The 144179-nt window shown below is 36.6% G+C and overlaps 2 pseudogenes; one reads left to right on the forward strand and one right to left on the reverse strand.

Annotated features, from left to right (window-relative positions):
- Nucleotides 1–31106: 31106 nt before the first annotated feature.
- Nucleotides 31107–32502, reverse strand: LOC122468368 (annotated as a pseudogene).
- A 19361-nt stretch (nucleotides 32503–51863) lies between these two features.
- On the forward strand, nucleotides 51864–83456 carry LOC122469415 (annotated as a pseudogene).
- Nucleotides 83457–144179: the final 60723 nt, after the last annotated feature.

Below are 144179 nucleotides of genomic sequence, written 5' to 3' on the forward strand. Positions count from 1 at the left end.
AAGAGCTTTAAAACTTGTAAATTACTGTACAACTTATAGGAAGTTAAGTCCAGGTGTGTTTTAGAAATGTAAAAATTAAGAAAGGAAAGAGTAATTAAAAATAGAGAGGAGATACTAGGAATGCAATTTTTTTCAAAGAGTAAGAGGGAAGACCATCAACAAAATATATGTTTAAGTCCATAAAATAAAAATACAGAGTTCAAACATATTTATTCCGTTTAAACAAAAATTTTATACAGTAACCATTCATTGCCTTTACTTTTTTTGAGCAAGCACCTCATTAAGTGGAATACAGTAGGAAAAAAAAACATGCTAATGTGTATGCAGAAATGACAGTGGTTGTTTAGAGTGTATAGAGACACCTGTTAAAGTAATAAGATATCTGCATTCCTGTGTTTATCCCAATTGCTTGACAAGAAAAATATCATCAAGAAACATCAAGAAAATTAAACTATGGCGAGTCTTCTGGAAAACTAATTTTAGATGAAAATTTCTAAAAGGGTTTAACTTCTAAGAGATGCGAAGCTGCAATCTGAAACTGAGGAACTGATGGAAAACCACTAGGGGCATAGGCCCTATTTGAGCGTGACCTCACAGACAGAACTTTCCTCTATCCAAAGAAATGAAGGAAGGGTGATGGCTTTTTGACTGTAAGCACTGATGCATAATCTTCTTAGCTTGACTTGATATAGATATCACTTTCAGTCCACTGATTCCCAAAGCACAAATTGTCCCTATATGCTAACTACCTTTGATGACCAGAATATTTTCTCTCTTATTTTCTGTAGAAATGAAAAGAGCAAAAGCAACTGCTTCAACCCAAAAATATTTCTAAATCTCAATAAGCATAATATTAAAAAATTATATGTTTTTTATGTTCCAGGTATTATTCAAAGCACTTTATACTTAATCCTCATAATGACCCTCTAAAATATGTACTATTTTATATTAGACACACATAATGTAAAATCATATATACAAAAACATATGTATTTGTAAAATATACATATATTATTCATATATACATATCATTTTTATTTGGTTTGTATCTTAAAACTAATTTTCTTTTCATCACTTAAATACTAGAAATAGGGGCGCCTGGGTGGCGCAGTCGGTTAAGCGTCCGACTTCAGCCAGGTCACGATCTCACGGTCCGTGAGTTCGAGCCCCGCGTCAGGCTCTGGGCTGATGGCTCGGAGCCTGGAGCCTGTTTCCGAGTCTGTGTCTCCCTCTCTCTCTGCCCCTCCCCCGTTCATGCTCTGTCTCTCTCTGTCCCAAAAATAAATAAAAACGTTGAAAAAAAAAAAATACTAGAAATAATCTTTTTGCAAATAATAACATATACTTAAAGAACATAACAAAATCCAATGCCACATTTTTACTTAAAAATGGCCTGGGTTCATTTTAATTTTTTAGCTTTCTTAATAAGCATATACCATATAGATTCATTGTTTACATTATCTTTTTGTTGACATATGAAAATAATACACTCAGCTCAGGTAATAACTAGGAAAGAGGCTGGAAAAAAATTAGAAATTAGCAATTGGTCAAGTATCTCAAGCTTTTCAAAACCTGAAAATATTTCTTTGTTATCTTTTGGTCTCTAAACACTTTTTCCCTCTTTCAAAGAATATTTTTCTCCACCTGAATGAAAAGTGATGACAAAAATCTCTGATTCTTTATGTGTTTATTGTTAGTGTCTATAATGCATCAGTATCTTGCTAGGCACTGGTGACTTAATGCACATTGTGAACCCAAAGCTTGCAAAGTAGAGAGGAGACAAGTATGTAGAGTGTTCTGACAGAGAAGATAATGGAAGTACCAAGTGCCATAGGATGATACAGCAAGGACCCTGAATCCAGCCTAGTGGTCTCTCAGCCTCTGTCTTGCTCTTGGTGTGTGTGTGTGTGTGTGTGTGTGTGTGTGTGTGTGTGTCTATAAAACCAATGTCTTATTCTAAAGATAAATAGGTGAGGGAGAAAAAGCAAGAGGGAATGTAACCAAAGAGCACAGATTGGGCAAAATATTATCTGGTTCTAGGTATAGAACCCTCTTGCCCACACACAGGTGCAGCACTTACCCTGCAAAAGCTGAAGAAGTAAATAAAGAAAGTAATGTGGGGTGGTTCAGAAATGATAGAATCTGGGAAATCCAGGAGTCGCTGTGATAGAAACCATAAAAATCCATATAATCTTGATGACCAGGATCCTAAAATCTCAGCTTTCAATAATTAAATTTTTATTTTAAAATTGTTGGGGAACCTGGCTGGCTCAGTAAGAAGAGCATGGGACTCTTGATCTCGCAGTCATGAGTTCAAGCCCCATGTTGGGTGTAGAGATTATTTAAATAAATAAAAATTCAAAAAAATATGAATAAAGTAGTCCTTCTTACATAAGGGAATTCTAAAACATTATGACAATGAATAAAATATATAGGGAACACTCTACCATAGATGCTGGGATATGGATAAAAAAATGTAGAAAAGGTGTGTGGTGTGTATCAGGATTTGCCTAGTCTCAATTATGTATGCTAAAAAGATTTTTTTTCAAGACAGAGAGAGTGATCAGGGGAAAGAGGCAGAGGGTGAGAGAATCTTAAGCAGGCTCCACACCTGACACAGGGCTCGAGCCCACAACCCTTAGATCATGATGACCCTGGGATCATGACGTGAGCGGAAATAAAGAATCTGACATTCAACTGACTGAGCCACCCAGGCACCCCTGTATGCTAATAAGATAAAACACAGACTCAAAATTTCTGCCATTTCATATCCTGAGCTTAAAATTTTATATTCTTGGACCTCAAACAACTATCACTTCTTAAATTCATATTAAAATTGAATGTATGAGGCAGCAAAAAAGATTTAAGTTGGGAAGATTCATACAAATAGAAAAATAAAAATCTACGCAACCTACTGATAACCAAATCCCATTTGAAGGGAGTGGCCAGTTCAAAATAACTACTGTGCACTGTCTAAATACTCTAACTTTCTGAATCTGATCAAATATATAAATCAGAAGTAGTATACCTCTCAAATGATACATGTTAATAAATGCAGATTATGGTATAAAATGAGAAGGCTGCTGGCATTTTCAAATATTTCTAATTCAGTTTTCAGAGCAAACCCAGTCATTTTTAACCTAGCCCCTGTATCTAGTCTTATTCACTCAAAATTCAGATAAAGTCTGAATTATAAATTAACATATAAATGACTTTGTGTTGATTTAGAAAAACTAAGTTGACCTTCAGGTCCTTTAACCATCAGTGAAGACTAATGAAATAAAGAGCATTATAAGTTATGGGGAAAGTGTCACAAAGTTTTCATTGATTCATTCTATAAGTATTCATAGGGCATAGTCCTGGAGAATATAAATTCCCTACACTCAATGTCCCTATCATGTACTTAAAAGTATAAAAGTCACAACTATAAAATGCTAAGTAGCAATTGTATTAGTCAGGGTTCTCCAGAGAAACAGAACAATTAGGATAGGTATAAATGTATATTAAGAGATTTTTTTGTAAGGAACTGAGTCACAATTGTAGGAGGTCCTCAAGTCTGAAATTTGTAGGGGAGGGTAGCAGGCTAGAAACCCAGGTAGCATTTCTGTATTGCGGTCTTGGACGCAGAATTTATTCTTCTCGAGGAAAACTCAGTTTTTGCTCTTAAGACCTTCAACTAATTGGATGGGCCCCACCACATTACCAAGAGTATTTTCTATTACTTTAAAGTTTACTAATTATATGTTAATCACATACAAATAGCTTCACAGCCAGATCTAGACTAGTGTTTAGTTAGTTACACCAAATGACTGGGCACCATAGCCTGGCTAAGTTGACCATAAAATTTAACCATCACAGAAGCTCAAGATAATAGATAAAATTATTATTTCAGATATAGCATTTGATATTGCAGCTCTCCAATGAATTTTAATCATACATAAATCCAAATGAGCCATTATGAAAACTAGAATATTAGACCAATTACCGTAATCCTTCCCTCCAGCGCCAGTTATTTGGGGTGGGGGGGGAAGAGGTGGTGTGGAAGTGCTGAACCATTTATTATAATACAAATATTGTAGGAGTTGGGAAGAATGTTTTGAGTGATCTATAATAAATCTCTATCACTTTTTTTTTGCTTTAGTTTGTTATAGTTGGTGAGTTGTTTTTAAAACATGTCCACACATTCCTTAATTCTCTTACTATCAAGAGATGAAATCTAATTACCTTGAATATGGGCTAGTCTTAACCTGCTTCTAAGGCAAAATTAAATAGAAAACAAGATACAGCTCCCTTCCAGATCATACTCTTGGAAAGCTTGCCCTGGGAACCTGGCTACCATGCTGAGAGAACCTCAGACTGCAACCAGAGACCACATGTAGATGTTCTCGACAACTGCTTCCACTGAGATTCCAGCTAGCAGCCAGAATTAGGAGAGAAGAAGCCTCTCAAGCCAACATCCAGGAGCAACCTATGAGAAATCCTGAGCAGAAACCAACTAGCTAAGGCCCAATCAATCCCTAGAGCAGTGAGAAATAAAAATAAATTATTACTATTGTTTTACACCTCTATGTTTGGTAAGACTTGTAATGAGTCAAAAGATAATGGACATATTTTACTGGTAATTGAATAGATATTTTAGAAGGTAATTAATAGGTTGAATTTACTTAATAATATGTTGAATAATAAGTTTATTTATTGAATACTTATTGTGTGCTGGAAACTGTTTTAAATACTTGATAAATGTATAAAAACTCATTTAATTATCACCATGACCCAACAGAGAGAGTTGCTGTTATTACCCAGTTTTACAGATGAGGAAGCAGAGGCACAGAGAGATTATGTAACTTGCCCAAAGTCACACAAGGATTTGGGGACCCAGGATTTGAACTCAGTCTGGCTCCAGAGTTCATGCTTTTTCTCTAGACCATCATACATTTTCCAAGGAAACAGGGACGATGACAAAGGGATTTCATTTTATTTCATACATAGGACAAGTCCACAGAAGAAATGGTTACCATTAAAAGCAAAATAGAAAACATTTACAACCATTTAAATGGTATATAATCCTACATTGTTACCCTGGGGTATCAACATGTTTTGTGAGGCACAGGAAGACTATGAGAAAAAAGCGTCCTCTGTTACGGAGGCCTGGAAACTCTTAGCAATTGCCAGAACTTTAATTTTTTTTAATGTTTATTTATTTTGAGGGAGAGAGAGACAGAGCGCAATCAGGGGAGGGGCAGAGAGAGAGGGAGACAGAGAATCTGAAGCAGGCTCCAGGCTCTGAGCTGTCAGCACAGAGTCCGATGCAGGGCTCAAACTCATGAACTGTGAGATCATTACCTGAGCCGAAGTGAGTCGCTTAACCAACTGAGTCACCCAGGTGCCCCAACAATTGCCAGAACTTTAAACAATCCTAGGATAACTTAATATAAAATAAATCAGGCTAGTTTGACTTGCAAACACTTAGATGTTTTTAATAACGCCACGATTTTCACAGCCTCCAGTGAGCTGGGATCTACTCCAGAGTAGACATTCAGAGCAAGGCAAACAAACAAACCAACATTCCCTCAGTCTGCCAAGTGAACTGTATCCTTTGCTCACCAATGTTTACCCTGTGAGGTCTTCTCTCAGCTTGTCTATGTGAGGTCTCGGACACTTGTGACATTCATCTTCTCACCTTGGTTTCTGTGTTCCTTAAACACATCCAGCATCACCAAATCAAATTCTTAAGTTATATAGACTCTACATAACAACTAGAAGTAAGGTGAAGTCAAAGTATTCTAAACTGAAAGGCACTGTGGATTATCACCAGCTGATTCTATTTAATAAAGCCCTGCAGGGTGACAAAAGGAGGCTGTGACGAGTGACACATCTTGTATCAGTATGAGAGAGAATTATTTATCAGAGAACCATTGACAAGAGGACTCTGCCACTGAAGCACAGAGGCCGAAAGAGCTCCATTATTTCTATTGAAATCTTCCTCATGGCATGGGCAAGATGATAAGTGATGAAGGAGCACAATAGTTTTAAAAGAGACATCCTTATCTTTTAGAGATCGAAGGAAGATACAGAAAATAAATGTAAGCAAAATAAAAGCTGTCTTTAACATCAGGTGTTAGCTTGGTACTATTAGCTGGACCCAGGTGTTACGAGGAAGTTACTTGATACATCCAGATCCCAATGTTCTCCTATGAACATAAATAATTTTACAGAACATCAACATCAGACAAAGCCACTCAGTGGTTATGATGAATCAAGGCAAAAAACAAGACTAATCCCTATATAGGTCTGAACATAAACATTGTCCAAACCATAAAAATAATCCAACATTCCTCCATCCTGGCTCAGATGAATAACTGCTGCTGCTTTATAAATTGCATCATTAGCCTTGGTCTGGTATTCCCTCCTTCTAGATAAGATATATTTAATATACAGAATCATGTAATTACCCACATTTCCTGATAGCATCCAATTCAGAGAAAATCTTTAAACTCTTTTCAAAACCACCGACCATGAGCCCAAATCCTACAATAAGTACTCCCTAGTATATCATTACCAAGATGTTACTCAGTACCCCTTTGCATGCAGTCTCTCTCCTTATGAGAGAAACAAGCCCTAGTTGTTCAAATACACATTCATTCCTGGTGATCTTGAGCAGAAGTGTAGACAAATGCAAGCAAGAAAGAGCTAAGCCTTACGTGAATCAAGAATATGGTAAGTCTCAGGGCACCTGGGAGGCTCAGTCGCTTTAAACACCCAATTCTGGATTTTTGGCTTAGGTCATCTCACGGTTCATGAGATCAAGCCCCATGTAGGGCTCTTAACTGTCAGTGCAGAGCCTGCTTGGAATTCTCTCACTGCCCCTCCTTTGTGTGTTCTCTTTCAAAAATAAATAAACTTAAAAATATATGGTAAGTCTCTGGTAGATCAAAGAGAATAATCATGGTAACTTTTTTACTAAATTAGATGTCAACAACTGAATAGATGGTTCACAATAATACACAATATATAGAACCTTTACAAAAATATTTTCAGTAATACTTAAGTATACAACTGGCTAATTCTTTAACTATAAAATGGCAAAGAGTTTATTTTGGTATTAACTCATAAAAAATTGAATGTACACAAATACAAGAGGGCAAACCAAGTTATCACTTTGGCATAAAGGTTGACAGACTAAGTCTTTTGTAATTTCAGAAGTGATATTCTGAGTATAATTCATTCTCAATATAATCATTTGGAAATCATATTTTACTTAAGTGAAGACATCCAGTTTGGGAATTTTGACACTGCAGGCATCCATGTAAATATTTCTTCCTGGCTATCCTTTATCACTGAGAGTGTCCATATTTTGAGTGTATAGTTTACTTCCAGAATAACTACAGTGGTCAGAATGCATATTTGGTACTCAATCCATTACACTAATACCAAGAGGAAAAACCAAGCTCTATCAATTTTCATAACACTTGGAACTATCTCTGTGTACTACGTAGGCTGTCATCTATGAATACAGGTTAAAAACAAACTGGTGTGGGGGTGCCTGGGTGGTTCAGTCAGTTAAGCTTCTAACTTGAGCTCAGGTCATGATCTCATGGTTCATGGGTTCCAGCCCTGCATTGAACTCTGCACTGAGTGGGGAGCCTGCTTGTGATTCTCTCTCTCCCTTGTCTCTCTGCCACTGCCCCACTCGCTTACGCATGCATGCATACTCTATCTCAAAATAAGTAACTAAACTAACTAAACAAAACAGTGTGTGTGTGTGTGTGTGTGTGTGTGTGTGTGTGTGTGTGTGTCTGATTATATGCCATCACAAGACCCTGAGTTCTGTGAAGTGTTTTCTGGTTTGTATTCACCCCACTGCTCTGAATCCTCAGGCTCTAGCCAGAGAAATGTGGAAGCACTCAGTGAGGAGTTATAGCCTGACAGGAATATGCAGATTTGGCAAATGTACTCAGAGTAATTTTAAAAAATCAAACCTCAATTATGGCAATTTTAATGATGTTTTATCATATGGTTTGAAAATATAAAGGTGACAAGGGAAGAGGCCTGGTTGAGTTACTGTGGATTGGCTCAGGGTCATAAGGACCAGATGGAGAAGCTCCAGGAAACCAAAAGAGACATTCGGAGGGAGTGGTATTTACCCAAAGGGAAGCACTTACTCATGAGAGAATCTGGGTGAAGGATGAACTTATGGAAAACAGTGGTGAAAATTTCAGTCAGGTTTCTCCCCAGATGATTTCATAAATGTGCCTCATATGTCAAAACTGCCTATAATAATTTAGGTTGAAACATTCACTTGAGAAGCAGTGATAGTGAGAAACCTATAAAAATAACGAATATAGAAAAATTCCCAGAATTTTCTTACTCAAAAGAACTCAATCATAAGATGAATATTATTAATTTATGAACATGATTTAATCTTTTAGCTAAAGTCCAACTCTAAACATAGTATGGAAATTTGTAATAAAAGAAACATTTGAGTATGAAGGAAGTAGGCAACTTCTAAACCACAGAATATGCTCAATGAACATCAGAAAGTTCCTTCTGAAGAGACTCAATACACATGCAGGGCAACTTCCCAGAGCCCAAACCAGCCCCAATCATAAGAACTCCTACTGAACAGAAATTCTGTGCATGTGATTAATGTGGAAAATCCTTGGTTGCACTTTGTCTCTTTCTCATTTTCATTCTCACCATTTTTTCAGTTTCTGCAAGCTCATGCTTTTTCTCTGGTTTTTTTCACCTTTCCCTCAGCTTTCCAGTCTCTCCCTTACCATTGTACACTGACATACATTTATATATTCAATATCACTTCTCTTTTCCACATAAGTGCTGTATTTTTACTGCTGAGTATTACTTTAATTTGTTTTGTTTTTCCTATCCTATCCCTTTTTTATTAGTAGAAGGGGAGGGACATATATTTGTACTTCTTCCATTTTTTTAAGTTTATCAACTTTTTATTTTATCAAGGAAGGACACTATGACAACTACTAAAAGAAAACAAAAGAAAAAAGAAAAGAAAAGAAAAGAAAACTATAATATCCAAAGTAGGGAGGGCATAATCTCAGAATAAAGAATAGTTTCTTCCCAAGTTAGGACAGTTAGAAAATTTATGCCAACAACACCCACCACCTCATACTTATATTTACTCACTTTACCAAAGAATAATAAAACCTTCACCTGGATAAAGTTATCTCTCAAGGGTATTTTGGATTCTATGATTCCATTCATGTTCTATTATATTCTATTTGATATGTTTTATATATACTTTTTTGTATACAGTACAAAATTTACATCTTAATTTACAATTGTCTATCTTCTACACATGGGATACTGATACTAATTTTCATATCCTAAGCAGGCTCTGCCTCACCCTAGTTATTAATTGAAACTCTTAGTAGATAATTGTAGATTCAAATGCAGTTCTAATGCAGTTCACATTTAGTTATAAAAAATAATGCAGAAGTACCATAGTTATTTTCTTTATCCATTATAATATTTTGCAAAATACAGCAAGGATATTGAATAGACACAATCCACACATCTTGTTCCAATTTACCTAGTTTTACCTACATTAATTTGTGCAGTGTATGGAAGGGTGTATTTAGTTCTATACATTATCATCACAATTCTAGGGTTGTGGATCCACCCCAGTCAAGATGCCAAACAGTCCCATCATTATGAGAATTCTCTGTGTTGCCCTCTGATAACCACATTCACCTCCCCCTGCTCAGCCCCCAGCCCTCCTCCTAGAATTATTTTTTCATTTCAAAAATGTTATATACATGGGATAATGTGATATTTAACCTTTGGGATTGGTTTATTTCACTTAGAATATTCCCTGGATAGTCATCCAAGTGCTGTGTGTATCAATGTTTTGTTCCATTTTGTTGTTGAGTAGTATTCCATGATATGTATATACCATGAATTGTTCGCCATTCATCTTTTGAAGAACATTTTCTTTGGTTCCGTATTCTAGCTATTAAAAACAAAACTGCTTTGGATATTTGTATAAAAAACCAGAAGCACAAACAAATCCTTTAATGGAGCTTTTTCATCATATGAAAGATAGATAGACCATTACTCACATGTCCTGGGTTTATCCAGCTCAATGTACTATTTTCATTCTAGGCACTATTCAAAATGGTTGTAAATCATTCAACCTTCATAGCAATTGTAGGAAGTAAATAGTGTTATATCCCCAGCTATGTATGAGAAAATTGAGGCAGAGAGTGGTTAAATAATTTGCTCAAGGTCACATAATTGCAAGTATTTGAACAAAAATTTAAACCCAGGCAGCCACTCCATAGAACATTATTGTAATCCTATGTTAATACAAAAATCAGTAAAAGCACAAGAATCAACTGAAAAGTAAACTTCTCCCTCTCTCTTTTAGCTATTTATGACTATTTCCAAGCTTTAATGAAGATGATCATTGGCAAGTCATTTGACCTTACCAGACCTAGACACATTTATGTGTAAAATGTGCTGAATCTATTTCATTATGCATATGTGCCTTTCCAAAGCTCATGCGCTAATTTTCGCTATGGTGAAAGGACTACCTGCCTTTCTTTAGTCTAAGTGGGAGACTTTTAACTTCAAGAACTGGAGAAGCTCAATAATTTCGGGGCACTCAGATTTATATTTGAATACAAAGGAGCAGAGCACCAAATATTCCATAGTTTATATTTACTTTAAAACAGATTATTTTAGAATGCATTTATCTGTGACAAATACATTTCCTCTTAGAAACATTTAGTTCTTACTTTAAGGCAAGAATTTTACAAACATTTATTCCAACATGTCCTGCAATACAATTTCCAAAATTTTATGAGCTTTTAAATTTATTGCAAAAAGGGAATCAGAATAAAACCTCTTTTCCATTTTACCCAAACTGAGTCTTAAGACCAATAATGACAACTAAGCATATTTTTCATATCTTCTCTTGTATGCATATTATCCCTTCACTGACAGTAAAAAGACTAATTTTAAGTATCATTTTTTTCCTCACAACTTATGGTTTAAGGCTTTTGAAAAATTCAAAGTTATTTCAATTGTATTATAGACTAAGGTAGAATACTGCACAAATGTTGCATAAATTGAAATTTCTCTACAACACCATGGTAGGCATTTTTATCTATGTCAAATTAGAAGCATATTATAACCCTGGGGTAAAATGTTACATTTTAAAATTTAATGGATAAGCAAGAAAATGTTCTAAAAGAGCACCAGTAAACTCTATCACAATCTGTACTTCATTGATTTATATTTTCATCACTTTTCTGATAGATATAAAAAAGGAATTTCCCTCTGTCAAAGAAAATAAAGCTTGAAATACAGGTCTCCATAGGGAAGTTCACATGAGGTACTTGCAAGAGGAAGAGTTTTCAAACAAAATTCACATTTATTCTATTCCTGAAGAATCTGATAAATCATTGGTCAGAAGATGGCATCTCATATAAACGTGTTGAAAAAAAAACCATCATTTTTCTAATAGTCAACAATTTGGCAAACACCATGTAGAAGTTATGTTGGTCTCTAGAGTCTTCTATAAAGTTGTTACTAAAACACACACACATACGAACACAAATCATAGCAATTTTATGCTGTGTGGTTGCAGACACATAAAAAATTGTTTTCCCAAAGGAGACTTTTTATTAAATGTTATGCCCAATTAAGTTCAGTTAATCGTTTTGGTGTAAAATGAGTTGCTGTGGAGTTGTTTTCCCTGAGGGAGTATGCAGCTATCTGGTTTTGTAGAGAACAAACAGCTGAAAGTAACCAAACCATCATTCAAGCTCCACCAGTTTTTTCTTTATATAGGATCATCTTGTCTCAATACCACTAGCTTTAAATAGGGCAAAAGTGTTTACCTGGATGTGATGTGGTGTATTTTTTTCTAAGTGTATAAATGCTCTGCAGTACAGGTGTCTACAAGGCAGGGGGTCTCACCAGCTTACGGATCTCCTGTTTCTAAGGAGCGGGGTGGGGGTGGGGGCAGTCTTTAACAAACTTCTCTTGAGTGCAAGGAGTGCAACGAATTTAAATATATGTTAATGATAAATGTACTTAATTCTCCTGGGTCCCTTTCTGAACACTAGGTTTTGCATCAATTATAACAAATAGTAATGATGCTACATTGTTTTCAGTTTGTCTAAGAAATTAAGACTCCAAAAACTTTTCAATTATAGGTAGCATTTGAAATGTTCATAGTCACCTTTTTAAATTTTTTTAATGTTTATTTATTTTTGAGGTGGGGGAGAGGGGAGTGGAGGAGCTGAGAGAGAGACACAGAATCCGAAGCAGGCTCCAGGGTCTGAGCTGTAAAGCACAGAGCCCGACGCAGGGCTCGAACTCACAAACCACAAGATCATGACCTGAGCTGAAATCGAAAGCTTAACCAGCTGAGCCACCCAGGCACTCCTGAAATGTCCTTAGTCATCTTAACTATAGCAATTAACAGCATAAATTGTTGAACAAGGCATTCAAAGGACTCAAGATCGAAGACAAACTGCACTTTTATTCTTTCAGTGGTGAAAACCTAAATGAGAAAATTCCTCCTGACCATCAAATCTCTAATAAAACAATGCACAATAGACCTCTTGCCACAAGATAGCACATTACTATACAATGCAGAATGGCAGTGCTTTTCCTCATAATCCCTACTGTGCTACATATAAATTAGAATTTATATGATAAAAGCAAGGTATTAATTCTATACATGGTATTTTAAGAAATTATAAATTAGTCATCATTCTTCAAAACATTCTGCTGATTTCTCAATTTACGTTCTAAGCCCAGCAGTTGCTGGGACCCTACAAGAATAAATTGATTTTCTTATTATATAAAGGGACTCTCAACTAATGTTATTTTCATAAAATTATTAATTTGAGACTATTTGGACTAGAATAATGTAGTGTTGTCAACATACAGCAAAATGGTATATAGATACAATAATGGATGTTTAAATTTAACATTGAATTTTATTTTTTTACTGTTTATTTTTCAGAGAGAGAGAAACAGCGCTCAAGAAGGGGAGGGGCAGTGACAGAGAACCCCAAGCAGGCTCCGCACTGTCAGTGCAGAGCCTGACTCAGGGTTCAATCTCATGAACTGTCAGATAAGGACCTGAGCTGATATTAAGAGCCAGAAGCTTAAGAGACTGAGCCACCCAGGTGCCCCTTAACATTGAATTTTAAGGTATATTGTCATGTAAAAATATTTAGAAAAAAATGATCAAGCTGTCCCTACCAGAAACCTCAATATATTTTAATTTGTTTCTTTCTGCAGTAACCAGATGGGAGTGTGAGGAATCACAGAAGTCAGAATCTAAAAGTAACATGGAGAAATCAGAAGAAGGAGGGGCATTTGTGCTAACACAAGGCTTGCACACCTTAGTCAGGTGTGCAGGTAGGTGACACAGTCTCAGAGTCAAACTCTTAAGGAGTAATCAGAAGTCAAGGCATTTTTTTTTTTTTTGCAAGATGGCGGCTTAGGAGGACGCTGGGCTCACTGCACGTCCTGCTGATCACTTAGATTCCATCTACACCTGCCTAAATAACCCAGAAAACCGCCACAGGATTAGCAGAATGGAGTCGCTGGAGCCAAACGCAGAAGAGAGGCCCACGGAAGAGGGTAGGAAGGGCGGCGAGGCGGTGCGCGCTCCACGGACTGGCGGGAGGGAGCCGGGGCGGAGGGGTGGCTCGCCGGCCAAGCAGAGCCCCCGAGTCTGGCTGGCAAAAGTGGAGGGGCCTGACGGACTGTGTTCCCACAAGCGCGACTTAGAGTCTGGGAGGTCATAAGTTAACAGCTCTGCTCGGAAAGCGGGAAGGCTGGAGGACAAAGGGAGGGAGAGCTGCTGAGCCCCCTGACGACAGAGCTCAGTTTGGTGGGGAACAAAGGCGCTCGCCAGTGCCATCTCCCCCGCCCATCCCCAGCCAAAATCCCAAAGAGAATCGGTTCCTGCCAGGGAACTTGCTCGCTTCGCACAAACACCCAACTCTGCGCTTCTGCGGAGCCAAACCTCCAGCAGCGGATCTGACTCCCTCCCGCTGCCACAGGGCCCCTCCTGAAGTGGATCACCTAAGGAGAAGCGATCTAAGCCTGCCCCTCCTGCCCCCGTGCACCTTGCCTACCCACCCCAGCTAATATGCCAGATCCCCAGCATCACAAGCCTGGCAGGGTGCAAGTAGCCCAGACAAGCCACACCACCCCACAGTGAATCCCGCCCCTAGGAGAGGGGAAGAGAAGGCACACACCAGTCTGACTGTGGCCCCAGCGGTGGGCTGGGGGCAGACATCAGGTCTGACTGCGGCCCCGCCCACCAACTCCAGTTATACACCACAGCACAGGGGAAGTGCCCTGCAGGTCCTCACCACGCTAGGGACTATCCAAAATGACCAAGCGGAAGAATTCCCCTCAGAAGAATCTCCAGGAAATAACAACAGCTAATGAGCTGATCAAAAAGGATTTAAATAATATAACAGAAAGTGAATTTAGAATAATAGTCATAAAATTAATCACTGGGCTTGAAAACAGTATACAGGACAGCAGAGAATCTCTTGCTACAGAGATCAAGGGACTAAGGAACAGTCACGAGGAGCTGAAAAACGCTTTAAACGAAATGCATAACAAAATGGAAACCACCACAGCTCGGCTTGAAGAGGCAGAGGAGAGAATAGGTGAACTAGAAGATAAAGTTATGGAAAAAGAGGAAGCTGAGAAAAAGAGAGATAAAAAAATCCAGGAGTATGAGGGGAAAATTAGAGAACTAAGTGATACACTAAAAAGAAATAATATACGCATAATTGGTATCCCAGAGGAGGAAGAGAGAGGGAAAGGTGCTGAAGGGGTACTTGAAGAAATCATAGCTGAGAACTTCCCTGAACTGGGGAAGGAAAAAGGCATTGAAATCCAAGAGGCACAGAGAACTCCCTTCAGACGTAACTTGAATCGATCTTCTGCACGACATATCACAGTGAAACTCGCAAAATACAAGGATAAAGAGAAAATTCTGAAAGCAGCAAGGGGTAAACGTGCCCTCACATATAAAGGGAGACCTATAAGACTCGTGACTGATCTCTCTTTTGAAACTTGGCAGGCCAGAAAGGATTGGCACGAGATTTTCAGGGTGCTAGACAGAAAAAATATGCAGCCGAGAATCCTTTATCCAGCAAGTCTATCATTTAGAATAGAAGGAGAGATAAAGGTCTTCCCAAACAAACAAAAACTGAAGGAATTTGTCACCACTAAACCAGCCCTACAAAAGATCCTAAGGGGGACTCTGTGAGACAAAGTCCCAGAGACATCACTACAAGCATAAAACATACAGACATCACAATGACTCTAAACCCGTATCTTTCTATAATAACACTGAATGTAAATGGATTAAATGCGCCAATCAAAAGACATAGGGTATCAGAATGGATAAAAAAACAAGACCCATCTATTTGCTGTCTACAAGAGACTCATTTTAGACCTGAGGACACCTTTAGATTGAGAGTGAGGGGATGGAGAACTATTTATCATGCGACTGGAAGCCAAAAGAAAGCTGGAGTAGCCATACTTATATCAGACAAACTAGACTTTAAATTAAAGGCTGTAACAAGAGATGAAGAAGGACATTATATAATAGTTACAGGGTCTATCCATCAGGAAGAGCTAACAATTATAAATGTCTATGCGCCGAATACCGGAGCCCCCAAATATATAAAACAATTACTCATAAACATAAGCAACCTTATTGATAAGAATGTGGTAATTGCAGGGGACTTTAACACTCCACTTACAGAAATGGATAGATCATCTAGACACACGGTCAATAAAGAAACAAGGGCCCTGAATGAGACATTGGATCAGATGGACTTGACAGATATATTTAGAACTCTGCATCCCAAAGCAACAGAATATACTTTCTTCTCGAGTGCACATGGAACATTCTCCAAGATAGATCATATACTGGGTCACAAAACAGCCCTTCATAAGTTTACAAGAATTGAAATTATACCATGCTTATTTTCAGACCACAATGCTATGAAGCTTGAAATCAACCACAGAAAAAAGTCTGGAAAACCTCCAAAAGCTTGGAGGTTAAAGAACACCCTACTAACGAATGAGTGGGTCAACCAGGCAATTAGAGAAGAAATAAAAAAATATATGGAAACAAACGAAAATGAAAATACAACAATCCAAATGCTTTGGGACGCAGCAAAGGCAGTCCTGAGAGGAAAATACATTGCAATCCAGGCCTATCTCAAGAAACAAGAAAAATCCCAAATACAAAATCTAACAGCACACCTAAAGGAACTAGAAGCAGAACAGCAAAGGCAGGCTAAACCCAGCAGAAGAAGAGAAATAATAAAGATCAGAGCAGAAATAAACAATATAGAATCTAAAAAAACTGTAGAGCAGATCAACGAAACCAAGAGTTGGTTTTTTGAAAAAATAAACAAAATTGACAAACCTCTAGCCAGGCTTCTCAAAAAGAAAAGGGAGATGACCCAAATAGATAAAATCATGAATGAAAATGGAATTATTACAACCAATCCCTCAGAGATACAAACAATTATCAGGGAATACTATGAAAAATTATATGCCAACAAATTGGACAACCTGGAAGAAATGGACAAATTCCTGAACACCCACACTCTTCCAAAACTCAATCAGGAGGAAATAGAAAGCTTGAACAGACCCATAACCAGCGAAGAAATTGAATCGGTTATCAAAAATCTGCCAACAAATAAGAGTCCAGGACCAGATGGCTTCCCAGGGGAGTTCTACCAGACGTTTAAAGCAGAGATAATACCTATCCTTCTCAAGCTATTCCAAGAAATAGAAAGGGAAGGAAAACTTCCAGACTCATTCTATGAAGCCAGTATTACTTTGATTCCTAAACCAGACAGAGACCCACTAAAAAAAGAGAACTCCAGGCCAATATCCCTGATGAATATGGATGCAAAAATTCTCAATAAGATACTAGCAAATCGAATTCAACGGCATATAAAAAGAATTATTCACCATGATCAAGTGGGATTCATTCCTGGGATGCAGGGCTGGTTCAACATTCGCAAATCAATCAACGTGATACATCACATTAACAAAAAAAAAAGAGAAGAACCATATGATCCTGTCAATCGATGCAGAAAAGGCCTTAGACAAAATCCAGCACCCTTTCTTAATAAAAACCCTTGAGAAAGTCGGGATAGAAGGAACATACTTAAAGATCATAAAAGCCATTTATGAAAAGCCCACAGCTAACATCATCCTCAACGGGGAAAAACTGAGAGCTTTTTCCCTGAGATCAGGAACACGGCAAAGATGCCCACTCTCACCGCTGCTGTTTAACATAGTGCTGGAAGTTCTAGCATCAGCAATCAGACAACAAAAGGAAATCAAAGGCATCAAAATTGGCAAAGATGAAGTCAAGCTTTCGCTTTTTGCAGATGACATGATATTATACATGGAAAATCCGATAGACTCCACCAAAAGTCTGCTAGAACTGATACATGAATTCAGCAAAGTAGCAGGATACAAATCAATGTACAGAAATCAGTTGCATTCTTATACACTAACAATGAAGCAACAGAAAGACAAATAAAGAAACTGATCCCATTCACAACTGCACCAAGAAGCATAAAATACCTAGGAATAAATCTAACCAAAGATGTAAAGGATCTGTATGCTGAAAACTATAGAAAGCTTATGAAGGAAATTGAAGAAGATTTAAAGAAATGGAAAGACATTCCCTGCTCATGGATTGGAAAAATAAATATTGTCAAAATGTCAATACTACCCAAAGCTATCTACACATTCCATGCAATCCCAATCAAAATTGCACCAGCATTCTTCTCGAAACTAGAACAAGCAATCCTAAAATTCATATGGAACCACAAAAGGCCCCGAATAGCCAAAGGAATTTTGAAGAAGAAGACCAAAGCAGGAGGCATCACAATCCCAGACTTTAGCCTCTACTACAAAGCTGTCATCATCAAGACAGCATGGTATTGGCACCAAAACAGACACATAGACCAATGGAATAGAATAGAAACCCCAGAACTAGACCCACAAACGTATGGCCAACTCATCTTTGACAAAGCAGGAAAGAACATCCAATGGAAAAAAGACAGCCTCTTTCACAAATGGTGCTGGGAGAACTGGACAGCAACATGCAGAAGGTTGAAACTAGACCACTTTCTCACACCATTCACAAAAATAAACTCAAAATGGATAAAGGACCTCAATGTGAGACAGGAAACCATCAAAACCTTAGAGGAGAAAGCAGGAAAAGACCTCTCTGACCTCAGCCGTAGCAATCTCTTACTCGACACATCCCCAAAGGCAAGGGAATTAAAAGCAAAAGTGAATTACTGGGACCTTATGAAGATAAAAGGCTTCTGCACAGCCAAGGAAACAACCAACAAAACTAAAAGGCAACCAACGGAATGGGAAAAGATATTCGCAAATGACATATCGGACAAAGGGCTAGTATCCAAAATCTATAAAGAGCTCACCAAACTCCACACCTGAAAAACAAATAACCCAGTGAAGAAATGGGCAGAAAACATGAATAGACACTTCTCTAAAGAAGACATCCGGATGGCCAACAGGCACATGAAAAGATGTTCAGCGTCGCTCCTTATCAGGGAAATACAAATCAAAACCACACTCAGGTATCACCTCACGCCAGTCAGAGTGGCCAAAATGAACAAATCAGGAGACTATAGATGCTGGAGAGGATGTGGAGAAACGGGAACCCTCTTGCACTGTTGGTGGGAATGCAAATTGGTGCAGCCGCTCTGGAAAGCAGTGTGGAGGTTCCTCAGAAAATTAAAAATAGACCTACCCTATGACCCAGCAATAGCACTGCTAGGAATTTATCCAAGGGATACAGGAGCACTGATGCATAGGGCCACTTGTACACCAATGTTCATAGCAGCACTCTCAACAATAGCCAAATTATGGAAAGAGCCTAAATGTCCATCAACTGATGAATGGATAAAGAAATTGTGGTTTATATACACAATGGAATATTACATGGCAATGAGAAAAAATGAAATATGGCCTTTTGTAGCAACGTGGATGGAACTGGAGAGTGTGATGCTAAGTGAAATAAGCCATACAGAGAAAGACAGATACCATATGGTCTCATTCTTATGTGGATCCTGAGAAACTTAACAGGAACCCATGGGGGAGGGGAAGGAAAAAAAAAAAAAAGAGGTTAGAATGGGAGAGAGCCAAAGCATAAGAGACTGTTAAAAACTGAGAACAAACTGAGGGTTGATGGGGGGTGGGAGGGAGGAGAGGGTGGGTGATGGGTATTGAGGAGGGCACCTTTTGGGATGAGCACTGGGTGTTGTATGGAAACCAATTTGTCAATAAATGTCATTAAAAAATAATAAATAAATAAATAAATAAATAAATAAATAAATAAATAAATAAAAGAATTCAAGGCATGGAGCCTGGAAGTTACACTCTTTGGCATGATTTAGGTGAGGATACACATCAAAAGTTCTGATGGGTCCACGTTTTCATAGGAACTGTTTGGCAGCTAACTTAAATAGAGAGGGAGACTTATTTTAAACACAGAAATGCTTCTCAGGAAAGTGAAGGGCAGAATTTCAGCTGAGGACAAAGAAGGATCTGGAACCAATAACTGAAAAGCTACAGAAAAAAGAAAAAAAAATCACAAAATCCTCTCTTTCCTCTCTGCTGACCTGCTTCACTCTTCCCCAACCCTGAGAAATGACTTTTATCTGCTTTATAGCATTCATGATAGAGAGCTATCATCACTAATATCCCCCTGCACTTTTTTCCCTTACAAGTGATGCCAGACTGATTGGAATCACCTGGATTTGGTGTCAAAGTCCTCCTGGAAAAGGCTTACTGGCTTAAATCAGCTGTTCAATTATCTGTGGCTATAGGCACAGTAACAGGGTTATCTGAACAATGAAAACTATCTGGAAATCAAACTTGTAATTTCTGTATTTCTGTATAAAGTAGAACTTTACCAAAAGCATGCATCCTAGGACGGACCTCCAGAATGTGGAGGAAAACTGGTAAAAATTAAGCGGGTCACTTAGTAGGTTTGTAAGTCTGTTCTGCCTGACATCTAAAATATTTGAAGAAGACACACCCACCAAGGACAATCCTTCTGAGTTCTTAAGCATCATCTGCAAATCCAGAAGAAAAAAAAATCACATATTTTCATATTTCCTAGAAATATTTCTCTGAGACTATTATGTTCCCTTAAAGACAGATTGTTATTTTTGATATAATATGTTTAAATTATATGTAGTTAAGTCTACCACTTTTCCATCATGATTTTCTGTACTGATTTTAAGCTACAACATCCTCATATCATCCCGAGATATATCATCCAGAGATATATCATCCAGAGATATAAAAATACTTCACAACTTTTTTTTTTTAATTTCTTCGTTGTTGGTTTTCTTTAAACTTCACTGCTAGGAGCCTCAGAATGAAATGTATCGCCCACTTTAAGCAACTGAATAGTCCAGGAAGCCTAGAAATATGTCTTTTTAGTTTAATCTCACTTTGATGACTATCCAAATTTATATTTTACTTTGTATTTCTATTATATGTATTTCTTGTAAGCCACTTCAAATCTTTTGTCAAAGAGGGGCACCTGGGTGGCTCACTTGGTTAAGCATCCGAACCTTGGTTTAGGCTCAGGTCATGACCTCACAGCTTCATGGGTTTGAGCCCCCCAATTGGGCTCCGCACTGGCAGTGTAGAGCCTGCTTGGGATTCTCGCTCTCTCCCTCTCTCTCTGCCACTCCCCCACTTGCTCTCTCTCTCTCTCTCTCTCTCTCTCTCTCTCTAAATGGATAAAGAAACTTTAAAAAAGGAACTGAAAAAAATCTTTTGCCAAAGAAAGGCAGTTTTGGGGGTGCCTGGGAGGCTCAGCAGGTTAAACACTGGACTCTTGATATAGGCTCAGGACATGATTTCCCAGTCATGAGACTGAGACCCATGTCAGGCTCTGTGCTGAAGGTCCAGAGCTTGCTTGCTTCCTCTCTCTCTGCCCCTCCACCATACGTGTGTGAGCACACGGGTGCACTCTCTCAAAGTAAATAAATAAAAACTTAAACTGAAATTAAAAAAAGGCAGGTTTTGAGTAAATAGTTTCTTTTTTACCTCTCTTGGGTTAAATCTCACATTGTTTTTATAGGTACCAGCAGAGGAAAACATTATACACTTAATGTAGTTTTTCCCATAAAAACTTTTGAAAAAAACATCAATTTTAGTAAAAAAAATTGTTCTTATGTTCTCTATTATATTTTATAATATGTCTTTTAAGCTTATTTTCTTTTTAATGTGTTAGGCAGGGGTGATAGTCAATTTTTCAAATGCCTGTTTGCCATGGGTCTCACAATCAAAATGGATACCAACCCCATTTCCATTTCCATTTCCAAACTGTAGTGCTTGGATAGAGTCTTAGCAGTATCCCGCTATGCCAGCTAGTTACCCATTAGTTGTTATTTTGGGGGTGTTCAGGATGGTCCTGAAGGAAGGACTATAACTGCTAAGACAGTGGGTGAGTACTTGGGAGCCTGGGGAACTAGACGTTTACTAGATTGTACAAAAGTATTGCAACACTGAATAGCCAGTGTACCCACATCATTGCATATTTTATAAATATTAATATGATGCTACAGATAGGGGCTGATGAATAAATACATGATTAAAGAGATCTCCTTTTTACTCTGAGGAAATAAGTATATGATTTGAAGCCCCCTATTGTGGTTTATGAAATAGATGATCTATCATATCTCTTCACCTTTAGAAGCAAACTTTAAAACATCAATTTTTTTTGCTGGTAAAGCTGGATGGAATATGTGGTGACTAGGAAGCCAAAAAGAGTTCTCTAAGCGTTCCAAATGAAGCCTTACTAGTCACTCATCAGAAGATCCTGGCCTTCTTCTCAACACACTAAATGCAAAGAGCCCAAGAATCCAAAAGGCAGAAGAAAGAGGACGAGTGAGTCTGGCAGACCTAATAGATCCTGAATAATACTCTGTCCCAGATTTCCCCCAGGAATATTAAGAGGCAAATCAGAGCAATTGTGAAAGATGGAGAAGAAAAGGGAGAGAACCAGGAAAGGGTGGGGCGATCCAGGCACAGACTAGCTTTTCCAAATACGATTAGTCAGATAGTTTACTTTTGAGGAGAGCAACATTACACAGATATTGATTCCTTTGAGGAAGTAAAGTGGGAGGTCCCTCCCCTTAAAGGGATTTAATAAACATCAAAGTAGATAATAATTTATAGCTTCATGTAACAAAATCTGCAGCTAGCATAAATGTAGCTTCCTCAACTTTACAAATACATTAAATTCATTAAATTTCTATTGTTAATTTACAAATTTACCTAAGAATTTATAGCAACTACTAAATTAATGTGGAATAGCAGGATGCATTTATTTCTGAACCTTGCAATATGTTGGTCTCATTACTTGCTCTGATTCTCTCAGCTACATAGTAAAGCAGATGTCAAAAGCTCTGTGAACCTCAGCTTTTACACTTATGTGATAATGATAATAACACCTCCCTTTTGAAACAAAAGCAAAAATTAACTATTGGGACCTCACCAAAATAAAAAGCTTCTGCACAGCGAAGGAAACAATCAGCAAAACTAAAAGGCAAGCAACGGAATGGGAGAAGACATTTGCAAATGAAATATCAGATAAAGGGTTAGTATCCAAAATCTATAAAAAGTCTATCAAACTCAACACCCAAAAAACAAATAATCCAGTGAAGAAATGGGCAAAAGACATGAATAGACACTTCTCCAAAGAAGACATCCATGGAGCTCCTGGGTGGCTCAGTCGGTTGAGCGTCCAACTTCAGCTCAGGTCATGATCTCACATTCTGTGAGTTTGAGCCCCGTGTCGGGCTCTGTGCTGTCAGCTCAGAGCCTGGAAGCTGCTTCGGATTCAGTGTCTCCTTCTCTCTCTGCCCCTCCCCCACTTGTGCTCTGTCTCTCTCTGTCTCTCAAAAATAAATAAATATAAAAAAAAATTAAAAAAAAAGAAGACATCCAGATGGCCAACTGACACATGAGAAACTGCTCAGCATCACTCATCATAAGGGAAACACAAATCAAAACCACAATGAGATACCACCTCACACCTGTCAGAATGGCTAACATTAACTCAGGCAACAACAGATGTTGGCGAGCATGAAGAGAAAGAGGATCTTTTTTGCATTGCTGGTGGGAATGCAAACTGGTGCAGCCACTCTGGAAAACAGTATGCAGGTGCCTCAAAAAATTAAAAATAGAACTACCCTACAACCCAGCAATTGCACTACTAAGTATTTATCCAAGGGATACAGATATGCTGTTTCGAAGGGGCACACGCACCCCCATGTTTATAGCAGCACTATCAACAATAGCCAAAGTATGGAAAGAGCCCAAATGTCCATTGATGAATGCATGGATATATATATATAGTATATATATGTGTGTGTATATATATATATGTGTATATATATATATGTGGTGTATATATATATATATATATATACATATATATATATACACACACACACAATGGAGTATAACTCGGCAATCAAAAAGAATGAAATCTTGCCATTTGCAACTATGTGGACGGAACTAGAGGGTATTATGCTAAGCAAAATTAGAGAAAGACAAATATCATATGACTTCACTCATATGAGGACTTTAGATATAAACCAGATGAACATAAGGGAAGAAAAGCAAAAATAATATAAAAACACAGAGGGGGACAAAAACACAAGAGACTCTTAGATATGGAGAACAAACAGAGAGTTACTGGAGTGGTTGTGGGAGGGATGAATGGGCTAAATGGCTAAGGGGCATTAAGGAATCTACTCCTAAAATCATTGTTGCACTATATGCTAACTAACTTGCATGTAAATTAAAAAAAAAATAAATTAAATAAAAATTTAAAAAAATAATGCCTTCCTTTCAGGAGAGATAAACTTACATCAAAAACACTTTGTATAACCAACTCATTACTGAATATTTCACAGAATTCAAACTCAACATACTTCAACTAAGTTAAACAAAAGATGGTGCCAAAATGTGTCAGTAGCATGAACATACTTTGCGATCCATTGATCTGTCCAGCTTTGAAAATATAGAATTCCTAAAATTTGTTGGGGACTTTTTTGGTTGTGGAATTTGTTTGCTTACATTATATAAAATTTAAACATGGAGTGTTAATTAAAATTCTTAAATTATCCTAAATTAAATTTGCATAATTTATATATTTAATGCCACTGAGTTACAAAAATCCAAATACACATAAACCATAACCATCCAATTCAGATAACTATTAAAAACAAAATTTAAAAATGAAGAAATTTCGGGGCACCTGGGTGGCGCAGTCGGTTAAGCGTCCGACTTCAGCCAGGTCACGATCTCGCGGTCCGGGAGTTCGAGCCCCGAATTGGGCTCTGGGCTGATGGCTCAGAGCCTGGAGCCTGTTTCCGATTCTGTGTCTCCCTCTCTCTCTGCCCCTCCCCCGTTCATGCTCTGTCCCAAAAATAAATAAACGTTGAAAAAAAATTAAAAAAAAAATGAAGAAATTTTTCTTCTGGCCAAAACTGAGTAACAGGCCCCTCTAAACTTTAGACTACTAAAACAACAGGCTGGGGCAGGGAATTCATGAACAATAGGTCTCAAGATATTATACTTCAGGTGACTAAAGACAATAATTTCTGAAACATTTTTGCATGACTTGGTGAGGAAAAGGGAAACCAGGCTCAGCTTAGCAGTCTCCCTGAGTGAGGCAGGTATTGCTGGAAGACAAGAAGGGCCATCGTGGCTAGACAGCTACCTAAGGAGCTGTAGATTCATGGAAACTCCCTCCAGAAACTTCAGCTAGGTTACTATCAGCTCCTGCATGTGAAGAAATTACCAAGGTCTAGGAAAAGGCATTAGAGGAAATACCCTCCAGTAGTCCAAGGACAGTTCCTGTTCCCAGCAGTCAAGGGAAGAACCTCAGAAGCAAGCAACATCAAGTAGACTACTCAGAAAAGTTCTCTTACCAGTGTGGCCAAATTAGCCCTAGAGTAATGTTACATACCCTACCTAACTAAGCTTTAAAGTAAGACTCACCAGGAATCAAATCGTTTCCAAGTAAATTAACTGTATCCTAGAACAAAGTTCAAGAATATTTATAGAATACAAAAATATCCAGCACTCAGTAGTGTAAAACATTCATTCACTTTTGCTGAGTTTTACCTCCAGGAGTTCAAACAGGTTCCCACAATGAAGAACTGAAAAAATACCCTCACATTTCTGTCAGAGAGAGAGGAAAAGGAACCATTTTGAAATGAACCAAAAGAATATTCTTAACAAGGCTTACCCTCAGTAAGAACTAGTTAACAAAGTCTAAACAGATGGGTTTTTTCAGCACCTACTTGACTTGAGGGATGGGACTTAAGCCCACTCCAGCCCACCTGAGCCTTCTTGTTCCTCCTAAGTGAGGAGACGGGGAAATGAGAAACACTTGTGAAGTTCACACACCAGAGGGCATAACCTCACTAATAATTCAAAGAGCTGTGAGACAATTTCAAGCAACCAAATATGCATGTAATTTGAGTCCCTAAAAGGGGGGAGGGGGAGCGGGTGGGGTATGACAAAAATTTTTGAAGAAACTATTGCCAAAATTTTTCCAAACTTGAATTAAACTACAGACCCATAGTTCCAAGATGCCCCACAAACCCCAAGTACAGGAGTTGTGAAAAAAATAAAAACTATACCAAGGCACATCATAATCAAATTGTTTGAAGCCAGTGATAAAGATAAACTCTTAAAAGAAGACAGAGAAAAAAAGATAACAAAATAAGATTAATGATAGATTTCTTATTGGAATACAAGTAAGCCGGAAAACAAAGGAGCAACACCTTTAATGAAAAAAAAAAACCCGTCAACTTGTAACTCTATATTTTAAAATAAAGGTGAAATAAAGGCTTTTTCAGACATAAGAGCTAGAGAAGTTCATTGCCAGCAAGTCTATATTATAAGAAATATTAAAGAACTTCTGAGGACAATGGCATAAGATAAAAATCTGGATCAACACAGGGGAATGAAAAAAGAGCTGGCAGCTGACAATGGATGGGAAAATATAAAGAGTGAAAACACTGATTTATTTTTATTTTTATTTTTATTTTTTTTATTTTTTTTAAGTTAAGGATTTTAATTTTTTAATTTTTTTTTATTTTTTTATGAAATTTATTGACAAATTGGTTTCCATACAACACCCAGTGCTCATCCCAAAAGGTGCCCTCCTCAATACCCATCACCCACCCTCTCCTCCCTCCCACCCCCCATCAACCCTCAGTTTGTTCTCAGTTATTTTTAAAATTAAGTTTACAATTATAAACTAACACCCTCCCCCGACCGCCGTCCATCCCACACACACACAGACACACACACACACACACCCACACACAATGCTCAATGTTCACATGGCTTCTCAATTAACCAAACATTTAACGAAAAAGTCATTCCAATTCTGCAAAATCTCTTTCAGAAAACATAAGAAGAAACACTATATAACCCATCCTATGAAGCCAGCATTACTGTAATACTAAAACCAGATAAAGACATTGCAACAAAAGAAAACTACAGTCCAATAATTCTTATAAAAATTAATGCAAAAATTATTAGCACATTTTATCAAATTAAGCCCCCAAAATATAAAAATTATAATATATCATGATCAAATAGGGTTCATTGTAGGATTGTAAGACTGGTTTAATATTTGAAAATCAATCAATGTAATTCATCATATTAACAGAATGAAAAAGAAAAACCATATAATCTCAATAGATGCAAGAAAAGCATTTAACAAAATGCAACATCTATTCCTTCTTGAAAAAAAAAAATTTAGTAGACTATAAATAAAAAGGGTTATTCTCACCCTTATAAAGGGAATCTATGAAAAACCTAAGAACAGATTTGTAAAACTGACACTACCGACTTTATGGCCTACTATAATGTGCCAGTAATCAACATCGTGTAGCATTAGCAAAAGAATAGACAAATAGATCAATGAAACAAAATATAGAGCACAGAAATAGACCCACATAAACATAGTCAACTGGTCTTTGACAAAGGAGCAAAGACAATATAATCAAGCAAAGATATGTCTTTTTAACAAATGGTTCTGAAACAATTAGACTTTCACATGAAAAAAAAAAATCTAGATACAGACCTTAAACCCTTCACAAAACTTAACTCAAAATGGATCATAGACCTGAATGTAAAATACAAAAACTATAAGACTCCTAGAAGAGGGGCGCCTGGATGGTTTAGTTGGTTAAGGGTTAAACGTCTGACTCTTGGATTTCAGCTCAGGTCATGATCTCATTGTTTGTGAGTTTGAGCCCTGCATGGGGCTCTGTGCTGACAGTGGAGAGACTGCTTGGGATTCTCTCTCTCTCTCTCTCTCTCTCTCTCTCTCTCTCTCTCTTCTCTCTCTCTCTCTCTCTCTCTCTCTCTCTCTCTCCCTCTGTCTGCCCCTCCCCTGCTGTGTGCTGTCTCTCTAAATGAATGAATGAATGAATGAATGAATGAATAAATAAACTTTAAAAATACCTCCTAGAAGATAACATAGGAGAAAACCTAGATGACCTTGGCATGGCAATGACTTTTTAGATACAACACCAAAAGCACAATTCATGAAAGAAATAATAAGCTGGACTTCTCTAAAATTAAACACTTTTGCTCTACAAAAAACAATGTCAAGAAAATGAGAATCAAGCCACATGCTGGACATACTGGGAGAAATATTTGCAAAAGACATACTTAATAAAGGACTATTCTCCAAAATATACAAAAATTCTTCAAATTCAACAGTAAGAAAACAATCCAATTTAAACATGGGCCCAAAACTTTCACAGATACTTCAACAAACAAGATACACAGATGGCAAATAAACATATGAAAAGATGCTCCAGATCATATGTCATCTAAGAAATGCAAATTTGAACAATAATGAGTTGCCAGTGCACACCTATTAGAATGGCTCAAATCTGGAGCACTGACAACACCAAATGCTGACAAGGACGTGAAACAATAGGAACACTCATTCATTGCCGACAGGAATGCAAAATGCTATAGCCACCTTAGAAGACAGCATGGAGATTTCTTACAAAACTAAACAAATTCATACCATACAATCCAGCAATAGCACTCTTTGGTATTTACCCAAGGAAGTTCAAAACTTACATCCACTCAAAAACCAGCACGGGGATGTTTATAGAAACTTTATTTAAAATTGCCAAATTTGGAACTAACAAAGATGTCCTTTGGTAGCTAAATGGATAAATAAATATAGAACAGTATATTAGCACTAAAAAGAAGAGTTATTATGCCATGAAAAGACGTGGATGGAACTTAAAAGCATATTGCTAAGTGAAAGAAGCCAATATGAAAAGGCTACGTACTATATGAGTCTAACCAAATATCATTTTGAAAAAGGCAAAACTTTGGAGAGAGTAAAATCATTAGTGGTTGCCAGGGGTTGGGTCCAGGGAAGGATGAATAGGCTGAACATGTATTTTTAAGGTAGTGAAAATACTCTATATGATACCATAATGATGGAGGCATGTCATTATATATGTATTTAAACACATAGAAGGTACAACATCAAGAGTGAATCCTAATGTAAACTATACAGACACTGAGTGGTTATGACATATCAATGTAGGTTCATCAGGTTTTTTTTTAAAATTTTTTAATGTTTATTTATTTTTGAGAGACAGAGTGTGAGCAGGGGAGGGACAGAGAAAGAGGGAGACACAGAATCTGAAGCAGGCCCCAGGCTCTTAGCTGTCAGCACAGAGGCTGACGTGGGGCTGAACTCACAGACCTCTGAGTTCATGACCTGAGCTGAAGTCTGATCAGGTGCCCCGTAGGTTCATCAGTTTTAACAAAAGGAACACTCTGCTAGGGAATGTTGATATTCCACTCTGCTGTGGATGTGTGGGGGCTGGGGTATATGGGAACTCTCTGTACCTTCCTCTCAGTTTTGCTGTGAATTGAAAACTGCTCTAAAAAAATAAAGTCTTAATAAAAAATTAATTCCTAAAAAACTGAAGGACTAACTGATGTCTCTGGCATCAATTATAATAAAGCTACAATAGCCAAATCAGCATAGTATTGGTTTCAATATAGACAAGAGTTCAATAGAAAAGAATAGAGTACAGAAAAGAGGCAAAGACAATTCTGTGGGGAAAGGCAAATGGCATGTATTTATTTGTTAAAAAAGAAGAATTATTTCAATCTATAGCTCACAACATTTACAAAAGATAACACTCAATAGATGACACATATCTGCATTTTAAAAATAATTATTATTTCAATCTACAGCTAATACCATATACAAAAATTAAATTTAATAGAACATAGGTCTAACAGTAAAAACTAAAACCATAACACTTCCATAAGAAAACATAAAAGAAAATATTTCTGATACTGGATTAGACACTTTCCATATAGAAAAAAAATAATAATAAATTGGTCATCATCAGGATGAATAACTTCTTGTCTTTGAAAGATACTAACAGAATAAAGACCAAAGACTAGAAGAAATTATTCAAAAATGACATAGTTGATAAAAGATTTATATCCAGAAAATGTAAAGAATCTTCAAACCTCAGTAATAAGTAAACATACAACAAAAATTTTTAAACTGGGAAAAATATTTGAATTAGACAAAAAGATATATGGATGGGGGCGCCTGGGTGGCGCAGTCGGTTAAGCGTCCGACTTCAGCCAGGTCACGATCTCGCGGTCCGGGAGTTCGAGCCCCGCGTCAGGCTCTGGGCTGATGGCTCAGAGCCTGGAGCCTGTTTCCGATTCTGTGTCTCCCTCTCTCTCTCTGCCCCTCCCCCATTCATGCTCTGTCTCTCTCTGTCCCAAAAATAAATAAACGTTGAAAAAAACATTAAAAAAAAAAAGATATATGGATGGACATGTAGAAATAGGCACACAAAAAACTGCCCACAACATTAGTCATAAAGTATATGCAAATTAAAACCTCAATGAGATATCATTCAAACCATTCAGATGTCTAATATTTTAAAATAATAGCCATACTAAGTTTTGTTAGTAATATGGAGCAACCAGAACATTTATATGCTTCTAGTAGAAATGGGAAATGATCAACAAATCTAGAAAAGTTTGGCAATTTGTTTCTTTCCTTTCTTTTGGCACCAAAATTTTTATTTACTTACCTTCCTGCCCTATTTTATTTTATTTTATTTTATTTTATTTTATTTTATTTTATTTTATTTTATTTTTAGAGAGAGATGGAGAGAGCACAAGCAGGGGAGAGGGACAGAGGGAGAGAGAGAAAGAATCTCAAGCAGACTCCACACTCAGCACAGAGCCTGACATGGGGCTTGATCCTACAACCCTGGGATCATGACCTGAGCCATAATCAAGAGTCGGACACTCAACCAACTGAGCCACCCATTCAGCCTCTTCCAGCTCTCTTTTAACATTATAAACATTATAAACCAAATGAATCTTTTCAATTCAGGGTAGTGATAGGAACCATCATGTTACAAATGGTCGCAGATCTATGCCTGCTTTTATGATTCTCTGGACCCTCTCAACCTCTGGCTGTCACTTCCCTTGTCCTTTTTTGGTTGTCCTTTAACAGTATATTCTAACCCTTGTAACATAGGGAAAGTACTAACCTCATTGTTCTGAGAAATATCTTAAACAAGAAAATGTTCAGCACTAAGCCAAGCTCTCAGGAGCATTCAAACTCCCAATAATTCCTCCCTGCCCTTGATTGTAGTTCATGCTCATCTGCCATGTGCTGAAGAAACAGTGAATCAGTAAACTAAGAACATAGGTATAAAGTCCATAGACCAAGGGAGGGTGTAGATGGTAAACTGCATGGGCTTTATGACCACCACTGCTGACCTCCAATCTAAGTAAGGACTGACTGAGTGAGCAATTTCAAAACCCTTGAGCTCATGTTTCCCTGTGGGTGTCTCCTGTGTATCTATACCATGACCAGGGCTTGAGGAGTGGCTTCTCAATTCCTCCTGCTACACATGGAGCAGTATGAGGGATGCAGCAGAGGCTAAAGACTGAGTGACTAGCCTGGGAGTGGGGTAGGGGGGACAACAGGGGACATTAGCAAACCTGCCTCAAAGTCAGTGCCAATTGCTCTTGGAGAAGAGAGGTGGGACCTTAGCAAGGCCAGCAGCTAAAACACAAACAACAGGCCTGGTTTTCAGTGGCGGTAATGATCAGGCTTAGAGGGGCCCTAATAGGACATGGCCAGGTACTGGACCTGCTTCTCACTCAGTTTGGTCAGCTTCCCATTCAGCTTACCCACTGGGCTTCAGCCATTGCTTCATGTAGCTTCTTGGGCAGGAAGTGGACCTTGACAGAGTACTTGTCTGGGTGGGGCCACAGCTCTATCTGCACCAATACCTGGTTAGTGAATGAGTTGCTCATCACAAAACTGGGATGGCCCATTGCATAGCACAGGTTGACCAGCTGGCCCTTGGCCAAAAGGCTGATACAGAGCCCATTGTTTAGCCAGTAGCGGTCCACTTGGGGTTTGATGTTCACTTTCCCCACAGTTTTCATTCAGCCACCTGACGGCAATCTCTACATCAAAGTGTCTAATGTCAGACATGATGGAATCATCTTTCATCTGCTCAAAGTGTCAGCTGAGGATGATGTCAATACATCCCTTGGTGATGACAAATGTTTCCCTCCTGACAGGCCTCATCCATAGTGGTCACCTCAAAACTCTCCATGGCAGCCTGAAGTGCATTAATGGATCAATCTCCATGATGATGACACAGGCCCAGAAATATCTCATGGCCTGGGCACAGCCTTTGCCCACATCGCCATAGCCAACTACCACTGCCACCTTGCCTGCAGTCATCATGTCTATAGCCTGCTTGAAGCTGTTATGAGAGACTCCTCGCAGCCATATAGGTTGTCAAATTTATTCTTGGTGACAGAGTCATTGACATTGATTGCAGGCACCTTCCAGATCCCATTGGCTGTCATCTTGTATTGATTGTGGACCCCCTTGTGGTCTCTTCAGAAATGCCTTGGATGCCTGACAGGAGCTGTGGATGTGAATAAGGTTGGTGAGGTCACTTCTGTCATCCAGAATCATGTTGAGAGAAAGTACATCCTTGAAGTATAGCATCTGCTCAATGCACCAGAGATACTCCTCGTCTGTGTCACCCTTCCTGGAGTACACTGGGATGCCAGGTTAGAACAGCAGTCACTGCATGGTAACTGGGTAGAGAAGATGTTGCAGCTAAGCGACTGCACCTCAGCACCTAGAGCTACAAGGGTCTCAATGAGGACCGCTATCTCCATGGTCATGTGTAAGCAGGCAGTGATGCGGGAACCCTTCAGTGGTTTGAAGACTGAGTACATCTCCTGCATGCACATCAGGCCCAACATCTCATTCCCCATGATGTCCAGGGCCTTGCGTCCCCTAGGAAGCCAGATTGATGTAGCAACTTTGTAGATAAATTTCTCCAACACGCTGGTGGCACATGGAATGATGAACATGGGCAAAGGGGAAAGGCACAGAGTAGACAATACTGGGCGAGGCAAGTTTGACAATTTCTTAAAAATGCGTATCTAAACCTATCATATGAACCAGCCATTCCTTATTAACCCAAGAAAATGAGGTCATATATCCACACAAAGAATTGTGCACATGAACACTTTGTTCATAATCATGATCAAAAGCTGGAAGCAACAAAAATGGCCATCCACAGATGAATGGATGAACAAACTGCAATCCACACACTGCAATACTACACAGCAATGAAACCAAATGAACTATTAATACATGTGATAAAATAGATAAGTCTCAAAATAATTATGTTGAATGAAAGAAACCATACAAGAAAGAATGCATACTAGAATTGTATAAAGTTCTTGGAAGTATAAACTAGAATACAGTGAGAGAAATATCAGTAGGTGCCTGGGGCTGGGGAGCAGGCTGGAAATAAATAAGAGGAGGGATGATAAAAGAGAAGACTTTGGGGGATAGACAATATGTTCATTATCTTGACTGTGTGATGGTGTCACAGTATATACACATTTTGAAACTTAACATATTTGTAAACTTTATAGTTTATTATATTTCAATTATTCTTCAATAGGGCTGTAAAAGAAAGGGAGAAAGATGTATAGCATACAGCAGGAAAATTCATTAAGATAAAAAATGGAGATTTTAAAAATATGGGATAATTACTTACCTGAAATTTTCAGTATTTTTATTCCAAATGAGACTAAAAAATCCATTAAGTGAGTGTTGTTACATCATAGTTATTTCATATATAAGTAGTATTGAGCACCATGTGTGGCACACGGTAGTTACTTAATAAATATGGGTAAACTGAGTATGTTTACCATTTAATTTACAGAATAAAGAACACTGTGGAAGGAAGCATATTTAAAACTGACTAGCTGGTGATTGTTTAAACACCATCATTAAGCTGTCTCATTTCTAGGTCCTTAGAATAAATAAACAACATCTCTCTCTGTGCGTTGTTGGTTTAAAGAACTTCAAATTTAAGGAATATGATGTGCACTGGCGTGCCTGGGTGGCTCAGTCGGTTAAGCATCTGACTTCAGCTTGGGTCATGGTCTCACAGTTTGTGAGTTCAAGCCCCTCATTGGGCTCTGTGCTAACAGCTCGGAGGCTGGAGCCTGCTTTGGATTCTCTCTCTCTCTCTCTCTCTCTCTCTCTCTCTCTCTCTCTCTCTGCCCTTCCCCCACTTGCACTCTCTCTCTCAAAAATAAATAAATCTTAAAAAATAAAAAAAAGGGAATATGATGTGCACTAACATGCAAATTATTTTTCCATTTTGTAGAAAGAAGAAAGTGATTAAAAATTAAGAATTAACTTATTGGAGTCAATCCCTTTAAACATCTTAAATCACATTCATTCTTTTATTCTACTCCACTTCCCCACCCTGCCACGGAAGAGATAAAAAAGTCAAACCTTTTCTTCCCACCTATAATACAGTGGCTATACCAAAAGACCTAAGCAGCAAGGGCTCCAAGCAATACTTTAACTCCTCCTATCAAAAACATCTATTTGTTCTGCCCATATTCACTGGATAAATCTCAAATTATACCAATTCAATTGAGATGCAGCTATTTTTAGATGTAAGTATACGTATTTTATATTGCCTCAATTTCCCACATAAGTTAGGGAAAAGGTAAAATAAAGCAGACCTGCATTTTTCAAATTCATTGTAAATTTCCCATACTCCAATTTACAGTAGGGCAGACTGAAGACATAATTCTTCACAAAATGTTTTCATTGTAAAAAGCATATACATCTTTCATGCTTATGGATCCAAAACATGCCTTTATTAACTTTTCAGAAGCTATGTTTGATGTACAAACAGAATATTGCATTTGAAGCAGTCACACCTTCTCTTTAGATACAATGGATATTTCAACTTTAAGGAAAAAAAAAGTCCCTTCCTTCAATTAGGCAAATATATTTAATTGAAGAGACAGAAAATTATGACAACATTTTTGCAAGTTAGTTTCATTTTTAAGTAAGATTTTCTTTTCTTCCATAATTAACCTTATTGAGCTGTTTCCCTGTCTTGCCTTTCAACTGAAACTGTATGTCTTCAAGGAATATATTGGTCATGGGTTAAAAAAGAACTGTCAAGTTGGCTTTTTACACATGATGAAATGGAATATTGCAAATCCCTTAAATCATTTCCCAAATCAGAAGAACAGATGGTGCCTCAGAGCAGAGCCCCAGCCTGCCATTTCCCTGGGATTTCAACCAGTGCTTAACTGTGTGAGACAGTAAGTGCCTCATTCTGCTGGTCTGGAGTAGTTTGTTGGGGCTCAGAGAGAACACCACCAACAGTGTCTGGAACAGAGTAGGAAGCTGTGCCCAGAAGATCCATGTTTTTAAGAGTACAGGTTTCAGTGGAGTTTTTTGTTTATTTATCCCTCTTAACTCTGAAGATAACAATGTAGTAAAGAGGACAGCAGATTAGGAATTGGGGGCTTAAGCTCCGTGTATGGTCTACCCCATTAATTAGGAATGTGACCTTTCCAGTGGCTTCTTGCCAAACACCTATTCCAAACATATTTGCCTATTATTAGGGCCTTTTCTATGTTTGTCAAAAAAAACAAGAAAAAGCCTTTTCTTCAAAAATAAATAAATAAATAAATAAATAAATAAATAAATAAATAAAACAAGAGGTAAATTAGCAAACTGCATTTCTTTCTTTTCCTCAGCCAACATTTTAATCATGTTTGTTGTTTACATTTTCTAGTGATTATCAAAGCAAGCAGAGTGAAGTTTGAAAATTGATAATTGGTTGTATATATTTTCATTTAGCATGGCTTGAGAGATCTACAGTCTGGACTCTGGCTCCAGCATCTTGCACACTACAATGTCTCTCTCTCTCTCTCTCTCTCTCTCTCTCTCTCTCTCTCTCTCTCTCTTCAGACTCTTAGTAAGTGAAACTCCTTTTGTCTGAACATCTTTTCTCTCCCCAAGGCTGGCTCTCCAGGACCCATCAGATCTCAAACATTCCCTCACTGTGGGCTTTCCAAAAAAATTGTACCTAAAGTTGACTTTCCATCCTTCTCTCTTATGGACCTTATTCTGCCACTTTATAACACTAGTTACAGGAAATTTTTATTTCTATTTTTTTCCCATTAGACTGTAAGCTCCATCAAAGAAGAAAACACATCGATAAGTGTTACAGACTAAATGTTTATATCACACCCCTCCCCCAAATTCATATGTTGAAGCTCTAATCCCCAATATGATGGTAACTGGAGGTGGAGCCTATGGAAGGTAATGAGGGTGGGCCCCATGAGGGGATTAGTCTCCTTATAAGAAGGGAAAGAAAGGCCAAAGATCACTCTCTCAGCCATGTGAGGACACAATAAAAGGTGGTCATCTGCAAGCCAGGAAGTGAACCACCAGAAGACAGGGAACCTGGGTTCTTATCCTACATGTAATGCTGGGTAAAGGTCTATTGGGGAAGAAAATTGCAGTTTCCTCAAGCACTAGATTAGACAGTTTAAGTAGATGACTTCTAAGTTTTTTCCAGATTCATAAATCTAAAAGAAATTAGGAAGCAATGCAACAGCAATTATCAGATTAAAGAGAATGACCTCTTCATAACAATCATATATATATTTAGGCATACATATAATATAGATAGATTGAGACAGAAATATATAGAAAGGTACACAGATATAGATAGGTATAGATATAGATATTTCTCTAATTACCACATCAGGGTACTCTAGATATAGCCATGTCCAGAAAACAGAAAAACGAAGAAAAAGAATTTAGTCTTCTACAGGAAGAGAGGGGACATTTAAATAATTAAAAATAATATAACTTATAGATATTTATATTTACAGACATAAATATCTATTATATCATCTATGGGTATTATTGATTTTTGTTGCCTTCAAAGAAAAATAATCTTTAAGACATAGCCACTTTTGCTAATGATGCTATCATTGCTTAAAACCTTTTTGGAAAAGTCTCCCTTGGACTTGCTTTAACAATCAGCTTAACAACAATGCAAATAAATCACAGTCATTACTTATATTTTTGGCTGCAAATTTTATTGCTTAAAGTGGTCATCTAACTTATTTACCTTATGGCTTTTAAATTATTCCTGAAGTTAAATTTACCCTGAAATAAAAATATGCTATAAATGAACCTATTCATTCAGCCAACCAGTCATATTTCATTCCATAAACTTACATAGAAAATCTTTTTAAAATATTATGCCACTAGGACTGAAAATTACTTCAAAATAGAAATTGCTTTGTGGTAAACTGTCATAGATTTTTGTTATGTTTGTTGAACCTGGGCCTCCTCTCTTTCCCTCATGTCTCATACTCAATGCATTAGGAAGCCTCTTAGCTTTAATATTGAATATATACTGAATATGAATCATCTTGCCATTTCTTTCCCAGCATCTTAGACCAACCTACCATCACATATTGCCTGTACAACTGCAATAGCCTCTTAGCTGATCACAGATTTGATAGATATTAAAATTAAGATTTAAGCACTGTATCTGGTCTGTATTCTTTTTTAATTTTTTTAAAATTTATTTTTAAAAGAGACAGAGAGAGAGAGAGAGAGAGAGAGAGAGAGAACAAGTGGGAGAGAGGCACAGAGAGAGGGAGACATAGAATCCGAAGCAGGCTCCAGGCTCTGAGCTGTCAGCACAGAGCCAGACCAGAGACTCAAACTCATGAGCTGTGAGATTTTGACATGAGCCAAAGTCAGATGCTTAACCCACTGAGCACCCAGGAACCCCTGCTCTGTATTCTTTAAAAATGTCAAAATCAGGGCATCTGGCTGGCTCAGTCAGCTAAGCCCAGCTTTGTCTCAGAGCCAGGAGCCTACTTCAGATTCTGTGTCTCCCTCTCTCTCTGCCCTTCCCCTGCTCTCTCTCTCTCTCTCTCAAAAATAAATTTTAAAAATGTCAAAGTCATTGTATTAGTCATCTCAGACTGCCATAACAAAATACCATACACTGAATGGCTTAAGCAGCAAAAATGTATTTTCCTACAGTTCTGGAGTCTAGAAGTCCATGATAGAAGTGTCTGCTGGGCTGGTTTCTAGTGAGAGTTTTCTGCCTGGCTTGCAGATGGCTACCACCATTCTGTGTCTTCACACAGCCTTTCATCTGTAGGTATGCAGAACAAAATAGAGAAAACTCTCTGGTCTCTCTTCTGTTAAGAACACAAATCCTACTGGATCACAGCCCTACCCTTTGACTTCACTTAACCCTTATTACTTCCTTAGAGGATCCATCTCCAAATACAGCCACACTGGGGATTAGAGCTTCAAGGTATGAATTTTGGAAGAACACAAACATTCAGTCCATAACAGTCAAAAAAGAAAAGAAGAAGACGAAGAAGAAGAAGAAGAAGAAGAAGAAGAAGAAGAAGAAGAAGAAGAAGAAGAAGAACCATCCTGTATTAAAAGAGATTAAGAGACATGGCAACTAAAGGTAACACATCATCCTAGATGGGATATTATTGGAACAATTGGCAAAACTCAAATAAGGCCTAAAGAGTAAATATTAGTACTGAATCAATGTTAATTTCCTGGTTTTGACAACTGCACTGTGGTTATAAAAGAGAATATACTGTTTTCGGATAAATAAATATGGAAGTATGGAAATAAATAAATATGGAAGTATGTAGTTGTGAAAAGGCATCATGCATACAATTTACAAATGGTTCTAAAATACAAACATACACGGGGTGTCCAGGTGGTTCAGTCTGTTGAGCCTCCAACTTGGGCTCAGCTCAGGTCATGATCTCATGGTTTGTGAGTTCAAGCCCCACATGAGGCTTGCTGGCTTGCTGCTGTCATCACGGGGCCCTTGCGATCCTCTGTTCTCCTCTCTCTCTCTTTGCCCCTCTCCCACTAGCACTCATTCTCAAAAATAAATAAACATTTTGAAAATAATAATAATAAAATAAAATACAAACACACATAAACAATAAAATAAAATACACACACAGAAAGAACACAAAGCAAAGAAATGTTAACATTTGAGAAATCTGGGTGAAGGTATGTGAAATATTTTGTATAATTTTTACAATTTTTATTTAATTCTGAAATTATTTCAAAATATAAAGTTTGCAAAAAAATGTAATTCCATAGGTCTTTAGTTAGAGAAACCTACTTGATTTTTCACAGCAGGAATGGTAAGTTGCTACAGATAAAGAAGGCATTTGCTAGTGTGGGGGTGAATACAGAAAATTAGCTCAGCTGGGTTTGTAGGAGCTTTTACTTTTGGAACTGTTCTAATAACAAAATTTCAACAGAGGAAATTATAAAGACCTAATTGGCTTTGTTACATTCTTCATGAATCAGGAAGCATTCCATCTAGCAAGTAGATGGGCACTCTGAGGTGTACAAAAATGGAAGGTTTTTATAGTTAAGAGGGTGGGTGAAGAAACTTACTAGCAAAAGAAAAGCATTATTTCAGGCAAGACTTTCCCTTAGAGGAAAAAGCAAAGTGTCTCATCAACCAGGTTACCTCATCTTCCTTGGGGGGACGGAGAGGTCCCCTATGGCAGACTCTTTGGAGCTGATTGAAAAATTCCTGACTGACCAGTTAAGATTACATTTCTGGGGGAGGCAAAAACTGCATTAGCAGGTATCAAGCCCAAGTTTGAGAACTCAGTCTAAGTGACACCATTCTGGGTCTTCTCTTTAACACAACATACTCCATATGGAACACATACATATTTTAAAAAAACCTTTTAATGGTTATGTTCAATAAATGGTAGGTCATTGATGTTATAACTTTAAAAAGTATAATACAGCCCCTGAGAACAAGGTAAACAGTAGAATGATTTGAAATAAAGGAATAATTATACATTTTATTTCTGTGGTCCTCCACCACAGGCAAATTATGTACCCCAAGAGACATTCAACAATGTCTAGAGATATTTTTGTTTGTCATAACCCTGGGGTAGGGAGGGATGCTATTTCTATATAGTAGATAGAGGCCAGGGATGCTGCTAAGCATCCTAGAATGCACTGGGCAGCCACTCCCAACAAATATTTATCTGACCCAACTGTCAACAGTGCCAGGTTGAAAAACCCTGCTTACTCAAGGATCACTAACTGGTTTCTTTTAAATCTGCCCTAGTAAATTTGCAACAAAATCTTGTGTACTATGCCTCTAGATATGTAAGCCTTGGAATTGCTGCCATAATCCACCATTTCTACTCAATACTGAAAAAAAGAAATTGTCTTTATTATGTTGTTTGTCAGACCGATGAATTTAGTTTAGCCTTTTAATGTAAATTGTAGCATTCAATGGATCATTTATACCACTAGTTTGAATTCATGACTTAGTCTTGGGTCAACTTAAGCACAAGTCATTATCTTTCCCTGATGATTCAAAGCTCTAAGGGAGAAGCGACCATAATGTTTATTTTCTTTTATAAAAACAAGCATCACATATGGATACAAGATTTAGAAATAAGTTTTTTAAATGAGTTTTTTCTTTCCCCACTCTGTTTTTCCTCCCATTATTCTAATCCACTAGAATGCCCTTATCCATCCACCCATGCCTCTTCTCAAGATCTTGCTCATTATTCAATTGAATCTTAAATGTCACCTCTTCCAAGATGCTTCTGGAATTATTCCAATTTGAATTAATGTCTCCCTTATTAATGTACCAAAAGCACAGGTATGGAAAATTCTATTATGACACATCGCATAGAATTATTTTGGATGTTAACTTTCCCCCCTGCTATGTTAAAAATCCCAGAGGAAAGGGACAATGTCATTCATTTTCCTATTCTACATGTCACCTAGCATAGTGTCTCAAACACTGTATGTTCTTGGTTAATATTTTTTTATTAATTATTTTGAACACTGATGACATTGACGATATTCAAAGCAGCATGTCAGTAAACGATACACATTTGGAAAATCAGTAGGACAAACAAAAAGGTAAACTTGATAATAGAAATGGGCAAGTGATATGAATAAGAAATCATAGAAGAAATACAAATGGTTAAAAAACATTTTCAGCTTCAATGGTAATTTATTACAATTAAAGCAATAATCATAACAAAACTCCTCTTATTCTATGCCAGGAACCACACTAAGCACTTAACACATGTGAACTCAGGGCACCTGGGTGGCTCAGTTGGTTAAGTGGCCGACTCTGGATTTTGGCTCAGGTCATGATCTCATGACTTTTGAGATGGAGCCCCGCATTGGGCTCTGCTCTGACAGCATGGAGTCTGCTTGGGATTCTCTCTCTCCCTCTCTCTCTGTCCCTTCCCTGCTCGCATGTGAGCACACACATGTGCTCTTTCTCTCTCCAAATGAACAAATAAACTTTTTAAAAAAAACATATAGACTCATATAATCCTCACAACTTTATGCAGCATACATATATGATCCTCCTTTTACAGGGAAGGGAACTGTGACACAGAAAGAACAAGTAATTTGCCCAAGTCTTGTGGAAGTAACAAAGCTGGTATGCAAACCTAGTTAGTCTTGCTCCAAAGCTCAAATACTTAACCAGATTATGCCATTCTGTCTACAAATTTGATAAATATCTATTCAATTATAATATATATAAGAAAACCTAAATACATGTTTTTATATTAGATAAAATTGTTAGATGTTAAATGCCAGGAGAAAGAATCAGATAAAAGTCATAGAAAAACCTTTAAAGCCCAAGCACGTTGTTTTTCATAGGTTGTAGTGGAATAGGGATCAATTTTGATTGAATTAATTCAATCAAATTAATCTCACTTAGAATCTTTATGTCTTATAGTGCCTCTGACAATCTGATTTAGACTGTGAATATCTACATCCAGGCATACTGAGAAAGAAAGTAACAGGAAAGAGAAAGATAACTCTCAACCAAAAAATACAAACAAACATTTAAAAAAAGAAAAATTCCTTATTCAGTTTAAGTTTGTGTTTGTGTGAAAGGTTAAAATGAATCAGCCAACTCAACTGCTTTTGGGACTTGGAGAATTCTTAGGTATACACCATACACATAAAGACCAGTTGTCACATTAACCACGACATTCACTCTCTCTGGGATAGTTTGATATATTTAAAGGTTGAGTAATAACTTTGGACTTGAGCATATAGTAATGTTTCACACATAAAAATGTTCCCTATATTTCTGGGGGGGGGGGTTGATTTGTCTTGTTTTTAATTGTGAAGTACAATTGCTATTTTTACTTCAAAACCATAAAGCAAATCATAACCAATACAATTGACATTAGATTTTTCTCTTCCCTTTAGAAAACTTTGCCCATCCTAGATACATTGATTGTTATCTGCTTTGTCTGACCCTTTACTTAAGAGTCATTATCTCACATTTAGTTCTCCTACACAGTGTGCAAAAGAAAGTACTAAATAAAAAGGTTAATGTATATAATTTGAGTAGATAATTTGCAAGATTATTGAAAGGGACATTCCGTACTCTCCCCACAGAGAAAGGCAACTAAAAGAACTATTTTACATTATTTTAACCAACATAAATTGTGATTATGTAGGACAAAGTACAAATATAAATCACTTTTCTTTTCCTTGCCAAAAGTTTGTAATTCTGGTACCAAGGTAATTTATCTTCACTATTTCCTGGGAAGTAGAAAAACCAGACAAGCCACACCTCATTGACCTTGGATATTTCTACCTAAAAAATGAATTGCCAACAAGTTGATAGAAATATGAGGAGCTATCACATTGGGCTTATGAAGAGAGAATAGCCCATGGTCAAGACAGAAAACCTGAGTTCTGGTCTTTGAAATGCAAACCCTCAGAGATTTTCTCTGAAATCTTGACCAACTCATATAACCTAGCAGTATCTACTTCTTCATCTATAAAATTAGATGACTGGACTCTGTCAAAATTTCCAGAACCTTTAACACAAACATGTACTACATAGCAGAGAACAGTCTATACTTTTATTTATTGTTAAAGGTACACAAATATGTGACCAAGAGCTCTTCCTATATGTTTAAGAAAATACCTTTCTTGGGGTGCCTGGGTGGCTCAGTCGGTTTAGTGTCTGACTTCGTCTCAGGTCATGATCTCGCAGTTCACAAGTTTGAGCTCCACATCGGGCTCTGTGCTGACAGCTCAGAGCCTGGAGCCTGTGTCTCCCTCTCTCTCTGCCCCTTCCCCACTCTCACTTTGTCTCACTATGTCTCTCAAAAATAAATAAATGTAAAAAAAATTTTTTAAACAAAACAAAACAAAAAAAGAAAATACCTTTCTTTAGTGTTTGTTCTTTGAGTACGCTGTTAGTTACTTGAGTTTTTAATCCTTCAACAATCCATGAGAACGTGAGCAAGCTGCTTGACCCTCCTATGCCTTAATTTATTTCTCTATAAAATCAAATGATAAATGTACCTCCACATAAGGTTGCTGTCAGAATCGAATGTGTTAATGAATATAAAGCTTTTTAAAAATAATGCTTTACATATATAAAGTGCTCAATTAATGTTAGCTCTTATTTGTATTAATCCCATCTTATAGATAAGAAAACTGAAGTTTACAAAAGTTAATGAACATGCCCATGCCCCAACATCATACAGTTTGAAAACAGTAGAGGTAGGGCTTGAACCTAGGTATTGACTCCATACCCCATATCTACACACTGCTCTATTCTGTCTCCCTTCAAACATCCTGAACTAAGTAATGAAGAAAAACTATTCTGTTTTGCAGATTTGTTGACAGAATGCAGAGAGAAGATATAAAAGAAGTTACAAATTACTTTAATAGATATTATGTTAACAGAAAATAAGAGACCCCTAAACTTGTTTTACAGAATGGAGGCTGAGAAATCATATTCCTACAGTAAATGTTGTAGCTACAGGATTTTCCTTGTTACTGGTGGAGAAACATCCAGAGATGTGAAGAGGGAAGACTGCCATAAATTGAATTATCAAACCAAACCATGAAGAAAATGCCAACAAGCCCTAAATGAATTTTTCTGCAAAGATTTAATAAATGCAGTTTCATAAATACTGTACAATATAAGGTATAAATTATGCTGCTTTATCCCCAAAATTAGTTTAAGTGCAAGCTGGAAGGATTCCATGTGCTTAGGCTGATATAAAATTCAGTAAATACAGAAACTTTAAAAGAAAAGAATATAATAAAAAAGACTTCTAAAGATTATGTGAATACTGTAATTATCTGTGCATAAATGAAAGAATTTTATCTTTTTGTGCCTAAACAGGAAAATAAATACCAATAAAATGTGTCCCCATAGGAAAATTATTTCCAAAACCACTTTAAGAAATGGCAGCACTTCCCATATATAAGTATTTGGACTCTTAAGTTTAAATTTTGAATGTATAACATTGATTTTGACATATACATTTTAATACCCCTCTTTAAAAATATTTTGGATTTCATGTATAAAATTATACGTAATTTATACAATAAGTGGAATGTAGATCCACAAAGCTGGTTTAAATAGAAGCTCCACTTTCATCAGTGATAGAAAACGAGATTTATATGGAGACAGTTATGGAATAATATATAATTAAGAGTTAAAGTGGTACTCGGTAGTTAGAATAAAGGCTAATACCAGATTGAACTTAATCAGACTGGGATATACATTCCTGCTCTATTTCTTGCTACTAGCTATATGACCTTAGGCAAGCTGCTTAACACTCTTCATGAGAAAAATCAGAATGACAACAAAATCCACCTGACAGATTTAGGAGAATTAAATGCAGTAATATTTATAAAGTACTGAGAATACCATCTGACATATAGTTATATATTCAATAAATATCAGTTAATATTACTATTTAGTGGTAATATTGATGCCTAAATTAAAAATGCCACATGTGGAAATGAGGTCAGAAGATTTCAAGAGCAGGAAAATTATAAAGTTGTTGCTCTGGAACAGTCATCTAGTATCCACATATACAAAATAGAACAGATAAAACAGGGTCATCACTGCAATGGCAATCACTGGAACTCATTGTATTGCAGAGACCCCAGCTCTGCAGACATGCCCGTTGGGCCCAATCCTTACTGTTGGGCTTTGCTCCCTACAATACCTGCAGCTAATTTTTAAATATAAAGCTACACAATTACCTAGCCGACATCAAATGGGATATATTATTAAGACAAATGTGTACAGAACACTTATTGAAATTATTCTTACCATGGAAAACAAGCTGAATTGTACAAAGGGATGAATCTATTTGAAAAAATAATTAAAGTCATAAATATCTAAACCCCAGGAAGAATCTGGAATCACAGATATCTCAGTGGGCTGCATAAAAGCAAATTGGACTCTACTTTTTGCAAATGAATATCAAGGGATATTCTGAGAAAAACATGTAGTCTGATAATACAAAAGGATATGTTAATTTTCTTCTTCTGTCTTCTCATCTTTGGAGATGATCTACAATCCCTTGTACATAGCAGGCATTTAAAAAAAGTTTGTTAAATAAATGATTCCATTAAGTATCCGTATTAGGTTGCTAAGGATACAAAACAAAAAACACAGCCTAAGAATTTCAGCTGGAAGAAATAAAGATCATTTAAGTGTAATTTGCATGCTTACCATATTAAATTTAGACAGGTAAAGATAATTATTCAGGGTCACTCAGCTAATTAGTGACAGTGCGGCTACCAGAAATCAAGCCTTAATTCCCAATTTAACTGGGAGACATATGTGATTCAAATTAAAGCTGAAATTGTAAAAACATGTGTTGAACTATAATGTATCAAGGATTTGTCAGTAGGCTCACATCAAGTAAAAGTTATTGAAAATGAAAGTAGTGCTTCTATAACGTTCTGCAAGCAGTGGAAAGATCTCTGAAGAAGGCATATAGGGATCTTCTACTACTGAGGTATAGGTCTATGTGATTCTCAATATTGGGACTGACATGAATAACTCAATCTAATCCCCCCAAAATATATTACATACCCACTATATCTCATGCACTGAGCTAGCAGCTGAGAATATAAGGAGAAATAAAATGCAGGTTATGCTATGATGGAAAGATGTATAGCAAGGGGTAAACACACAGACTGTTGAGACAAACTGTGTTATACTCCTGGCTCTACCATTTACAAGCTACATGACCGTGAGGGTTTATTAAATCTCTCTTGGCTTCAGTTTCCTACTTCACAAATTGGTAATTATGATAGGATTATACCTTATTTATAGAGTTATGGAGACTAAGTTATTATGTATATAGCACTTAGAATAAAGCCTGTCATGGTTCTACAAATATTAGTCATTATTATTAACCACAGGGAATCTATAATCTGACAGGGATAATAAGACTATATATGTAATTACCACAAGCTACCATAATGTTAAGTTACCAAATTAAAGCACAAAAATTTATCATAAGAGTTTAGAAATCACTTCATTTCCAACAATAACAAAAAATGGTAGGAATTAATGGGAATATACTTTTCCTCTGAAGGGTGTAATGATTGCAAAAGGAGAAGGTGAGGAGAAAAGCCAGAAAAAATTAGTAAGATAAGTTATGAAAACTGACTGTTATGTTTAGAAATATGATGGTCTAAAAGTCATTTTCAACCTGTTGAGAAATTTGTGCCCATGGAAGGGACAGGCAAATTATAAAAAGATTGTAAACAGAAAGATAGTGAGAAAATATGAACAGTAAATATGAGCCACATTTTAAAATTTATTTATCGGGGTACCTGGGTAGCTCAGTGGGTTAAATGTCTGACTCAATTTTGGCTCAGGTCATGACCTCAAGGTTTGTGAGATTAAGCCCTGCATCAGGCACTGACAGTACAGTGCCTGCTTGTGATTCTCTCTCTTCCTCTCTCTCTGCCCCTACCCCACTCACGCGTGCTTGCTCTCTCTCAAAATAAATAAACATTTAAAAACAATTAATTTATTTATTGACTCACTCGCTCCTAGTTAAATAAAATACAAGGGTTTATTACACACAATACTCCCAGCATGGTGGCAAATGTCTACTTCAGAGGTAAACAGCCACATGATCCTGCCTTTCTAGATCTCAGCATGTAGAAGAGGGTTCTCAGGAGAGGAAAGAACAAATGTGGAGGACCTGAGAAGTCTAGTATTAATGTAAATAAAAAGATAAGACCATGCCTTAAAGCACACTATCTATAAGTGTAAGCCATCGTAAGAGAAGCAGGTGCTGGCGCTCAGTTAACTTCAAGAGACGGAGGACGTATATCCGAAAAGGAAATGTGGTGATGTTAAATATGCATTCCTACAAAATATGGTAGAAGGAAAGAAAAGGAAGGGAAGGGAAGAAGGGACTGATTTTAGTTAAATACATGAGGTACAGTTGAAGACAATAAACATTGGTGGGGAGGAAGATGTGAGGGCAGGGATGAAAAGGGGAACACAAATAATCAAGATCTACCTGAGCTTATACTAGCAGAACAAGTAGGTGACTGCCAGTGAATAGAATTCTCTTAGGTAATCCCTGAAATCTGTTCCAGTTCTTTGATTCTATGATACCCTCCAAGAAGAAGGGCATAGCACATCTTAGAACGTACAACATAATGTTTCAATGTGTGTAATTAATGAGCAATACTCTATTCTTAAGGTGTGGCCTTAGTGACCCATTTAGATTTATAAGTTTCTGGTTTCTGTAATTAAACATAGCTGCTTAACCTCACCTGTCAAACCAAGAGCTTCTGGAGACTTCTAATTAACATACCTATTGGAAATCAATGGGAGTTATGACAAGTATGTGCCACTAATTGCCAAGACTGATTTCATCATTTGAGCCCTAGAAAGTAAATTTACTTTTGAGCCCTAGTAAGTAAATTTAGTTTTCAAGAATAAATTTCATAAGAAGATAATCAAATTTTTATTTTTTTTTTTTTAAATTTTTTTTTTCAACGTTTATTTATTTTTGGGACAGAGAGAGACAGAGCATGAATAGGGGAGGGGCAGAGAGAGAGGGAGACACAGAATCGGAAACAGGCTCCAGGCTCTGAGCCATCAGCCCAGAGCCTGACGCGGGGCTCGAACTCCCGGACCGCGAGATCGTGACCTGGCTGAAGTCGGACGCTTAACCGACTGCGCCACCCAGGCGCCCCAATCAAATTTTTAAAAATATGTCCTAAAAGCATATGCTGACACTATGATAATAAAGTATCTTGTTTGTAATTGTGATGCTGCATAGCTTACTGGGTCCCCGAGGCTGGAAAAGCTGTTCAATATTTGCCACATACCCAGTCAGGTTGGTCTCATTACAATCAAGCACGATGACGGTCTTGAGTTACAAGGAGCAGAGCACATCAATCTCTTGTCAGAGGGCCATATGCTCTGTATGATGTACAAGCCTTGCAAAGGGAACTTCTGCAAGGCCTAAAGAATGTCCTTAGACTTATTGATAAGGGCTGTAAACCATATCAGCAAAGAATTCTAAGATTTTATTCTCCAAAGTAAGAAAGAATGGGGAAAAAAATACGCGATACGGCACACACACACATTCACAAAACTCTACTCGTTAGACTATACAGATGAGAAAAACAGAGAATCTCTTTTACAGAATTGTAAAGAGTATAGCCCTCTTTCTTTTCTTTTCTGAGATAACTATAGAGGCTTCTAGTTCCAATTAGGATGTAACAATAGATTCCATGGAAGACTCTGCTCCCACTGCAAACATTAATTCTGTAGAAAAGAGGAACAATTAACTGAAACATCATCAGGTATCAGAAACAGGAGAGCTCTATGAGGGAGCAAATCTGTTACAAAACATTTTTTTTCTGTAGTAGAGTTACCAAAATCCCTATTCTGTGAGGGCAGTTCCCAATTCTGAGTTCGAGCCGACAATAGCTTGGCCCACAAAGTGGTATTCCACTGGGGGAAAGAGAAATCAGAAAAACTTTTGATAGTCATGCAGTGCTAGAATTATTTAATAATTTGGGAGTGCCATCAATCCTAAACATGTAATTAGATTTTCCCCATGATACATTTATTATCTTTCAGGAAGGAGATAGTGACTTGCCAGGCTCTCAGTACAAAGCCTAGACAGGACACAACAAAGGAAAGAAAATTCAAAGGTAGAGTCTCAACAAACTTTCAATCCATCCCTGATCCAACCGAGGCCCAAGCTAGATTGAATAGTGAGCCCCTCACCCTCCCTGCTTAATAAAGGAAAGCAGTCTTTCAGGTAAAAGATGTCATTCGGAGCTTCAACACAGTATCTCTTTAAACACAAAACACATAATACAGTTAAAGAATACTAGACTTTCAGCAAAGATGGAGAAAGTGTGACTGACAATCAAGAGAAAAACAAAGAACAAAAGCAAACTCAGATTGTAGTAGCCAGCTACCAAGATACTCCTCAGTGATGTCTTCCTCCTGGTATTTCACCCTTGTGTAGTGAGTGCCCACCCTGATTAGTGTTGATTTTGTAGCCAACAGAATTTGACTGAAATGACAAGTGTGACTTCCACTATTAAGTCATAAAAGTCTTTATAGCTTCTGCTGTACTGCTTTATTCACTCCAGGGTAAGCCAGGTGTCATGTCATGAAGATTCCCAAGCAGCTCTGTGGCAATCCATGTAAAGCCTCTTGCCATAAGCCAGTAAGGAACTAAACAGTCCTACTATCTGCTATGTGAGAGCACCATCTTGGAACTGGATCCTCCAGTTCCAGTCAAAGCTCCAGACAACTGCAGAACTGGCTGCTAGCTTGACTGCAACTGAACAAAAGCTATCAAGTTAGAACTATTCAGCTAAGCAGCTCCTAAATTCTTCACCACACTACTGTGTGAGATATAAACAATTTATTACTATTTTAAGCTACTAAGTTTTGGAGTGATTTATTATGTGCAACAGATTAACAGATTTTGGTACCTTGAAGTGGAGTTTCTCCATGGCAAAAAAAAAGAAAAAAATAAAAAAGAAAGAAAGAAAGAAAAAAAAATCAGGAAGTGTCTTTGGAAAGAAGGGAATGCCCAGAGAGTGGGAAGAATCTAGAAGGACTTTGAGAAGAAGGTTAGTGATATCTACAAAGCTTTGAAGAAATAGAGAGTACAAAAGTAATGGCCTTTTCAGAAACTGTCAATAGGGGGAATATAACCCAACTTTCTAAAAATGATACTAATCTGGATAAAGAGCCTGCAGAATTCATTAGAGTCTTCTTCATGTCATGCCTTTGCAACATTTTACAGATTATTTGTCAGCAGAGACCCAGTGTAAGCACATTTCCGCTCTCGATTGACCTGAAGAAGGGAGACCAGTTCTAAGGTCCCCATGCGGGAGCTACTAAAGGAGCTGCCAAAAAACCCCTGTTTATAAACAGAATTTCATATACATAATTTCATACAGAGATCTCTTCTACATTGACTTGCATTTTCCCTAAGTTAAAAAATTGCAAAGTCTTTGAAATAAGTATACTTCATTCTGGGCACTTGTAAAAGTACATTATGGTTAAAAAAAAAAAATCTTAAGAAATTTCTTAGTGAAATATTATCCGAAAAGTATTGTTTATTTGGTATTATATAATTTGTATTTAAAAGACACTTTGATTGCCTAGTTCATCTTATGCACTTAGTGATGAATAATAAATATACTACTCAATGATTCACTCGAGCCCAATAAACAGACACTAAAGGAAGAAAAGTATACATGGGTCGTTTTCCTATTGTCATAGAAAATGAGTTCATTTTTGGCTGTTAATTAGGGACATTAAGAAGCTTACCTTTCCTGGGGCACCTGGGTGCCTCAGTTGGTTGAGTGTCTGACTTCAGCACAGGTCATCTCACGGTTCATGGGTTTGAGTCCCACGTCAGGCATCTAGGAGCACTGGCATCTAGGAGCCTGCTTGGGATACTCTCTGCCTCACTCTCTCTCTACCCCTCTCCCACTCACACTCTCTCTTTCAAAATAAATACATAAACTTAAAAAAAAAAGAAGTTTATGTTTCCTAAGTGTAGGCAGAATTTAACATGATACAGTGCTAATTATACCACATGATCATCTTACCAGTGATAGCTGCACAAAAAACATTTGATTTGGCCTCTGTAAATATAAAGTGTTAAAAAGTTTTTTTTTTCCTGGTAGCCAATTTCATATCCATTAAAAGAGAAAAGACCATATGACAGCAGTGTGAACTTTTGAGATGCAATTTTGGTAAAGACATTTTGATTTAGTGAATTTAAAATACAGCAGGATAAGTTTAACACACCAACTTCCAAAGAAAGATATACCAACTCTTGCTTTTGTAACTGATTGAATCCAAGTGTGTTCTGCTCGCTGCACAACAGGCCAATAAGTTGAGAAACAAGACGTCGGGCTAAGGAAAATGACTTTATTTGAAAATCCAGCAAACTGAAGAGATGGCCGACTGTTGTCCTAAAGCAGCACACTTCAATCACCACCCCTTCCATGAAATTCCAGCTTCTTTTATATTAGGGAAAAGGATAAGAAGGAGGAGATTGGTGTCAAAAGGTTACAGACATCTGTAGACACTAAAGTTCCTGCAAGGGACCAAAGAGGGTTGTGAAACTCTTCTGCCCTTAGTCAGTTGACCTTTGCAAACAGAAATCTGGTCATGTCATTTCTGTAAATCTTAAACACAGCATAGTCATTTCTGTGCATACTTCCTTATCTCCTAAGGTAGGTTTTGGCTAAAGAGCATTTTTTTTCAAATATTAATTGTAACATGCCTATGTGCAGGGCTAAGCAGAAGTTTCTAAGGTACAGGTCACAGCAGCAAGGGAAATAGAAGCAACATGGAGTCAGACATGCTAAGGTATTTTCCCTTACGTGTTGTTACCTTATAGTTCATAAGAAACCCAGACAATAAGGTAAATAGAAATCTGGAATAAAGAGGAATATTCTCAATGGAAAAGTTTGTAAAATGATCTTGTGTAAATGCATAGAAGTTGAATTATTTCCTTTAATAGACTTATTGAATATTGCACATCATTATAGAATCACAGATTTGCAAGAGATGAGAAATCATCTTGTTGTACTTCATCATACTAGTGATGAAGTGAATTTGATAGAAATTAGTTGACTCCAGTTCTGAAATTCAAGCAGAGACAGAATTACCTAACTCATGTTTCCCAATATTTAGTTCATTAGTATCTTCATATTAAGATAGAATGCTTGGGAAACTTAATTTGGAGACTAAGTTTATTCAAAATGCTGACAAATTTTGGGAGGACTTTAGATAACTTTCAAGGTAATATGGAAATAGTGAAGGAGAAAAACAGTTGGTTCTCTGGATGATCCCAGCAGACTACCTGAGGAAGTCTACCAATCAGCTCTTTGGGCTGGAAGGTTGTGAGTGGCAATGCCTTCTGTTAAACCGAATACCAATATTCGAACAGACATCAGAGAACAGTAAGTTTCCTACCAGCAAGACTGAAACCTAGATTATCAAGCTCAAAGTGTTCCAGTTAGGATGATCCCTGCCCTCCTCCAATATGGAAAGCAGCAGGAAAGCCAGCCAGATTTCCTTCTAGAGCAAAACCTATGAAGTATAGAGCCCCACCTTACCCAAGAGAGAAAAGTGCATTATCAGCCCTGCACCTGTAAATTTCTTTGAGTCCAACCATGCTTCAACAGAAACACAAAGAAGGCTAAAGAAGTATAATAATAACACACTATACTATGAGATATAAAAAATAGAATATACATGTACTTGCTTATGTAGCCACTTACATATAGAATATGGCTCTAGGGCACACCCAGGAGCAATATGTTTCAGTCCTCCCTTAAGGATATAATGCATTTTGTCTATTTCATATACCAATTACCTGTTTTGATGGTTAATCTTATATGTCAACTTGACTGGGCTAAGAGATTCCCAGATATCTGGTAAACCATTATTTCTGGGTGTATCCAGGAAAGTGTTCCTGGAAGAGAATAGCATTTGAATCAGCAGACCGAGTAAAGATCCACCCTTACCAATGTGGGCAATTACCCAATCTGTTAAAGGCTTGAATTGAACAAAAAGGCAGAAGGATAAAGTCTCTCTTCTTGAGCTGGGACATCCATCTTCTTTTGTCCTTGGATATCAGAGCTCCTGGTTCTCTGATCTTTGGACTCTAGGACTTACATTAGTGGTCCTACAGACTTAGACTGAATTATACCACCAACTTTCCTGGTTCTCCAGTTTGCAGAAGGCAAACCATGGGATTCCTCAGCCTCCATAATCATGCAAGTCAATTCCTATAACAAATCTCCTCATATATATGTGCTTAAATATATATCCTCTTGGTTCTGTTTTCCTGGAGAACTAATATACCCATGAATGCACCCGCTACAGTTTAAAAGAAAATATACAGCAATCTGAGGTGGGAATGTGGCATGTAAAACAATGCAACAAACCAGGTAAACAGAAACTCCTGTCATGACAAAACTTTCAAGAAGCATTCAAATATAAATTGTTTTCTTATTAAAATACAAGAGTATCTATGTAATTTTTCTTGTCAGTCATTATAGTTTAGAGAGACAAGAGGATCTCATATGACTTCAACAGACAATTTTGGCAAGTACACATTGGAGTAGAATAAATGTCCTTTACTCACATGGATCTGGGTGTTAGCAATCATAAACAAATAGCCAAAGTAAAAGAAATGCAGGTGAGAAAGTATGTATATTAGAGAAAAAGTAAAATTGTATTTTACCAATACTAACATAATAAATAACTAGTCTAGCAGGATGATCATCACAGTCCATAGAGCCATTGTGGGGAACCAAAAGATATAGAAGAATAACAAGTAAATAAGGGTGGAAGATCAATTAAGACAAAGACTAATTATACTGATATGCTTTAGTTCATTCTAAATTAATACCTTTTATGGTCTTTACAAGTCCAAATGAGTGTAATATTGATTAATATTAAATTCCCATTCCATTCTCCAATTTTAGGACATTTTAATCACCAACAAAAACTTTACATGCACACAATACTCATGACCATTAGCAGTGGCTCCCCATCTTAACTCATCCATAAACAACTGACCTATTTCCGTCTCTAAGCATTTGCCTAAACTAGATATTTTACATAAGCAAGATCATACCATGTGTGGTCTTTTATGACTGGCTTCATTTGCTTAGCATAATGTTTTCAAGGTTCATCCAGGTTGTGGCATGCATCAGCACATCATTTTTATTGCCCAGTATTGAACTGCATGGATACCTCTTTTGTTTAGCCATTCTTCAGTTGATGGGCACTTTGGTTGCTTCCACATTTTGGCTAATAGGAATAATTCTGCTATGAACACCCATCTACAAGTTTATGTGTGGGATAGTTTTGAATTCCTTGGATATATAGAATTGCTGTATCATGGGATAACTCTGTGTTCAACATTTGAGTAACTGCCAGCTTTTTTCCAAAGTAGCTGAACTATTTTCCAATCGCACTATCAATGAATGAGGGTATCAATTTCTCCATGTTCCTGCCAAAGTTGTTTTCATCTATCTTTTAGTCATATTGTGGGTGTGAAGAGGTATCTGATTGGGGATTTGATTTGCATTTACCTAATAATTAGTGATACTGAACACTTTTTTTATGTGCATATTAGCCATCTATATATGTTATTCAGGTAAATGTCTACTCAAAATATATTGCCCAAGGGTAATTTGAATTGTCTTTATTCTTGAGTTGTCAGAGGTGTTTTATATACTCTTGATATAGGTCCTTATCAGGTATATAATTTGCAAATATTTTCTCCCAGTCTATGTTTTTTTTTTCACGTTCTTAATGGTACCTTTTGAGGTACATTTTTTTTTTTACTTTTGACAAAGCCCATTTACTCGTATTTTTTCAATGACTTGTTTCTAAGAAACAATTCCCTACCAAAGATTATGAATTTTTACTTTTTTAAAAAAATGTTTATTCATTTTTGAGAGAAAGAGAGAGAGAGAGAGAGAGAGAGAGAGAGAGAGAGAGAGAGAAAGAGCATGAGTGGGAGAGGGGCAGAAAGAGAGGGAGACACAGAATCCGAAGCAGGCTCCAGGCTCTGAGCTGTCAGCAGAGAGCCTAATGCAGGGCTCAAACCCACTGACCGAAGGATCATGACCTGAGCTGAAGTCCGATGCTTAACAAACTGAGGCACCCAGGCACCTTTAAAGATTTACTTCTACGTTTTCTTCTAGGATTTTTAGAATTGTAGCTCTTATATTGAGGTCAATGATACTTCTTTAATTAATATAAGTATATGGTATGAGGTAGCAGTCAAATTCATTCTTTTGCATATAGATATCTGGATACCTTTTCAAAAGTCTCTCTTTGGTTTTGGTTTTTGATAGTATGATTAGAATTTGGGGTGTATCTCTTTGAGTCTATTCTACGTAGAATTCATTGAGGTACTTTGATATATAGATTAATGTTTTTCTTCAAGTTTTGGAAATTTCAGCCATTATTTCTTCAAATACTCTCCCCCTGCCCTCCTTTTCTCTCTCCTGTCCTTCTGGGACAACCATAATGTATATGTTGGTGTATTAGATATTGTTCCAGAGGTCTCCAAATCTCTGTTCATTTTTCTTCCTTCTTTTTTTATTCTTTTTTATTTTTAGCCTACAAAATCTCAATTGACTCATCCACAAGTTGGATGATTCTATTACCTGTTCAAAGTGACTTTGATCTCTTCTAAAGAAAATTTCACTTCTGACTTTCCTGGGCTAATTCTGTAAAGTCTGTAATCTTTGTCATATGTGGCCACTGAAGTCTCTGCTTGGTTTGCTTAATGGTCTGCTAATTGACAGGGATTTCATTAAATGTCTTAAACCAAAAAGTATCTCAGTCCTTGCTCTTAGGGTAAGTCTTTACCTTTCAGTATCTTACAACTCTACTTAATCTTTACTTCCTGCTTGTATAGTCTCAGGTGAGTCAGAGATGAGAGATTTGGACCAAATCAGATATTCCTTAAGCATGCACGTGGCTCTGTATGAGAACAATTTACTAGATCCCTTATAAATATGTCAAAGCTTTGTAAAGCCTCCTATGTACATCTAATTCCCCAGATTTTTTTTTTTGCCAGTCCCTTGTTATAACCAACTAGTATCACAGTTAGGCAACTGCAGTGTTAAATAATGCCACCAACTGTTTTTAACCTACCCTCCTGAGGATAAAGTTTTCTGAAGTGAGTGCTACATTAAGTCAAATAAAGTCAAGCCCAAGAACAGCATTTTCCCAGAGTGCTGCCAGACAAGTCAAATAATGATACATTTCTAGGAATGGGACTTTTGGAGAGCTCTAAAACTGTCTGCCTCCTCCAGTGGCTGCTAGGTTCCTGGTTTTCACAGATACTGAGGTTGTGAAATTGCTGTTTCAAGGCTTCTGTAGACCTAAGGAGAAGAGGATGGGAATAGAGCAAAGTAAAATGCTGCAAAGCTCGACATTCATACCAAGATTCAGACATTGGAGGGTATTATGTTAAGTGAAATTAGTCAGAGAAAGACAAAAATCATATGACTTCACTCATATGAGGACTTTAAGAGACAAAACAGATGAACATAAGGAAAGGGAAACAAATATAATATAAAAACAGGGAGGGGGACAAAACAAAAGAGACTCATAAATATGGAGAACAAACTGAGGGTTGCTGGAGGGGTTGTGGAAGGGGGATGGTCTGAATGGATAAGGGGCATTAAGGAATCTACTCCTGAAATCACTGTTTGACTATATGCTAACCAATTTGGATGTAAATTTTAAAAAATAAAAAATAAAATTAAATAAATAAATAAATAAATAAACAAACAAACAAATGCTTCCTCAGATTGTTAGAGCTCTTTGCTTAATTTCCAGAGAGAGTTCTGAAATGGTTGGTTTGGGGCATTTTTGCCATTATTTTCATTGCTCTTATGGAGGTGTGGATTTTATGAAGCAATTGCTCCAACAGATTAGAAATGTGGATACAATCACCTTTGAAGACACTGCCTGGGAACTACTTTCTAGAGATCTTTGAAATGAAATTAAAGATCAAAGTGATTGTTAAATACTCCAATGCAGCCAAAGTGGAAGAAACACAAAAGCACCAAGCAAGTGCCCCCTGCTATCTTTCTATCCATTTTGCACTTTCTTTGTCCTACAACTGTGGGAAACAAGCAGCCCTTGCCAAAAAGCCTGAGTTATTTGGCTTTCACTCTAGCTCTCGGAAGCAAGTTTACTCTTCCTATTCATTTTCTATTTCTGTTTCTTTGGCAGTAATTGGTTTGGGTTTTTAACTGCAATGGTAAGTTATATGAAATAGTTTACCCCTGGGTAAAATAAACCACTTAGGGCTCAAGCCTCGGCAAAACATATCTCTGCATGACCTTAAGTAAACATGGGATTTGTATCCAAGCTCCATTAAGGAGTAGGTATTAGTTTACCTCCTGTTGCCTTCTTTCTGAAATTTCTTCCTTTGAGAATAGTGATGTCTTAGATGACAAGGCTTGTTCATTTATGGATAGATGAAGAACTTTCTCATGGAAGACTTTCTTAACCACAGATTCCTGATATTTAATAGCATCCTGAATGCTATCACCCTTGCTGACTTCATTGTTTGTCAGAGCCTTTATCACCAGGACACATCACTTGTTTGCTTGTTTACTGCCAGTCTTTCTCCAATAGAATGTGACATCCATATGCAGAAGGACTTTGTTTTCCTCATTCCTTTTACAGTGACTAGGAGAGTGCGCCCAGTTGGCCCTTTAATACATACTAATGGAATAAATGTTATGAAGATATTTATTTATCAGACATGACTGAACTATGGATACTCTTAAAAGTGAATCTTTCATTTTTAGCATGGGGAGAAATTTACCAAATCTATAGGGAGAAAAGAAACATGTATTATATTAAAAAGAATTGATAATTAGAAAGAAAATTTCCTTATAAGACCTTGACATTTTATGAAATGTTACATATTATTGAATTTATCCAAATCTCACAAATGTAATTTGAAAAAAAACTGTATATAGGAACATCTGTATGTATGAATATATATACAGATGTATGTAATGTCTGTGCTTGTAGGTATAACTATGTTTTTGCTTTTCCTCTTAAACCTTTGAGTATAGTATGTTATATGGTACCTATAAAATAGGAATCTATTTAGAGATATTTATTTCTCAAACTCATTCCCTTTCCAATATTTATAATCAAGAAAAAATGAAATCAACCAAAACTCAAGTTTATCATAAGCCCCCAGTGTGTGGATTCCATGATTGATTTAACTAATGTACGAATTCAGGGAAATAAATATTAAGCGTTGCTGTAAATTACGTTAGGGGTGACATTTCTTTTGAACAAAGAAGGGGATCATTTATAAAAGAGATCTGTCATTGCTTCCCCTTCAGAGCAAAGGCAGGCAGGCTTTATTTAATCTCCTCGTATACTAGTGACTGGGAAGCAGCAAGGATGAAAAAGAGTTATAGGAAAGAATTATTTGTAAGGGCTGTTTTGCCATTTACCATCTCATGCCCAGATAAAATAGTGTGGGACAACTCCAGGTAGCTAGTGGTTGAGCCTGTCTACAGAGATAAGGCTAATGAGTCCTCCTTTATTACTGTCAGGTGTTTTGTTGTTGATAAGACCCCTATGGCTTTTGGAGATCAAAAATGAAGCTGCTTCTGATGAAAGCCTTCATTCTGGCTATTGAAACAATATGCCAAAAAATTAAAATACAATATTCTGACAGTTTTTTTTTCAAATAACTCAAGCCATATCTACTAGAGTCTCTTGATTCCTTCAGGTCCAATGCCTGAATACATATTTTCCCTGGAGAAAAGCAATATATAGTAGTTAAGGACATACGTTTGGGACTCTCAAATATCTGGATTAAAATTCCAACTTTGTCACTGATTAGATGTCAAATTATTTAACGTCAGTAAACTCTAGTGTCCTTAAGTTGTTGATAGGGATGCCTAGAACAAAATGTACAGCAGAATGAAGTTAAGAAACCACTTTTAAAAGCAGTGCTCAGCACACTATAAAGGCTCAATAAATGTCAACTATTATCATTAGTCCTTGCTTTGCATTCTCTGAGCTAGTACATTAGATAAAGCTCTTCTTTGTTAACTCATGAACAGGCAATTGAAATAACCTCCTAGCTAGTATTCTTATTTTTACTTTTTCTCCTCTGTTCACTTTCTTCTTTACATTTACATTCTGTAAGAGCATAATTACAGGAAGAACACAGAGAAAGCAAGAAACAGAATCATAGATCAGAAAGAGCCAAAGAGAGGTAAAAAATAATACATAGCATGTATTAAGCACTTATTCTGTAATAGGAACTTTTTAAACACTGTATAGATATTTATAAATTTAATTCTCACAACAGCCCAATGAGATAGATAGATATCAGTTTTATCCCTCAGTTGAGGAAACTCACACACAGATGAATTAAGTAACTTATCCAGGGTCATACAGGTGGTCAATGGCAATATTACAAATATATAATAGCAACATGGGCAATAACAATCAAAACAGAGAGAGAACCATCATGATGTGTATCAGTCAAGTCTCAGCCCTGACCTAGTAGATGGTAGAGCTAGACTCAAACTCACAAACCTTAGATTCAGCGCCCATGCTCTCAACAATGCTGCTAGAAATGAGAACATCATTGACAAGGAAAATCATCCTGTAGTTAATGGGATAGTTCAGTTTGTGTTTTGTGATAAGAATGTAATTAGTTAGATATTTTGAATCATCACACAGTGAGGACACGAAAGAGGAGATTCTTTATCTTTTTTTTTTCAGGAAACTATTATGTATATAGTGAAAATAGCATGCACCTCTAAATAACTAAGCAATTTCCAACCACACATGAACATATGAATCTGGTTTTTAAGATTTTCTTATAGTTTTTACAGAAATGCAATAGGAAAGATCTCTAGTTGAAGAAGAAAAAGGCACCTTGTAATTTAATATTGTTAGCATTAAGATAACATATCTTGACAAGAAAAGAGTTTTCTGGAACATGGACTTCCTGATTTTTTTTGTTTTGCTTTTGTCAATCAGAAATGAATAAACACAGATTAAAGGTGTAATTAAAAAGATACCACGTTGCTATTATTGCCATTTTTTGTGCTACCCAAAGTACAGTGTAGTAGTTCTAGAACACTCAGAGAAAAAAGCATATTGTTATAGTTATAAAATGGTCAAATGTAGAATTAGAGATTATTTTGGATGTATGATATGTTTTTTTTCCAGAAAGTAAGGCATTTTAAACAGAATACCCAATATATATGCACACACTCATACACATAAATTGCATATAAACTCAAATTTAAGCAAAGTTAAATAGAACTAACATATATGCTTAAATAAGTATCTTATTTCTTAAACTTCTGAGACTGGCTAGAGGAAGATTAGAAAGTGATTAAAAGCAGAAAGCACTGGTGAAAAACCATTGTGAGTATGTTGGGAACAATCCATAAGGCCCCAGAAACTAAGCAATTGCTAGCTAATACCTTATCTTTACAGGTTACCAATATTGAGGTTGGCAAGTAATTTCCAACATTTATTTAACCAAAAATATACAAATGACCAACAGGCATATGAAAAGATGCTCAATGTCACTAATTTAGGTAAATGCAAATCAGAACCACAATGTGACATCACCACACACCAGTAAGTATGGTGTCAAAAACAAAAGTATAACAAATGTTAGCAAGGATGTGGAGAAATTAGAACCCTAGAACACTGCTGGTAAGGATGCAAAATGATGCAGCCACTATGGAAAATAGTACGAATTTTCCTGAAAAAATTAAAAATAGAACTACCATATGATCTGGCAATCCAACTGAGGATTTATCCAAACGAACTGAAAGCAGGATCTTGAAGAGATATTTAGCACTCCCACATTCACTGCAGCACTATTCACAACAGCAAGGATGTGAAAACAACACAGAGGTCCATCAATGGATGAATGGGTAAAGAAAATGTGGTTGATAAACAATAGAATATTATTCAGTCTTCAGAAAGAAAGAAGTCTGAAATATACAGCAACTTGGATGAACCTTAAGGAAATATGCCAGTCATAGGACAAATACTGAATGATTCCACTTATATGTGGTATCTAAAATAGTCAAATCATAGAAGTAGAGAGTAGAATTGTGGTTTCCAGGGGCTGGAAGGAAAAGGGAAATAGGAAGTTGCTAATAAATGAGTATAAAGTTTCAGTTATGCAAGATAAATAAGTTCTAGAGATTTGTTGTATGAAATCATGCCTATAGTTACCATTACTGTACTGTACACTCAAGGATATTTTAAGAGGATACAGATCATGTTAAGTGTGTTTACTACAACAGAATAAAAAATAAAAATAAAAGTAAAAAAAAGCAAATCAGGAGTGGGGATGAAACCAATTACTTATCCTTCGCTCTCCCTGTGTCAACCTTGCAGTCAGAACTTCTACCCAAACGCCAGGTGACAGAAAAATCCATTTGTAGAACTAAGAGTTACAGAGGTAGTTGATAAGGTAACATTTGAGCTTTTTCTTAGGAGAAATTGCTATTGTCCTCAAATATTCAGTAGTTTAGTTAGCTTTAATTCTTGGTTAATTGTTGTATATATATGATTCAGACTTCAGAAACAACTTTAAGATAATCATCATTAGCAACATCATTAATATTATTAATTCATGCATAACCCTTAGAAAATTTTAACATGCTTTTATAAACATTTTATCTGAATCATAACTACTGTGAAGTAGAATTATTTCTGATTTCACAGACAAAGATAAGGAAGCTAATATAGACTACACAACTTGGGAAAAGATAACAGCAGATCTGAAGATCTTTTAGCATGAATTTTAAGCTCTTTCCACAAATTTAGGTTGTCTTCTGTCAGGGTCCTTCCTTATATCCATTCCCATTGGATTCCTCTCTTTGTAAAAATAATTCAATATCTTTCTGTTATTCCCTCCATGCCAAGGATGTTCTTGGCCCCTCTGTTTGAACCTCATGAAGTCCTGCCCTCCAGGCTTTCCTCTACTTTTGCTCCATATAGCATTGCATCTTGTACCCTAACTCATGAGATCACTGCTCTCGGCTACCGAAAAGAATGATATGAGAAAGTATCCATGAGTGAGTGACAAGAGGATGTGGCCTTATGTATTATTCATTCCAGAGTTCACAATGGCATTTTAAGAATTTTCTATGAGCAGAAAGACTTATCATACAGAAGTAATTTAACTTTTAAAATTCTGATAAATGTTTGGGTTAAAACAGTGATTCTTAACCCTAGATGAACTTTCAAGTTATTAGGAATGCCATTTTTTCATGTATTTATTCATGATAATAGAGATCATAATAATCCTAGGATTCAAAGAGTATAAATTTTCATGATTGGCTTTTTGATGCTAAATCATTTTGTTACATAACACACATAAGGAAGAACCATATTGATTCTAATGTAGTTCTTAGAAGGCTTCCCATTCTAAGTCTGGGTTCACATCACAGCCTCTCTTCCCCAAAGAGTCTTACTGTAGTCAGCACCAGCACAGAAAAATGATATTCCAGATTGTTGGGTCAAAGACTACTAAGTACAATGACTTCATATGCATCCATCACAAGTGGAGAAGGAAGAAGTAAGATGAAAGAAGTTTGGAGGTATGCATAGAGGAAGAAAAGAATGAAAATCAGGAAATACATTTTTGTAACTTTATATTTTTCTCATGGAAGAAAGAAATGGGCTCTGAAGACTATTATAATTAAAAGAGTTTTGGGGCGCCTGGGTGGCACAGTCGGTTAAGCATCCGACTTCAGCCAGGTCACGATCTCGCGGTCGGTGAGTTCGAGCCCCGCATCGGGCTCTGGGCTGATGGCTCAGAGTCTGGAGCCTGTTTCCGATTCTGTGTCTCCCTCTCTCTCTGCCCCTCCCCTGTTCATGCTCTGTCTCTCTCTGTCCCAAAAATAAATAAACGTTGGAAAAAAAAATTAAAAAAAAAAAGAGTTTTAAAATGAGCTCAGTAATATTTACCTTTCTCAGATTAAGTTTTTATCTTCCTCAGATTATAAAAGTTGTAGTCTTCGAGTTTTGAAGTTGGAGAATGCCTTGGTATGCATACTGTCCAACCTCTCATTCAATATAAGAATCTGTAATATCTGCAATTTGTGATCATTCAGAGTCTACTTAAGCCCATGGTTGATTTTACTGGATTTTCCTCTCTAAGATATCCACCAGTTTCCCTTAGTTCTGACATCTGAAGCCAAACTGATAAATCTAATCCCTTAATCACATATCACGATTTGAAATGAATCAAGGAAATTACCAATGTCCTCTTACCAAGCTAAAGTTGATCATTTTCCTTCCACCATTACACTCTGCAGTCATTGCCTCCATTTGCATATAGAGACTTCAGAATACTTATTTGAAATCAAAACAACAAAAACTCCTTTCTCTGAACTTAGTCATGGCAACTCCTTTAAATTTCCTAATGAAATAAATCAATAAAGAGTACTCTTGATAACTGTAGTTTAACGTTTAATATAGAAAGACTTGATTGTATGGATTGAGATTCAATTCCTCAATCTGTTCAGGGCTATAACCTTGAGAATTAACTACATTTTGGGAAAGATATAAAGAATCAAAGAGTCAGAAAATTCTAAGTAAACATTGGTTCACACATTTTAATAATAGATATGTCTTGTAATACTAGGTACAATGTGAAATTGCTAACAGTGAAGAAATAACTCCAGAAAAGGGGGAGAAAGAAAAGAAATGTTTTCACTTTCCAACATACACAGAAAAAGTAGCAAGTTGATTTCTAACTTGACCTTGCCACAGGGAACTTCACAACTGCACAAGAGTTGCCAGCTGAAGAACTTCTGCAAGTATAAGTAAAAAGGCGAATTTTTTCTGGTCAGATTTTTGTTACTATGGAAGTAGAAACATTTTTTACAATCTCTCTTAGTTATGAAAATGTAAATATAATCAATGTAGGCAGCCTATGGCCTGAGGAGAATATATAACAGAACATTTTTCTCCGATGGCTTCTCAAATGTTGACCTTGACAAATCCCTCTGAGTGCAGAGATGGGATGGTACAAGGGACCGATATCTGTTTGCCAAAAGGTCCTAGATGCCCTCTGGGTTATTCTTTCTTTTTTATCATCATCTTAGCCACTTTAGAGGAGAGGATTACAGAATATGTTCCCCATGATTACTGAGCAGACTCACCAGCTGCCTCTTGCAGTTTGGAATCTAGTCTCTGTCTCTCTTGGTCCAAGTTGGCCTGACTGTGCATTTGCCAGTGTGTTCTTGACATTTTAAAAACTCGCAAGTTGTTTAAACACTTCAACATGAATATATATGGCACAACAGTTTTACAGGTATTCCAAGAGGATGATGAGACCTCCCTGTAACTCCTACTCATTGATTCTTATTTAGTGCTCAGAATTCTTTACTATAAAGTGGACATAGTATCCTAGTGAAATACTTACAGCAATAAATAAAGCATTATATAGAAACATTCTCTAGTTTATTTCTGTTCTATAAAGGTCAATGTGGCTATTACCTCAAGAAGAAAATATTAACATAAGAAATAATTGAAAAGCTGGATAATGGCACTTTAGCCTCATTTTTTTAAGTTGCCATTAGACCTCTGACTATTTTAATCCACAGGCAGTTTCTTCCTGACGTATTTTATTTTATCTGATTCACAAAACTCAAAATTTCACCTCTGAAAACAGGAATGATACTGAGTTATATAAATCTAGGACTGATTAATATTGCAGTATGTCGTTCAAGTAATTCTACCATAGGAGGAAGTGGCTACAGAGATGAGCATAAAGACAGCAAATAGACCTTCAAAGGTAACATTTTAAAAATACACCGATTGAGAGTCTATGATGTATAAGGTATATATGATTAATAAACATTTTTCCACATTACTTTATAGGAAAAATTCTAGATAGAGATAATTTAATTAATTTATGGTTCTCAATAAACAAAATTATACCAATTTCAGGTATCAATGTTTGAACTGTACTTTGTGGACAAATAAGCCTGAAAACTAGTCTCACAGTAGCTACCAGCTCTGCAGCTTTGGTGAGAATTTGGGCATGAGTGGCCACTTGAAAAGGCAAAGCTTCCTATCCATTAGGACTTCAAACTCTTATGTCACACGACAACCCCAGAACATCCTCATCGACTTTGAAAAGTTGACTCTTCTTTCAACCCTGTTTTTAGAAAAGTAGTGATTTCTGGTGTTACTGGGATTCTTTAAGTATTTTAGTGAACTGACTAATCCCATGAAAAAAAATATTATTCAGTATCAATATATTTTTAAAAAACTGTTATTCTTTATTTTTTGAGAGACAGGCAAAGAGAGAGAGAAAGAGAGAGAGAGAGAGAGAGAGAGAGGCAGAGAGAGAAGAAGAGAGAGAATCCCAAACAGGCTCGATGCCATCAGCACAGAACTCGATACAGGGCTGGAACCTACCAACCTGTGAGATCATGACCTAAGCCGAAATCAAGAGTCAGACAGATGCTTAACCAATTGAGATACCCAGGTGCCCCTCAGTATCAGTATTAAACTGATATTAGGCTTTTTAAAAAGTGATTCATAATGAAGCATTTTAGATCATTCAAGATGGCAGTTTATAAGTTTAAGTTATATTTAAAACAGAAAAAGGAATTGTTATTTTATATTCTATTTTATACTCTATATTCTATATTCTAACAGCCAATTCTATTTTTATTTTTCTAAAGTTTTAATTTATTTATTTTTAAATGTTAATTTATTTCTTAGAAAGAGAGAGAGAGATGGAAAGCGAGCATGAGTCGGGGAGGGGCAGAGAGAGAGGTAGACAGAGGATCTGAAGCAGGCTCTGTGCTGACAGCAGAGAACCTGACATGGGGCTCGAACTCAGAACTGTGAGATCATGACATGAGCCAAAGTCAGATGCTTAACCTACTGAGCCACCCAGGTGACCCTGTAAAGATTTTTTTTTTAATTCCAGTTAGTTAACATACAGTGCGATATTAGTTTCAAGTGTATAACATAGTGATTCAACACCTCCTTACAACACTTGGTGCTCTCCTTAATCCCCATCACCTATTTAACCCGTCTCCCCACCCTCCTCCAGCCATTCCTATTTTTAATTTGACTTGATTTCTTCAAATGACAGATTTTTGGAAATGTTTATGTTCTTCCAAATTTAAGAAAACATCTGGCATTATCTGGCACTAATTTCTTACGTGGGATTTTAAAACTTGAATATTAGGGGAGAAACTGAATTTTAATTATTTTAATCCTACTGATTACTGTTTCATCTGATAATTTTTAAAAAAAATCTATATTTGAAACTTGAGTTTCCTTGACAATTAGGGCCATAGATGTATAGAAACACACACTAACAGATTTCATCTAAAGACTTCAGATCGTTTGAATGGTTGCTAAAAATGACAAAATCACAGATAACCAAGGAAAGAAAAAAGTCACATACTGCTAGATGGGAGGTACACACAGGATCTATGCCTGTGTATTATTTTCGTGACATCTATACATCAGTCAATGAGATTCAACATCAATACTGGAAAACCAAAATGCTGGTTATATAGCATAAAGTTCAAGCTTCTTGTTCTTCTATAACCTAGTGATACTACTTTTTTATTTTATTTATTCTTCCTATTAAATCCACTCTAAACTAGAGCAAAAATGCAATTCGTTGTCCTTGCAAACATTCCCTATGCTCTGCTGTTTCTATACCCAGGCTAATGTTTTCCCTCTGCATGGAATGCCTGTCAAATCCACTTATCCTTCAAGAAGTTTGACCAACTGCCCAATTTGCCCAGACTCTCTGGACACTTTTAGCACTGAAAGTCCTATATCCCCGGAAAACTCTTTCTCTCAAGAAAACGAAGGTAGTTCACTCCATACCTTCAAGAACAAGCCAAATGACCTTCACTCTTCCTCTACTTTATCACACACTCACTTGTCACTCTTCAAACTGCTTCACCACTGAATGCTTAAAATCCATTCTATCTGCGTTTTAAAAAGTACTATAACTTTTACACTTCCTTACACTAAAAGAAGCCTCATACTCCACACAAATCTATAGTCTTGTCTTTTCTAACCTGGTCTCTGTCCCAGGAGACTCACTGATGTACTTTCTCAACCAGTATCCCTTGCAACTCTGGTTTTTGGATGAGTTCAGCCAAAGAGACATGGTGTCAGAGGGTGAGAGGAGAGCGAGGTTGAAGAATTTATTCTCCTGTCTCCCTGTACTACCAAAGACCACATTCCATTTTCAATGGCCTCCTCTAATTGTAAAATTCTCATTATCCTCTCTTTCTCTCAGCCTTTCCCTCTCTCTCATTGTTCTCCCACCCCCCACCTCCATCCCTTCCTTCTATAGCCATTCAGGCCTAGAGAAGGTGAGAATTCCCTCTACTGACAGTCTTTGGGAGCTTTACCATGCTTTTTTGACTGACCAAATATTAGTATATAAACTCTTACCTCTTTTAAGAATCTTATCCATTTTCTACTAGCACCTGGTTGACACATTCATTTCATCCAAACCTATAAATCCTGTTAGCTGTACTTTGTTCCAAACCCAATTAAATTTGAGAATTCACTATTTAATTTTCTTTCTCACCAATATCCTTAACCATCTCGCCTTCTAGTCCTTCCAGTTGTGCCCATTCAGCAATTTCTCTAAACTTATATCAAACCAATCATATTCTTCCTTTTTTATTGTTACCATATTGGTAACACAGCAGGTGAAAAACACACCTTCAAGAAGATCAGTAACTCTTCAAGTAAAGAGGTGAGTGAACTCTTCAAATAAAGAGAAATCACTCGGCTGGAGGCCTAAGGAGATCAGTGGAATAGACAGGATAGCTTCTCCCCTGCCCTCACTTTTCCATCATAAAACCCAAACCAACAAACATAGTCATGCACAGGGAACCATCCTGAAGCCCATTTACTAAAAACATGAGCAATATCACAGTCTAGGAGAAAAGACAATTCAATATTAAGCCACTAAACATTAAGAGTGTCCTAGAGCATGAAGTATTGCTGATCATTTAGGTAGGATTTGATGGTGCAAAGGAATAAGGGGGTCAGCAGAGAAAGGAAAAAGCAGCAGATAGAGCATGGGTGAATTAGTCACAATCTGACATCAACTTCTAACCCTAGATCATATTTGCATTCTTAAAATAACCGATAAATCAGAGAAGACAGAAAGAAAAACAGACACTACTGGGTGACACAAAATTTAACATATTCCAAAAAGAGCTTACCATTATTTCCAAAAATAAACTAGAGAAACACTATTTGCTCTCAAATTATAATAATCAAACCATTAGCAGTTTCCACTGGAAAGCACAAGTGGGTAGTTAAGAGGCTATGTATGGTGGAGGGTGGGAAGAGCAACTTTATTGCTAACTTCTGTTTTGAAATTATATAGGTAATCTTCAGGTTTAGGGGAAAACAGAAGAGCAAATATCATTTTTTTTGTTGAATTTTTCTTTAAGGAAAATATAGAAATTATATTAATATATTTAGGGTTCAGTAATAAATATATTTCCCTTTTAAAAATATCTAGGAAGAGGAATGAGTAATTTTCCTAATATTTATTAATTTAATAACTAAGAAAATTTGAAGGCATTAAATAAATTAGATCTGTAGTCCTCTGATTGGGGCTTAAAATAATTGAAGCTATAAGAGATGAATCTCCATTTCCATTTCCATAATTAAGCATTGGAGGAGAGGTGCTAGTTATAAGAAGTTTTGTATCTGATAGACAGGTGTTAGGGACTAGAAATGTGAGAGAAGGGGAAATTGCAATTGCTAAAAGAACACCTTTCAGGGAGTAGATTGCTATGATGTACATTTAGATGATGCCTTGAGACCTACCTTCAACACTCTTGACTTCCCTCTTAAAAACGAGAACAAGGCACAATGAGAACACAGGGGCCCTATGCAATGAAATCATATCCCACATCTGCCAGCCACATATGTCCTGAAGAAGAAGCTTCCCATAGTGGGAGATACACCTCCTTTAAACCCAAGAATGGGAGGTTCAAGGATGGATTAATAATACATTTACTTTTCCTTTAAAAAAATAGGCCTCTTTATTTTTCTGTGCTGTGATTTTAAGATTGCTTAATTCAGTGGAAATAAGCAGGTGTATTGGAAGGTGTTGAATTAAGCTGTTAAAAGTAAGCCAGTCTAGAAGTCATCTGCAACAGTTTACAAATACATTTCTCTCCTCTGAAAATCTTTGCCCTAGAGGTAAATCATTTTTATCCGTATTTTTTAGATACTACACACACACACACACACACACACACACACACACACACTCTCCAGAGAATGCCCAATAACTATTATTTCATAGGTAAGTGTCTGAAAAATAAGGAAATAACATACAACTCTTTCTGGCACAGCAATGAGAAAGTTGGTTCCTGGTGCAACAAGTAGACACCATAAGTTGCCATTTTTTAAGGTACCAAAACCCTCTGTAGGCTGAACTGTTTGTTGTGACATTCAGAGAAGAGCTGGGGCTTGATATTTTCATTGCAGAGATCATTTTTGTATGCTGTTTTCTGCAAACTTGTTTTCTAAAAGCAGACACAGAGAAGGAGTCTGGCATGCAGGATAACTAGTAGAGCAGTTGGAAAGGGAAGGGAGCAGGACTGAGCACAGTGAGTCACTGAATAGCACTGCAGTCCTAGCAAAGCTTTGGTTAATGCTGTGCAGAGCTCTAGAGTACATGCAGTCCACTCCTTGGTGGACCAAAATTGCAGGGCCTGTATACCCCACCATCAGCCATGAGACGGGGACTACCCTAAGAAAGCTATCCCTTCAGTGAGGCAGCACTCCACTGCTGAGGCAAACACTGAAGGAGCTAACAGTTGGAGGCTGTCTACTGACAGATGGAACAAGTCCTGCCTTGAGGGAGATCTGGCCAGTGCATTTCCATTTCACCACTGTCCTTATATTTATTTAAAAAAAAATTTTTAATGTTTTTATTCATTTTTGAGAGACAGGGAGAGACAGAGTGCTAGTGGGAGAGGGGTAGAGAGAGAGGGAGACACAGAATGTGAAGCGGGCTCCAGGCTCTGAGCTGTCAGCACAGAGCCTGACGTGGGGATTTAGCCCACGAACTGTGAGATCATGACCTGAGCCAAAGTCAGCCCCTTACCTGACTGCACCCTTGTGCTTCTATTTATTAATTGCATTTGTTCTTCAGTAGGAATTGGAATTCAGTAGGAGACACTTTTAGCTATTTTTTTATCTTCAAGTTCAGAATCATTTAATTTATTGGACCCAAATGAAAATAAGGATATCTAATCTCAGAGCCTATGGGATGTTTAAATTCCAGCATTATTCCCCCTTATAATCTACATACATAATTTATATATTATTCAATTCCAACCAAATGAGGCTTTTAAGTGTACCTATGACATTTGGAAACAAGTTTAATTTTACTATATAGCTTCTCTGAGCCAACTTGTGGCTTCATATGGTTTCACTGAATCTACTCTTGGCTTTGAAGCCTAGATTTGATTTATCAGGCCTGTCAATTCCAAGATATATCTTTCTTTTTAAAAATGGTTCTGTCTTGAATGATGTGTAGATGATGATTTACTTGATAATGTGATCAGCCATAGTCATTGTTGATGCTAACTCTACAGAATTCTGTGTACTGAGGCTTAGGCAGATTTGGCTTATCCCCTCCAAAATTCTGGTAGAACATAAAGAGTCTATGCTCACTGGCTCTCAGTAATTGTGAAACCAACAATGGACTGTAAGGTCACCCACTGAAAATAGCCAAAGCGCCTGGATACCATCTTTTAATGGCCTTTTTATCAGAATGTACTTTGATCAAGTAGTTTCAACATAAAATGGGTTTGTGCATGAGTTTAACAAGATGGCTATGTCTTCTCCCTTATTAAGTTTTTATTCTGGTCAAAAAAATTAGACTCTTTTGGTCATTGTCACACTTTACTGTGAAACTTACCCATTCGAGTGGGAGTTATTTCCAACTTTTCCAAACATCTGTCAGTGCACAGCAATACTCTGCCAGTTGTGATTTTGTGAATTTTATTATATTTTTAACTCTGGCAAGTCCATTCTAATTATCCCTGACTGATTAGATCTTGAAAAATCGACACCGTTATAACCCAGGAGCTAATTTATACACTATTGATTAGTGTAGTAATACACTTGGGATTTCTCCAACATCCCTAGTATCCCCATAATGATGTGATGCTTTATTTAAAAAATGAATATTCTTTACATACTTCATTCTCTAAAATATCTGGCCCTATTAAGTCTGCATTTTGGATATAAAATGCTTGAGGGCATTGGAAGGCTGGTAGATGACACCATTTTTTAATCAAATTGAAGATGCCATTGATTGTAACAAGAAAACTAATTTCATAGATGTTACTAAGTGAAAAAACTGCTGAAAGGATGCACTTTGCCTGCTGAGAATCATCTTTTTCTCAATAGGTTTTAATTAATGAAGTTCTTTCCAGAAATTTTATATGCACAATCTTTGATTTATTGCTGCATATAGCAAACTCTTACAAGGATAGAGTAAAATAAGAGCAGCCTTATGATGACAAATGTAAGAGCAGATACACTATGACTAGTCACAAGAGCAATAAAAGTTTCAGTAAATTGCAGAGTCAGCAAACCTAGAGTAATAATGGTTATTACAACATATTTATATGGGGCGCCTGGGTGGCTCAGTTGGTTGAGTGTCCAACTTCAGCTCAGGTCACAGTCTTACATCCATGGGTTCGAGCCTTACATTGGGCTTTCTGCCATCAGGTCTCTCTGCCCTTGGGTCTGTCAGCACAGGGCCCACTTTGGATTCTCTGTCTTCCTCTCTCTCTCTGCCCCTCCCGGGCTTGCACTCATATTCTCTCTTTCTCTCTCAAAATTAAATAAATAAACATTTTTTTAAAAAAAGAATTTACATTAGGGCAACACTACACAAATGTTGGGTTCTCAGTCAAATAAAAAGCAAGTATATTTATTCTGGTGACAAAAAACTGAGTATAGCTACACAAAACATAGGGCTGAACACTTAAACGTCCAAAAGTTTCAAGAAAGAAGTATTGATACTAAGGAGAGCTCCAAAGAAGTTATTGCTTTCATTAAAAAACATCAACTCACCCTCTGAAAACAGAAAAGAGTAGAAAGAGAGAGAGAGAGAGAGAGAGAGACAGAGAGAGACAGAGAGAGAGTGGCAGGAAGAGCGCAGGGGGAGAGAGACAGAGTGAGAGAGAGACAGGGTTCTTTATACTGTTTACAAACCAACATTATAAACCACGTTGTTTGTAATGACCTATAACTATTTTCAGTAAAACAGCTTCCTAGTGAGTAGAAATGTCTCTTCTTCTTCCACCCTGGAGTATTTGGTGTAAATGTCTAGTAAGAAACACACATTTGTCTATTTACAACTGCTTTCATGAAACTCAAGATTTTCAGAGACTTCATTGTACATGACCCTGGAAAAGGTATGGTTCTGGCTTCATCATTCTTAGAATGATGCCCTGTCTCTTCAGTACCAGAGCCCTCATAAGAAGTGAGTAACTTATCCTCTGGGACAGGACCATATGCCAGTCTTTAAGGCTTATTATTGAGTTAGCCAATAGTTTAGAACCACGAACAAAAAATGTATAAGCAAAGAAATATTTACCATATATACCAGGAGTAAGAGTCAGAGAAATAGCTCTGTATTTAACTATTAGGGCCATCATTGTGCACCTAGGCAAAAATGATTTGACCTCATGACAATTTAAAGAAAGCCAAAATTCTGTAATAACAAAGTAGATAATTTATCACAATGGGTTATATTTACCTATCACTATCTCATGAAAAGGAAATGTTTAAGGTAAATTTCATAAAGTATGTTATTTTACTTTAAATAAAATGGAAAAATAAAAATATAAATATCAACATAATAATTGAGAAAAAAAGAGGTTACAGTTTAAGACATATGTAGTTAAATCATCTGTCATGAACAACTGAAATCTTCTTTACTGTTCTTTTACAAAGATGTGCGCAAAAATCCTTCTGCAAAGCACTGAAGAGAAGTTAGAGCAAAATCATGGAAGCTAAATGAAAGGAGTAAACAGTCACTTTGGAGAATCACTTTTTATAACCTCTACACAACTAGTTTGTGTTTCCAGTTGTCATCATGGTTCGTGTTTTAATACTACCTTCTAGAAGTGTCATGCCATGCAGTTTGAGTAATGATGCACCCCCCCCAATACAGTCTTTAAAAAGAGGAACTATAAAAAGAAAAGAAAATAGGCACTTTTTAAAAATGTATCCCTTCTCACAGAACCTCCCTTCTTTTTGATTTGTGTTCCAATATTCCCATATAAATAGGAAAAGTGAGTTATATTTTTCTATTATACTACTGTTTCCATCAATTTTTTCTGTATAGTATTTACTGCTTTGATATTGTTATTTTATCTCTGAACATACAAAGGAGCAAATAAAATATGGCAATACATTATTTTAAAGCCAGCACTTACAAGACTTTAAATGGAACACATCTCTTGTGGCAAAGGGGAAAGAACTGTCATAAGACAGTTTACATCTACTTTGCTCATTTTCTGTCCTAATTATGCCTGAAAATATTTGCAAAATAAGTTAAAATACTATAAGATTTTTATAATAAACCATCTTCATTATTTAATATTTTCTCTTTTTGCTAAACTGATGTCAGGTTTGACAAGTTGATGTACTTTCCAAAGTTACTGTAAGATAATTATATCCAGTAGGTTTTAAATCTTCATATGACAGGGATTCTATCTAATCTAAGCCAATATTTAAACCAATATATCCTTCCCTCTATCAGAGTTTATCAACATATAATAAACACAAGTTTACAGAGAAAGGAATATTGGTCAATCATAATGATGATGACAACAGTGTCATTATTTAAAAATAGTACACCTACTTTATTTATATTTAGCTATTTTTTAAATAAGGCTATTATACTTAAGATATTCTGAATTATTTGATGTGTTGTCTCTCCCATCCCCTTCCTGAACCTATTTATATCAAATCTAAAGAAACCTGTATACCAGCTACCTATGCTAACCCGTCTAAATCATCATTCGTAATCATAGGCAAAAAATGGAGTATCATTAGAGATGATTTGAGGACCTCTTTATGCTAAAAAATAAATCCCAATACGCACAAACACAATAACACAATCTAAACCAAAAGAGGTCATTTGGAGAATAAAATCAAACTTTCAAAAAAATTAAGTGAATTACTTACCTCAAACCTTAGCTTGTTGGCATGGTAACCAGGACTCTGTGTCTGTTTAGCTCTTAACCAATAGCTATATGCATGCATTCATCTCTATCACATTAGGCAGGCTGGTGCTCAGACAAGCAATTGACTGGGAGCACTACTGCCTGGAACATGTCATCTAGCAAGTAACAAGACTATTGCAGCTTAGGGAAAGTGACTCCTTAAACTACTTTCAGTGAAATGTGTGATAGGGAGCTTGCTTCCAAAGTATTGCTTGTAGACATAAAGCCCACATTTACTGATGGAAGTTTGTACTGACACTTAACCACTGTCTCTTCCACCTTAAGCAGCACATCACTGGCAAAGAAAATTCTTCCAGTAACTATGTCCAAAAGCACTGTACCATTGGCAGGAAAATTACTGACTTAGTCTGGGACAGGTTTCACAAATTAGCCAATGAGTTCATAGGTCTGTAAAAAAAATCTTGGTTTTTCACATTTTTGTTGGGCAAACAGACTCTAGGTTTAACTCTCACTTCTAGAAAGTCTTGGTTGAATAAAGTAGTAAGTTGAAGTTCACATTCTCCATTTACGTAGGTCCCACAGCTCTAACTAAATTCCATGTCCCTATGATTCCATCCTCACCACACATACCACCCTGGTCATGAATGTATTATACATACCCTCAGTATTGAGTGCCCAATGTACACTAACGTTAACACTCTTATTAGATAGATAGTCCTCCATAACTGCCTCCCTCAAATTTGAAAATGACTTGAATATAGATCTGCCAGAATTCCAGACCAATACTGAATGCTATACTTGCACCCCATTCCCTCTAGCCACATCAGCCTCAGTCATGTCTGCTTAAAAGCCTCATGATTAATTGCTTTCTGTGGCAAAGGTTTGCAGAGCCAGTGAACCAAATGGCGCAATATTACCCTCACCATAAGCACACAATAAGGACATGAAATGTAACTCTTACCATGTTGAGTTTCACATTATTGTAGTTCCTAAAAATGTTTATTCTGACCTTTCCACAATCAAAAGAAGTATATAATCCAGTTTGTAGATTGATACACCACTGGCTTCCAGGTTACTATTAGTAACCAGGTTGATATTGTGATTCTTGGAGGAGACCTGGCCAAGGCACAGCCAATGTTGAGGACTAGACCCACTTGGATCATAGGTTTGCCCCAGTGTATTCTAATCATGCCTTCAAATATGGATAATGGATTGGAGGAGAGAGAGTGTGCTGGGCAATTAAGAACACCGCTACCCCAGAGAAAGATAATGAGGAATGTGCTGTGTGTACCCTTACCCTTCCTTTGTGTCCTACAATATATCACACCCATAGAACTTTAGCTTCCATACTGAAGGACAATACAACTAGTTAGTTAGGTCATCTTCATCTGTGATCAGGTCTGATTTTTCCATGTGCACCTGAAAAACTTTTACCTCACATCTCTGAAATTTAAAGTTTTGTAAGAAACATAATTACAAATCTTGGTGCTATTCAAGTAAATACTGAAATCATGAAACCAGAAGAGGCCTAAGAAAAAAGTAGAAGATTTAAAAAAAGACTTTTTTTATATATTAGAAACATGACAAAAAATTTAAAATTTTTCTAGAGGTTAAAAAATGATAAAGTAAACATAAATGAAGCAAAATTACTGTTCTCTAAGACAGAACTGAGGAAATCACTCAGAAAGCCTTAACTAGGTGTATTAGACTCTATAATGTAAGGACAAGGTTTTTGCCTGCTTCCTATTATATTCACAGAGCTTAGAGCTCAATATTTATTCAATAAACATTTATTAATATATCAATATGTTAATTAATAATTATGAAGCAAAAAAGCAAACATAATGTAAATTATTAAAGTAAGGAAAAAGGAGAATAAATATAGGAAAGACAACATCTGTCTAAGAAGAATCCTAGAAATAAGAATATAAACGGGAAAAGAAAAAATAAGTTAAAAAAATTTTGTTTACATTTATTTATTTTTGATAGAGAGAGACAGAGCACAAGTGGGGGAGGGGCAGAGAGAGAAGGAGACACAGAATCCAAAGTAGGCTCCAGGCTCTGAGCTGTCAGCACAGAGTTCCAAGCGGCTCGAACCCACAAACCGCGAGATCATGACCTGAGCCGAAGTCGGACGCTTAACCGACTGAGTCACCAGGTGCCCCTTAAAAATGCATTTCTGAGCTGAAGAAAAATATAATCTGCAGAATGAAAGATCATCCTCTGTTACAAAATATGAATGAAGGGGCACCTGACTGGCTCAATTGGTTGTGAGTGTCTGACTCTTGGTTTCAGTTCAGGTCATGATGCCAGTCAGGGTCCTCTGTTGGGCTCCAGTCTGAGTATGGAGCCTGCTTAAGATTCTCTCTCTATTTCTCTGTCCCTCTTCCCTGCTCACACACTTGCTCTCAAATAAAACAAAAACAAACAAACAAACAAAAAACAGGAAGTCAGAAGGTTCTGGAAAAAAAAATTCCTTAAGGACAAGATGGATCCCACTCAACAATCTGTATAATTAAGATCTTGAATATTTTACCAATATGACTAAACTTATGGGCATTTTGCTGCCAGTAAGAACAAAAAAATGGAATTAGAAACTCTTTGGAGAACCATAAGCTATGTAAGAAACCCAAAGATCACATATTGAGCACACTAAAATATAATATGATTTTGAGCACTAAGACCTTGGAATTTGTCTTTTGCTTGGCACAGTTTCAATTACGTAGGATTACATCCCCTTTTTCAATGGGCCCATGACAATATTTGGATTGCAATAATATTTATAAGCTTAATACTATAATAAATAATTTAAATAATATTTATGCATAACATCAATCACATTTACATAATGTTAATATTTTATGAGGCTGATATATTTTCAATTTTTTAATTTTTTTGTAATGTTTATTTATTTTTGAGAGAGAGATAGAGACAGAACATGAATGAGGGGATGGGAGGAAGCAGAGAGAGACGAAGACATATAATTCAAAGCAGGCTCCAGGCTCTGAGCTGTCAGCACAGAGCCTGATACAGGGCTCAAACTCACAAACCATGAGATCATGACCTGAGCCAAAGTCAGATGCCTAACTGACTGAGCCACCCAGGTGCCCCTGGTTTCAATTTTTAAAATCAACCAATAGTGAAAACACAGGCAAGAACAATAAACTTGAAAGACTGAAACAAAATATGACTTGGCAAATCAAACAATGCTATGTGACAGAATTAAGAAAACACAAAGGTACAGAGAATTAGGAAAAATATAAGTATACTACTTTATCATATGTAATATGAGGTCAATGCGTACTTTTAAATTACATGATTCAAGGAATATTTGTTGAAGAATATTACTTAAAGTCATAGATACAATACTAGAGAAGTTATAAATATTGTAAATAACAATTTGGTACTAGAAAGGAGAAAGGTGGAAGTTAACATGATAATTTAAACTTAGTAGATGACTTGATAAATCAAGAAATAGAAATAAATACATATAATTTAGAAAAACAGTGATAACCACACAGGAAGTGAAAACATTCTTTAAAGTACTCACAACTGCAGATTACAGCTAGCAGTGAAGACAGATGAAGGAAGAAACTTTAATTTTAAAATTTCCTTTCAAACCATCTTAAGATACAGATATATATCTCCATATATGCATATATATGGAGAGAGTGTTTCCTCTTATTGTTTCTTTTCTACAAGAAACCATGATTTCTTTCAATCTCCCCACCCATATCATCAACCAGTTCTTCTCTTCCTCTTGGTTTTATCCTCTAAGTATTATTCTACCTTATATTTTATAGCATTCTCAAAGTTTCAATGCACATTCATTCTCTCAGTTAACCTACTAAATTATTAAACCCATTCTAAAATTGCTGAAACTTTGTTTCAAATCAGTTAAATAAGTTCCTCCGATCATTTCAAAAACTGTGTGTCAGAAACTGATAGGCACAGGGAATTCAATGGCCAGGGACATAGATAGTTGAGTGGGAGTGTGCAATGTTAATGACACAAATTAATATACAATTTAAAAAGGAGATACGTAATCCAAAGGAAAGCAACAGGATTTCAAGAAACTCACAGAAATTAATCTGTTCTAAGTGAGATGAGTAGAAGTTAAAAAGCAAGTAAACGAGAGGTGCTTTAGAGAGAAAGATACAATGGACAACAGTTCTAAGAGATGAAGCATTGTCTAGTAAATGAAATACGGCTGTAGTGCCTAGAGGATATAGCATAAGAGGAACAGTAACAGAAGATGAAATTAGAGAAATAAGAGAGCCAGACTATGCAGGATCTGTAGGCTGTGTTAAAGACTGCTGTCTTTATCCTAAGGACAATGAGAAAACATTTAAAGGACAAGGAGACATAATTTCATCGTTTTTGCATTTGAATCTAAAGATTCTGGCTACATTATGGAGGGCTGGAGGGCCAGGGTATCTGTGTAGCTATTCAGTCTCCAAGTCCAGTGCTCTTTCTATTAGAACTTCTTGAGAGATATCTTCCTATTAAAAATAAATCACTTATTTGGATATTTTTCTTTTAGCATAACTTCTAGCAAAATTTGAAGAGCTCAACACCATTATCATTGTTACATATTGCCTGGAACACTACCTTATTACTCAAAAGAAGATCAATAAATGCTAGGTGAATAAATGAATATATTGCTTCTCTATAATTTTTTAATATTTACTTATTTTAGAAAGAGAGAGAGAGACAGAGACTGAGTGTGAGTGGAGGAAGGGCAAAGAGAAAGGGAGACACAGAATCTGAAGCAGACTCCAGTCTCTGAGCTGTCAGCACAGAACCTGATGCAGGGCTCGAACTCACAAACCGTGAGATCATGACCTGAGCTGAAGTCAGACGCTTAACCAACTGAACTACCCAGGTGCTCCGCTTCTATCTAATTTTTAAAAAATCACTATGCCAAAAGATGACTTCCATATATCTCTTTGACTTATATTTCCCTTCCATGGAATATCAGTTATTTTTCTTTGCCTTTCTCCTCTCCCACACAAGGAAAATGTATCTTAGATATTGTCAACCCACAATAGTGAAGAGATTTCTGTAAAACACAGAGAAATAGTTTAGGAAAATGGGAGGAAAAGAAAGGAATTCTGAATTCTCAAATGGTCATTTAATCTAAAAAGGACTTATGTGATTCAAAGGGTTATGTGAACTCTGTATGGGGGTGATGAGGTGAAAGAAGAGAAGCAAAATACTACAGGTATGAGGAAGTAGTAACCAGGGAGCATGGAATGAAATAAGTTAACAACCAGGACACGTGAGACACAAACACACAGACACATCCAAGGCCCACACAGATAATAAAACATGAAAACAAGTATGTACATGTTTTCATGTCCAAAAGTATTTATACAAATCTGCACATACACAAACCCTGATATCAGCAGTCAGAACACAGTTACTACACATGTGAGACATCCAAGCACCTAGCTGGATACAGAAGAAAGCTGATATTCCCTATGAAAGTTCGTATGTATACCTGTGTATGCCTGAGTGTTTCAGGCACACTGTTTATGGCAAACAGTGTGTTTGTTAGTTTATGGCAAAACTCAACACAAGCGAACGACAGGGGGCATCTTTTTATTTCTACTTAGAGTATACTGAAATCCATCTTCAAAGGCTAACAGCCTTTGCCATGTTAGCACCTGATTCATCATGTTACATGTGACTCATTTATAAGGAATAGCTGATGTAGATACCAATTAATCATTTCAGGAAAAAAAAGAAAAAAAGAACCCAAAACCTCAACACGTTAATTTGGAGGGAAAATGTTTCGAAAGCACCTTACATAAATACTCTGATATTTGCTTCTCAGCTGATGGTGTCTTGACCACCCACACACACTTAACAGTGTGCCAGAAACTATTACCCTTGTTTTTACCTTCCCACACATAATTCTATCCCTTCTTCCCCTAAGCTTGTTTTTCAGGTTGTAAAGTGATTGGAACACAATGTCTATTTCTATTAGTTTTGAAGACTAAACTAATAATATATACTTCCAGCTGAGAAAATATATTTTAGAAGTTGGTGTTCATGGTTTATAATAATGAAAGCAAGAAGAAAAAGACCAGATCATTTGAAATGGATTTACATTAAAGAAAAAAAATTTTTTTTACAAAAGAAATACCTTGTACACATTAGTATGTGGGAATCTTTCAGCATATGAAAGAGTCATAAATTCACCAATATTATTATTATATCAATAGTATATAAGAGAAATATTTTGACTTTTATATGTACAGGACTAAACCATGAATCTAAAATGCTAACTAAATCAACAATTCTTCTATGAACAGAACTCCTATTAGTAATAAGCCAAGATTTGTAAGGAATGTAGTCTTTTAGCACCCAGCCTGTGATGGCAGGCCCTCACAAAAGAAGAGGTAAAAGGTGTCTCTAGGGCAGGTTTTAAACTCCCTTTCAGGGATCACATGTCTCCCTGAGCAAAATGATTCAGTTGCCTGAGACACTAAGCAACCACAACGAAAAAGGGCTTTCTGGTTTTTTTTATCCATATAACACACACATGCATTTTATCCTTGGACATGTGTGTGTGTGTGAAGATGTACCTATTAGGATTGTCTGATGGTGAAGGAAAACACAACTCTGATATACCTAAGAACACAGAAAATTCTGGAAGAACTGAACACCCAGGCTATGAAAAGAGCAAGAACCAGGAGAAGCAAGAGAAATTTATAGACAGTTTTCCTATGGGCTCGTTGGATGATTTAGACAGATGATCTTTTGAATCTGTATATTTCCATGCAGGGATAATACTGCTGGAAGTGACACATGCTTGTCCTTGGGCAGGTCACCTTTCTACTTTTGTAAACCTATGGGGAAGTGAGTTCAGGGAGCAGGTTACTACTACAGGATCCAGAAGAGGCATCTCTCCATCGGAAGGGAGAGAAATACCAAAACAGAGAGGCTAGAGACAGAAACATGCTGTGCACACAAGCCAGCCTCCAAAATAGCCCATAAAAAACTTCATACCTTTGAATAATCTCCTGTATGTGGATCAGGACTGATCTCTGAGACCAGGAGAATACAGCATAAGTGAAGAAGTTTTGTGACTTCCAAGTTAAGGCCACAAAAGTCATTGGAACTTCTGTACTGATCTCTTATTTACTCTAGAAAAAGCCAGCTTATGTGTCAGAAGGACACTCAAGTAGAGAGCCCTATGGAGCGGAGAGCCCCATGTGAAGAGGGACTGAGATCTCCCTTCAACAGTCAGCACCAACTTGGATCCTTGAAAATGGATCCTCCAGATCCAGTCAAGGCTTCATATGACTTCTACCCCAGTTAACATGTGACTGCAGTCTAGTAAGAGGCCTGAATCACAATCTGCCTGGTGAGAATGTTCCAAATTCCTGACCCACAAAAATGGTGAGAGACAATAAATAATTATTATTGCTTTAAGCCGCTAGAATTTGAGGTAATTAGTCATAGAGTGATAGATAACTAATAAAGTGACTTTCAGCCACTAAAGAGAAACATAAATTTGAGAGGTTTATGAACAAGTCAAATCAACAGAAATCAGAGCATAGACTTAATCAACTAGTGTTTATTAATTACCTATAAAGTGGTGAGGAGATATTATATAATAACTGATTGTATGATATTTGGAACTAGAAGACCTATGTTAGTATCCTAACTGCTCCACTGTGTGACCTTCAGCAAATTACTGACCTCTTTGGCAAATAATACCATTTTCTCTAATTTGTAGAGTAGATATGCTAAAAATTATATTTAATTTAAAGGTTGATTGTGAATATAATATGACATGATCCAATAAAAGACCTAGAACTTTGGTAAGCATATAATAATGTCTATGCTGTGTAATATATTATATATTATGCATATTATGTATATACCTTCATATATATTACATATATACCTATATATATATGTCTATACACACATATAGGCACTGACATACATTCATATAATCTTTTAATTCTTAAAGCAACCTTATGAACTATGTACCATTATATTGTCCATTTTACAGAGAAAGAAACTAAAAAAAAAAAAAAGCACAGACAATAAAGTGTAGAGCCTTGCTTCAAATCCATAGAGTTTGTTATTAGAGTTTGCACTCTTAATTATTATGATATAGAAACTTCTAATTAATTAGGATATGCTCCACAAATACTTGATATTATTGAGAAAGTGTTCTAGTTTATGTTGGAAGTAATACATCTATCATCTTTTTTTTTCTTATTGAGGTGACATTTTAGATGAGAAAATGAGATAATAAGAAAATCAAATATTTTTTAGGAATATTTTGTTTTATAGAAAAAGTAATGTTTCATTATGAAGAATTAAGTTAATATTTATAAAATGGTCTCTAAGAACTAGTAATGGGACAATGCCTCCAGATAAACACATTCTTGATAGAATAATTATGTATATACATTTGAGGGCTCTGATATAATGTACACAAAATATAAGCGTGTTTGAGAGTTTTTGACTTTTCCCTCATTGTTAGATTGTCAGCCAGCATTTCTCATTGTTTTCCATGTATAGTCTCAGAAGTCCCCTTAATCTGCCTGTCTGTACTCCTAATTGGCTTTGAGTTGAAAAAATAAATGACTATTCATAGTACATTAAGTTGAACAGTATACTCAAAAATTCATATCTACCCAGACCTCAGAATGGAATCTTATTTGGAAATAAGGCCTCTGTAGATGCAATTAGTTAAGGTAAAATGAGATCATACAGTACTAGGGTGCACCCTAAATCCAATGACTGGTGATCCTGTAAGAAGAGGAGGGAACACACAGAGACCTGCAGAAAAGAAGGCTATGTAAATACAGAGGCAAAGATTGGAGTGATAAAGCTACAAGCAAAGGAAAGCCAAAGATTTCTGGGAGCCACCAGACATAGAAAAAGCAGAAGATTGTTCCCTACAGCATTCCTAGAGAGCATGGCACTGCCGACACCAGGATATCGGACTTCTAGACTCCAGAACTGAGAAAATAAATTTGTTATTTAAAGTCATCAGACACAGCAGAGCCAAGGTCCCAGTGACAGCGCGTGCTGGAGCTCTTCACCTTCCCGTGCCCGCCAGCCGGAGGCGCCCTCGACGTACATCCACAACCTCCTGGCGGAGGTCACGTGTCAGGACGCGGCTGTCCTGGACTAAAAGGACTCGCCCCCCCGTCTGGGTCGCCGTCCCCGATAAAACCTTAGTCAAAAACATGCCAGCTGAGTTTGGTGTCCTGCTTTGCAAAGACCCGTCAAGGTTTTTTTCGTGAATGGGCGGACAGTTGGGGACCAAAAATATTCTTTCATCTGGGACTCACTGTTGCAGGAAGGGGAATTTACCGTGGATCTTCGTACCAAGATCACCCTCAGAGCTCCCACTTTCAACATCTCTGTCCTCAGGACTGCCAAGATGCTAGTACCACTGATGGGCAAAGTGTGTGTCCACGGCGGTATGATCAACACCGAATGTTATGCGGTGGCCTCCCACTTGCAGCGTTCCCAGTACTGACCACCTCTGTCTCTTTCCCCCACTATTCCCCACTGCTTTTGCACGCCTCTCCTTCCCATACACATACATAACACCATTTTTATTTTGGGACATTACCCCACACCTCTTATTGCTGACAAAACCACATGGACTAGGGGCTGGGACTGGATGGACAGACACCTCTCCCTACCCATACCTGTGTGTTATTGGAAAACTGTGGTTTTGTGTGTGTGTGTGTGTGTGTGTGTGTGTGTGTGTGTGTGCGGGGGGGGGGGGGTCTGAATAAAAAACATTCTCCTGAAAAATAAATAAAGTTATCAAATTAAGTGGTTATTTATTAAGGCAGTCCGGGGAAATAGATATGCCAACATTATAGAAATTGTATTAAAAGGGGTTATTAAAATGCAGGAGGGTACCTCTCTATCTCTCTGAATGTGGGTATAAACCCTTCTTAGGGAAAGCATGCATGTCTGGGGATTTGGGGAACTATTTCAGGAGCCTCTATTATTTATTCTGGGTTCCAACTTCAGAAGCAACAGACTGAAATTGTTGTCAGGAGAGCAAGAGAGACCTAGAAACCAAGGATACCTGCTTTGACAGGTAATAACATAACTAGTCCCTGAGATCTCTTAAATTGTAGGAGAAAATAAATGTGTGATTCTGCCTGAGAATCTCATTACTTGAACCAAATACAGGTAATAATCCAAGGTCAGAAGCACAGCAGAGAGAATAGATTAGCCTCAGTTGGGGTCTCCAAGCATTATGCATCACACATGAGTCAAAGGTCCATGGAACCCCTCTCTTCACTGGTGAATCATGTTTATCAGCAACAGCAGGTTAGATTACAGAAGTTACTGGTGTGCTCTTGGTAGCTGAAAAGGACACTCCACAGTTGAATGTATTTGGAACAAGCTGTTCCAAATCCTATTATTTGCACCTCACTGCTTAGTATTGGAAACTTACAAAGAAGCAAAAAAGTCATTTCTATGGAGTTTGGATGTAATTTGACTTCCTTCTATAAAAATAACTAATGTTTCTTATTTCCTGAAATTCTTCAGTTGGCTTTTGACGATTCACAGAATATAATGTAACATGAGAACAAGAGTTTATTCCTCAGGCTTTGAGCAGAGAAAACCAGAGGAAGATGGCTATTGTTCAAATGATGTAACTTATGCAAAATGCCAGGAATACAATGGAAGTACTCACTAAAAATTAGTTCCTTTCAGTTACCTTAAAACTCCTCCTTTTTTGATTTTTTAATTTTGTTTTTTAGTGTGACAATTAGAGAAAGATTGTCTTGGCAATTCTAGAGTCTTACAGCTACATATTAAAAAAAAAATTTCCCAAGTTCTTGTCCATTTCCCTTTGAATTGTGATTAGTAGTGCTAGTTCTAACAACTAAGATATATCAGATAGTTTAAGGCAATTAGTGTTCCCTCACTTTTCTTTCTGCCAGACATAAAGCCTTATCCCTTTAGAATTTCTTCATCAGGGGCTTATTGTTGTATTTTTTTTCTTGTTCTTCACTAGAGGCACCTTAAAAGTTTCACTTTTACATAAGATCTAAAAAAGGAAAACAAAACAAAAACATAAAATGTGGGTGATATATATATATATATATATCTCAAAAAATATATATATATATCTATATCTATATCTATATCTATATATATATATATATATATATATATATATCTCAAAGAGACACAGGACTCACCTAAAAGAGCTCCCAATGGCCAAAACTGGAACAATTTGAGCAACAAAATAAATAAAGTAGTATTGGATTATAACGCAAAGTATAAAATAAGTATCTCTGAGTTGATACTGATATAAATTACTGAATAAATAAATGGGTAAGAAGAGACTAATCTTCCACATAGAAGAATTTAAAATAATTTATATAGATAACTGTGCCCTCAAGAACTTGTGCCTCTGCCCTTCTGCTGAAGTATAGGCTATACATAGTGACTTTCTTTGAGAGAATACAATATGGAAAGAGGCAGAAAAGTAACTTAGTGGAGAAGACGGACAAACACTATCTAGCCAGGTGATCAAGGTTAACATTAACCACAATAAATATGTTGATAGTATATAACCTAGATGTGATGTGATCTCTGTGGTCTCCTCCCAAACCCCATAACCCCAGTCTCAGTATTAGAAAAAAGATGAGGCTAACTCAAACTGAGGGACATCCTACAAAATACCTGACCAGTGTTCCTCAAAACTGTCAAGGTCATCAAAAGCAAGAAAAATTTGAAAAACCATCAGTTTACAGAGGCCTAAAGAGACAGGACAATTAAATGTTATATGGTATCCTGGATACAATCCTGGAACAGAAAAAAATATTGTCAGATATTAATAATAGGGGTAAGTGAATGTGAAGTATGTGGGAACTTTACTACCTTTGCATTTTTTCTGTAGATCTAAAACTACTCTCAAAATTTTTATTTTTATATTTAAATTTTTATATATGCTTGGTCTCTATTCTTGGTTTCCTAGCTATAGCTAGCTAGCTCCCTCAGGAAGCTCACTCAGTTTGGCACCTAATTAAATCCCACAAAATCCCTATGAGATAGATTCTATCATTTTTACAGGTAATAAACTAGAAAAGCTTAAATAGCTTACCAAAAGACCTATCTAAAATGTTGCAGTGCTAGAAATGGAACTCAGCTTAGTTCTAGAACTTACATTCTTAACCACTATCCTGTACTATCCCATCATATGACAGTATATATAGAAAATGTAAAACCATGTACATTTTTAGAACTGATAAATTATTTTAGGAAGTTATTGACTATATGTTCAAAATGGAATAATCTATTATATTTCCATAAATTTGCACAATAAATTATTACAAAATAAAAGTATTAATGAACATACTGTTTATAGTAGCATCCTAATTATGAGGAATAGAAAATCTAATAGCAGATGTGTAAGACCTCTACATAAAAAAAAATAATAAAATAAAATAAATAAAATAATTTAAAAAATTAAAAAAATAAAACAGGGGCACCGGGTTAGCCCAGTCAGTTAAGCATCTGACTCTTGATTTTGGCTTACGTCATGATCTCATGGTCATTTAGATTGAGCCCCATGTCGGTCTCTGCACTCACAGTGTGGAGCCTGCTTGGGATTCTTCTCTCTCTCTCTCTCTCTCTCTCTCCCCACCCCCCCACCCCAGGATCGTGTGCTCTCTCTCCTTCTCTCTTTCAAAATAAATAAATAAACAAAAAAAATAAAACATTATTGAGAGAAATTAAAGAAGATCTAGATAAATGTAGCTATATAGCATGTTTATTCATGATACTATGAAGATAATTTGATATTATAAAGATTAATTCTCCTCAAACTTCTAAAGAATCAATACAATGATAACAGAGTGGGTGTATGTGTGTGTAACTTTATCAATTATTCTAAAATTTAAGTTGAATCCAATGGACTTATAATAGTCAAGATACTACTCAAGATAGAAGAAGAAGGGGAAATATTTGTTTTAACCCTTGATATATTTATTGTAAAGCAACATTTAATTAATACAGTGTGATATTAATTCCTAAATATACAAACAAACAATGGAAATTGATTTAAAAAGAGCCCAAAAAGGTATCTATGCATATATGGACATTTATTTTAAAATAAAGGTAGCATTGCAGAACAATGCAAGAAAGACAGCCTTTTCAATACATAGCCATGAAACAACTGGATAAAATATGGGGGGAAAATATATATATACATATATATATATTCACTACTATTTCTACTTCATATCACATATAATCAAAATTTCCTGGCATATAGATGTAAAAGGCAAAACCACGAATTTTCAAAATATGATACAAAACAATTTATCTTCATGACCTTGGAATAGGAAGACGTTTCTTAAACAAGGCACCAAAGCACTGCACATAAGAAAGAGATTTAAAAATTGTGCTACATAAAAATTAAGAACTTTTATTTTTCAAAAGATATCATCAAGGGGTGCCTGGGTGGCTCAGTTGCTTAGGCATCTGACTGTGGCTCAGGTCATGATCTCCCAGTTCATGATTTCAAGCCCCACACCAGGCTCTATGCTGACAGCTCAGAGCCTGGAGCATGCTTTGGATTCCGTGTCTCTGTGTCTCCCTTTCTCTCTGCCCCTCCCCTACTCGTGCTCTCTCTAAAATGAATAAGTGTTAAAAAAAAAAAAAAAGAAGAAGAAGATATCATTAAGAGAGCCAAAAGCAAGCCAATGTACAGAAAAAGATATAGAACACATATGGGAATATATAAAGAACTCCTACAAATCCAAAAGTAAAAGCTAGCCAATCAAAAGGGAAAGGAAACAAGAGTGGAATGGGCATTTCCTAGAGAAGATAGCCTCATGGCCAATAAATATATGAAAATGTTTTCAATCTTAGAAGAAATCAGGGAAATGCAAATTAAAATCACAAAGAGATACTACTAGAAACCCACGAATAACTAAAATTAAGATCTTACAACCATGTGCTAGCAAGAATGTAGAGCAATAGGAACTAACATACATTGCTGGTGAGATAATAAAATGGGACAACAACTTTGGAAACAGTTTGGAATCAGCATCTAAAATTGAACATATGCACACACTATAATAAGAATCCTACTGCAAGGTATATATCCAAGAAAAATGTGTGCACATGTGCAGCAAAAGACATCTACAAATATGCATACTGGTTATAAACACCTCAAACTGGAAAGAGCCCAAATATCTATCAGCATTAAAATGAATAACAAATTGTAGAATACTCAAACAATGAAAATGAACCAATTCTATGTACATCAACAACAGGAGTGTGTCTCACAAACAGAACATTGAGCAAAAGAAGCCAGAAAAAATGGAACACTCACTGCGTGGTTTGATTTATATGAAGTTCTATAACAGGTAAAACTATAGTATAATGATGAGAGATCTGTGCTCCAATGGAAAAAATTACAAAGAAAAGAAAGCATATATCACGAAAGTTAAGGAGAGCCTACTCTGGGGGCAAGGATGGAGATCCAGGCTGCAGTAATTGGTAGTAGACATGATTTCCTGGTTCTTCACTTTGTACTTTATAGTATTTCATTGAAGTGTATATTTTTGTTTTATGGTCTTCTCAACAAAATATTTTAAAATATAAATTATTTTATTCTTTCATTTAAATATATTTTATTTCTTAATTTAAGAATTTTATAAGAATAAGGCATACTACAATGTTGTTATGTTCCCATTCCTGTCACAGGCTACACAACATGAGACCTTTAGGATCCCATCCCCAGATATACCTAACTTGCAAAATATTGAATCAAAATGAAAGTAAACTAGAATTTTATACTAGAAAAGAGATAGATTTACCAAGGATGACTAGAACTTTAATTACAAATTACACATGACTTCCAATAAAATCTTCCCCCAAAAAAGCAAGACTATAATCACTCTCACTACTATACCATGTCCCCATTGTGCTATTAGACAGGATGGTAATTAGCATGGTCACAACTATAACTGTCAAGCATGAAAGCAATGCTGAATGTGTTTCTCACCCAGCTGCTATCAGCATGGGGTAGAAGAATTGAAAACATTGCCAAGAAATCAATCTCTTCCATCGAAACTGAGCCGACTCTGAGCAGTAGTTCAGTAGTTTCATAAGAACAAATAAAACCTCAACTAACTAATCATTGCCCAGAAAATTAACACAGAAGTCAATACAGAAGCCTCTATTCCATACTTTACCCATGGTTTATGTGCAGGTGTTCTAAATGCCTGCCAAGAAAATATGTAAGGTGTTTCAGGAAGCAGAAAAGAAGTAAATAGCATATTCCTGAGTACATGAAGGGAATATGTTAACTGTCAAAACTAGTTACAATTAGGAAAATCCCTTTACTTGCAAGATTTTTTTTCTTTAATTACAAAAGGCTTCTCATATCTAGAAATTAAGAATGAATTTACTGCAACCCCAAGTGGGCAGTAGTGAGTTAGCAATATGGGAGAAGAAATCAGATGGCCGCATCCTCTAGTAGAATCGTGAGTGTAAAAGAAGACTAGCCAAGAAATTGACTGAATTGGGTCAATTTGGCTAGTGGTTGACTCTAGGGTATGCAGGGCCCCAAACAATTTTTTGTAGTATTCCTTCCAATAAAAACAATTTCATTAAAAATACATTATAAAAATCCATGGATCTGTGAAAGACATAGGAAACAGGACTACATACAGGAAGAATTTTAACTGCAATGGAAGCCTGAGAAAGTCTTGTCCAACCTGGTGGTGAGTTCTAGTGGTAGTATTAGCTATCATGGTGTTCTTTATCAGGCCAAAATGGCCAGGTCTTAGATAACTCACTGATCCAGTCACCTGTTGTGGGCTTCCCTAGAAAGGGTATGACCTGGGGTGGAACAACTTTGGGAAACTGAGGCAAGTCCTGAAGGAACTGAGAGCTGAAGGATGTCTGCTGACTGCAATGCACATAGCTGAGCAGCAAGTTCTTCTCTGAAGGGGCATCTTCATAACACATCTCTATGCCACCATTGCCCACCCCTGGTACTACTCATACAAACTTCATAAACTTTCAGAGCCTCTCCACAATTGCTGAAGGCTTCTCTGCCTGAAGGAAAACTTAGAAAAGGGAGGCTATGTAAGTTAGCCTTAGAAAGGCACCCAATGCCTATTGTCTGTCTCCTTTGCTATCCATTCTCGAGTCCCCTTACCCTGAGCTACCAACTCTGTTGACCTTGAGGGCTGTCATAGACAGCTTGAGCTGCCACAAGAAAGTGCCAGCAAAGTGACTTAAACAACAGACATTAATCTCTCATGGTTCTGAAGGCTGTGAAGTCCAAGATCAAGGTGCCAGCCTATTCAGCTCCTGGTAGGGGCTCTCTTCTTGCTTGCAGATGACCACCTTCCTGCTATGTCCTCACATGGCAAAGAGAGCTCTGGTATCTCCTCCTCTTTTTATAAAGGCTCTAGTCCCATCATGAAGGCCCCATCCTCATGACTTCAATTAAACCTAGTTATCTCTCAAAGGCCCTATCTCCAAATACCATAATATCGAGGGGTAGACTTTCAGAATGTGAATTTGGGGGGTGGGGGGACACAATTCAGCCCACAGCAGTGGCTTGCCTAATGTTATAAAGCACACACCATCTCTGAAGTCTCTGAACCATGGTCATTATGCCCAGGTTGAGGTTGCTTTCACTTCATTTGTAGTCAAAACAAGGCAAGAAAGAACCAAGAGGCACTCAAATAGGTCACTTGAATTTATATTTTATCATCTAACCATAGAAAGGGGGAAAAGTGCTGGTACTACTCCAGTGGGTGCCATGGGTGCCTGGACTGCCTGATTATGCAGTTTTTTTGTGTGTCTTCTGAATCTGCGCTCAGTCCTGGGTGCATAACTCTTAATCCATCTTATAATGGATTATTGTTGGTATTACCTGACTTTATGATTTGGTGGGAATTACAGGACCTAACTCCTCATAATTAGTTCTGTCCACATGGTCACTTACAGTGCCATAGTCAGGCCTAGAAGTCTGCCACGAGTTATTATTCAAAAGACATATAATTCCCTGATGCAAATGTTATAGCCTTTTTTAGAACCCCAGGAGCCTATATTATAATCCTACCACTGGTACTTGACATAAAATCAACCTGGTACCTTCACATAGTACTGATATCTCCAACATACTGGTTCTGACAGACTGCATGGTCCAAAAAGCAAGGTTTGTATCACAAAAACCAGGCTTGCCCTGCTAGGCCTTTCACTGCTCTGGCTGCATACATAGGTAGAACAACAACAACAACAAAAAATTGGCACTCAGTATATCAGCTGAGTGTGAAATATGCTATCTCTGGAACATGAAGAGACCCATCAGGCATTGTGCTTTCTTATTCTGGGAGAAGAAGCAATATTTAATAATTTATCTTTTACTTTGAAAGAGGATATACTGACAGGCCCTTAACCACTGAACCTCTAAAATTTTACTCAAGTGGCTAAGCCCCCTGAATCTTCTCAGGGTTTATATCCTACCTCTGGAGAAAATTTATCTTATCAGGCCTGTAGCAAAGCTGGCTACCTCTTGCTCATCCAGTCAGACAAACACAATGTTATTGATATAATGAATCAATGTAATCTCAGAATATCAAAAATGGTCCAGACATCTTCAGACTGCATCATGACAGAGAGCAAGAGAGTAATCCATGGAATCTATATTATTCTCCTCTAGAAAAGACACTATTTATGGCATGGTGGCTGTGATTAGAGCTACCATTTACCTGACTTTCAGTAATGTATGGTAATCCTACAGTATCCATCTAGTTTCAGTCGTGGCCAAACTGGTGAATGAATAGGAGTACGTTAAGATCCTTAATAATAGCTCCAACCTCCTCTACCCACACTCCATTTCCTGTAATGCCTTATTGTTTCTTATTTACCATCTTGGCTGGTGAGGGGTATTTCATTTGGCCATTACTCCACATATGAAAGACTCAGTATATGACAGTGTTAAATGCCAAACACATCAAATCTAATTATATATTCAGGGAATGGATAAATGACCATTAGGTGGGTTTGGAGACTTGGTAGGCCCATCATAAGCTGGACCTTGGCCAGCATTACATTTTTCACCTGATCTGATAAGTCCCCACTGTAATAGGGGGGCCATAGTGACAAGAGTATCAAGGTAACTCAGACCCTATATTCAAAAGTTCTCAAACACCTGGGTATGCCCCTTTATCTTGGGATCATTGTTTGAGGAAATGGCCATAGGTAATATTGAAAAATAATTAGAGGAATAAGTGTAGTATGTATTTGTATCAGTGTTATGGCACATTTCCTTCTGGAGGCTTGATGACTTCTTCAGTCAGTAGATTCTAGATCTGAAAACTGGAAAATTTTTGTAGGGTGATTATCTCAGTCTCCTGCTTATTCATTCTTATTTTCTTTTGATTATATATATTTACCAGTATCTTTACAGGATGCCCATATGTATTTCCCTTTGTAACATTGAATTCAAGTAACCATACCCATAACATTTTTGTGTCAAGCTCCTTGGTTTGCCATTTCAGTGACTTTAACAAATTGAGACTCTGACATCTAGTGGCTAAGCACCACCACCACCTGCCCTCCATTGTTTCGGAGCCAAGGTGTTATAAGCCCTGGCTACAGGGGGGAACCACCACGAAACATATTTTAGGGATACTAGTACGTTCAGCACATTCTTTATCTTAGTAAATGGTGTCTTTTGAATTTTCCTATGGAATATAATCATCTGGAGAGTTTTCTGGCCATACATAATAGGTTCATTCTAGTTTTTCCATTTCCCTGAGACTTTTAATCTCTTTCTCCACCATCTGCCATGGCAATTATGGCACTTCAACTTCACTCAGCATAAGCCATCACTTTTTTTCATACTTCTGGGAGCCATCCGAAAGGGAAGTTCTCATCATCCTAAGTCATTTGTCAGTGTTGAATCCTATTTTGGAAAGCAGTCTCAAATTAGTAAATTCTTCCTGATCTAATTTTATGTTAAGGACCTCCTTGATGAAACAATCTCAGAATCCACATCCAAGCAGACTCCCCCAGCTCCTGTCAATATATCAGTTTCAGAATACATCTACTAAAGGTATGCTATAACTTAACCCTAGCTATAGTTATGAAAGAAATGGCCAATAAATGAGAGAATATCCTGAGGGGAGCACATGTTCCCTTATGTACTGTTTTATAACAGACAGAGTCCTAAAAGAAAGAAATGGACCCCATCTCTAGCCTCAGTGTGTTCAGAGCAGTCTGGGAAAACAAAACCTTGAGGAAAATCCATCCAGATCTCTCCATCCTTTTTGTCAGGGCCCCAAGTTTTCCTAATCAGTGTCCTTATTTTGATATAACAAGCTTGACTTTGTTAAGTTTTTAATCACGTTTAAAGTATAGTCCTTGGTTCTCTACTTTCTTTACTTTCTGCCTGGAAGAGTTGAAGACTTTTTTGTCTGCAACAAAAGAGGACCTTTGACTTGACATCTAGCTTTCAATCACTTATCATTTGCTCTCCTATCTTTATCGTCTTTCTGATGAGCACCAGTAGAATCTAGCAATAACTATCCAATCCCATTATCTTTACAGCTACTATTTCCTCTATATTTCAAACTCCTCATACATTTTCTTTCATTCATCATCGCCATACATTTCCTTCCCAATTCATCCCCAGTTAAAATTTAAACAATTGTACTTCCACCTATAATCAGTGATGAGGTCCTCAGCCAGTCAGGCTCCAAAGATCAAGCTCCAAGTGATAAAATCAAGAGCCAAAACTTCACCTTATCACTGGCTTTCTTAGAACACTACTGGTCCCAACTGTTAGAAGTTCAGCTCCTTGGAAACAAATCATCAGATATAGTCTGGAGTTTCAAGATGGTTATTAGGGATCAACACTTAGGAATAGAATGGGAAGGAAAAGGGACTAGATAGAAAGCAAAGTAAAAACACGATACATCTGGCAAAGCTTTGGCCAATACAACAAAGAACTCTGGAGCAAAAACTGTTACAGTTTCTCACATTGAGCCAAAAATGCATATATCTAAGGAATGCATGACCTTAGCAGAGTTTCCTCCCTGCAGTTGAGCCTGACCCTGAAGAAAATGAGCTGTGAAGGCTCTTGGCTGATTGTATTGCTGACAGCTGGGCAACATGTCCTGCCTTGAAGTAGGATTAAGGTGGCACACCTTCTTTGTCTACAATAACAGATTAAAATTCCGATGTAGAGTAAATAAGTCCCTAATGTTAAGAACACAACAACGAATTATGGAAGGATAAAATTACTTTAAAAACTAGGAAGACAAGGCAACTTCCTGAATCTGATGAAGGATATTGATGAATAATGCATAGCTAACATCATATTTAGAGATTAAAGTCTGAAAGCATGCCACATAAGATCAGGAACAAGACAAGTATGTTCATTCTTAACACTTCTTTTGAATTTTTGTAATGTTTATTCATTTATTTCAAGAGAGAATGAGAGAGAGGGAGGGAGAAAGAGACCAGGAGCAGGGGAGCGGCAGAGAGAGAAGGAGGGAGAGAGGATCACGGGCAGGCTCTGCACTACCAGCACAGAGCCCAATGCAGGGCTCAAATTCAATGAACAGTAAGATTGTGACCTGAGCCGAAACCGAGTCAGATGCTTAACTGAATCGGCTACCCAGGCACCCCATTATTAATACTTCTATTAAATATTGTACCCAAGGTTCTTGCCAGGTAAATTAGGCAAGAAAAATAGATAAATGTCATCCAGATTAAAAAAAAAGAAATAAAACACTCTTGTTTCATGGATAATACTTACTGGTTACAGAAAATCCTAAGGAATCTACCAAAATAACTGTTAAAACTAATAAAGCAAGGCTGCTTTACTCATTTATTTATGAACATCAATTTTCATTATATATACTAGCAATAAACAATCTGAAAATGATATTCATAATAGCATCAAAAAAGAATAAAATACTTAGAAGTAAATCTTATAAAAGAAGTACAAGACTTGTACATTGATAAATACAAAACATTGTTGAAAGAAATAAAAGAATACCTAAATAAATGTAAAGACATTCCGTGTCCATGGATGAGAAGACTCAGTGTTGCCAAAATGGTAACATTCCTGAAATTAATCTAAAGATTCAGTGCTATCCCTATCAAAATTCCAATGTCTTTTTTTTTTAATTTTAAAGTTAAGCATAACATTCATTTGGTTGTAACCAAACCAAATATGGGATGTCTATATACACAGTAACTTAATAAATACCACAATTTTATGTTAAATGAAAGATACAAATCGAAAATAATTTGTGCTGGATGTTTATTTAAATGAACCCCAAGAACAGACAACACTAATTTAAGGCAGTAAAAACCAGAACAGCAATTGCTAATTGACTAGAAGCTACCGTGAGGTAACATTTTGGACTGATGAAAATATTCTTTGTGTGTGTTTTTTTTTTAAGAGAGTGAGAAAGCTTGCAGGCATGCACCCACAAGCTGGGTAAGGGCAGAGAGAAAGAGGGACAGAGAGAATCCTAAGCAGGCTCCATGCTCAGCACAGAGACTGATACGGGGCTCCATTCTACGACCCTGAGATCATGACCTGAGTGGAAATCAAGAGTCAGATGCTTAACCAACTGAGTCACCAGGCACCCTGGACTGGTGATAACATTCTATAATTTGATCATGGTGTCAGATACGTGTCTGCTAACATTTGCCAAAATTTATCAGCGTATATTTAAGATCTGTGCATTTCACCTTATATAAATTATACCTCAGTTTTGTAAAAGGATGAAGCCAATTCACCCTATGATCAATCTCCTGAATGCCAACTCTTTAGTTGTGGGTGGACCTTTTTCTCTCCTTTCCTGAATCTGACTGTGCTATTTCACAGGCAAATAAATGGACTTCCATTAAGAAAGCAGCTATCCCTCTATTTTTTTCACACCTATGTTCTGCACCTGCCCCTCAGAAGCTCAGGTTTCAGACATTTTATGGCAGCTGTTTCACACTAAACAATAGAAAGAGGAGTAAAGGTAGAGCAAGACATGAGGACAGGAGATAGATGACAGTAAACTCCCCTTAAGGGAAAACTCAAGTTGTCACGTATAAAACATCTGCACAGAAAAAGAAAATGCAAAGGTCGTGCAGCAGCAGAGGATGGCATCAGACAACGTAAGAGGAAACTAATCCTTCAAAAAGTTGTTAGAAAAGAGTTTTAGAAAATGCTTCTTCATCTGAAATCAAAGGAGGACTCCTTGTAACTTCTCTGTTTCCATGTGAGTATAGGAAAAATATCTTGTTTTAAAAAGCCTTTTTTAAGTTTTTACTGTATTAAAATTTTAGGAACTCTTGGAGATTTTTAAAAATTCCCTTTCTAGATCCCCCCATCTCCTTTTTTATAAAGTAAATTTGCAAGATTGATGCTTTTAAAATGTCTCAAACCTTTATAGCTTAATATAATATGTACGGTTTACACTATGTCACACTGTGTATCTTTTTATATCTTACTAGTTTTTCTTGTGATGAAAGTGATGGCATTTCTATTGAGATTTACTTTTACATCTAATTGGCAAATATATATCATACTTCACTTAGTCTTGTATGAAATCCAGCAAGGCTTTTTTTTCAGATTTTTGTTTTCTTTTACTTTTTGAAACATATTTTTAGTATGCCCTGACCTGAAGAGACCTTATCTTTCAGAAATTCACACAGACAACTAAAAGATGTACTACATCTGCATATCATAATATACTGAAACTTGGATATTTGGGATTTTCTTGGATGGCTAAACAACAAGGAAAAGTAAATTTACTGGGGCGCCTGGGTGGCCAGTCTGTTGAGTGTCCAGCTCTTGATTATGGCTCAGGTCATGATCTGAGGGTCAGGGGATAGAGCCCTGTGTCAGGCTCTACGCTGAGTGTGGAGCCTGCTTAAGACACTCTCTCTCCCTCTGCCCCTCTCCCCCACTTCCACTCTCTCTCTCAAATAAAAAAAAAATTAAAAAGAAAAGTAGATTTACTACTTTGAGTTTTTTTTTCAGGAGGGTAAACATATTTCACACTATATAAGCAGTATTTTGCTACAGCAAAGTCATAATCGGTCATCATTTTCTTCACTTTTTCTATGACAGTCTTTGAAACTAATAAGCTTTAATCAAGTCATCTAGGGATTGCTTAATTTGTTTACTGTTAATTATGAGTAAGCCCTTTGATAATTTAAATGTTTTTTTAAAAGTTGGAATTTAAATAGTAACATTGAAATTTCCATACTTCTACTTTTGCTAGTGTATTGTGCAATTTCAAACACCATAAAATTAAAAAAGCAATAAGTTGGGGGAAATAATTGCAGTAAATATAACAAACCACAATCGTATCTTCCTGAGAAATTTGCAGAGTTTATTCAATTTATAAGAGAATGAAAAATGATCAATAAGCATATGGAAGAAATGTTCCTCTTGAAAACAATGTATTTTAAAGTAGTATAAACACGATTTTTGCCTAACAATTTGACAAAGATTGTAAAAATGTTGATACATATTGTTCAATAGGATTCAATAAACTAGCTGGGGAAAATATAAATTGGAATAAGCTCTATTCAGGAATTTGGCTACATATATCAAGAGTCTGAAAATTTGTCATACTCTGTGAAATAGCAATTCCACCTATAGGGACTTAGCCATAGGAATAATTGGACAACAAGAACAGAGGATAATCATACAAATCTTGTAGCAACCTAAATGCCCAAAACTTGGGTATTAAATTTAAAAGGTATTATTTTGGTGAAATGTTACGTAATCCAAAAATCACATTTTCCAAGACTTCATGATATAAGTAAGTGTTCCTACTTCAATTCTAAGTGAAAAAAGGGAAAAAAAATTAAGCTAAAAACAAAAACTAACAAAAACCTACATACATAGTTTACCAGCTTTGTGTAAGAGAGTGCGTTACCTCTCTCTCTCTCTCTCTCCCCTAGAAACTTCAGGGGGAAATGAATTATCCTCAAAAGATCACATTTTAAATCAGCACAGACTGGGTCAGAATACACATATGCAAATCTTCTGAAGGGCTAAAAGCATGCCCATACCACCAACTGCCACCCGGGGAGAAGGAAGCCATCCCCCACCCCCATACCTTCCATCACCAAAATTTACCACGTAATTGAAAACATTGGTTAAAATGGAGAATTAAAAAAATAGATAGATAAACAGACAAATATTCTTTCACCAAACTTCATATGACAAAGTCTAACCCTTATATATAGGTCTGCTGGCTGTAGCTCAGTGCCTTCTTCATGAATAAACCACATACAAAGTAAAATATCTGGGGTTTCCAGTACAGACTTCTTTATTTTTTGTTTTGTTGTGTTTTTTTACTGTAAGATCTTTTTATTTTTTTAATTTTTTTAATATGAAATTTATTGTCAATTGGTTTCCATACAACACCCCTTCTTTATTTTTTTTCAATAACAATACCTCAGTTGTAAGGAATATTACTACAAAATCTTTTAATGTTTCTCATTCCTTTTTTGTCTAATCATTTACATCTGACTCACCCAATCCTAATTTGACAAGCAATTTTTTAGTAAATTACATTATCATGTATTTCCAAAGGTTTCAAGTTAGTTTTAAAAAGTACAGTAACTACATTTCTCTATCCACTTACATTTCATTAATTTACAGAAATTTAATTTTACTTTGAGTTACTTTATGTCAAAAATCTAGAATGTGTGGCATTAGCTTAGTGAAGAGGAAAGTGAAATAAGAGGACGAAATAATTACAATTCATTTAATGCTGTGCTAAATAGCTGGTTGAAAGAGTATGAAGCCTAACATACCTCCAGATAACTAAGTAAGCACTCAAAGCCACCAGGGAGCCCCAGAGCCATGATTAATTCTGAAAAATATGGATATTAGCTACAGCCCTGAGATTCACCATAAGAAACCTACAGATACAGGTATGCTTTGCTAACAGCATTTATTCTTCATTTATAAACAGTTGGTGTTTCTATTCTAAGTTCAGGGAAAAGAATTTAGGATATAATTCAGGAAAGCTGCTACTTTTTAGGACATATTGTTTTGGTTTTCGGCTTATCACTTTCAATAATCTCATAAATTGTTTCAATATCATACATGGTGGAAATGAAAAAACAGCATGTTCTCTCTCTTTGTAGCCCCCTCACCATTCCCCACAGGCAATAGGACCTTTAATCTAGCTGTTATATGTAATAAAAAAAAAAAAAACAAGTAGAGGAAAATAGAAGTAGTTGGAAGAGACAGAATGGAATCCTCACAAAGAAGGCTGACTGGACTTGCTCCACTCCTTTGAAGATCCCAAAAGAACACTTGTCTGTTCTTGGTTGATCGAGATGGGAGAGCCCAATTTAGGCTAACTACATCATATATAAAATAGCTTCTCAACCCAGGTACTTCAATGGTATATGTGTGTGTCACAAGTCATTGGTGGCTATGCATTTTTACAATGATTTTTTTTTTACAATGATGACAAATTTTTCTGGACTACCTTTAGAAGAATGTCTGGATAGCAAACAGCCATGGAAGGCATATATTACATCTGAAGCAGAGGGCAGATTTGTTTGCTGCCAAGTATAATATAGATAAATGTCTCCCTTTAGAGCAAAGACTGGGCAGGTTTGCCTGTTGCTATCTTGTAAGAGACTGGGGTTCCTCATACTTGGGGTTACTTAGCTATGATACAAATACATCGTGCACACAAGCATCTACCAGGGCCTACCTCTACATTGCTCCTGTGGCACTTGGCGGGAGTCAGGGCTAGTGGGTCAGATGCAAATTGAAACTCATGCTGTCTGCTATGCCAAGAGTAATAAAATCCTTTGTCTCTGACCAGAAGTCTCTTGTCTTCTGCCCATATCCATGAAACTTTGAGAGGCCAACTTGTCAGCCTGCAAGTAGGATAAAATCTCAAATCTTTCACAGTTCTTGATAAACTTCCAAATTTAAAACTAATATTTTGACACATATGACCTCATCTGCCTTTAGATAATTTCTCTATTGGTAATATCTCATAATGTTGCCAGTTTGACAATATAAATGCATTGATTCAGAAGTTTCCTAATTTTAATATAGAAGTTCCCAGTATCATAACCTCCAAGTACTATGGTTTCTTTTCTGAAATACGGCTAGTTGGACAGGCAAAAAGAAGAATGCTGATGGAATATTTTTCTGATATTATTCTCTAGCAAGAAACTTGAACTTTAAGAGGAATTATCCGTTCACTTTCATAGTTTTGTGGACTTTTAAATCTCCAGCATTCAGACAAAAGAAATGAAAAAAGAAAGGTAGTTTGGCCATCCTTATCTTCATCAACTGCAAAGGGACTGTCACCTGGCTCATACCACTGCAAACTCATCCAATTTCAGTTCCTTTCCCTGGCAAGCTGTGCCTGGTTCATTTTAAAGTATACAAGTACACATTGCCCCTGTCAAGACACACATCCACTGCTAAGATCAAAAAAGATTGGTTTGATGACATTTTAGCTTTTATTTCCCATATTCTTTGAGGGATTTAGCTGAACCCGGGGATAAGAACATCAGGATGAGGGATGAATCTTGTGGATTTGTCTGTGATACGCTTTTACAAATCCTTGAACTGATTTACCTAGAGCCATAAATGTCTCACCCATATTTCTGCTATAGCATCCTAATTTATCTTCCTGATTTTACCATTGCCTTCTAATAATCTAGTCTACAAACAGCCACCAGCATACTTTTAAGCATAAATTGTATCATGAAACATTCTATAACCAAAATGATTATTTTGGGTACATATTCTGTAACTCTTAAGTGGCTCTTAATCAATAAATCTGTACAGTATATAAAATCCACTTAGTTACTTTGACATATATTTGGAGTACATACAAGAAATGAATATTGCTCAAGGTTAAACATTCTATGAGTATTTCACTGGGCTTTTATTTATGGCTGAGGTGAGCATTTTTTTTACACCTGCTTTCAAAACATTCCAAGGTGACATCATTATGCCTCTGCTCTCTGGCCAAAATGTGTGAGCCTCAACTATACATTCATCTAGATGCTGGGTCAAATCCCAAATTATATTTTAACTAGAATGTTGCTATTGCCCCAGATAGCTTCTGTACATCTCCACGCTGAGATACAGGGTTTCTATTAAGACATGTGTCTTTATCAAGCCCATAAACTTGAAATCTCCTTTTAGCCCCTTTAAAACACAAGGTTTGCACCTAATTAACAACTCAGAAAAGCTGTTTTCCAAGTACTTTTCAAAGAGTATGACCACAAAATCACAGTTGATCAATAGCTATCAAAAACTAGGTTGAACGAAACTATTTGTGGATGACTGAAGAACAGGTAGTCTATTCATTTGTCTATTTTAAAGTATCTCCCGGGATTGAGTTTGACCATCACAGAACACTGAAAATTTTGGCTTGCTCAAAACCTTATTGTGAGACAAATCCAATTTGGCGCTTAAGCCATTGTCTTCTTTGACATAAATTTTTTTTATGTTTATTTATTTATTTTGAAAGAGAGTGTGAGCAGGAGAGGGGCGGGAGAAAGAAAGGAGAGAGAATCCCAAGCAGGCTCAGTACTGTTAGCACAGGCATGGGGCTTGAACCCACAAACTGTGATATCATGGCCTGATATTGGACTGAAATTGAGAGTCAGATGCTTAACCAACTGAGCCACCCAGGCACCCCTGACATATTTTTTAAAATAATAAACCATATTTCAGAAATAATAATAGCTTATTATTATGTGTTCACTATGTGTCAGGAACTATTATAAGAATCATTTGCACAAGATTTCAAGTAATCCTCACAAAAAATATTTGAATTAGATGCCATTGTTTTCTCTATTTTACAATAAGAAATCTGGACCACAAAGAGATTGAGTAATTTGCTCGAGGTCACTCAGACCCTATACCCTTAATGATTGCAGGAACGACTACTTCTGTAGTTATTTTCAAGATATAGTTAGGAATATTTTTTTATTATATTTATATGATGCCTTCTCTATGAGGACCCGTGGAAGGAATATCTCCTTCATTTCAGTAAAAAGAAATGCTATTTTCCTTTAGAACCAGAAATTATTCTTTATTTTTAGATATTATAAATTACATAAATGATTATTCATTTTTGTATTGGTACTCAAAAGTTTGGACCTATAGCAACACATATTTGAGAAACTGACAATTTTATAAACACACACTTTGAGTATTAGAGTCATCAAATTTTCCTTTTGTCTGCATTAAATATAAATATATGCATATATATACATAAAGAGAGAAAGATGGAGGAAGGGAGAGAGGGAGGTGGGTAAACTTAGATGACTTCTCAAGGACATTTAGATAGTTGGTGGTAGTCAGGGGACCTAAGTTGTTGGTCTCCAAGTTTTCTTTCTATTGTGCTGTTCTATATTATTTCCTGATGGAGAAGGGGAAGATAAGTGAAAAAGAAAATTAAGACTAAACATGCCTCCAAAGAGCCGAGTCAACCTAGAGACCACAATTGTGGGTTTTTCGTCGTTAATTCTGAAAAACTAGTATCATTAACTGCAACTCCAGAGACTGTGTGTGTGTGTGTGTGTGTGTGTGTGTGTAGAAGGAGGAAGGGAGGGAGGAAGGAGAAGAGACAGAAAGGAATTTATTAGGTTATCTACTCAATTTTTAAAAATTATTTCTCTTATCACATTTTACGGTTAAGATCAATGAAGATTTCAGTAAAGACACAAGATCATTTAATATCATGTCTTCTCAGTCCCTGTAAGAGGATTTCTCTGTTATGCTTAAGTGACCATGGTTCATTCTCTGTAAATCCATACTTCTTACACTGGAATTGGATCACTAATGAGCACCTGAGAAGGTGTTCAATCCATCAGTCTGTATGTTACTCATGAGGCTAAGTGAAATTATAAATTTTGTTAATCAAATTTGTCTCTCTCACCCAATGGTACAGGGGATACAGAGAGACTATGATGATTATCAGTGGATCTAAAAGTAAAACATACCATGTGGCCGAGTCAGGATGTAGCAAATCATACGTAAATGAAGAGTGAAGAATGGTGTTAGCAGGTAGGCACGGGACTTTACTTTTTATGGAATGATCATGGAGTCCAAGTAGAATTGTGTTGTTCATTTCTGACCAAATATGAAATTTATTTGTCAGCTTTGTATATAGACCCTCCATCCTCCCACCTCATAGAGGTCACATGTAGGCAGCTGAAGAAAAGCAAAAATAAAGTCTCAGAAAAGAGAGGTAGCAAATCCAGAGAGAGAGACAGACAGAGATAAAAATAGGCCAGGGGCGCTTGCGTGGCTCAGTCAGTTATGCATCTGACTCTTGATTTGGGCTCAGGTCATGATGCTCAGTCATGGGATTGAGCCCCATGGAGCCTACTAAGACTGTCTCTCTTTCTCCCTCTGCCCCTCTCCCTGCACATGTACTCTCTCTCTCAAAAGTAAAAAAAGAAAAAAGAAAAAAAGAAAAGAAAAAAAAGAGGCCAATCCATACTATGTCGAGGCCTCACGTTTTTCTGATTGTCCCTAATTTCTCTGAAATAACTGGCATAACAAAGAAACAGAAAATTTTAATATCTTTCTAGAAAATTCTTATTTAGCAGATTTGGGAATGTGCATTAAACTATTAACCTATATTTACAACTCATTGTGAATTAGTTTGTCAGACAATTATTTTTCCAGAAGCAAGAAGTTTCTTAACTAATAGTTGATGTAGGTTTAACCAAGAGCAAAATTCATCTCTGAGAAGGATGAGATTCCTATATAGTAGTAGGTCACCATTCAGGCAGAAAAAATGTACAAGCATACTGTGCATCTATCCAGGAGTCCTCAAGAGTAGATAAGGAAAGATGGGAGAATGCAAGATTTATGTATCATAGAAAGAATTGGAACAATTAGCTCAAATACCATCAGTTTCCTTCTCTCCAGAAACCACCAGACAATAATCCATTGGTTTCTCAAATTATAATTTTGGAACCAAGGATAAGTTGACTCTAATTTTCATCTGCAGTCCCAGGGAATAGAGTCAACAATTCAAATGGGTCAACGTTTCATATCTGGACCAAACCACTATTACAACGAAAGACAAAATTTTGTAGCAATAATATGTCAACTCTCACTGTATCCATGTGAATGCATGAGGCAAGGGTTTCTAAAGAAGAGAGTTTTAACTAACAACACAATAGCCAAGTACTGTAGGATATAATACAACTGGCAAATATAATCACAGAATACACCCACACTGTTCCTTTCTCTCCAAAGCAATTCAGGCAGGTCCTTTTCTTACCATGAGATTCTACGCAGTTCATTTAAATACTGTGGCTGCTAATAATATTGAAGGGAATTTATTTATTTTCTTTTTTCTTTTTTTTGCATTTATTTTGAGAGAGCAAGAGTGCATGTGCATGTGAGTAGGGGAGGGGCAGAAAGAGAGAAAGAGAATCCCAAGCAGGCTCCACCCTGTCACTGCAGAGCCAGGAGCCTGATGTGGGGCTCTATCACACCACCCATGAGACCATGACCTGTGCTGAAATAAAGAGTTGGACGCTTCACCAACTAAACCACCCAGGTGCCCCTTGAGGGGAATTTACTGTTCTTCTTTATGTTGATGGAAAAGTCAATAACAAATTCTTTTATAAATAATTTGGCACTTTTTATGAATAACAATTGTTATCAGGCATATATTTTTTTCTTTAAATCTTTATAAAGAAAGAATAAAAATTGAATTAAAAAATAAGGAAAGTAATAAAAATAAGATAAAAAAAGCAAAAAGAATTTTAAAAAAAGCTAATCAGCAGTGAACATATCAATACTAATGTCTCTTTTCACCACTCACTTTTCATTGTCTAATAAGGATCCTCAATAATTTCTCATCTATGCTTCTCTCGTGTACTACTGTGCATTGTCAGAATTCTTGATCTTAGCCAAAGTCTTAATGTCTCAACTTGTGCCTCAAGCTTTTGCAATATATTTTTATAAAAGCAATTACCCTCTAAAAGACATTTTAGTACCTGTTCTCAATATTATTTATGACCATGAAAGAATGAAAAAACTTAATAGTTAAACACTACAGAAATAGGCAGTGATACCACTAACGAGATTATCTTAAAATTAACAGGAACATGGAGTAATTCTTATAAACAAAAGCTGGAGTGAAATGACTGTGAATTCAAAATTGTATCTGTGAAGGGATTGCAATTATTTAAAAATGGGCACATATGAACAATAAATACCTTAAAAGAGCATGAAAATTTCTTTCAAAGTTGTTAACTCATTATAATTTTCTTTGCCTAATAAATACATATAAAGGAAAATGCGGTGGAAGGGGAGTTACAAAGTAGGCAAGAGTCATTTGCCCAGAGCTGTTCTGGAACCACCATGGACACCTTAGTCTGGGAGAGCCTCAAATGCAGTTTCAGATTGCCCACCTTGACCCCTCCCACCACATACATCTGCTGAAAGGCTGCAGGGATCTTTTAATATTTTTAGATCATCTTCTAAAGGAACAGAAACTTCTCCACTTGTTGCCCATGGTTGGGTTGTTGGATTCATTTCCCCTTTTATTTCTAGCGTTTTAGAGGAATAATTCCTCTAATCTTTCAATTAGGTTTCTAAAAACAGAAACTTACACTTTCCTTAACTACAGAAAATTTGAAGTCATATATATATTTATAAATTTTTTTTCAACATTTATTTATTTTTGGGACAGAGAGAGACAGAGCATGAACGGGGGAGGAGCAGAGAGAGAGGGAGACACAGAATGGGAAACAGGCTCCAGGCTCTGAGCCATCAGCCCAGAGCCCGACGCGGGGCTCGAACTCACGGACCACGAGATCGTGACCTGGTTGAAGTCGGACGCTTAACCGACTGCGCCACCCAGGCGCCCCTATATATTTAAACTAAAAGGCACAAACAATTACTCAAAGCTCAAGTGAAAAGCAGTGAGAAGCCACTTTTCTCCAAAATCCCTGTCAAATGGTGATTTGCATACCTTCTCAACACTTTTCTAGGGTTTTGCTCTATCACTCCTCTTCTGTTCTTTCTTTTAAAACCTTCAACCATTTATCTCCCCTTGAATGCCATTTTTCTGACTTACCAAAGTACTATTTAGAAAAATGTATAACAATTTTTGGCAATTTATTCTCCTCAACTAGACATTCAGGGTGACAGTGGTCGAATGCTTTGAAATCTTAAGATGTGTAACATTAGGATTCCTGTTTGGTAGCCCTTCCAATATAACCTCCTTTCCATGTATTTATAGCAAGCAGTTTAAATACGAAAACATCTCCCTTTACAAAAACTATACTAAAATGAATGTTGGGTATACTTGCATTATTAAAACAGCAAATTCAGAATTTAAACACTATTTCTCTAAGATTATATCTGATTCAATAGTCTCTATCATTTTTATTTTACTATTTTTTCTTTATTTTTGCTGTTTCTCTTTTGACAAACAGATCAGGGAAAAGGAGAGGAGTGGAGAAGAAAGGACACAAGCCTGCACTTACTGAACAGAGAAACAGAACCAAAATAACTTCAGCTATTGTGTTCTTTGTAGTCATAGGCCCTTCCCACCTCCACCAAAGGTGATTTATTCTTGACTAGGAACAATTTGTCTCTGTTTGCTTTAGGAGATTCTCTCGCTTTAACTAAGGAGGGTTGGGGATGGGATGGACACTCTCTTCTGAATGTTTTTGACCAGAATTAGAGTTTAAGCTAGATAACCTAGGAATATACTAGCACTATTCTGCATTTAGCATATTAAACAAAGAGAAAGAGAAAGAACTTCTTCTTCTTCTTCCTCTTTTTTTTTTTTTTTTTTTTTTTTTTTGCTTTGCATGCTTCTCCTTCTGTTTGCCAGCCTTTTTTCTAGCAGTGCTCTCAAATTAAAGTTTAAATTTAGGGGCGCCTGGGTGGCGCAGTCGGTTAAGCGTCCGACTTCAGCCAGGTCACGATCTTGCGGTCCGTGAGTTCGAGCCCCACGTCGGGCTCTGGGCTGATGGCTCAGAGCCTGGAGCCTGTTTCCGATTCTGTGTCTCCCTCTTTCTCTGCCCCTCCCCCGTTCATGCTCTGTCTCTCTCTGTCCCAAAAATAAATAAACATTGAGAAAAAAAATTAAAAAAAAAAGTTTAAATTTAAAAATTACCCAGGGGCACCTGCGTGGCTCAGTCGGTTAAGTGTCAGACTTTGGCTCAGGTCATGATCTCACAGTTCATGATCTCACATATCATTTCACAGATCACCATGCTGTAGAGCCTGCTTCGGATCCTCTGTCTCCCTCTCTGTCTCTGCCTCTCCCTACCTTGTTCACATGTGTGCTCTCTCTCTCTCTCTCTCTCTCTCTCTCTCTCTCTCAAGAATTAATATTTAAAAAAATACCAAAGTACTGATACTCAATCTGAGGACAGATGAGCCTTTAATATTTCAGAGCATGCCAGTGCATTTACTTGAAACATAGCTTTATTATAGATTGGTTATGTTTTATGATGCTAGACTATAAAAGTGTCCAGAACACAGGGAACTCTGCATTTTTAGTTGATGTAGTTACTCTACAGCCATGCTCCTTTTGTAGACATTAATATTGTAACCCTTTATGTATCATTTTACACCTGGGCAAAGTCCATCTCTGAAGCAATCTCTATGTCAAGAGATACCAAATTACCCTGATAGGCTAAAACAACTCTGGAGGATGTAGAAATATGAACACCCAATTCCTCTCCCCCAAACTGCATGGCTGGTACAAGTGCTCTGGGAGATGGTCTGGGAAAACAAACATAATATGTAATAAGCTTTCAATAAATGAATAGATAGTCCAACAATAAATAATTCTATTTACCTGGACACTAATATTTAAACAATTTACTTTTGGAGATACTTTGGTTTTTAAATTTTTGAGCACATTATATTTTCTTTTTCCATTGAAGTAAAATAAACGTAACATGAAATGTACCATATTCAGTGCACAATTCCAACAGATTAAGTTTACTCACAAACTTGTGCAACTATCACCACTATCCATTCCTAGAAGTCTGTAGTCATTAAAGAGTAACTCCCCATTCTACCATTCCCCCAGCCTCTGGTAACCTCTGTTATACTTTCTGCCTCTATAAATTTGCCACTTTTAGACACCTTATATAACTGAATACAATATTTGCTTTTCAGTGATTGGCTTATTTCAAGTTGCATAATGTTTTCCAGGTTTGTCCATGGTGTAGCATGAATCAGAATTCATTACTTTCTAGGACTGAGTCATATTCCATTGTGTGTATACACCATGTTTTGTTTATCCATTTATTTGATGATGGGCATTTGAGTTGTTAACACCTTTTGGCTGCCTGTGAATAATACTGCTATAAACACTGGTGTTCACATATCTGTTTGAGTCCCTGTTTTCACTTCTTTTGAGTATACACATAGAAGTGCAATTTCTGGGGGCGCCTGGGTGGCGCAGTCAGTTAAGCGTCTGACTTCAGCCAGGTCACGATCTCGCGGCCCGTGAGTTCGAGCCCCGCGTCAGGCTCTGGGCTGATGGCTCAGAGCCTGGAACCTGTTTCCGATTCTGTGTCTCCCTCTCTCTCTGCCCCTCCCCTGTTCATGCTGTCTCTCTCTGTCCCAAAAATAAATAAATTTTGGAAAAAAAAATTAAAAAAAAAAAAAAAGAAGTGCAATTTCTGGATCATGTAATAATTCTATGTTTAACTTTTGGGGAATTGCTATGTTGTTTTCTAGTGGCTCATACCATCCTGTATTCCTATAAATAGGCCACAAAACTCTCAATTTCAAGAAGATGTTTTACTTTTTAAACCCTCTCTCTCCCTCTCCCTCCCCCTTCTCTCTCTTTCACACACACACACAGACACACACACACACACGCTTTGACAAGCACTTATTGAACATTTATTATCTACAAGATGCCCAAGTGAGTCACGGATAAATAAGGCAATTGTCAAACGTTCATTGAACAAAACTAATTGAACAAAAATTAAGTCCTAATAATACTGGAGAGTCTGAAATTAAAACTTCATCATATTGTAAAGAATTTATTATTTAGCCATCTAAAGTATTTTAATTTATAGTGGTCGTTTCTTTGTTTTACTTCTGTACATATTACTTTTAGATCCTTAGAATATCAAAAAAAATGAGGCTATATTAATAAGTATGCTTAAGTGAACAGATTGCAAACATTGTAACCTATTTTAGTCTGTTTAATATGTAACAATACCAGGAGAGACAAAAATAATATAGTTATTATAGCTATAATTATTTTAAATGCTTACTATGTGGTAAAAAGTGGGGTAAGTATTTAATACACATAACCCATGAATTAGAGACTATTATGCCCATGCTAGGAATAAAGAACCTGAGACGCAAAGACACTGGGGAGATTTTCTCAAGGCCACAAAGTATGTAGCAAAGAAAAGATTCAGACTCAGCCTGGTCTTATAAGTTCAAAAGTATCAAAAACACCACATTTATTTTAACAGTGTTTGATAATACTTAAGTATAATGCTTATTATGAGAGGAAATATTAAGTAATAATTTTGGGGACACCTGGGTGGCTCATTTGGTTAAGTGTCTGACTCTTGATTTCAGCTCAGGCCATGATCTCATGGTTCTTGAGATCAAGCCCTACATTGGGCTCTGCACTGACAGCACAGAGCCTGCTTGGGATTCTTTCTCTCCCTCTCTCTCTGCCCCTTCCCTACTCATGCTTGTGTGCACACTCTCTCTCTCTTTAAAATAATTAAATAAACTCTAAAAAAGGAGTAATTTTCAAGTTACACTCTTAACTCCTGCTAGTAATTGACAGTGCACCAAGTGCTCCAATACACAGCTCAAAACAGCTGTAATAAAGTTATATTACTATTATTTATCAACTAAAGATGTCTTATTATTTACTTCGGGGAAATTACATTCCTCCCCAGAATACTGTTTATTTATAATTGTTTAATACATAAAAGTTTAATTCTTTCTATTTTTTAACAAGTTATGTTTGATGCACAGTATTCTTTTTTTATTTCTTTATCTATTTTTGAAAGAGAATGTGCACAAGCAGGGTGGGGGCAGAGAGAGAGGGAGAAACAGAATCTGAAGCAGGCTCCAGGCTCTGAGCTGTCGTCAGCACAGAGTCCAACACAGGACTGGAACTCACGAACTGCAAGATCATGACCTGAGCTGAAGCCAGCCACTTAATCGACCGAGCCACCCAGGTGCCCCAATTCGTTCTACTTTTGAATATAAAGTCTAGCATAATTGGAACTAGAATACTTAACCAATTTTATGAATTTCAGAAAGTTTAGCAGAAAAACTAAACTAAATCTAAAAGACTTCTCTGCACATAATAAACCTTTCACTGACTTCCCATTTTCCTTACAGTAAAACCCCAGACCCACTATCTATAATCCATGACATCTCTCAGGACTTATGGCCACCACTGCTGGCTTCTCCATGTTCACAAGACTCCAGGGCTATTGCTCTAATACACCAAGCAGTCACCTTCCTGACAAAATCCTCTACAAAACAGTACCACCTACCACCTCAACTCCCCCAGCCCCCATGGCTTTATCTTCATTTATCTTTACAATTGTTTATTCATCTTAAAAATTATTATTGTTTACCAGCCATACCAGGATGTTGAAAACACTGTGAACAAGGTGTGCAATACCCACCCAAAGCAGTTCTCAAACAGTTTCTCATATCTCCTTATGTTCCCTCTTACCTCAGAAATGTTTGACAGCTACCATTTTTTTGCAGGGTGATAGACTTTTTTGCAGGTGATAGATTTTTTTTTGCAGGGTGGTTCCTGGTTGGTGTTTTCCCTCAGCAGTGGTTGGAGTACTCTAACTCAGAAGTAGAATTCACTGATAAAAGTTTTCAGAGTTTGACCTTGTAGGATGTGAGTGCCCAATATGCCCTCTGGTATTGGAGAGAGAAAAACCTCACATTCCCATGGGAGAGAACATCCAATTTTCAGTATGAAAAGGACCTTCCTGACCATAACCACTTACCCTCTACAACCACTGATGGCACTGAGAGGCCAGAAAACTTCTGAGCATTACCATGTATTAGAGTACATTTGCTTGAAAAAATAAAAAGATTACATTTGGCTTCAGTATCAACCAGCGATTTCACATTTTATTTCTGGGGGGGCTACTGAACAGTGAGCTCAATATGGGGCCTTACCTGGAGGTCATCTTGGCCTGCATCTTACACTTGGGGCATGGGAGGCATCCGCCCTGAATAGGACTATATCCCTAAGGTCTCTCCTGGAGCAGGTGGCCCTAGTGATGGTAGGGGCAGATCTGAACTGTTGTTCAAATTTTAAGGCTTTCCACAGATCAACCAACACAGTGTTGGGTTGCAGGCCTATCTTTTCAGGTGGGGTCTCAATCAGCAATGAGGTCAAACCACATTTGTTTGAGGATTACTTTTACCAGACCCATTAGAGCCAATTAGGATAGCTTTATGGCTTCTTGAGTTCCCTCCCTGTCTTGGGTCTCTCCCACAGTCTATATCCATTCCCAGAATTTGTCAGTTTCCCCCAGCTAAGCAATGTATTGCCCAATATCATAAATGTCTTATCCTACATCTGGGATTAACATGAATATCAGCATCTCATACCAGGTACTGAGGGCAGACTAGAGGATCCTGACTTTCACTCACGCAATGAATGTGGCCTGATCAGGGCCTTCAAGGACAGGGGAGTAAATAGCCTGTCTCATTGCCAGATCCCTAAGAACTTATTGTACCTCCTCTATAGAGTTCCAGGGTCCCACGTGCAATGAGAGATCTTCCTCATTGAACCAAGCCTCCCCAGAGAATAAAATAATTCACTCTGTAAGGGAATGAGTAAACTGAACTCCCAGAGCACCATGCAGGCACTGCCAGAGGGCGGGTGGTGTGATAATAATACTCATTTTCTCTGCTTCCTGCCCTGTCAGAGAAACGCCATCACTCCCTGTATCCTATAGCCACATTTACCATGCCTGGCTACTTTCCCTGGCCTTTTGCTGGAACTTGGCAGCCATATCAATAAGCTCAGTGGGACTATATTCTTTCATCATGAACATTTCCTCAATTGGGGGCTGCCTCACCGGCTGGGGTTGTTACTGTGTTTTTGCTTTCTATCATATTAGGGGTCAGGTAGCAGGGGCATTTCGTCCACTTCACAATCATGACAACATCTTCCTCTTCACTCTGCTCACTTTCACAGGGATTTCCCTACTTAGTGTCCCAATCAGGCTGTGTTACAAGCACTCAGAACTTAATCCACAGTAGTTTGCACCCTCCTAGCTTTGCAAAACAGCAAGTTAAGGTCTCTAACTTATTATCCTGCTCTCTCACCTTAACTTCCAGCCCAGAAGCTAGCAGAGTAGTGGGCACCCATACATCCTTCTCTAACCTCAGCTCTTCCTCCAACTTTCTAACCTAAGCTTCCGCCTCCAGTGGGCAGCAGGGGCCAACAGAACTGCCCACAGTAGAGGCTAGCCCACTGTAGCCACCATTCATTTCCCTTCTCTGCCTCTGTACACTCTTCACAGTTCTTCAAAAAATTCATTAAAACAGCAAGAGTTTTCAGGACACTCCCTAAAATTCATGTAGCTATCTGCAAGTTTCTAACATATGGGCCATCCTTCCTCACATAGAAGTTGATGGCCAACCAAGGATGTCCCCCATGGATGTCCCTTTCTCAAGACCCATTTTTCTAGTATTCTGGCTGGCTCCTCAATTGTTAGTTTGCAACCTTGGGAATTCCCTAGGTAAAATCTGAAACTGTCAAGGAGCAGTTCATGAAGGGCAAGGAGATACCAGAGAAAGGGACAGGCTAGATTGGTAGGTAGTAGGTTTAATAAGCAAGGAACTGGCAAAGAAGGGTTATCTTGGGTGGCTATAAGACTAGTAGATCTCTGCAACCGCCTGCAGTAATCTTACGAGTGTATGTAGAGACCTTAACCTTAACTGGGTTTGGTCACATACACTGTCCAGATGGTCTCAAAAACACCTTACTCTCTCAAGGCTGCCTCACTCTCACTGGTTAACCTTCAGTCATATTCTCTCATTGACCTCCTCCAGTGACAGTACACTATCATGTGATATATTCTTTTTTTCATATTTCTATTAGAATAAGGACTTTGTTTACTTCTATATTCTCTTTAGTTAGGAAATAACTTTCTTGTAACAGATTTTGTTGTTTAAAGGAGGAAAGAAAGAAGGAAGCATGAATGGAGTGAGAATACCAATTATTTTACTGATATTCAGAGAAAACAACATAATGTGTCCTTAAATTTGGGCAATTAGTGGAGCTGACATAGATTTTCTGAAGAACTAGATATATTGAATCAAGACTGGATGTAGTGTTTTCCAGCAAAACTGAGTTTGACAGATGATTTGGATGAGCAGGAAAGGCCATGCAGAGGAAGACAAATTAAGCAGCATGGGGGAAATAAAACAATAGAAAGCAACAGGAGAGGCACATCAGGCTGTCAGTGCTTAGGAGCCCAGCTACCTGCACCCAATCTCAGCATGATCATGGCAGTATTAAAGGATTTTTCAAAGCCTCCGTGAGACTATCACTATGAATTATTAACTGAAAGGCCTCTCCAGAAATAGATGGTAAATGTGGATTTCTGACTCAGATACTTACACTGGATACAATTTACCAAACATGATTTTAGGCATAAGCATAGCTTCTGGATTTATAATAAAGCCCCTTTCTCTTCCCCATTTTCCATCACAAGATGGTAAACTCTTAATGTATTTGTTATGATATAGAACATACTCTGTAAAATACAATCTTGCACAATGTATTGAGGTGTATTTTGTGGCTCCGTATATGGTTTATCTGGGGGAATGTTGCACATGCCCTTGCAATGAATATATACTCCACAATTGTTGGATGAAGTGCTCTATCAATTAGGTCAAAGTTAAAATCTTGTAATCAGTAAAATCAGTAAAACTGATTTACATATACTTATTCTATCAAATATTGACAGAGCAAATGTTAAAATTTCTAACTATGCTCATGTGTAAATTTCTCCAATTAGTTCTGGGTTTTTTATGTATATTTATAATTATTATGTCTTCTTGATTAATTGGCCCTTTTATCATTATGAAATGTTGAAATGACTCTCTTTATCTCAGATGATATTGTTTTGAAATATATCTTGTCTGATATTAGTGTAGTAACATCAGCTTTTTTATGGTTACCATTCGCACAGTTTATGTTTTTCTATCCTTTTACTTTCCATCTATTTGGGTTTTATACTTTAAGTGAATCTCTTATAAATGGTATATTGTTGGGAATTACTTTGTTTATCTAGTAGGACAATTTCTGCTTTTTGGTAAAAAAGCCCTTTTTCCAGCCTATTTTTTTCATAATATAATTAATATGGTTGTACTTAGGTCTAACATTTTTCTGTTTGTTTACTATTAGTCTGATCTATTTTAGTTCATGCTTCTCTTATTTCAAGACTTCTTTAAAAATATTCAAATATATTTAGTAATTTATTTTTTAATTTTTTTACATTGTTTAAAATGTTCATTTTTGAGAGAGAGAGAGCGAGTGAGCAAAAGCGTGCATGAGCAGGGAGGGGCAGAGAGAGAGGGAGACAGAGAATCCTAAGCAGGCTCAGTTCTATCAGCGCAGAGCCTGATGTGAGGCTCGAACTCCAAACTGTGAGATCATGACCTGGGCCGAAATCAAGAGTTGGATGCTTAACCAATTGAGCCACCCAGGCACCTCAGTAATTTATTTTTAATTCCTCCAGTGCCTTTTAGGTTTAACTTTTGGTATTCTTTGCTAGTTACTCTAGAGATTACAAAACTCATTTCTATAACAACTTACTTAGAGTTAATATTAGACCACATTATGTAAAATGTACGAACTTTACAAGAATATAATTCCATTTACCCTTTCCCACATGACCTTTTTGCTATTGTTATATATCTTTTTTATAATTTATAAGTGTTATAACCTCACAATCGAAGAGTATAAAGTGCAGTAGTCAGAAATCTTTTTTAAAATTTGGAAAAAAAATTTAGTCTATTTACTCTCATTTTACCATTTTTAGAATTCTTATTAAAGCCTGTAGATACAGGCTTACATTTTCTTTACTGTAAAGAACTTCCATTAGCATTTCTTCTACTCCAGGCCTTCTGGTCTTCTGAAACTGAATTATTTCAACTTCTATGTATCTGTAAATGCCTATTTTGATTTGATTTTTTATATATCTGTATTTTTGATATAGAATGCCAGGTATAAAATGCTAGATGATTTTTTTTCCCTTCGAGAACTTCAAAGTCAGCATTTCATGATCTTCTGGCTCTATTGTTTCCCCTGAGAAGTCAGTGGTAATTTCTATCACTGTTCTCCATTAAGAAATGTATTCTCTCCTACTTCCACTGCTTTCAAGATTTCTTTCCTTACCTTTCTTTACCTTTTCTTTATCAATCATCTGACAATGATGTGCCTACTATTGTATGTGTTGTCTTTATGCTGCTTATATCTATGCAGCTTTATGTTTCCGTACATTGATACTTTTCACCAAATTTGAAAAAAAATTAGCTATGATTTAAATATTTTTCTCCTTCATTTTATCTCTCTACATTTTGTAAAATCAGTTACATTGCATTAGACAGTTTGATATGTCTTAACATATATTAAGGTTCCTTTTTTTTCACTTATTTTTCTATTCTTCAGATTGTATCATTTCTATCAATCAGTCTTCAAGTTCTCTGACCAACCCTTTTGTGTGCCATTTTCTATCTACTGTTAAACCCATCAGCATATTCTGCTTTTCAAATATTACACTTTTAAGCAGGATTTTCATTTTTTTCCTTTTTAAACATCCACTTCTTTGCTGAGATTTTTCATCTGTTCCACATCATTTCCTTACAGTCTTGAACATATCTATATTAGCTGAAGTCCTTATCTTCTGGGGCACCTGGGTGGCTCAGTCAGTTAAGCATCTGACTCTGGGCTTCAGATCACATCATGATCTCACACTTTTGTGAGTTCGAGCCCCCATAGGGCTCTGTACTGGCAGTATTTTCTCTCACTCCCTCTTTCTCTGCCCCTCCCCGATTATGTGCCATTTCTGTCTCTCTCAAAAAATAAATAAACTTACAAAAAAAAAATAAAGTCTTCCAATTCCAACTGGTGAATCATCTTAAGGAATGTTACACTATGGACTTTTCCTTTGATTATGAGCCACATTTTCCTTTTTTTCACATGTGCAGTAAATTTCAATTGTATACTGTATATCGTAGATCATAGTAAAACTCTGGATTCTGAAATCTTTTTCAAAAGAGTGTTGATTTTTGATTAGCAGACACCTAAATTGTTCACTACATATCTTGAATTTTTGGAAGTTTGCTTTTATACTTGGTTAGGAAGGGTCTGTTTCAGATTAGCCTTAGCCTTCACCTTAGGAAGAATGCTTAAACCTGAAGAAATAATAATTATTCCTTAGTCACAGCCTTTCTGGGGTTTCAATGAAAAACTCTTCTCATTTGGAAAGATTTAAATGTCAATTCCTGTCACTGCATGTGGTAGGCTGTAATTCAAATCTTCGCTTCACATTCTCAGCCTACAAGCTGTTGTTTTGCCTACATTCCTAGGCATCAGCCCTGTGCATACACAGTTCAGGTTTATCCAAAGATATGAGAAGAAGTTTATACACAGATTTCTGTGGCCTTTTCCTTTTCAGTACTTCTTTCCTCAATTTCGAACTGATTTAGCAAACCTAAACTCTAGCCCTAACCATTTAAGCTGTTAGCAGTCTTAGCTGAGTCTTAGCTCCCCAGTACCACGTGGACAAGGATGTGCCCTCAGGAAATAAACATCCTGAACTCACCTAGGGAACTTCCCTTATTTCAAGGGCCAGATAATTTCCAGACTTATTTGCTTTGGGTTGATCTCAGAGTCTTAAAACAGGTTTTTTTTAATTATTATTTTATACCTTATCTAGAGTTTATAACTGATACCTGTGAGATAGTTAGTCATATATTAGGTACCCTACCATTACTAAAACTGGAACTACCTAGAGATTAAAAGGTACATGGCTGAAACCGTGGTGAGAAAAGTCCTCATGGAATCACAGACTTAAATGGGTTTGTTACAATGATGGCATCGTTAGAATATCTTAAAGCCCGAACGCAAATTTTAAAAATAGAGGATTTTAGGGGCGCCTGGGTGGCGCAGTCGGTTAAGCGTCCGACTTCAGCCAGGTCACGATCTTGCGGTCCGTGAGTTCGAGCCCCGTGTCAGGCTCTGGGCTGATGGCTCAGAGCCTGGAGCCTGTTTCCGATTCTGTGTCTCCCTCTCTCTCTGCCCCTCCCCCGTTCATGCTCTGTGTCTCTCTGTCCCAAAAATAAATAAAAAACGTTGAAAAAAAAATTAAAAAAAAAAAATAGAGGATTTTGGGGCGCCTGGGTGGCTCAGTCGGTTGAGCGTCCTACTTCAGCCCAGGTCATGATCTCACGGTCCGTGGGTTCGAGCCCCGCATCGGGCTCTGTGCTGACAGCTCAGAGCCCGGAGCCTGTTTCAGATTCTGTGTCTCCCTCTCTCTCTGACCCTCCCCTGTTCATGCTGTGTCTCTCTCTGTCTCAAAAATAAATAAACATTAAAAAAAAATTAAAAAAAAATAAACATAGAGGATTTAATAAAATTGCTGGAAAATAGCAGATAATTAACAAGTATTGCTGACAAAGAAAGGTGACTGCTTTTGAATTTGTGAGGAAATAGCCTTAGGAAAGAAAATAATATGGTGAAAAAAACACAATAGTCCATAATGATAATCTAGTCTAATCACTTACTTCTAGATAATCAAGAAGAGGTTACAATTTGTTGAGGTATACCCAGATAGTTAGTACCCCAATAGCAGATCCAGGTATAGAACCACAAGTTCCATGATGGTATCTTCTCTCAAGCCCTATATTACTTACGCACATCGTAAACCTATTTCACAGTACACAATATTTTCCCTGTATTCAACAATGTAACCATACCGATGATATCATGTTTCTCTCTAATTTTCTAAAGACCTTTAGATAAAGATGAGCTGCAAAAATTCATGGAGATGTCCATAAATAAGGGGTATTTTGTAGGAAGCCTGAATCACTAAACTTAACGTGTATCATTTCTGTATCACTCCATACAGACACTGTTAGATCTTAGAACAAGGTCTACAATGGGCTAGTTGACTTATACTCAATAGAAGAAAGTATAACATGTCTAGAACATAGAATTACAAGTTTTCACAAGTTATGGCAAGCATATTACATATGCTATATATATAGCATATGATATAATATAGCATATGCTATACATATATTTATGTATATATACATATATATTCAAATATATATACATATATATTATTTAATCATATCATTTGAGACAACATGATGGACCTCAAGGGCATTATGATAAGGGAAATAAATCAGACAGAGAAAGACAAACACATGATCTCTCTTATATATCAAATCTAAAAACAACAAAAACAAGCTTATAGATACAGAAAACAGATTGGTGGTTATAAGAGATGGGGGGTGGAGGACGGGAGAAATGTGTGAAATATTTTTTTTTTTAGTTTAAATAAAATGAATACTTTTTTTAAGTTTTTTAACGTTTATTTATTTTTGAGACAGAGAGAGACAGAGCATGAACGGGGGAGGGTCAGAGAGAGGGAGACACAGAATCGGAAACAGGCTCCAGGCTCTGAGCTGTCAGCACAGAGCCCAACGTGGGGCTTGAACTCACAAACTGTGAGATCATGACCTGAGCCAAAGTCGGCCGCTTAACTGACTGAGCCACCCAGACGCCCCTAAAATGAATACTTTTTTTAAAACATCTCCTTCTCAGTACTCCCATGATTCTCTGTGCATCCCCTATGAAAGCTCAGCACATCCACCTTCCAGTATTAGCTGTTTACTTCCCTCTCCCCCCAGATCACCACTATAAGTACACATAACACTAGATTATGAGGGCCTTGAAAACATGGACTAAACTTTTTATGTATGTATCCCAAAAATCAACACAGTGCTGGATACTAAGTCATTGTGGACAATGGATAGATGGATGGATGGATGGATGGATGGATGGATGGTATCCTAATCAGCTAGGGCCCCTATAACAAAATACCACCGTCTGGGTGGCTGAAACAATAGAACTTAATTTTCTCACCATTTTAGAGGCTAGAAATCCAAGTTAAGGTGTCAGCAGGTTTGTTTTCTTCTCAGACCTTTTTCCTTGGCTTGCAGGTGGTCACTTTCTCTCTTTGTCCCCACTGAGTTTGTCCCCTGTGCATGAACATTTAGACATGTGCCCAAATTTCCTCTTCCTATAAAGAAACCAGGCAAATTGGGTTAGGGCTTATCCTAATAGACTCATTTTAACTTAATCATCTCTTTAAGAGCCTCATCTATAAATACAGTCACATTTTAAGGTACTGAGGGTTCAGGCTTTAACATATGAATTTTGTGGACACACACTTCAGCCCATAATGAATGGCACAGAAAGATGGTCTACTTGTCCAGAGTCTCAAAAACAAAGAAACATGCCAGAACAGAGAGCTGTGAACTGAACTTTAGTATAAAAGAGAATCTGGGGGCGCCTGGGTGGCGCAGTCAGTTAAGCGTCCGACTTCAACCAGGTCACGATCTCACGGTCCGTGAGTTCCAGCCCCGCGTCAGGCTCTGGGCTGATGGCTCGGAGCCTGGAGCCTGTTTCCGATTCTATGTCTCCCTCTCTCTCTGCCCCTCCCCCGTTCATGCTCTGTCTCTCTCTGTCCCAAAAATAAATAAAAACGTTAAAAAAAATTTTTAAAGATCTGAGGCACAAGATCAGGGGATACCTGGCTTAGAACTAAGGCTAGACACTGAAACAACACCAAGCCTGAAGATGACAGGTAAAGGGTCAGTAAATTTGAGAGTGAATCTTCCACCAAAGGCTGGAAAAGAAAAAGAATCCAGCAGCTCCTGAGCCAGGAATCTCTATTCCTTTGTATCAATTAGTTGGAAAAATAGGCATTAATAACATAAATGCATTCATTAAGCAAAACTGATCAAAAGCATGTTAACCTGACCAAAAACGTGATAAAACTTTCCAGGGTGTAGCTTCCCCTTTGTACTTTACAGTGATCTGAAAGAAGAACTTCTAGAAACATTTAATTCATCCTGCTGTCATAAAATGTTTGATACAACAACAAAAAAATCACACTTTTTTTGGTTGTTGCTCTCTTTGTCTATCATGGAGATAAAAGAGTAAAAATAGTTTAATTCTCTTTTGTCCAAAAACTTTAAAATCAGTCAGATACTGACAAGTATTCTTAAAAAGACAGGACCAGGGGTGTCTGGGTGGCTCAGTCACCTAAGCATCTGGCTTCAGCTCAGGTCATGATCTCACAGTTTGTGAGTTCTGCCGGGCATTTTGGCTCTCTGCTATCAGCACAAAGCTTCAGATCCTCTGTCTCCCTTTCTCTGCCTTGCCCCCACTTGAGCTCACTCTTTCTCTCTTAAAAATAAATAAACATCAAAAAGACAGGACCAGGAGGGACTACGGAAATCATGGACACTGTCACCCTCACATTACAAAGAAAAAAACTGAGAGACTGGACCAGGTCCCTAGGGAGGGAGGGACAGAGCCAGAGTGGAACCTTGGCCTTCCTTCCTAAGTCCTCAAGCACATTTGTCCATTTCCTTGTACCATGTCTACTCCATTATTCTCGGGGGCCTTGGAAAGCATCCAGTCCAAAACTGCCTCAAATTGGCAAAGCCTTTTCAACTCACCTAAGATACATATATGGCTACTTTGAACATAATTACTATTTAGTTATCTCTGAATAAAATTTTTAGAAAAATCATTGGCTTGGTGGAATCACTTAATTTATCAAGGATGCTAGTTTAATCTGTAGGAAACTGTCTAAATTTAGACTTCCTGCAGAGATGTTTCTTTAAAATGTAAACCACGAACTGTAAGTTATTCAGTTACATCACTTTACCTTTAAGCAACTGATTTTGCAAAATATAGATAAATAGTGACCCCCAGTGGCAAAACTTGTTAGTACCTACAAGCTGAAGAACTGAAATAAAATGAGATGCTATTCATAAGAAAGTTGATTAATAGTCACATGGTAGTATCCAGTAAACCCATAACTTAATTAAAATACAAAAGAGACCAAATGGTTTTCTCTTGAATTTTAATGACCTATCTTTAATAAGAAGTGGGATGTTCTTGTTTCATTATTGTGCTATTAAACAGTGTCATTTAATTCTAACGTGACATATTTTCATTTTGACTATATTCTAAAAAATAATCAAATTGAAAATTGACTTAAAGTTTTGGCTATGAACATAAACTTTTAAACTATGAATATAGATTTTTTTAAGACTAGCTGACTGTAAACTATATTTTAATGTTAGTGCTACTTCAGTAAAACCCAGGCAAAACACAATCCATGTTGTAAGCATTCAGTGAGCAAGAGACCAATAGTGACTTGTAAGCATTTTGACTTGTAAGCATTCAGTGAGCAAGAGACCAATAGTGAGTGCAATGATTGTATCTTTGCTAAATAAATATTGCCATGTAGGCTGGGGCTATGAAGACTCCTCAAATTCTTAAATATAACACCTATATTTTCCTTCATAATGTATAATAAATAATTATAAACATCTAGCGTGTTCTCACCCTTTGGGATTTTATAAAATAGCTCTAATTTTTTTCACTTACAAAGCTATAGAAATTAATTCTCCCTGGAGCACTTACTGAAATAATATCATGATTCACATTTTCACATTTCTATATAAAACATGTGGTGGACTTGCTCATGACATAACAGCCAAGCCACCACCGAATTTGACTACCTTGTCTTAATTTATACCAAGTTTCTATTTTCTAAGAAGTCATTGTGTAAGATTCTTTACTTGGTCATTATTGTCATCATTAACAAAAACCTTCATTTCCTTTTCAGGTCTATTTTCAATGTAATAGAAATCCATTAAATCTTTGTGTGTGTGTCTGTGTGTCTGTGTGTGTTGGGGGGGCAGTGCACATGCATGCATAAAGATGGATCATTTGCAAATATCAAGGATCTTCTGTAATCCATAAAACTTTGAATTAGTGCTGGGATTTAAAATATACATCAAAACATACACCTTCACACTCTACATGAAAAGCACACTGCACACATGGCCAACAACTATTAACTCTCATGTAGAGTAACAGGTTATCAATACACTTTGAAAGGGAACTGTTGGTAATATAAACAAAGTGATTCAGAGAAAAGCAAGCTAACATCAATTGAAGTCGAATGTTTAAAATATTTACTCCGAGGTCTATACAACAAAGAAAAACTAACTTCGACTTTGAATGTAATTTGTTTACTCTGTTTAACTTACAAGAACTCTTCAATTGTCCAAAATATTTGCTGTGTGTGGGAAGGGACAGATCATTCACATGTGAGGACATATTTACAAATTAACAGAACTTTTTGTTTTGGAAAATCTGGCAAACTGCTACTTGGGCTTTTTAGTTTGGGGACTTCTGTTTCCAACGAAATGGTTTATTCATTGAGCTAATTATCATTAGGGTCACTTAGTTTCCCTGAGATGTTAGCATAACAAACGGATGAATAAAACACATTATGGTTGATTTAACTCTAAGAATATATTCAGAATAAATTATCTCAGTTGTGATGTTCTAATTTCCCCTACAGGACCAATACCCAATAAACAAGTCATCCGATTTTATAACTGGCAAACAGAACCAGAATATAAAAATTTGTTATTTTTCCACTTAATCTGAGACTATAAATACTATATACTGTTGAAGTAGGTATATTAAATGTCTGTCATGGCAGTATTATATCAACTATAACTTTTTATTCAGGAGCATTTCCATGGTTAGCAATAACTAAAATCCATATAAGTAACCTTGAGGCCCTGAAACATTCCTCTATATGATCAATGAAAGATTAATTACAATGTCTATTAGTTTTCTGTTAACTAGATAACAAAAAGAGCAGTAACACTGATACTAATAATAGCAGCAACAATAGTTCCATTTTTGAGCACTATGTGCTAGCTATTGTTCTAAAGTCTTTATATTAATTATCTTGGCTAACACAATCCTATGAGGTAAAGAAGAGAAAAATCTGCTTAGCAAGGTTATAGACCAATATCATATAGGTGTTAAGTACTAAAGAGTAGAAGTCAAAGGTCACAAAGGTATTTATGTGGTAGATGTCATGAGTCTAAGTCATGGAGAGTCAGTGGTAAAGATTATGTGCCCAAAGTCACATATGTAATAAATGATAGAGGTTAGGTATTCAAGGTCAGATGGGTGGTAAGTAGTAAAGGGTATATGTAAAAGATGACATAGATGGGGAATGACAATGTCTCTCCAGCTTCCCTTCTCTCATTGGTAACTGAGGGCTTTGGTCTGGGTGACTGTGGAGGACATTGATAGTTACCTGAAATTTATTTTTCCTTTTCTGCATAGTAAGAGAGCTATACCTGACATGGCTGCCTAACCTGGACTCCATTTCCCAATGGCCCTTTTACATAGATGTGGCTTAGTGACAGAGTTTCACCAAGGGAACGTTAGTAAAAGTGACACTTCTTCCAGGTCTGACCTAAATCAAAAAACTTGCACTGAGGAAAACATATTAGATTTTTATTTTCTTTAAGCCACTAAACTATTTATTGTTAGTTCTCTATGTCACAGCAGACAAACCTTAGCTTAATTAACACAGTGAACATTTAAAGACCTTAAATTCTGAAATTCTCAAGTTTAATCAGAAAATTTATGTGGTGATGAATGTTATGTTCATAAATTTAAAAAACAAAGTATGGTTTAATAAAACTAGAATCCCCAGCACTAGACTTCTCTTACTAAGATGATTTATAATGTACATCACCTGATATCCATTTCCCTGGATTCTAATCATTTAGTCTTTCTTTATATCATGGCATTGCTAAATATAACCTTAACATCATATTTCCTTAGGCTTTTAATCCATGCCATAATGTTAAGTGAAAACTGTAATAAAGAGATCATGCTATTTTCTATGGATAAGAAATTCTGTCAGATCAATTTTCTAGCATTTGAAAAACTTTATGCTCAGAATCCATGACTAAATTGAAATAGATTTTCTCTCTGTAAATCACCTGAATTTTAATGAATATAAAAGAGGACAAAACATTGGGAGAATAAGTCAATTCATTCTTTACCAGAATAGCAGCTTCCAGTAAGTAGTACATGGAATAATTTATATAATGAAGAAGTGTTTTGATATTTTCTTGTTAAAATTAGTTCTGTGGAAATTATTTTAGGTCTAGCAAGATGGGAGCAAGTCTCCTAGCATGTTGCACATTACATAATAGTAGCAGTTTTATCATTAAATCCACAAGTATTTTGAGGTAAGTTTTGAGGTAAGTGCTGTTAAGTGCTCCCATGGATCAGGATGTCATAAAAATGTATCAGACACTTAGAACAAAGCTGGAGGACTTACACTTCTTGATTTCAAGATATATTACAAAGCTACCATAATCAAAACAGTGTGGTCCTTGCATAATGACAGACTTACAGAACAATGGAAGAGATAGAGAGCCCAAAAATAAACCCTTGCATATATACTCAAATGATTTTCAACAAGGGGGCCATGGCCATTCAATGGGGACAGGTCACTCTTTTCAACAAATTGTTCTGAGAAAACTGGATATCCACATGCAAAACAATGAAGCTGGACCTTCACCTAATAGCATCTACAATAAATAAATAAATAAAAACTCAAAACAGACCTAAACATAAGATCTTAAACTACAAAACCCTCAGGAAAAAATAAATAAAACATAGGGCAAAAGATACACAGCATTGAATTTGGCAATAATTTCTTGGATATAATGCCAAAGGCACTGACAATAAAAGAAAAAAACAGACTGAACTTCATTAATTTTTTTTTATTTTTGTTCATTGAAAGACACTATCAACAGAGTAAAAGGGCAACCCACAGAATAGGAGATAATATTAGTAAATCATATATCTGAAAAGGGATTAATATCCAGAATAGAGAACTCCTAAAACTAACAATTAAAAATAAACAATTCAAAAAAGGACAATAGACCTCAATAGATATTTCTCCAAAAACATACAAATGGCAATAAGCACATGAATATGTACTCAAAATCACCAAGCACTAGGTAAACGCAAATCAAAATTACATTGAAATTCTACCTTGTACATACCACAATGAGACATGACTTCACATGTCTATTGGCTATTAAAACAAAAAAGTAAACAAACAAACACCAGTGTTGAGGATATGGAGAAGTTAGAACCCTTGAACATTTTTGGCAGGAATATAAAATGGCACAACTGCTGTGGAAATGGTATGGTGAAAAGCTAAAAATATCATTACCATAGGACCTAGCAATTCCATTTCTGGGTATCTAACCAAAAGAAGCAAAAGTAGACTCACAAAGAGTATTTGTATACTCATGTTTATAGCAGCATTATTCATGATAGCTAAAATGTAGATGCAACCCAAGTGTCTATTGGTGGATAAATGGATAAACAAAATGTTTTATATACACACAATGGAACATGATTAAGCTCTATTAGAAAGGAAGGAAAGTCTGACATATGCCACAACATGGATGAAACTTGAAGACGTAAGTTAAGTCAAACAAACCAATCACATAGAGGCAGATAGTATATGCTTCCACTTATATGAGGCATTTGTAGTAGTCAAAATCAGAGACATAAAGTAGAATGATGGTTTTCAGTTGTGGGAGGAGTTACGGGAGGTTATTGTGTAATTGATAGAGAGTTCCACCTTTCTCCACTGAGATATATGATATTTGGTTTCATGAACAGTGAATCTATCAGAGTGCTTTTTTTAATCATTGGAAATCACAATCTTGGGTCAATAAATCCAGGAATATTAACTTCATCTAATATTTCCCATCCGAACAGTCCTGAGACTGTTCTTCAGCATATATGTATCCCATCTCTCCTTCCAGCATTTGGAACATTCACAAGAAGAGAAAATACTAACGAAAAATATATAACAAGCATAAAGTTAGCACACACTAAAGTTATTTTACTGTAAAAGATTCCAAGTTTTAAATTGTCTTTGTTTTCATTCATAGTGGCTAATGTGTTAGGAACCCTTCTATTCTCACCAAACTGGGTAATTTCTACATGGCTTTAGTGTTGCCATGTTCTTGGACTCCAACTTCTTAGGGTTTTAGTATTATGATCACTTTCCAAGTTCTTCAAGTTCCGTATGGATCTACAGTGTTACTCACATGAGCCCTACCTCCACCCTCTTGCCTCTATTCAGCACGACCCCACTGGCCTCTTTGCTTACAGTTATGTGAAGTCATCCCAAGAGCACTCATGGCTTTGGCATTTGGGAAACAGAAAACTAGCGCCTGATCAATTTCTTCTTAACTACTTCTTTTGTCTCTTTAAAATGTCCTAAATTCATAACCAGCATTTATAAAGTACACAATATGTGTCAGAAAATGTTCTAAGTGATGGAGAAATAAGAACAAATAGGACACAGTTTCTTCCCAAAAGTAACCAACAGTCTGGAGCGCATAAGCCAATACATGCAGTGCAAGAAATATGAGCAGGATACTACAGGGGCATAAATCAGGGCATGACTGATTATACCAGCAGAGTCTAGAAAAGAGTTTATTAAGATGGTACTACTTAAGGAAAATACTGGAAGAGAAGTAATCATATGGGCAGAGAGGGGGACTGCAAGCAGGAGATAAGAGAGGCAGGGACCAAGTACTGAAAAACTGAAGCAATACGAATAAAAATATGGAGACTTTAAACATACGGTACACATTGGAAGAACTGAGGGCTTTGGCTTGCATTGTAAAGAAGTCATAGTGAAATATGACTTTAGGGAGAAAATAAAAGAGCCAGTTCACCCTAGGGAGTAAAATCTGTAGTATATATATTTGAGGAATTATGATATGCCAGTTCTATTCTAGACTTACTTGCATAACCTCATTTGATTCTCTCTCTCTCTCTCTCTCTCTCTCTCACACACACACACACACACACACACACACACACACAAACATCAGTTTGATAGTGTTCTTATTCCACCTTAAGCATGAGGAAACTGAAGCACAGAATAGTTTAGTTACTTGCCCAAGGTCACATAGCTAGAAAGTAGAAAAGCCAGGATTCTGACATAAAAAATCGGGCTCTTAGCAATTAGGATGACTCCCCTCAGCAGTGTGTACTACATTACATTGAAAATGATAAGCCATTAAAGGGTTTTAAGTAGAAGATTATCACTATCTTCATAGTAGAATGATACAGAATTAAAACTGAGATAGAAGGCAGTAAAGAAGGAGAAAATGAAATGCAGAGAAATTATATTAAGGAAATAGAGCTATGATACTCAGAGACTGATTAAATAAAGGAGGCAGTATCCATTAGCTTTTATCACATAATTAACCACTCCAAAATTTAGTGGCTTAATATAACAAGCATTTATTTAATATTAAGTTTATGGATTAGCTAGGGCCAAGAAAGTTTAGAGGAGCCTTGCTTATGTGCCTAAGTCAACTGGTAGGTGAGCTGTAAGATAGCTATGCTGATCTTGGCTGGGTTTGCATATCAGGGGCCTCAGCTGTGATGAATCACTGGATTCAGCTCTGTTCTACATGATCCTTTGCGTCCAACAGGCTAGCCCTGGCCTGTTCTCAAGGCAGTAGGACAGAGGTCTAGGTGAGAACAGGAGAAGTACGCAAGGTTGCTTGATGACTAGGCTTGGAAATAGCTCCAACATCTATTAATCAAAATAAGGTACAAGACATCTCTCCAGGGAAGATGTTCAAATGGCCAATAAGAACAAGAAAACATGTCGGTATCATTAGTCATAAGGGAAATTCAAACCAAAACCATAATGAGATCCACCTCAAATCTACTAGGATGGCTATAATAAATAAGTCATACAATACCATGTGTTGGTGAAGATGTGGAGAAAGTGGAACCCTCATACACTGCTAGTGGGAATCTAAAATGGTAACCACTTTAGAAAACAGTTTGGCAGCTCGTCAAAAATTAAACAGATTTACTATCTGACCCAGTAATTCTACTTCTAAGCATAAACTAAAGGCATAAATGCATATGTCCATGCAAAAACCTGTACATGAATATTCATAGCAGCATTATTCATAGTGGCCCAAAAAGTGGAAAAACTCAAATGTCTACCAACTTATGAGCAGATAAATAAAAAGTAGTGTATATATATGTACATACACACACACACACACACACACACACAATGGAATATTGTTTGGCAACTAAAAAAATAAATAAAATCCTAAGATATCATTGATAACCTTGAAAACAGTGTGCCAAATTAAAGAAGTCAGACACAAAAAGCCATGTTACATGAGTCCATTTATATGAAATGTACAGAATCAACAAACTGTAAAGATAAAAGATAGATTAGTGGTTGCCTTGGATCCAGGGATTGAAGGGCTATGGAGAGTGGCCGTTAATTCAGTTAACAGGGTTTCTTTGGGGGGTGATGAAAATGTTCCAAAACTGGTTATAATGATAGTCACAAGGCTCTGTGATTATATTAAAACTTATTTGATTCTACATTTTGAATGGCTGAATTTTATAATGTGAATTGTATCTCAATAAAGTTGGTAGGTTAAAGGAAGATTTATTGGGCTAAAGATAAAAGGAAACTGGGATGACCTTGGAACTAAAGATTCGCAAATATGGCTATTATACTTGATACTGGAAAAAAAATTTCCACATTTAAGGTGTAAATATTTGGAACAAGAAAAAATATAAATATACTGTTATGTATATTATATAATAAAACACACACACACACACACATACACACACACACACACACACACACAGATATGCTGAACCACCCAGGCGCCCCAAAGTTAATCCATCTCTTGATGGGAGGATCTGTAAAGTCATCTCCTAAAGGGTGTAGAGACAGAGAAGAGTAGATAATTGTCACCATTTTTTGAAACAGAACTGATGGATAAGAGGAAAAGAAAATATCAATAATGACTCCCTGGTTCCTGCCTAAGAAATTGAGATGATAATAGTGCCATTTACATAGAGGAAGCCAGTAGGACCCCTCACTGGTTTTTCCCAGAAAGTGAATAAAATTTCCATGCATGTTTCCAGTAGTCCAAAAGATAAATCCACACAAACAACACAGTGATAGCAACTGAAAGAACTATGGTAGAATATTCAACATAAGACTCAATTTTTTTTTAAAGTTGTTATTGAAAACTATATGTCGCAAGATGCGGCAGTGTAATCTACTGAATTTTATAGCAAACAGTGACAGAATGTGTGAAAACAAGCTATGATTTCCTTTGAGGTCTGAGGCAATATAAAGTCCACTCACATCTGCCAAATCAACCTTCTTGTGGGAATTCACCAAAATGAAACCATTGTCAAGGATGCTATATAAATAGGCTTTATATTCACTGAGCTCTGCTGTTTAAATCAAGTTAAAGGCCCTTCTAGGAATAGGAAAATTTCACATGTGCTATTATAGAAAAGAGCAGAGTGGTTTGTGAGAGAGAAAGTCTTTGGGATCAGGGAAAGTGACAGAGAGCATTCACTGTCATGAACTAGGACACGCTATTGCAAGACAGAAAGGATGTCACAGTAGCTGCAATGGTCCCTAAACACACATTCTTTGCTTAGTTCAAAGGAGACTGTCATACCATCAACTGGTTTTTATAAATGAGGTTCACTTTTGTAATTCAATCTGCTTCTCATTCCTGACTCCTATGTTTACTGCAAGTTTACCAGGAATAAATAAAAGAAACCCAGTTTTATCACCCTGATATTTGAAGGCTTTCCCCAGTCTTCCCCATTTCATATCCTGACCCATATTTCTCAACCCTCTCTTAAATTTAGCCTGTGCTGGTATCCAAGTGATCTCTGTGCTGTCCACAAACATACTCTGTCCTCCTTTGTTTCTTCACCCTCATTCACCTCTTTGCTGTCTGCCTGTGCTTCTTCCTCATAATCTTGACTCTTCCAAAATATTACTGGTCCTCCAAGTCATGACTCCTGTATCCAACAACTCCAGAAACTTACTATGATTTTTCTTTTTCTTAAATTTCCTCTCCACATTGTATCTCACTCTTGTCACTTATTCCACTCTGCCTTCTACTGAAGTTTTCATCTGTTGCCAAGGGTGGGGAGTGGTGACCTGGGAACAGGGGAAATAGGTAAAGATGGTCAAAGGGTACAAATTTTGAGTTTTGAGGTGAATAAGTACTGGGGATGTTATGTACAGCATGGTGAGTTAACAATATTGTATTGTATATTTTGAAGTTGCTATAAGAGTAGTTTTAAAAAGTTCTGACCACAAAGAGCAAAAATTATAACTCCGTGAGGTGACAGATGTATTAACTAATCTCATTGTGGTAACCGTTTTGCAGATGATATAAGTATATCATCATTATATTGTACATCTTAAACTTATACAATGTTATATGTCAATTATAATCTGAATAAAGTTGAGGAAAACATATTTTAATAAAAAATAAAAGGTTTTATTTGTTTTATCCTTAACTTCCTTATACACTTCCTGAGGATACATGAATTTACTCTTTTTCAATATAGAGTCACCAAGAGTAGGAAGTGTACCGGATGAGTGAGATTAGAGCTTTGCCTCTGCCAATAAAAAGTTCAGTTTTTATCTGTTTCACTTAACAGTCTATACACTTCCACAGAATACATCATTTGAAGGAAATGTTCTGTCAATTTAAAAAATGTTCAGAAATTTTACTTACTTTTTCATCCTCCCCATTCCAAACACAATCCCTATCCCTTGGTGGTGGGTAGAAATATATATGAGCTAAAATTAGTAAGATGATTAAAATTGTTCTCTACCTGCCAGAATGTAACAATAAAAGGATATCAAGTATGAGAAAGCTCATATCAAATCAACCGACATATATTATGGATTGCAAAATCATTTGCTGAAAAAACAGAAGTGGCAACTCAGCAGAAAAGCAAGTACTTAAGGTGATTGCCAGTGATGAGTTCCACTTGGATCAAATAGTTATAGAGAAGCATGATCAGAACTTACTAAAATGATTAGAACTTCTTAAAATAAGTAGTGAACTGAGATGTGAGCAAGTATTAAATTGTAGTGCATATTCACCCCTGAGCTCTTTACCTAAACAAATAACCATAACTATATGGTATAATTGTATACCACTTACGTCCTCTCTCTTTGCTTTACCCACTATGGCAGGCAAAATAATGTGTCCCCAAAGATGTCCATACCCTGATCTCTAGGACCTGTGAATATGCTATGTTACATGACAAGTGGGTTACAGTTGCAGATGGATTGAAGATTGCTAATCAGCCAAAATTACAATAAGAAAATTATCCTGGATTATCCAGGTGGGTCAATGTAATCATAAGGGCCCCTCAAATGGGGAAGAGGGAAGCACTGGGGTCAGAACCAAAGACATAGCATCATGAGAGAGACTCTGCCGGCTGTGAAGGTTGAAGGAGGCCATGAGTCAAGGAATCCAGGAAATCTGGAGAAGCTGGGAAAGACAAGAAAATGGATTCTCCTGTGGAACCTCCAAGGAAGAAATGTAGCCCTGCCAATACTTCAATTTTAACTCCGTGAGACCCCACTTCATACTTTGAACTCCCAAACCTATAAGATAATACATTTGTGTTGTTTTAAGCTATTAAGTTTGTTTTAAGCTGTGTTATTTTTAACAGCAGCAATAGGAAACTAATATTCCCGTGAAAATTATTCTAACTTTACCCAAAGTGCAGAAATCCTCCCTTATCAAATATCTTTTCCTATTTCAATCACTTGTCAGTACTCCCAAACTGTCTTTATTTGGAAGATGATAATTATAATCTGATAAGATAGTGACGTTTTCTATAAATTGCTTTGTCAAAACAATTACTAGGAAAGATATTGCCAAAGACTTAATGAATATTTAAGTCATAATTATACACCTATTTTAATTAATGTCATTCAGACACAAATTTAGAATCAAAATATATTTTTAGACCCTCAAATAGCACACAATTTTTATTAGATATTTTATTTTTGAGACAACAAACCTGCTGTTTTTTGTTGTGAGTTTATCTCTTCTCTAAAAACAAACTATTTAAGAAAATTAGGCATTTTGTGTTTGATCTTCCAATAATAGGTATGTAAGTGAAGCATAAAAGAAGGAGAATAAAGGTGTTATCTCACTTCTAACACAATTTCACCAAGATAGTAAAAATGTGTTTAGGTGTCTATGAAAGTCAAACACAGTTGGGAACCGGCAGAACTCAAAGTAATATTCATGGGTATACAGATTGCTTTTATTTCAAAAATCCTCTCATTTCAGTAACTTTTAAAAAAGTATGAGACTCTTTTTATCTAAACAATGAAAAATTCATCACCAGATAAGATCTGGCAATGTACTATGAGTCCCTCTAAACCTCAGTTTTTCTATATGAGTTTACCAGGCCACCCCCCACATAGATAAGTTCTGAGGATCAAATGAGATAATGTATTTAAAGCAACTTGTAATGTACCAAATCACTTTTCCCCCCTCAGTTCCTACTATAGATCAAACACCAAGACAGGCACACAAACAAGAATTAGACAATAACTGAACAATTAATATACAATATAAGACACAGAATGCTATGAGGATCCATGGCTAACACAAATTGGAAGGGGGATGGTGAGGTATTTCCATTCCTGGGAAATCAGAGTGCCTGCTGTTTGCCAGGTACTATGCATACTGTTTCATGCATATTATATCATTTAATCTTCACGATAAACCAATGAGGTAGTGCTATTTTCTCTTTTAGCTGATGAGAAAGATAAGGGTTATGTAAAAATATGCTAACTAATTTTTCCAAGGCCCAAGAAAAATGAAGGATAAGCCATAGGTCATTCATTGTTTTCATGGATTTATCATTGAGCACCTACTGTGTATGAGACATGTTCCAGATCCTGAGGTTACAGTAGTGAAGACAAAAGATAAAAATACCTACCTTTGAGAAACTTACATTATAGAAAGGGAAACAGAAAATGAACAAGATAAAAAGTACATATATACACATATATATGTATATATATATATATATATATATGTACATATATATATTTTATCTTGCTCATTTTGTTTTATATTATTATATTATGTATTACACTATATATATATATATATATATAATAGATCATGATAAATGCCAATGAAAATAAATGAAACATGGAAATAAAATAGAAGAAAGTGAGATTGAAATTTTGATTAAGATAATCAACAAATTCCTCATGTTGAACATGTTAAATTTGACATACTTGTTAGGCATCCAAGTATATATATTAGGCATCCAAGTATATATATTGTTAGGCATCCATATACTTGTTAGGCATCCAAGTATATTTGTTGAGTAGGCAGTGAATATACGAGAGAAGGCAACACTGGAGTAATTGCCTAAAGGCAGTGAAGGAATTGGACTCGCAGACATTGAAGGGAAAAGTATCTAAGGAAGATAAACAGCAAACAGAAAGGTGCTGAGATGGCAGGTTGGTGTGGCTAAAGCCAAGTGGAGGAGGGAAGAACAACAGTAGATGAAATCTGGATGGTAATGGTGGAGAGGGGCAGCTCCTATACTTCATAGTCAGGTCTTTGGCATTTGTTCCTGATTACAAAAATTGGGTTTTGATCCTGGGAAGACATGTTTTAACAGGATCACTCTGGAGAAGTCAAACACAATCTGAAGAGAGGAAGGAGAGAGGCAGGTGAGAACATGTCTTCAATAGCCTAGACATCAGAATGTAAAGCCTTGTGTTAGCAACACAGAAGTGGCAAGATATCTCAACATAGTATTTCAAAATAGAGCCAACAGGATTTGCAGATGGACTGAATATGGGGTACAGGAAAAAGAGAAGAATCAAAAATAGCAGCAAGATTTGAAGCTTGAGCAACCAGAAAGATAAGTTGCCATTAGTCTTTGGGAGAAAGAGGTTTGGTGGGAAATACCAGGAGCTTAGATTTGGATATGGTAAATTTGATATTATATGTACTTGTCAAGTAGGAAGTTGTATGTGCCAGATTGGAGTTTAGCGGAAAGACTCTGGGCTGGACAAATAGATTTGGAAGCCATTGACATTCAAATTTAATTCTAGATCAGTTTGATTCCTAAACCCAGCTCCTAACTGTTTAAAGCAATTTTCCATTGCATTTCTACATGTCTCATATTACCTTTTTAAGGATGTTTACACACCCTACATCCTTAGAAACTGGAGAGAGTGTCTCTCTTCAGGTTGAAAGGCTGATTTGTTTCCTGATCAAGATAATTAAAGTAATGTCTCCCTTGGAAGCAAAGATTGAACAGATTGGCCTGCAGCTTGGAACTCCCTTGTAACTGGTTTCCTAAACTCAGTGTTCCTCAGCTGTGACACAAGCCCATTGTATGCACGATGTCTACCAAGACCTGTTTTGCATCACCCACAGGTGATTAAGGGAGCACAGGAGGGACCAATGCAGTCATGAAGTTCGTGATGCCTGATGCCCCATGAGTAATTAACTGTCTTGATCCACTTAAGCTCAGTGTTTCTTTACTGAACAAATTTATGGAAATGTAGGAACCAGGTCAGTCTATCAACTGAAGTAGTGGCTGCTGCCTAAGGGCTGTTTGACCACTTAGCCATAACTATTAAGTAAGAAAAATCATTGAAAATTTTTGTAACAAGAGCAGAACCATGATCTGGCTTTAAGTTTGAAATTAAAATCCCTCTTGTACTGGAGAGAAAATTGGACTGGAAAAGACGAAACAAGAGTGGAAGAAGATAAATCAGTCAGACTGCTGTTGCAGCAATCCAAATAAAAAATTATAAAGGCTCAAATAAAAGTATTAACAAATGGATCTGAGAGAAAGGCACAGATTTAACAGACATTTTGGAACTAAAATCAATTGACATTCAAGTCATATTTTTACATCTTTGAGTTAGAATAATTTCAACTTTAAGTAAGAGAAAAATTAGGGATCCCTCACTTCTATAAAAAGAATGGAGATAGGCACAGTTGCTACATCCCTGTCAGAACTCTATTGACTTCTATATGCCTTGCTCAAGCAGCAGCTTGGAACATCACATCCTCAAACAGTAATGCCCATAACAGGAAGGAGAGAAAGGTCTTTCCCAGAAGCCTTAAAGTAGGTTTCCCCTCATGTTTCATTAACCAGATTGGGCCAAATGTCCATGCCTTAAATGCAAGTAAAGTTGAGGAAATGAAATCTGGCCCTTTTAGCCTCTATAATGGTAGGAAGGTTCTAATAGCAGTGAAAAGAAGCCTAGGATTGGCTATGGAGAGACAACCAATAGCATCTTCCAGAGTGGCTGATTAGATATGGAGGCTGAGAAAGAAGAAATTAAAATAACTGCTTAGACACCTGGCTTGGACCATTGTCCAGATGGTACTGCCATTCACTGAGCTAAGCAATGCAAGAGGAACAGGTTTGGGGCAGGGAACACATTCTTTGAAGAACACATTTGAACACATTTGAATTTCTAGTTAGAAAGCCCCTAGCTCAGTTTCATAGGGGTCTAGAATTCAAGATTGAGAATTAAGCTAGAGTTATAAGTTTGAGACTATATAACTGAAGTCACAGAGAAAAAGTGTTTGTCCAGAGACAGTGTGTGAATCAGTTAGAGAAGAGAGCCAAAGAGGAAATATTAGAAAGAGAATCCCATTTGAGAGATTGAAAAGGAAGGTCCATGAAAGTAATAAAGAAAGCAGGAGAGATAAATATTTTAAGATGGAAGAGAGTTTGATGGTACTAAGTGCTTCCCAGAAATCAAGTAACATGAAGAGTGCCTACCAATATGAGCAACAAATATGTCACAGTAACCTTTGCCAAGAAAGAAAAACACATAGTGGGGTAGTTAGAAAGAAATAGGGTTTTTAAAAGTTATTTCTTATGCTGTTATTTGTTTATGAGGGCAATGTAAGCCCACAGGAAGGAGCTGAAAGACAGGAGAGTATGAATGATCAATAATACAACTGTAACATACAACAGCCAGGAAGTGTTTGTGCCTTGGATCACTGTAGAACCAGCACAGTCACCTGCCAAAAACCTGGGATGGTCAGTAGAGCTCTCTCCTTCTCCCCACATATAAAATATTGAGAGTCACTTCTCAGTTCTACCTTTTGCTTTTTATCACTATTTTATATTATGAAGAATGCATACTTATTTATTAAGGTTAATTTTCTTACATTAATTTCCTTTAGTTCACTACTCCCAAAAATGGAGAAAAATGAAATTTAAGGAATATGCTAACCAAATAAAAGCCAATTCCTGTGGCAGTGATCTGAGACAGAGTCCCAGCTCATGTGGAAGAGTTGCTATTCACAAAACAAGATCCTAAAATTTTATATCACTCTATTTTATGTTTTTCTTTTTCTGTTCTCTGGTAAATCTTTAAAATATTATACATGAAAGTAGATACTAAGTTTTATATTATAGTAAATTTCAGTTTAATGGACTTTTTTATAGTCTCTATTTTCTGTTATGGCTGTGCTTTAGAAGGTCAGCCAGAATGAGCTGCTATCTATAAAGAACAGCTGGAAAAAAACAAAACCCACACTATAAGAAAACGCTGCTATCAGCACAGCCTATTGGATATCAGGTTCAATCATGCCCTCTTGTGTATAAGTGGAGCACAGCAGCTCCCATTTTAAATTGAAAAATGATGAAAACTAACACCCACTACGTTGCAAGTTCTATGCTGGGTCCTATGCTGAGGATACACCTGTGGATAAGACCTACAAAGTCCTTATTTTCAAGGAGATTATTTAGGACGTATTTTAATTACTACAGAAGTGTAAATTCTATGTGAAAATCTGTGTATGAAGGTTAAACATTTCATTATATGGTACAAATAGTTGTACCAGTTACAAAAGAAATATTGTCAATAATTTCTTAAGCCTACAATGTTAAATTATTGATTCAGTTTGGCCCTAAACTTTTCTCCTTAACTTCTAGTGATAAAAATTTCATAACACACTGACTTAGCATTATAGCTATTATTTACAAAGATATAATCTTCAATAAAGTACGTTGTGATGTTTAATTCTAAAGCTGTTATTTAATCTCAGCGTTAGTTGTCATTGAGAAGTCTCTCAGGCTATAATTTCACAGTTTATAATCCCAGGAAGACTTTCTTTATTATATTACCAACAAGAGAAATACTTTAGTCTATGTTATTAAAACTAAAATTCCCTAAATCTCATTATATGTTCTTACCATCTGCATTTTTATGAATCTTATCTAAAAAAATAAGAAAAATCTCAGTGCTGATATAAATTCCTCAAATCTTATTACCTGGTTTTTGTGGCTTTCAAAAACAAAAGTCCTTGCTTTTATTAAAGGAATGGCCAATCGATTGTGATGGCTACATATTGATGACATATTATGTAGCCCAGAATTAACCTTCCTATAATGAATACAAATATAAGATACAAACCATGGCAGGCATATTTGGGAGAATTTGACTTTAATGAAGCATTTAAATCAATACTCATCCATTCTAGCTTTTGATTACACAAAGACTATTTTTTCACACTTAGCAGTTAAATCAGGAGATTGTGCTGTCATTCCTAAGTGGGAAGACCCACCAGGCATTTCTCATTTAATCAATTGCTCAATTCCTCTTACTCTTACTGTAAGAGTGTTGTCTTATTCTACTGCAATGTTTTGGGGGAGTATCTAGTTAAGGCTAGTCCTATGAGTGGTGACTTTAATGCTTCTTCTTCGTGTATCAAAGCCCAAATGACCCCACATAAACTTAAATTCTAATTTAAAACAATGAGCCTGCTATGGAAACATAGCTTTAAATCAAGTTCCCCAGTCTCTCTTTACAACTAAATGACTGACTAAAACTCCCATTTACATTAAAATATCTAAATGTCCCCACTGCCCTCTCAGACCTTGTAAATTTTCTTTAAGAAATGAATGATATGCGGGGCGCCTGGGTGGCGCAGTCGGTTAAGCGTCCGACTTCAGCCAGGTCACGATCTCACGGTCCGTGAGTTCGAGCCCCGCGTCAGGCTCTGGGCTGATGGCTCAGAGCCTGGAGCCTGTTTCCGATTCTGTGTCTCCCTCTCTCTGCCCCCTCCCCCATTCATGCTCTGTCTCTCTCCGTCCCAAAAATAAATAAACGTTGAAAGAAAAAAATTTAAAAAAAAAAAGAAATGAATGATATGAGCATTTTCCATTTTCCCTTAGGAATGCTTTTGCCCATCTTACTGTTTATATTTAAATATCTTACTAAAATCATGAATGAAATCTTGTCAACCCTTAATGCTCCTGCAATGCCTGCTTTCTCTTTGGAGGTCTAAGTCTTGAACCAAAGAACTTAATTTGTGGAACATTTACTCCTGTGTGATGCAAAAGGGAAGACAACATCTCTGCTTGGAAGTCATGAAACCCACTTCAGCAGGTATTTCCAACAACTGTACAAGTTTTGTCATCATGTTTGAGTGTGGAGGGATCCATACATGATCACATTCTTTCTCCAATGCATTGCAACAGATGTATATCAGTTAGCAATTGCTATAACAATGATGTGAAATAAGCCACCACCATGCCCAATCATATCAGAAAAGGTGCAGATATAAGGAAAGATAGAGAATTGAAGCCATTTCTGCAATCAGTATGCCACAAGATATACAGTAATAATGACCATAAAATTATCTCCTTTATGAATCAAATCAGACCTTACTTTTGCTTTAATTATAAACTCTAAAATTAAAACACACATGCATGCACACATAAACTTTCTGGGTGCCCCCAACAACACTCATGAGCTCAATCATGCTAATTCCTATCTCTCCAGTTGCTACTTACAGCAAAAGATCATTCAAGATTTAGACTCACTTTCCATGTAAGAGCTTACAAATGTTTTCATGTAATAGGACACATTAAAAAAGATCATACACATACAGCACACTGAAGTAAACTAGAGGAGTTTTGAAGACATTTATGACAAACTACTGGAAAATTGTATTAACTTCTTTATATTACATAATTCAGAAAAGAAAAATGGCATATATATAGCATTAAAAAAGATACTAAATTTTAATTTTGTATAAAACTTTCAAATAAAATCTTTTTTATTTTTATTGGCTGAGGAATTTGATCTTGATTCCATGAACATAACATGTTTTTTATTGATTTTTATGTTTAGCTATAAATAATCCCTGATAATGACTTTCTAATGAAGACGTCTCTGAAAGTTTAATAGTCACTTCTATAGGAAACAAATAGGTTGTAACATTGACAGAAGAAAATGTATTACTTTTCCACTAGCCACAGCAACTCACTTCTCAGCATTAGACAGAACTGGAGTAATAAAATTTCATTAAATGGTATTTCAAGGATCCAACCATTCTTTAGAACTAGCTGAGATGGATTCGGAGAGATCTGATTCACCTTTCTGATTTACACAAAAAAAAATGGACAAAATGTACGAAATAACAGCTCTCAAAACACTGCACATTAGTCAATGAAGGACAGTAATCCTGGAGTAATGGGAAACAGTGAGCCCCGAGATTGTCCCAACTTAATGCCTGGAGAAAATTCCCACAATGTAACACAAGGAAACAGAACTCAGGCGGAGACTCATGGTCTCTTTGTGTTCAAGAGAGAGTTGGGAGTCCAAGAAAGCCATTGTAGCCACAGTTGGTAAGGTAGAGTACCAAAGAACAGCAAAATGCACAGAGAACTCAAAAGATCTCTGGAATGTTCCCAGAATATTTAGTTCAGTACCAATCAGTACAAACTTGTGAGGAAACTACTCGAGGCTGAGAACCACCTGAAAGGATTAGAGGGAACCAGGTCTGAAGCATACATAGGAACAGACATAGTTCCTGTTTCCACAACTAGAATAGAAATATCATAATTCATGAGGTAAGGTTATAATACTAATAAGGTTCTTGCTTTACAAGTAGGGGATATTAACTTTAGTAAAACCCCTGCTCTATTCCTACCTTAGAAAGCTTAAAAGCAAGACCCAAAGGGAGGAAACTATTTCTAAGTAGCTTAGCCATGTCCCAGAACAAATCTCAAAGATAGTTTTAGATAATAGTAATAACCAGCACACAAGAAGGTAAACTTCATGATGTGAAAGTCAAAAAAAAATTACCAAGAATGCAAATAAACAGGAAAATAGGAACCATAATAAGGAGAAAAATCAATCAATTGAAAGAGAACCAGATATAACACAAGTGATAAACTTAGACAAGGAAATTAAAGCAGTTATTAGACTTATATTCCACATGTTCAAGAAACTAAAGATTGAATATGTTAAGTAGAAACATGGACAATATAAAAAAACCCTCAAACCAAATGTTTAGATATAAAATCTACAATGTCCAAATTGGAAAATACCCTGCATTTTGTTAGTTCACAATACATGTCATAACAGACTTAAGAAGTTGAAAACATACCAAGTATCTTCTCCAACCATAATGGACTAAAACTAGAAACCATAGCAGAAGGAAAATTCACAAATATTTGGACATTAAACAATATCTTCCTGAATAATAAAGAGACCAAAGAAGAAATAAAAAGAGAAGTCAAAAAATATCTTGAGACAAATGAAAATGAAAACACAACATACCAAAATACATGGGATGCAACACAAGGAGTTCTAAGAAGGATGTATATAGTCAAAAATGCCTATATTAGAAAAGAAAAAAGTTCTCAAATTTACAACCTAACTTTACACCCCAAAAGAACTGGAAAAAGAAGAATAAATCAAGCACAAAGTTAGCAGAAGGAATGAAATAATAAGTTCAGGTATTTACCTGAACATAATAAAGGCCATATACGATAAACCACATGCTAACATCATATTCAATGGTAAAAAACTGAAAGCTTTTTTTCTAAGATCAGAAACAACACAAGGATGCCTACTCTCACTACTTCTAAACATAATACTGAAAGTCCTAGCAAGAGCAATTAGGCAAGAAAAAGAAATAAAAGGCTTCCAAATTTTAAAGGAAAAAGGAAATTATCTCTGTTTGCAGATGACCTCATTTTATACGCAGAAACTCTAAAGATACCACAAACTGTCAAAACTAATAAATGAATTCAGTGAAGTTATAGGATGTAACACCAATATATAAAAATTAGTTGCATATCTTTACATTAATAAAGAACTATCCAAAAAAGGAAATTAACAATCCCATTCTCAATATTATCAAAAAGAATAAAATAATTAGGAATAAATTTAACCAAGCAGGTGAAAGACATACATTTTAAACTACAATAGACTGATGAAAGAAGACAAAAACAAATAAAAAGATATCTCATGTTAATGGACTGGAAGACGTAGTATTGTTAAAATGTCCAGACAACCTGGGGTACCTGGGTGGCTCAGTTGGTTAAGTGGCTGAATTTGGCTCAGGTCATGATCTCATGGTTCCTGAGTTCCAGCCCCACTTTGGAGATGACCATGTGGAGCCTGCTTGGGATTCTCCTTCTCTTCTTTCTCTGGCCCACCACCATTTACGCTTTCTCTCTTTCTCAAAATAAACTTTAAAAAAAATCCATACAACCCAAAGCAATGTATAGATTCAATGCTATACTCATCCAAATCCCAATGGCATTTTTTATAGAAATAGAAAAAAAAACCAATCCTGGGGTGCCCGGGTGGCTCAGTCAGTTGAGTGTTGGACCACACTCAAGTCATGATCTTGCAGTTTGTGAGTTCCAGCCCCACTCTGAGCTGAGAGCTCAGAGTTTGGAGCCTGCATCAGTTTCTGTGTTTCCCTCTTTCTCTGCCCCGCCCCCTCTCAAAAATAAATAAGCATTAAAAAAATAAAAATAAAGCAAAACAAACAAAAACAATCCTAAAATTCATATTAGACCACAATGTCTCCAAATAGCCAGAGCAATAAGAAAAAGAACAATCCTGGAGGCATCACACCTCCCAATTTCAAAATGTAATACAAAATTATAGTAATTAAAATAGTTTGGAACTGGTATAAGATAGTTATATAGGCAAATGAAACAGAATAGAGAGCCAGGAAAAAAGCCTATGCATACATCACACAGTCAACTGATCTTTAATAAAGGAACCAAGAATCAATGGGGAAAGAATAGTCTTTTCAACAAATGATGCTGGGAAAGCTGGATATCCACATGCAAAATCGAAATTTGACACAAAAATCAACTCCAAATAGATTCAAGACTTACATTTAAAATTTAAAATTTAAAATTGTAAAACTCCTGTAAGAAAACACATAGGAAAAGCTTCTTGACATTGGTTTGGCGATGATTTCTTGGATATACCAAAAACACAGGCAAAAAAACAAAACAAAACAAGCAGGACTCTATAAACCCCAGAATTTCTAGACAGAAAAGGAAATAATCAACAGAATAAAAAGACAGTCTAAAGAATGGGGGGAAATATCTGCAAACCAATTATCTGATAAGAAGCTGGTATCCAAAATATATAAGGAACTCCAACAACTCTATAATTAGATAACAAATAACTCACTTAAATAATGAGCAATAGATTTGCATAGACATTTCTCCAAAGAAGACACAGAAACAGGCAATGTGAAAATGTGCTCAATATCACTAATCATGAGGAAAATGCATATCAAAACCATAATGTGATATCATGTTATACCAGTTAGGATGGCTTTATCCACAAACAAACAATATAACAAATGTTAGTAAGAGTGTAGAGAAATTGGAACTTTTGGACACTGTTGGTGTGAAGTAAAATAGTCCAGCCACTATGGAAACAGTATGCAGATTCTTCAAAAACTTGAAATATAACTACCATCTGATCCAACAATCTCACTTCTGGATATATATCCAAAAGAACAGAGATCAGAATCTCTAAGAGATAGCTGCAGTCCCAAGTTCATTGCAGCACTATTCAGAATACCTCAAATAAAAAACTAACCTAAAGGTTCATCAACAGATGAATGGATTAAAAATGTGATATATACATACAATGGAATAGCACTGAGTCTTGCAATGAAGGAAATTCTGCCTATGCAATGACATGAATGAACCTGAGGCACATAATGCTAAAAAAGTTAAGCCAGTAACAAAAGGGCAAACACTGCCTGGCTCTACTTTATATGAGGTGTCTAAAATAGCCAAACTCATAGAAGCTGCCTACCAAAGGCTGGGGACAGGAGGAAATGGCAATTTTTTTTTGTTTAATGTTAAGATTTCAGTTATACAAGATAAATAGGTTCTAGAGATGCACTGTGTAATATACTGTGTATAATATTAAAAAAATTATTAAGAGGGTAGAATTCACATTAACTGTTCTAACCACACAAAAAACTAGGGAGCAGGGAAGAAAACTTTTAAAGGTGATGGAATGTTTATTTCCTTGATGGTGATGATGGTTTCATGGGTGTATGCATATACCCAGACGTATCAAATTGTATACATTAGATATGTGCAGTTTTTGTATATCACTCATACCTCAATCAATGTAGTTCTTTTTTAAAGAAACAAAACATAAATACATGGATAGGTTAAAAGTAAAAGAATGGAAAATACTTACCATTTGAACACTAATGAAAAGAAAGTTAGAATGGTGATATTAATGTCAAAGAGATAGGAGAGCAGAGTACCACTGTGGATAAAGAAGATCCTTTCAGAATGACAAAGTGGTCTATTCACACATTCTAGGTAGTTTCACTATAAGCATTCTCACCACATAACTAATTGGCCATAAGGCAATTTTGCTGTAAAAGATAAAATCATAAAAAAATAAAAAGTCATTCATTAAAAAAGACATAATGAAACACAAAAAGTAACAAAATTAAAAAGACTTGTGAAATATGAAATATATACTTAAATGTGTGTAGATTCATGTCAATGTTGTGCAAATAAGCACCGATTTTATTTTGGTGCATTGTAACTAAGCACTTTTCTTCAAAGTCTTTCATTCATAGTACTATACATTTTTTTTTTGCTTGTTAATTTGTCTTCTTTTTCAGCATCACATTTTTTTTTAGCTCAAATTTCTTCCTTCATTAAGAGAGGTATCAGTTTCCAGATACTAGGATGCATATTTGTAACTTGAGTGTTGTATTGTGCTGTGAAAGTCTTCAATGCTATTGTTTGCTCTTGGCATATTGTCATATGTCCATTAATGGGTGTTGCAAAGATCTATGGAAAATGTGAGTTCACAGGGTGCCTGGGTGATGTGGTCAGTTAAGCATCTAACTCTTGATTTTGCCTCAGGTCATTATCTCACGATTTGTGAATTCGAGCCCCATTTCAGGCTCTCTCTCTCTCAAAAATAAATAAAC

The sequence above is a fragment of the Prionailurus bengalensis genome, chromosome B1 (assembly GCF_016509475.1).
Source record: "Prionailurus bengalensis isolate Pbe53 chromosome B1, Fcat_Pben_1.1_paternal_pri, whole genome shotgun sequence".
In the NCBI taxonomy this organism is placed as follows: Eukaryota; Metazoa; Chordata; class Mammalia; order Carnivora; family Felidae; genus Prionailurus; species Prionailurus bengalensis.